At 39.6% G+C, this 108,971-nt stretch overlaps 3 protein-coding genes and 1 long non-coding RNA gene across 8 annotated transcripts; 3 read left to right on the forward strand and 1 right to left on the reverse strand.

Annotated features, from left to right (window-relative positions):
- The first annotated feature begins 24,570 nt into the window (after positions 1 to 24,570).
- On the forward strand, positions 24,571 to 44,920 carry PNPT1 (polyribonucleotide nucleotidyltransferase 1). Its single transcript, XM_042789643.1, has 29 exons — positions 24,571 to 24,770; positions 25,501 to 25,561; positions 25,872 to 25,946; positions 26,777 to 26,882; positions 27,997 to 28,046; positions 28,530 to 28,593; positions 28,679 to 28,726; positions 29,426 to 29,539; positions 29,791 to 29,977; positions 30,486 to 30,537; positions 30,850 to 30,907; positions 31,058 to 31,154; positions 31,251 to 31,353; positions 32,570 to 32,640; positions 34,120 to 34,156; positions 34,938 to 35,004; positions 35,098 to 35,187; positions 36,057 to 36,110; positions 36,215 to 36,321; positions 36,697 to 36,768; positions 36,866 to 36,929; positions 38,536 to 38,619; positions 39,098 to 39,181; positions 41,208 to 41,314; positions 41,402 to 41,457; positions 42,015 to 42,093; positions 42,520 to 42,567; positions 42,920 to 43,078; positions 43,875 to 44,920. Exons 1-28 carry the CDS (start codon positions 24,610 to 24,612, stop codon positions 43,073 to 43,075), a joined length of 2,352 nt encoding a protein of 783 aa, XP_042645577.1. The 5' UTR covers positions 24,571 to 24,609; the 3' UTR covers positions 43,076 to 43,078; positions 43,875 to 44,920.
- Positions 44,921 to 48,910: 3,990 nt separating this feature from the next.
- Positions 48,911 to 74,293, forward strand: PPP4R3B (protein phosphatase 4 regulatory subunit 3B). 4 transcript variants are annotated; one of them, XM_032989158.2, is made up of 16 exons: positions 48,911 to 49,426; positions 50,456 to 50,511; positions 56,760 to 56,858; positions 58,439 to 59,059; positions 62,482 to 62,559; positions 63,350 to 63,466; positions 64,568 to 64,684; positions 65,239 to 65,370; positions 66,381 to 66,483; positions 67,531 to 67,572; positions 68,276 to 68,434; positions 69,133 to 69,302; positions 70,451 to 70,590; positions 71,061 to 71,245; positions 71,790 to 71,914; positions 72,564 to 74,293. In XM_032989158.2, the coding sequence occupies exons 1-16, from the start codon at positions 49,285 to 49,287 to the stop codon at positions 72,657 to 72,659; spliced, it is 2,382 nt and encodes a 793-aa protein (XP_032845049.2). In that variant the 5' UTR covers positions 48,911 to 49,284; the 3' UTR covers positions 72,660 to 74,293. The 4 variants fall into 4 exon arrangements, with proteins under 4 accessions (XP_032845049.2, XP_032845047.2, XP_032845048.2 ...); XM_032989156.2 differs by having other exon boundaries at positions 48,912 to 49,426; positions 71,712 to 71,914; XM_032989157.2 differs by having other exon boundaries at positions 48,912 to 49,426; positions 71,082 to 71,245; positions 71,712 to 71,914.
- Positions 74,294 to 75,236: 943 nt separating this feature from the next.
- Positions 75,237 to 93,960, reverse strand: CFAP36 (cilia and flagella associated protein 36). Its single transcript, XM_042789290.1, has 10 exons — positions 93,760 to 93,960; positions 88,873 to 88,937; positions 87,867 to 87,968; positions 86,855 to 86,969; positions 85,791 to 85,878; positions 84,821 to 84,872; positions 82,846 to 82,963; positions 77,813 to 77,982; positions 77,240 to 77,395; positions 75,237 to 76,131 (listed from the first exon to the last, which is right to left on the reverse strand). The coding sequence occupies exons 1-10, from the start codon at positions 93,872 to 93,874 to the stop codon at positions 76,045 to 76,047; spliced, it is 1,068 nt and encodes a 355-aa protein (XP_042645224.1). The 5' UTR covers positions 93,875 to 93,960; the 3' UTR covers positions 75,237 to 76,044.
- Positions 93,961 to 94,059: 99 nt separating this feature from the next.
- On the forward strand, positions 94,060 to 100,158 carry LOC122153167. Of its 2 annotated transcripts, XR_006165000.1 has the most exons (4): positions 94,060 to 94,167; positions 95,672 to 95,758; positions 97,007 to 97,290; positions 99,817 to 100,158. It is a non-coding gene; the product is annotated as an uncharacterized LOC122153167 (long non-coding RNA). The 2 variants fall into 2 exon arrangements; XR_006164999.1 differs by lacking the exon at positions 99,817 to 100,158 and having other exon boundaries at positions 97,007 to 98,221.
- Positions 100,159 to 108,971: the final 8,813 nt, after the last annotated feature.

Below are 108,971 nucleotides of genomic sequence, written 5' to 3' on the forward strand. Positions count from 1 at the left end.
AAAAAAAAGGGAAAATATAACAACATATACACATTGCCAGTTAGTTGCTGATTTACAGGCAAGAGACTCTTTTCTACTTACATTTCATTTTATATAGAATCTATTTGCGAGTAATGCATACATTATACACAAAATCCCCCTCTTGTGGCTCAGACCCACAGATTCATATTTATTATGTCAGTCACCCTCGGTGATTACTTCCAGGGGATGTGCCCAAAGAAGCAACAAGCATGGCCAGAGAACTTGGCATCCAGAGGTCCTGAGCGGCAAGACAGCAAAAATTCACTCCAGAATATAACTTAGAACAGGCCACAACTGCTCTGGTTTAGGGTGACACATCCCCCACACGCAGACAAATTGCAGAGCAGGACCCCATTATCCAATGATCATTTCTTGAGGCAGTCATTTGTGGCTTTAAACAAATACTTCATCTGCCAAAAGGGTCAGAGCACATGGTTGCAGCATGGGCCAAAAAATAGTGCTGGCGCTAGGTTGCATTTTCTTTGCCTGGGGCCCCAGAGCTGTGGGGTGAGACCCCAGGTAGCCTTCATCCCTCTCTGCAAAGAGGAGCTCACCAGTGCAACCTCCGTTGCTTTGTAGAGGGATTTAATTGGTGTTTTCCATGGTGAAAACTCTTTGATAGAGTTTGGCTTCTAGGAAGCTCCTTTGTCTCCCCAGAGGGATTCCTCCCCATTCATCATCACTACAAATCTGCTTGGTTTGAAAGGCAACTCCTCATCCCACACATGTACTGAGCAATATGCCTCTGACCTCCTCCTCCTCCTACAGCTCATGTGGCAAGCAGCACATGCTCACCTCCATACTTTGTCAACCAACATTTTCTCTCTGTGTAGTCTATCCTCACAAACGAGGTGTGCTGGGCCCTGAAGCATCCCCTTCTAACCCCAGCCTCTGCACTGTTGTTCTATACTGAATTTTAATTTCCCAAATTGTGTAATTCAGCATTGCTCTTTCCAAGAAACAACTGTAGCTTTTTGTTTCTAGGTTTAAAATGGACAGTTTTCTCTTGATAGGTGTTCAGAGAAGGCTGAAGTGGCTTTGCCTCCTTCAGTCCTGGGATTTTCAGGACACCAGGTTGGTCCCTGCAGTGATTTTAGCAGCCACAAATCATCCCTGACATCCCCAAACTGCCAGGATCTGCCCCAAGGATTTACTCGATCTTCATGCTCTGCCAATATTTGCACTAGTTTCATCACCAGCACTTTGAAACCTTCCTTTTAAGTCTCTTCTTATCTGACAATGACTCAGAATTGATTATTATATAGAGAGAACAACAATATTTATATCCTTATCAAATGGCATGAACAGCAGAGGCAGTCGGAGCTCATACATGGGCCCAAGTCACAATCAGCCAGCTCGTTCCTCCACATCTCATCATGCTCATAGACTTGGCTTAACCCATTTTATTTTTGCACAAACTGTCCTGCCAACCACCCTGCTCCCAGCCTGTTTGCAATATTCAGGTCTATTTAAGACCACTTACGGCCTAAACTAGCCAAGTCAGAGGTTATCATACAGCTCAGGAGCACAGATCCAGTTGCTTGCCATTATATTGCTACGGGCCGGTTGAGACTTCAACGCGGTCCCTGGTGTGGGCACCGCTCTCCACGCACGACATTAATCACGGCACTTTTATGGAAGCGGGGAGCTAAAATAACAGCAGCCCCTCCAAACCAAAACACAAGCAGGCGAGCAGAGCAAGCCAGGGACTACAGCAGTGCTGTGCAGAAATTGCAAGGGGGTGGCTGGTATTGTTTTGGATAGGGGTGTGGTACGTGATCAAGCATGAGCATGTCCAAAAAGCCCATAATCAAAATGAGAAGATGGTTTAGAGCCTGAACAAGGAGAGCTTTTGTATGGTGCACTGTGCCAGAAAACCTGCATGTTATTAGGAGGGAAACCCACAGGTTCATCCAATTCTCCAGGAAAGCAGGACTTTGTATGTCCCTTGCAAAGGATACGGAACTGCAGCAAATATACAACAACAGTTTGAATAGCTCCTTGGGTTAAAAAGGATGCTGAAATCCCAAGAAATTCTATGAGCGCAAAGTGTTTGCTCAGCCTTCGCTGTATCCTACCGGCATGACCATTACCAATAACACACTCCAGGAAAGGTTCTCATATAAATCTCTGTCACTGTTGGAAAAGAATCTAAATGAGGATCACATGCAAAGTTTAATATCTTCTCAAATAGAAAACAGGGAGGAAAAAAAAATAAAAAAATAGGACTTTGAGTAAACAGAACTGAAGGAAATAGAAATGCAAGTTCATTCACTTTCCCGAGACCACCTGAACACAGTGCAGTGGGATTATTTTGTTTGGAAGGCTCACAAATGCAAGTTTATTGTTGAATCCTGTTTCCATGACTGCAAAGAGTTGCTTATGTTTTGAATGATCATCCATGTTTCTAACTTTATAACTCTCCTATTAAAATATAGAACAGCTGCTGCCCCAGTCAGCTGTTCGGCATATGGAGCCCACCAGGGACAAAGCCCACTGTTAACACAGAGAATTATTTTTAACGCCCTCACATTTCTAAACCTCACCATCATCTCAGCAAAATGGCACGTTTCCACACTTCCCAGCTGGGGGAACACCTGCGTAATGCAAAACTGAACTGTGCTGCATCTGGTACAAAAACCAATTTTATTTCATCTGGCCAGCAGAAAAAGTTATCAGCCCCAGAAACAGGGCAAAAAGTTAACTGTGTTTTATATCTGGGGAAAAGCAGATGTCTAGTTAAGATGTTTATACTGCAAACATTTCTGTATATATTAGGAGGAAAGAGAGCTGTTTAATAAAATGGAGGTGGCTTATGGTTGCCAAAGCAAATTTGAAGGACAGTACAAGAGCTTTTGTCATTTTTGCATGGGAAAAAATACAGTCCAAATTTATACTGATATAGATTATGTACATTGAACAAATAATTTTTTTTGAAGTAAGCAATCTCAAAGTTAACTCTTTTTAAAGCCTGCTGTTTATTGTGTATATTTGCTCAGCAGAAAAAGCTACAAACATTGTCACAATAATATGACAAAGTAGTATTAAAGGCTTCCGCTGATTTATTCTCTGGTACCTCAGAACACACTTTAATACTGGGTCAGGGGCTGTGTGGCCAAGACACACAGCAATGCTTCCTGCAGATCAAAATACTGGACTGAGGTGAGCTCCAGGTTTGGTTTGCAAACATAGTCACACTGTCAGTCACATGCTGCTTCTGCTCTCACTTTAGAGAGATTATTTCATTTTCTGATCCAGATTCCCAACAGTCCCATCAGGAACATCAGCTCTCTGCATCTCTGCTCCCTCCCAGAAATATGTCTAGATAATTAATATTTTTTAATTTTAATATTTTTTTTTGTCATTTTTACATAAACACACAGTATATATATATTTGAACAGGGGAAATATTCCCACTAACATGCTTCAGATCAGACCTTTGAAAGTGAAAGGTGCAACTCTCAGCTGAGCACTTCAGTAGCTCCTGCCCTGCAAGCACACACTCTGGTGCACTTCATCGCATAGCTTTAATGAAATACTCTTTTTTTTTTTTTTTTTTTTTCTCACCCCAAAAGATACCCCCTAAAGCCTCTGCAGTTCTGGTCTACAAAAACTGCCTATGCAAAGATGTGCACCATCCTCATTCAAATACCCTAGCAAGCACACAGAAAGTCTTTCAAAATTAGCAGCCTGACAGCTGGGTTGACAAAAGTAACATATTTATGCTGTTAAACTCTGAAACCCCAATCATGAAAGTTACACAGCCACCTCAAGGTCTAAATCCTGCCGATGCCACTCCAGAAACATCTGTACATGTGACCACCTCCTGTTGAGGGGCACATTTTCTTCTTGCACTTGGTGTGTTTCTGGAATATCTATGTGCAATATATAGGAATGTTTTCTATACAGAATATATACAACAAACACCCAAGTGGGAAGTCAAAAGAGCAAAATTCTTGCAGGCGGCATGGAAACTAGGAAAACAAACAGATTTTGGAAGCTCAGAGTAAGGGCTGCAGAGAGGAAGCCAACATACCAAAACAGCAGGGTAAAAGGCATTATTAAAATCAATAAGTCATCCTCTGAGAAGCTGAGGTTGTATATGAACGAGGAAAATAGAAATGTTCCTGAGATCTGGAAGGTCACACGTAAAAACAAACAAAGCAGGCCAAAGGAGCAACTTGCAAACGCCCGGACTAGCAAATCGCCTCTTCCAAGCACAGCAGAAGCAATCTCCCAGGAGGCTGATGAGGCCAAAGGGTGACCCACACATCAGGGGAATAAGCAAAAAAAGATAATGCCGTGGCAGAAAAATGACACAAAACTTTCTAACGTGTTCCTAGAGGAGGAATTTGCCAATACCACAGTGCCAGAGATGTTCTTACAGGCAGCACATCAAAGGACCTGCCTCTAAGTAAGAAGTGGATAGAAAAGGGAACAGCAAATTTTGCTAATGATAACCAGTAGTTCAGGTAAAGATGAACATCCTCTGGAAAACAGGGCCTTTACAGTGCTCTAAACATTGAGCAAAAAATGCCAGCTCAAACCAAAGGGGGTAAACGTTAAGTAATGCACACAGGGGAAAGTTTTCCCAGCTTTCTCTGAACAGCAAAGGCCTCTGAACTGACCACCAACTCTCAGGAGAAGAGCATCAAGGTTATGACAGATCACTCAAAGAAAACCACAGCTCCAGAAAGCAAATCCAGCATCAGGAATAACTGGGGACAGAGCAGAGAACGAAGCTGAACATTTACACAGTTGTGTAAGTCAACTACATCTTGAACACAGAATGCAGTTTGGGTTCAGTCCCCCAGATCCCTTCTTACATCAGGATGTTGGGAATGTTAAAGCTCAGATCTGTTTGAAAAATAACTGCACAAATTCACAGTAAAGCCTCCCAAGACCCATTAAGTAGGTGGCTGTCCTGGACAGGAACTCTTCTCTTGGCACCTGTGGGCACCGGGGAAACATTTACAGTTTGCTATTAGCAGCTCTGAAACCATTACACACCCTTGCAAGAAGCTCTACCATCAGCACAGTGTTATGATGCCAAATGCCTAAAACCTGAAAAATCACACCAAAAACGGAGGTAGCCTGCACAAAGCATTTTGATGCTACATCCATTGTTTGCATTAGTAATATTTTTCTGTGGTTGCCGTAGTCAGTCCATAGGAACTGCTGGCACTGAGTTTGATGACCAGCCGTTACACTCAGCTCAGCAGTGGCCACAAAAGCATTAAAGCAGACTCCATGAGCAGCAAACACTTGGAGAGAAAAGAAAAAAAAAAAAAAAAAAAAAAAAAGGGGGGGGTGGAGGGGAAAAATCAGCTTCAAGGAACCAAAATATTACTTCTATCCAGTTTAAAGGCACTGCCTGGGGGAAGGTAACAGGAACCAGATCATTGCAAATAGCGGTGTTTCTAGGAAAGCCGTTTCTGGACACACTTATTAGACATGAATTGACCCTTGAAGTGATTCAAAGCCTGAGGCTGAATTTTGTGTTTGCTGCTTTCTCATCCTGTAATGAACGACATTCCAGACAATTTTGCCACTCAGGGTTGATCTAAAGACTACCCCCCCCCCCCCCCCCCAATATTTAGTAGGGTTGTTTTGTTTCAGGAGAGCTTTAAAAACTGGCAAAGGTAGGTAGGCAGTGGAAAACATGAAGCAACACGCTGAGTGCTCACTGCAAGGCCAGTGATTTTGTACTAAAAACCAAATCACGAGGATCAAAATTGTAACATGAAACTTTAATGGTGTCGGAAGATTTCTGCCTTTGCTCTGGTATGCTGAAGAGGGAAGACCTAAATTATACAGTGAACATCTCCAATAAAGCACAAAAATTTCATGGACATCCAAGCAGTAGTTTCTTCTAATATATCACAAAAGGCCACAGTTCCTTCTGTTTTCTGCAAACACAGAGCAGATCAAGCTGACATATGCTTATGTCTTACTGCAAGCCAGACTCATGCATCACTTTCCCCTCTAGTTCTAGGAAGCATCAGACTGAATCAGTGAAACCTCTGCAAGAGCATCACATTTTGAGAGCCCACACTGTCTCTAGGCAAACTGGCTACGGTTCAGCTTCTCACTTTCATCAAGAAGCTCCCCCTTCTCCAATCACCCTTTCCCCTCACCACTATACAGTAGAGGCATGGCTGGCTGTTACAGCTTCCGTCACACCAGGTTGAAAGCTGCCCAGTTCCACCACTATTAAACATTTTTCAGGAATACGTTTCCTTGCTCAATTGACGAATTTTCCCCCATTTGTGGAATTGGCAGAAATTAAGAGGCCACAACGACATTCTTGCCAATCTTCAATTTGCACTTTGCACAAAGGCTGTTTGCATACAACTATAAAGAAAAGCTAGAGAGGCACGCCATTCACATCATGGCAATTAAAGATGAAAAAAAAAACTCTCCTGAAAGATGATGCACACATACGTGTTACAGATGTATAATACATACATGCAGTGCTGGTATGTAGAGAAGCAAGAATCCAGACAGTACCAACATCCCACTCAAATCCACCTGCCTACAAGCTACAATGATAATTAAAACACATCTTTAAACTGGCAGATTGTTGGCACAGCCTTCTCCTATCATAAAAGTTAGTAGTAAAGTCACTATTCCTCTTGACATAATTTGATGCTTGTACCTAGGCCAAAATCCCTAGACCTGGGTATTTTAAAATGCTAAGTCCAGTAGCTTGGTGCATCTTTCTCTTCCCCGTACTGTGGGAGACAGCATAAGCTCCAACCAGCTTGGGAAAAAAACAAAACACATTTGTAAAGTTTTCAAATTCTGGCTTTAAGCATCTATTGCTGAGTTTCCAAGATACTCAGTCTGGACACCAAATGCTCAAGGCACATTTTGGAGGGAGGTGGAGCACCCCCAGCCCACTCTCACCCATCTTTACTTGTCTCTTCAATGGGCTTTGAGCAGCATCCTGACACATCCTCCACTGCAGCCTTTTCTTATCTGAATTCAACTCTTCCACTGTTGTGACATTGCTGCAGGGATATTTTCCATTTCTGGACAGTAGATTATTTCTTTGCCTTCAGGCTTACCCAAATTTGCACACACTCAGGCACTTGCGATCAAGGCTTTTGCTCCACTTGCTCGACTACCACTACCCAAGCTGAAAACACTGTTCTTCAGGGAGGAAAAAAATACTATCTAGATGTTTAGAAAGATCAGTTTGGCTCTGAAAGTTAGGCAGTGCTTTCAAGCAGTGTAGGATATTTGGTGACAAGGGGTTCTTTCTCACACCACAGACTCAAAAATCCCCCTGATCAGCTATACAACCTGGGGTATTTCAACAGCTGTCCTCGACAGACTCTTCCTGAGGTTGCCTGGAGTCTCAAAAAGGATGTAAAATATTTGTAGTAATTCCCTGAACAAACCCAAGAGGCTTCGTCGAAGCAGAGTCCTCAGCTCTGTTGACTTGCTTTTTTAAAAGGTAATATAAATTCCACTTACACTGGTTTGTTTTGATGTTGAAAATTGGTCTCCATAGACATGGTTGAAATCATGCCCTGAAGCACCGAGGCTGGAGCCAACAACCACACAGCCCTTCGCCAGTACAGAGCTGAGGAGGTTTTAAAGGTGTAAATGCCATCCCACCCGCTGCAGTGGGACTGGGAGAGTGCGGGGGAGACCAGGCAGGCACAGGGTGCCCCATCACAGAGGGAAAGGCCCCAGCTGTGGCCACCCAGGCACTGGGAGAAGTCTGTGGGGTTCCCCTCCCACGTCAGCCCCAACACAAAGCCCCATTCTGCTGCTCATACATTTGCTTCACCAGACATAGACAAGGGGGCAAAAAGCCCTAGAGAGCCCATGGGAAACAAAAAAACAAAACAAAACCAAACCGTTTTTTTTATTTTTAAAACCTCATTGCCCTGCAGAAGTTCCCTCGAAGGCTGACACGCAGCTAAGACCATGGTGGTGTTTGCCAAGCAGAAACAGCAATAAAAAGAAATAAGGGTGAGACAAACAGGGGGAATATATGGAGAAACTACAAGTAGAGGTTTTTATATGGAAATTTATATCGAGGGTAACATTCCTGCCTAACACAAGCGTTTTAATACTTCCGGATGCAAGCCTCAAGCCAAAATCCAGTGAGGTCTGATGTTACGATAGTGTTTAAGTTCAGGGATGCTGAACGTTTTGCAAGAGCTACAGGTTTTCTCAGCGCCAAAAACCATCCAGAACAACAACAAAAAAGCTTTTAATTCTCCCCCAAATAACCCCACTGCAATGTCCCAGCATGAAGCAATCACAAAGCAGAAATGAGTCCTGAGGCACCAAACTACCCAAGTTAATTTGAACATTGGGATGTGCAGACCACTGCAAAACCTGCACACCCCATCACAACTTGGGGGGGGAAGAAAATAACAAAAAAAAAAGAGACAGAAAGCAGGGAATAACCTATATTTCAGAAAGCTTTATTTTCATGAAACTGTTTTCTTCCCCCTTCCAGCTTTAAAATTGCTTCTGCTGCCTGCCTCCACCACTCCAGGGGTGCTGCCACAGCCCTCCCTACCACCACAAAGCCCAGGCAGAAAGCAGCCATCAAGGATTTCCCTGAAAGGCCGTCTCGGTTTCGAATAAAGCACAGGACTGCTCCGCCGAGGGCAATATCAGGCTGAGATCAAACTAGAAGACACGTTCCCCAGGTCAGCAACATAGCAAGCGTGAGCTCACACGAGCGATAAACTGTTCAGAACAACTTGTCCCAGAGACGCTGCTGCTCCTCCGCTGCTGCCAAGGCCCATTTCTGCTTGGTTTATGCACTATGCCAATTCCTCCCATATAAGATTAAGCTGCCTTGAGGCAATTTCAACTTACACATCTGATATTTTGAGCATTTTCTATGCTCTGCAGCTCAGGAGACGGTACAGCCCGTGTACTGCCACTTCCCCTTTTCACCTCGTGTCACCCTTGCAAAGGCATTTGTTCCCATTTAAATGCTCACACACCTTTTCTGGGACTTTGAAACATCAAAGGGATAATTCAAGGAAATAATATTTCACTGAAGAGCAGAACTGAGCCATCCATGCTATGTAGTTTGACTCTGCAGGGGCATCAACCTGATAGCAAAGTGTACAGGATCTGTTTGCTTAGACATGTCCATAATACTGAAGAATAGTTTCCCACTTTTGAGACTGTTGTGGGTTTATTAAATCCCATTAGTTTATTACAAGTATCAATAACATAGCCTAGAAACAAATAAATGAGCTTTTAAGCCTAAAAGCTTAGTTTGAAGACCATCCTGGGGGGCTCCAAGTTAAAAAGGCAGATACCAAACGAAAAAAATTCAATAATCTAAGTCTCCAAATTCCTTATTTGTTTACTTATCTGACTACACATGAATAATTTCAGTCTAGCACAGGCCTGTTTGGGTGCCAGATCCTGTTTGCAAGTCTGCTCTGTGAAAGGCTAACATACAGTTGAACTTGGATGCTATGCAACTATCAGCCAGCTATTAGTGTTAATTGTTAAACAATTTTTCCAAAAATTAGATTAAATATAAAGCTCAATGCCTGTGGTTGTTGCTGGTTACTGCTGTGAGGAAAACAGTTACTAAGATGCAACTGGTTGGGCTCAAGTTATAAATAGAATTAAAATGCTGCATTTACCTAGCCAGAACAGTAACTCTATTTTACAGAGATGTGTTTTCCGCATTAAATCCAATTTCTGTACATTTCTGTATGCACCAACAAATGGACAGATCTAAAGGGACACTTGTGTGCAGAGTAGCCATGGTCATTGTGATTCAGCTCACAAAACACCATACAATTTTGCAGGTGCACCTCCAAAACCATTGGTTAAACCATTCAGATGAAACACAACTGTGTAACAAAGTAAGTTATAAACAAGACTATGGAAAAGCAGGGGAGGAAAGAAACTTCCTGAGGGTTTGGCATTATTCTTATTAGTGATGGCTGAATTCATTTTGCCTCATTTCCAATATAGTCAGATATTCAAATAAAACTTGAACACCATCTGTTTGCCACGATCCAGAGACAACAAAGGTTGAAGACCAGAAATCATGAAGATGGCAACAGTTATACACAGACTTTGTCTATACAATCAATTTGTATCAGACCAGGTCTGGGATCCACAAGAACGGCTGTTATCTGCTATAATACAGAAGAAGTTTCCTCTCAATGCAAAAACACTTATAACTGAATCAGCACTGGATTGGTGGAGAGAATATATTTATAAGGGAAAAAATTTACAAGAAAATTTTGCAACTGTAATCAGTTCCTCCATGAAAAGTGTCTATGCTCAGGTCTCTGGACCAGCAAGGCAGAAACCACCAGCTTTACAGCAACTGGTAAGGAATAGTTTGCAAAATGTTTGCATGTCAACATGTACTATAATGATACAGATCGTTAGTTCACTCACTAACATCTCCAGTGTCTTTATAATGAAATAAAGAGTGCTTTTCCTCACATTTGTGAAGCTCTTAAAAATCAAGATACCTGCTGAAGGCTTTTTTAGAAGGTTGGCAAAACCAGGAACATTAAAACTGCATATTCAGGAACTCCACTTAAGTAAAGCAGCAGAATAAAATATCTAATAAAAGCAAAAAAATCTAAAGCAAACTTAATTGTGATAACTGAGTTTAATGATGTGATATGATGAAGCTCATCACAACAAATCACAACTGAAACTTTCCACCACAGTATTATGTAGGGCAGGTTTCACTCCACCTAACTCAAATAGGAATGAGGTACACATTTGCATTTAGTACAGGAAAATCTGTGGGGAACAGGAGAGCTGAGGAAGCGTATCCATAATTAAATCAATTTGGAGGCACAGTTATAATGCAAGTGTGTGCACTAATACTTCATTTTCCTTCTCTCAAACATTTGTGCTCCTAATTTTGTAATTAAGATTTGCACGTTTCCCTGAACAAGAATAAACCTGTTCAAGCCTTTGCTTTGACATTTGCTCAGCATTGAGACCAAACTCTATCCCAGCCAAAACCAGCACAACCGGGCACACTGAGTGCCCCATCCCATCCTTCTACCATCAGCAACAGAAGTCTGGGGACACACAGGTGAGCTCCCACCAGCCCCTGCCCCCCCCTCAGGCATTTGGGGATTGCAGCACATGTCCTGCCGGGCTGGGAGATGCCATCACCAGCTGCCCAGTCACAGAAGAGAAAGCCTCTCCAGAAAACATTAACTAGCACCCACCCAGTGAAAGGCAGGTGCTGAACAGTTCAGAAACCTCAAATTGTCACAGTTGCACCCTTAGCAGTATTTTACCACAATCCTTAAAAGCGTATTTCCTCCTGCATGTAAGCAAGGCACAGGAGCCACTGGTGTTCAAGGCCAGCCCTGGCCAGGCATCCTGCTGCAGAGGCCAACAATCCCCAAACCTTGCAGAGTCGGCCAAGAAATTCAGTTTTATTCCAGCTCAGCCACTCAGGGCAAGAGGCTCACAACCTTACTGAGGCTTTAAATCCTTCCTAGGGCCAAGAAATCAGCCCTAGCCTCAAAATTTTGTGGCATGGCAAGTCAAACTCCTTTTCAAAGCACAAGGCAGAGCAAAGAGAAGATTTTCTTTGCAGCATTTTTTATGCACAGCCTCCTTAGAGGCTGTGTGTTTGCTGGTGCCCATCAGCATCTTGCACTGTAGCACTGTTATATGTACAAACTGCTGTGCAAGTAGAGATGCCCAGGTGCTACTGTCAGGAAGGCGCCACAGCCTCAGCACGGTCTGCAGGAAGTAAAATGGCTCAAAAGCGAGATGAAACTCATGCAACTAAGGGTTTAGAAAATGCTGATTATAGTGCCTTCAAGAAACATTTTGCAGCTATGCAATTCATGCCTATAACAACACATACCCACAAAGGCAAGATTACATAGGTAACATGGATTTCTTTACATTTCCTTTTGCACGCTTGGCCACAAAACTAAAGCTCCCAGTGTCACTCCTGCAGGGAAGCCCACGTGCGTGCATGGGTGATGGGAGGGCGTAACGGTAACAGCCAGGCTATAAACTATGCAACCGGGAGATGGGTCTACATGGCATGAGCTTTTGATAAAGCAAGATAACATTTTTTATTAGCATACTTTCACAACTACTCCTCTCAAAAGTAAAACTATCAAACCAAAGCAGGTTCAGGAAGAAAATATAAAAGGATTTCCAGATGACAGCTTGTTCGTCAGTCATAGCAGGGGCAGAATTACATCTGTGTGAGGATTTTGCAAGTAGGAACTACCTGACAACTGCTTAGAATCGGAAAAAATAAACATAATCCTAAAGGGAAAAAAAATCACTGAGAGAAGATAAAGTAAACAAGAGTACATAGCTAACATGATACACTGGATATTGTTGCCCTGAGTTTGTGTGTTTATACTTGCCTGTATACTCACAATCACTTCTGTATCTTGAAAACAGCAGTAACAAATCAAAATCATTTAATAGGTGCTTCTTTCAGAACTGGGGTGTAACCTCTTAAGCCAAAGGCAGAGCAAGAGAGTATCACCCATCCAGGGAAAAATATGCTGAGAGTTGTTGATAAAGATCAGTCCAGTGGCACAGAGTTAAAAATCAGAGCATATCACAGAGAAACTGCTAGTTTTCCTTTAGATGCCCTTTACACCCACTACCCAGAGTTACAAATGACTTTTACAGGCTAAATTTGGGGGTTTAGGATGGTCTTAGGACAGGGAAATGCCTGAAAAAAAGCTCAAGGCCAAACACACAGTAGGAAGTTAAATGAGATAAATCAAAGGTTGAATTTGAATCACTGAACTGTTACCAGCTACGGAGAAAATGCCTGCCACCATGAGCTGAAGTATTTCCCTTTCCTCTACTATGACTTCTGCAGCTGCTATTACCCCCTTAAAAATTTTACATGTTCTTCTATGCATTTCAGCTCCCAAAACACAATTGACTATACTTAGTTTTAAATGGCAGACACCCTTATGACTATTAACATTTATCACTATTCTCTTACTACTTTTACTAACAATGCTGTCATTTTTCAAGCTAGTTGTAACTTGTGTAAGTAACCATATGATTTAAACACCACATATTTAACTCATTTACTAACCTTTCTTTCATCAAAAGCAGCAACGTGCAAGTATAGCTATAGTAAGTGTTGATGGGATTTATAACTGGGTTCTGACTATAAATCATTTTTATCAGCCTTAGTAACTTTTTGTTGTCTTTTTCATGCTTCATTTTATAGGAATATGCTATCTCCTCTGATCAGGAGGACCTATACCAAGGTGTAGCTCTTATTACCTGCCCCAAAAGATAACACAGATTTTAATTTATTTTTTTTCCTCCTAAGTAAAAAACAAAAATTACTGTAAGCATTTAGGGATTCCAAGGAGTCATTCTGAATAAATAAGTTTGTTTTCAGTCTACCATATTTGTGTTCATGGCAAAATTTGAAAGCTCTGTACAAAGGGCTTGACCTAGCCCAGCCGAAATCAATGACATTTGTCACAGCAAGAGGATGAAGCTAACACATTGGAAACAGATCAAGGACATGCCATGAGTTGACAAACTGCTCGATCATTAGCTCTTAATTTAAGTTTAGACCTCCTTTATAAAGTGCGTGGGTGAGAACAGCAAACAAAATCTGTATCAATCACCACATCCACACAATTCCCAACTCCTATTTATAGTTTTACTTTGAAATTAAAGAGAAAAATGCAAACCATCATGCCAAAGGGGAAAGAGAGGGAACAGATACAATCTATAGGACTCTGAGCTGTAAGGCTGCTGCTTTATTTCAAGTGTGCTGTCCACCACATTCACAGCACTGCTGCAAGTTCAGACTCTGTCAACATCCAAGTTTACACAGAGTTTCAAAGACTTTTTTCTTGAGTTTCATAGACAGCAAAATTTAGAAGGATTTAATGGCTAAGATGTTTTAATTGTTGACAAGTTGTAGGCAAGTGATCATCTCTTGCCTTTTTTTCTGATTTTTATATTACATACTCCTGTCCTTCTCTAAGACTACCGGTGCCCTTCTGTGTGGCACCACCAGCAACTCTGTGGCTTCCAGAGCCTTGCTCTTTGTTAGAGAGGCCCTATTAATCACCATCTTGGCTTTTTCTTCTCTTACTTGAAAATGCTTTTTAGCATTTCAAAATGTCACATCCACAGCTAAATCATCTTGACTAGCTTTTTAACAAAGGATTTAGAGAGTTCCAAATTTACCTTTTTGACTGTTTTTGTGCCACTGCCTGACACAACCCAGGTCAATCACACTTCCCCTTCAAATCACTCATTTTCACCCCATGCTCCATTGCCAGCTTGAGCCATGTCATCAATCCTTATTGCCACCTTTCTCCATATCATCATCTTGTTTAATTATCACCTCTTTTACACATCCATTTGTCGCGCTAATCCCCAACACAAAGCCTTTCACCGTTGTCTTGCTCCAAAACAGGCAACAGCCCCACAAGGTGCTGCAGAACAGGGGCAGACCCCAAATCCAGAGCCACACTCCCAAGCAGAGCAGTGGCCACAGGGATTTAAATAAGGCAAATGCATCCTCACATGACAGCAGAGTCAGCTCACATTTCTCCGTAGCAGAAATAGAAAAGCAAAAAAGGAAATATATTGGGCCTTAAAGTTATAATTGCTTTAAAATTTGTCAAATATTTAAGGCAATAGTGAGTGCAGTCCTACTAATTTATGGCTTATCACACAGGAAAATCCCAGACAATGACCAGTTTTGTTTTAAAATGCATTTTTAAAAATATATTTTATTTTACATGTATTTTCCTTGCATTACATGCTCAGACAGCTACTTGCCCACCAAACAAGCATCTTTGATTTGTTTTAGAAACCACCTTTCTAAAAGGATGCCCACCCTCAGTCTGCCACTGCCATTTGCTCAGTTTTCAGCCGTGGGCAAGTAATTCAGGGCCTTGGGTAATTTCAGACCTATTTATATTCCTTGGTATTTATCATAATTCTTACCATAATAATGTAAAATTAGATCTTTAGCACTTCACAGCCAAAGGTCTGCATGGCCTCAGAGGTTGGTACAGAGAAGACCCCTGAGCAGTGCTCAGCTCTCCGATGGTATTTTTGGGGAGAGGCTGTCAGAGTACAAATCATTTTAACTTGAGCACCCAAAAACAGAACTGACATTAAACGAGCACACACATCTGGAAGCTTTATGCATTACACATGATGTTCACTTACATTTCTTTTCAAACTAACAGAAGATACAGGTCACAGAAGTAATTTATAGTGTTAGAAGTGGTGTTAATTCAGTTTTGAAAACAGGTATCTAAAAATGATCCCATATAGGCAGAATGCTTTTGCATTTATTTTTGTTTAACTGCGGCTGTTTTGTTAGGAATACAGCACTGAATGCTCAGAATTCATGTAAATGCCTGAAAAGGCTTAAAATCATATCTTTGGTCCTCCTTTTTAAACCATGGACCTAGTTCATGGCTCTTCAGTCACTCTTCACTGCCATTGCATACACAAAGGGAAAAACACTGCCTCTTGTAAATTTTGTAAAATTCACCATTTCTGTAGTTTTTCCATTTCATTTCAAATAAAAATGATTTTCTGTGCCACTCACTCTTTCAGGTTAAAAACTGCCCATATTTCATTTGATTGCATTAAAGAGCCAACCTGAGAATTTATCTCAAGGATTAGAGAGCTATAAAGTAATATGTAATGAAAAACAAACTGTTGTTTTCTATTATTCCACAAACATTCCGTCTATCTTCTGAAGTTTCCAAGCAAGCTGTGGAGGAGTTGTGTGGGCAGAAGCTGCACTCTGCGGGCATCACTGTAAAACAGCGAGACCCCAGCCTGGACTGCAAGAGGAGAAGCATATCTCTTGGTTAGCTAACCAGTGCCATCGTATGGCAGAAGATTAAGTAAAAAAATATGCATGAAATCACTCATTTTATGGTCTTCCTCTGACCAGAGAGGTTGCTGCAAATGTGGGCAAGGTTTTCTTAATTTCTTCACTACAGAAAGGCCAGGGCACGATTAGATGTTTCAAGGGTCTTCCAAAAAGACTCAAGCAGAGACACATGGTCCAAGGAATAGTCTCTGGAATGAAAATGTGATGTTTCCTGCTGCTTTAGAGGAAAGACATTGTTACCCAGTGAACTATTTAACAACAGTAACTCTCATGAGAGTTGTTGATCCCTCTATCCCTCTGATTTTCAGGTGATGCCAAATATAATTAAGTGACACATCTTATGGAGAAAGAAACTTTGTTGTCAGAAGAGGTAACTTTTCAAGCCTCTTAATGAGCTCTGCAAGGCATTCTCTCAGCCAGAATTTGGGATAACGAGAGAAGAGGACTTCCAAACGTGAACAATGGCACAGCCCAAGACCTACAGGGCCCTGGCTGTTCTGCTGTGGTAAATGCTCCCTATTTCTGCTTGCAAGATTTCTTTAATAAAAGACTCTTTCCCTCAATATTGTGCTTTCAACCTCATCAGCTGGTGCATCAACTAAAGGAGGCTACTCTCCCACACTCATTTACACCTAGTGGTATTTACCCAGCTTTTACAGATTACTACAGTTACAAATTTCCCCCTACTTTACGACATTCCTTCTTTTTCCAACCCAAATGCCCTCATTTATGACAATAAATGAGGATCAAGTGTTTCAGGTTCATCTACTCCTTCCTTTCTTCTGTCCAACCCCACGAGCATCCCCCAGCATTCCCTTCAGCCCCAGCTCGATGCCTACCACCAGAGTATATTTACCACTTCAGAAAGGGTGTTTACTTCAAAGACAGTATATCAATACTTAAATACTTACAGAATCTCAGATGCTACACCAAACAGGCCTATGTATTTAGTAAGTAAACATACACATATATAAATACACATGCAGTAAGTAAATACACACGTATACAGACAGGATCCCCATATGGTATCACCACTTATCCCAAACACTGACCTGAAATATTAGTTTCCAGGCAAGTTGGTGAAAAAGAAAACAGCTCAATAAAAAGGGGCATAAAATATGAATGTAACTCCTTTGAGACGACATACTTTGCTACAAGGAATAATTTCGCTTTAAGCAGGGGATGGAAATACGCATTAACACAATCTTGCAGCATGTGCAGATAATGATTTCAGAAGTACCTGGACTTAAGGCATGATATTAAATTAATTAAAATTGTTTCAACTGCCATAGGACCCAAATTCACAGCTCCCAGAAACCGTTACAGCTCTACTTCAGCAACTGGCCAAGGACATTAAAGTTTCTGGAAAGAAGAATCACAAATCATGTCTTTGCTTCCAAGTAATATATAGAGTTTTCTATCAACATATATAACAATTTATATTAGCAGCACACAGGCACCCCCCCCATCATCCCACAAAACTGCTCTTGCAAGCTCACCTTAACACATTTTAGTCAAAGCCTGTGTGCAGCTACAAAGTCCCTGCTTCTGAATATACAAGTTTTCACTAGAGACTCAGTTTTAAAGACTGCTCCCACCCTATGCATTTACTGAGCCTGTTTTTAACCTGCCAGAAGACTGCAAAATATCCAGTTGTCCATTTGTTTCCACATAAAGCATATGTTAAAGGTGACTTGTTAGAGACACATTACATCCCATACACTAACAGGGCATGCTGGTTAAAACCAGTTTGCCCAACATAAGACCATTTTATTATCAACTTAATCAAATAGATAGGACAAACGAACGCCCAGGCAGATGCAAAGGAGTTGACTCCACTTGCTCAAACGAGGAGCCTATCTTTTCTTTGTCATTTTGTCTGTATTGTTTTCAATAACAACTAGCGGAAAAAAAAAAAAAAAAAAAAAAAGGCAAAAAAAGCAACTGTTTTCCTGAAATCTTTCACTAATTTTACATTTCACAGCAATAAAAATCGTAACTCAAATGTTTTGGGAGCACATTACTTGAAAGGAAAAAAAGTACAATAGACTGTATGTGTCTATTACACTACAGGTATGATAGACCCCAAGTAAACACATAGGCTATATATATATATATATATATATATATATACATACACACAGACACACAGTTTGATTACTACCATAGCCAAATAGCTTTAAAAGAAAAAAAAAAAAAAAAAAAAAATCTTCTAACACTCGTTCTGTCCTCTGTCTTACTTTCACTTTACAGGCTACAAAGCAGAAAAAAAAAATGCACCAAATTCACTTCAGAAATCACAGCACTAGTTTGGGAAAAGGGGACTTGCATTTACAACTGTTTCTTATGGGTTCAAGCCCTCACTTAAGAGAAATACTTGGCTGTAGACATCTCTAACTTACTCAGCAGGCCAACAATATTAAGAACAATCACAAGCTTAAATCTATCCTCTATTCCCATAAACAATACACACACAGAGCTGCTACATCACACCTCTTTCCTGCTTAGGGAGCAGAGCAATATGTAGCCTATAGGTACCCAAGAAAGGAATAAAACAAGCTTAGGTGCTGCCCTGAAATAGGATAAGACACAGGTGCCCCACCAGGATAATGCAAGCCAGGAGTCCGATGAGTGCAGCTGGGCAGTTTGTTTGATGCAGTCAGGCCACCTTATTTTACTCTGATTTAAATAAAAGATTAAATCCATCTGCCATGGAAGGTTTGATTACTAAATTAATCTACATGAGTTTTCTGAAGGAAACAGTGAGATTTACTCAAGTAATCATTACGGCTAATGTAAGCTAGGGAAATCTAGTGGCATCTGAAAGCTATTATAAGAGATACGGCAGGGAATTAAAGTAAAGCTAAACATGAAAAGGATAAGGAGAAGACCAAGTAAGGGAGAAAAGAAGTTGCTTTCAAATCATGCTATTTCAACTCCTAAGGCTTCTTTAGAAAGTTAGGAAGAGAGCTATGCATCCTACTAGAACAACTTTACCAGTTCAAAATTCAGTTACTTGCTCAGGTGTGGTATATGAACAAGCTCCTAGGGCTATTTAATGCTGGTCCCAGTCACACTCTATAATTGCTCCTTATAGATTATAATTAAATCAGTAGATTGAGATGGCCTACTTAGGCATAGTGGTATGGCTGGAGCACTATAGGAAAACTTTACTGGAACAGTCATAGGTATGATTTCTCACTGGTATTGTCTTTATCTACAACGATGGCAAAAAAGGGGAAAATAAGTTACTGTCAGAATATTCTTTTTATTTAAAGTGCTTTCTTTGTTGTTCCTCTGGAGCTGCTTTTGTATAGCTAGGTTTGTGCAATAAGTTCTACTTTAAAAAAAATGTTTCTTAAAAGTAAAATAATAAGTGCATGTAAGTTCATGTTAAAAATATTTTAGGAGCTATATTTAATCTTATAGGATAAAGTAGCATAAAAACTTAAGCCTAGGAGAAAGCAGAGCCATGAAAAGCCATCTAGTAGAAAAGTATGTGTGAAATGGTAGCTGCCTCTTGCCACAGAAGTTGGTTATATGCTTACTATTCACTTCAAACATGCACGCATCACATTTTTACAAGTGTCTGTAGCTTTGGTTTGGGGTTTTTTTGTGTTTTGTTTGGTGGGTTTTTTGGTGGTTTTTTTTTTTTTTTTTTAATGCTTTTCTCTCTACTGGGGAGACAGCACTTTAAATCAGGTGTTTATTTAGCTGCAGGATGGGGAGTGGACTATGGATAGAACTGGGTCATTAACTACAGACACATCCTGACCAAAATAAATAAGTGGCTTAAGACTAAGTGGATCATAACTAATTCTACCACATAACTTGGGGAACTTCAATGCAGACAAGTTTTTTGCTGCTACATCACAAGTTGCACCAGCACACTTGGTGAGTTGGTGAGGATGAGGCATAGATATACAGGCCAAAAGGGAGTTGCTTAAGCTGCTACTGAAAGAAATGCCTACTTTTAATAACTATCATTAGATAAATAGCAGTAAGACTCATACAGTATAAGAAGATGGAATAATGTCATTGAGGATATCTTTATTTCAACGTGTCAGAGGCTGCTAGAAAAGCTCAAAAACTATTGCAGGTTCCCTGTAAGCTTGACTAATGATTTAAAGCATGCTAAAACTAGTGAAATCAAGTAGATATATTTACTCAGTGCTTTCCAAAGATGCTTATGCATACACATCCAAGCTGTTTGGTTGTTTGAAATAGCAGGAGGTTCCCGGTAAATTCATTGGGTTTTTTTTTTTAACAGTGCTCCTTTGAGCAAATGTTTCCCAGGAGAAACTCACAGGCTTTGTGTGACTTTGAAGACTTTGAAATGGTTATAGCAGAGCTTACTGAAGAAGCAATGTAATAATCTTTACGAAATTTGTATTTGTACGTTATTATGGAGGTTAAATTTTCAAATACAGCCCATAAACCTCTACTCTGAAATCACATTTTACAAAAAAGAGGTACTAAGGATGGATTCTCAAAGTTCTTGGCAGGCTCAAGATTTTTATGCTAAATAACTGCAGGTATCTACACTGGTCTTGACTTCTTTGTTGTTGTTGTTTGGTTTAGGGGGTGCTGTTGTTTTAATTTCTAACTGATTCCTCTTGCTTTCAGAGTAACTTTGCCAGGTAAGCACAAAGCTGTAGCCGGTGGAAACAGAAGCACAAACTGCGGGTGCCCTTCTGAACGGGGCAAGAAATGGCATAAATGGGGGCAACTGCAGTAATGGAGACTGAAATATGAGAAAACGGTCTGCTGGTGGTCAGGGGAGCTGTTTTTGGGGGAACACGCCTCATAGTGAAGCATGATGGGAACAACCTCCCCCACAGAAAGAGATTTTGACCTCCAGGCTCCCTCTCTGTGGGTTTTGCTGTGAGGTTAGCCTGGCCAACCCAACCTCAAGGTTACTAGGAGAGAAAAACCTGCCTGGGTGATCTCTGATTTCTGGGTGGAGAAAGATTTCGGGAGGGGTTTCAGTCCTAGACATTGTTCCAAGGCGTATGCATACAAATTTTCATTAGCATTTTCAGCATGCCCTTAGGAGTCTGGATGGATATATTTTCAATAAAATAGCAAAGAGAAATCTATCTCCACATGTGCTGTCACCAAAGCTGAGATTAGCCCTTATTTATGATCGCTGAACATCTGCGGGTAGGGCGTTCACAGCAGAGGTCCCTTGGCTCTGGAGCTTGTTATTTCTCTTGATGAGGAGTCCAAATGTGCTGGTCTTCAGAGCATGGTGCATGGACCATCTATCTGCCACATGCAGTCTTGTTTTAGGAAGACAATAATGGGAAATGTAGTCAGTAAAGTGTGATCTTCTCAGGTGAGACCTGAATAAGAGTGTTCGTGAAGGTTAATTATAGTAAGTGATCTCATTGGCATGGTGTCCTATGTGCAGAGTGTGGTGGTGTATCGTATGAAAAGATCAAGCATCTGTGTTAAACAGGATTGTAAACCACCTTTTTCAGTATTTTTTGCCTACTGAAATGTTGGTAGGTGTTTCATGAGAGATAGTTTTGAAGTTCCAGTGCAAAACGGGTTTATTCCCAGTTTACTGGCATCTGCTGTGCATAAGTAGACATTTGGAAGAAAAACATGTCTCTTATCCTAATTCCAAACTAGATGGGAGAAATGTGAATGGGGAAATTAGTGACATGTGTTCTTGGGTGGTGTTTATTATAATTATATATCATTAAACTGAATATGGACCTGGGTGGAAAAAAAAACACCCAAGAAAAAAAATCCAATGAAGAGTGAAATAAGGTGCAAATCTTGCTGAATAACTGAATAATATTTTTGCTTTTTCATGAGGTTAAACTTTAATTTTGTTTGCTGCCTAGTATCTTGAATTAAATCTGAGACCTTATATCCTTTTTCTATTACAGTGGTATGGCTGTAACATGTTAGCACATACATTTAAGGCTTCTGAATTTGAGTGTGGAAAAAAAATAGCTAATAATTTTGGTTTAAGTGAAAAGCTCTATTTGCAATGTTCACTGCTGTTTGTGAACTGCCTGACTCTTCTAATGCATGTTTAAATGGAAAAAAATAACAAGGTTAATAATTATTTTTAAAAGCATCATCTGAAAAACATTTTTTTTTATGGTTATTCTGGACTTTTTTTTACAATAATACATAATCTCATCTATAGAATTCATTCCTTGGTACAAGTAATGTGGATGCATGCCTTCTTAAAGTTGAAGCATCTATTTTGCGCGGCTGCTTCTCAGGAGTTTAAAAGTTAGGGCATTTCTCTAAGATCTCAGAACAATGTCAGAACCCAAGTTATGACTGTGTAATATTGCTAATGACAGAAATCAGGAGGACAGAATGTCACGGTTTCTTTTACACAGAAATTGAGACAGTGTGAGACATCTGGAGCTAACATAAAACTGTTTGTTGCATGCTGGTTACTGTTGACAGCGAAAGCATTCAAGAAAACCACTTTTCACACTAATTCTGTGTGGCTTTGTCCTTTGTGGTGAATGGACAGTGCCTGTTAGATCTTCACTTCTAAGACATCCTTACCTATTCCTCTGCACCTTTGTTATGCTTCTTCCTAAACTCTGCAACGTCAGTCTGTTCAACCTCAGCATACATGTATTGCTTTGTCTTCGTTCTCCATGAAATGCTACCCTGCTTTCTCTTCTTTGCTTCTCACTTGTATCATGTCATTCTCTGCTTTAAGCATGTTGGTTTCCCCAGCTGAATTTAAGCTTTAAAAGCCCTAAGTAAATACCCTCTGAGCTTAACAGAAGACAAGATTTGTGTTGTTCATGTCTCTTGTATTACACGAATGCTTCCAACCACTCCTTTATCACTCCTATGAAATCAAATACATTTTTATAACATTATAGAGCTTTGAACAGTTATTTGCCATGAGCTAGAGAATAGTAATTTTAATGAGTAATAATGATATAAAAATCTCTGCAAACAATCCTCTGTTTGTCAGCAGCAAAGCAAATGTAAATTCAGGCAAACATGGTGAACGTTCTTGTTTTGCCACCTAATATATTTTTGTACCAAATAAAACTGCACCAATGAATTCTTAATCTGGATAAAGTTAACAGTCCTTTTGCTCAGGCCAAATCTTAAGTTTCTGGATCACTCGTCTTATTTCTCTCTTCTGTGTCTTGCCAAAAAGATAAGAAACATGTTGGCACAGAAGAAAAATTATTACTTGGACTGTTTTCCCAGCCAATGAATCTGTTTTCTATAAATGCAGCTTTAACTGAAAAATCCAGCTAAGTAAACAGAAAAGATTAGTAAACAACAAGCAATATCCAAATAACATTAGAAACAAACTAGTAATAAATTGCATTTTTTTTTAATTTAATATCCCCCAAATTTAAATTGGTAACTCCAGATGACAGATGAGTTTAAGATGAAGTGTGACAGTTTGTATTAATTTAATCCTGCATGGATCTCAGTTGGGGTGATCAGATCTCCATGATCACGTGACTGTACATTCATGCTCAGAGACCTAAATAACAATAATTATTAATCTCTTCTGCATTATTCAAATGAGCAATAATCTGAGGAATAATTAATATATGAATAAAACCACTACCCCATAAGTTTAACATTCTATTGCACTCTGAACATGTAACAGCACAACAAATATTTTAACTGGCAAGCCTTTGTGATAAGCAATAATGACTGTTGTAACCTTCCTCTTGCACTTCGAAAAATATTTTGACATTCCTGGCTTAAAAGAGTGCTAAGGATCATTATTCTTGCCTTATGAAGAAATGGCGTGATGGAGTGAGTGACCCCTTCAGTTACTTGAGATAAGCGTGGTCTTGAAGTTCAATGTGAATCTCTTGACACTGTTGCTATGCTCCAATTGCCAGACTCTGCTGTGGGATCTATGGTTAATTCAGCTGAAAGATAAATTACAAAAAAGATTCAGGGGGGTTAATTACAATTCTTTATTTTTAAATGCTGGGGGGGTTGTGAGTGTATTGTAGTGTTGGGAAAAAAAAAAAAAGGCACAGAACAAGGTCTTCTGGGCAAATGAATTCAAAATATATGTATTTTTTCATTTCAAGTGTGAGTTTAAGATGGCACTGACTTGTTCAGTCATGCTTCTGACAGAAGGGCACTGAATTTCTGACTGTGTAACATGTAACAACTTTCTCACACCGGGCCTTGGGGTTCCTGTTGCCCGGCAGCAACGCTGGGCCGCAGGCAGCGGCTGCCAAGCCTGGGGCAGCCGGACGAGGCTTCACGAGTGCGACGGTGCCACAAGGTCTCCTGAGGCGCCAATGGTGGGAGGGAGGCAGCAGCCCTGCTGCCACTGTCATCTCCCTCACTCTGGGCCACCGTTTGGGCTGGTGTCCTCCCAAATTTTTGTTTGAGCTGGCTCTGAAGCCGCCTCATACCAAGGGGCCGCCGCGGAGCTTTTTCTGCCACTTTTTTACCTCAGACTTCCCGGCAGGGCCCTGCTGAAGGCACCGACGCCACCGCGTTCGGGCGCTCTGCGCCGCCTGACCCTCCGTGGGGGGGTGTGTGGTGTGTGTCCGCCCGCCCGCCAGGGGGAGCAAGGACTCCCTCGCGCGGCGGTATCGAAACTTTGGCTCCGAAAGCCAATCCGCTTCGAGTTTACTGCGCGACAGCCCGCCCCCCCGCCTCCTCCGAGAGCCAACCGCGTGGCGGCTGCCAGTGGGGGTCCCCTCTTCCTGCCCACCGGCGCCATGGCCGCCGCCACGAGCTGTCGCCGCGTCGCCTTCGGCTGTTTGGCCGTTGGCGGCGGGGCTGCGGCGCGATGGCGGCGGCTGCTGTTGCCGCCTGACGGCTGCGCGCTGCGGTTGGCGCCCGGGCCCTGCCGGCCCGTGACGGTGGAGCTGGGGGGCAGGTGAGGGGCTCGCCGCGCCCTGAGGGAGGGGAGGAGGGAGAGAAGGAGCCGGCGGGCGGTGTGCCGGGTGGCCCCCACCCCCTCAGCCTGCGCAGAGCGGCTCTCGGTACCGGCTGCGGGCAGGGGCCCGGCGGAACCAACCCCCCCTCATTTCTCCCCGGCCGTGGGGTCAGTGGAGAGAGCTGTCTGGGGTGGTGGGTTAAACAAACGTGAGGAGAAATTGCCGCCGGCGTTCCCGCGTGCCGTTCCTCGTTCGCAGTGGATGAAGAGCAGGTGTACTGCCTTCGCTTTCCCTTAGGGAAGAGCAAATATGCTGCGGCTGTGGTGGGGAAAAGTGTTTCGGGGCTGTGCAAGCAGTTCCCCGCCTTTTGTGAGGGTACAGGGTGTGTGTGGTTGCGTTTTCTAGTGGCGAGACTAAAAGCCACGCTGAACGGGTGGGTGATTCATCTTCCAGTGTCAGTAAAGCATTTTGCCTAACTTTATGTGACACGGATGTGGTATCAAGCCTTGACTTCAAGGCAAAAGAAGCAGGACGTACGAGGGAAGCTCACATTAGAGTTAAAGGGAGTTGTTTGCTTTTTGCCAAAGAGTTTCAATTTCCACATCTAAAGGGGATTTTTATGTCTAATAATGAAGCGTAACTTTCAGTACAGTTGGTGCTGCAAATGAATCCAGAAGTTACTGGAAAAGTTGTATTCACTACAAGTAACAAATTATTTCTTTCCAATAGAAAGATGGAACTGTCTTCTGGAAAACTTGCCAGGTTTGCTGATGGATCTGCTGTTGTTCAGGTAACAAAATGAGGAAAAAAAAAAAAAAAAAGTTAAAATTTGTGCCACGTGAAAATGTTTGGATCTGAGCAGTCATTGTTAGGACATCAGAGCCTATTAAAATCATGCAGAGACTGAAATGGCAATTTAATCCCTAAAGACTGTACAGATTTGTTTTGTAGAAAAAAATCTTGTTTGAAAATGAAAAACATTGGTATGAAGCATTGGATTTATGTGCTTGTTTTCTGCAAAGACTATTAGTTTGTGCATAAGTTTAGGACTTCAGAAAATATTCTGATTGCAGGTAATATTATTTTTTTTCTTAATCCAGCTAGGTGACACAGCAGTAATGGTCACAGCAGTCAGTAAAACTAAGCCTTCTGCATCTCAGTTTATGCCATTAGTGGTAAGTACTAATGACAAAATTAGTTTTGTGATAATCAGTGGTAGCTTAGCAGTAGTAATCAGTACATAGTGGGGTTCAAGATGCTGGGGGGGGGAGTGAGGAACACAAATAGCAGACTACAGACCCTGGACTTCAGAAGAGCAGTACATGATCAGATGACAACCTGTGGATGAGGGGTGAGCGCTGGATGTTGTCTGCCTTGACTTTAGCAAGGCCTTCCACAAAAGCCTGGTGAACTTTGTCTACCACAACACCCAAGTTCAGACATTATATTTTAGGTGGATGGAAAACCAGTTGGATTATGAGGCTCAAAGGGCTGTGATGTTAAGGGTTAATGATACATGTTCTACCTTCAGGCAGAATAATAGTGAGTTGCTCAGGGGTCTGTCCTGGAACACATCCTGTTCCATACTTGTATCGGTGACCTGGAATTTCTGCTTATCAAGTTTGCAGATGACACCAAACTGAGGGGGTGCAGATGGTTTCCTCAGAAGCAGGGCTGCTATGTGGAGGAATGGGCTGACAGGAATCTTACAAAATTCTATAATGACAAACTCAGAGCCCTGAACTTGGTGTGTGCTAGTGTCCTGCAACAGTTCAGGCTGGGGACTGCCTGGCTGGGCAGTCCACCTCGGATATGGAGTGGGAAGGGTCCATTTGAACATTAAGACACAGCCTTGAATAATGTCATCTGAATTCAGAGTTGATCTTACTCTGAGCAAGGGATTGGATTATGTACCTTCTGTGGTATTTCTTCTAACTGGAATTATTCTGTGGCTCTGGAATAAGTAATCTGATGTCTTCAGGAATTTGTGTTTTGTTTTTAAAAGGTTGACTACCGTCAGAAAGCTGCTGCAGCAGGAAGAATTCCTACAAACTATCTAAGAAGAGAACTGGGTTCCACTGATAAAGAAATTCTTACAAGCAGAGTAATAGGTAGGCTGAAACATTTTGTTTACAATGTATTTTAAATGTTTTGTAATATCCTCATGAATGTTTGAAAATATAGTAATTTATAACTGCTGTTTGCAGTGTTGATTGTTTCTGCAGTAATGTCAGAAGAAAATGAAACTTGGTAGTTTCTTGTTTATCGGTACTGATTTTAAAAACAGTATATCAACTGCAGCTGTGTGCATACTCCTTTATAGATAAGCCTGGATCTTGAGAAATCTTGTTGTCACCTTTGTTGATATTATTGTATCTAAGATCTCATCTGAACTACAGAGATGTTACCTCTGCAGTCACACCTCTCTCTGGAGAGGTGGAAGAGACAACCAAGCTAAACTCTGAAATGCAAAGAGGCAGACTTATTGATTGGTATTTACTCATTCACTCCCTCTTGATCCTGCTTGAAAACTAACCTCCATCATTGTTATGACCATTCATGTATAAGATAATACCTTGAAATTCAGCATTTATCTAAAAACTGATGTCAAATACATCAGCATCTTAAGACAGCAATTAAAAGAATTAGGAGAGGGAACAGCCTGTTAAGGCATAGGCTGTTACACAGAGTCCTAGACAGTTCAGAATGAAATAAAATTAATAGGAAACCTGTATGTTGAACATGTCCCTGCTCATTGCAGGGGAGTTGGACTAGATGACCTTTAAAAGGCCCCTTACAACCCAAACCATTCTATGATTTTATGCATCGTGGAAATAATGCCATATTTTGAACATACATGCTTTTGTTGTTTTTCTTTGTTTGAGGACTATGTCCCTTCGTTGCAGATATTTCTGGTGAAATACTGTGTAATAGATTATTTATATCCTAAAGCACAGAAGACTTTTTCAGTGTTTTTACCTTGTTACCTGACAGTGGCTATGCTTACCCAAATATTTCTTGTTTTACCGAGTGCTATTAAAATTTTAGAGTTGATTATATGTGATGCTAAACTTCATTCTGGGTGCTCTGCCTTTTTTCTTTTTTGTTTGTTTGGGTCTTTCATTTAAACCATTTTGTCAGTTTTTTGTGGGGAGAGACAAGACAAAATGAATACCAACTACTGAAAACCAAATACTGCTTAGACTGTGAATATTTCTTTTGCAGATCGGTCAATCAGACCACTCTTTCCAGTAGGCTACTTTTATGACACACAGGTAGGTCATGCTCACTGTTCTTAACTATAGCAACCTTCAGAATGGAAAACTGGTGTATGTCCAATCAAAATTTCACATGATATATGCACAGTTTTAAGAAAAGCAGTTTTCATTAGTGTCCAGGAGGGGTTTACACTTTGAAAAACAGTCAAATAGTGTAATGCTGCTTTTTTCATTTGTTACCTCCTTGTCTTAAGTTACTTTTATTACATGCTAGTTTCCAAATTTTATTGTAGAGGTACTGGAACAAAATTCAAATATCCTCTATATAACAGGAAAGAACGGCTAATTATATGATATGATACAATATTATACATTAGTGGTTTTTTTGTGAGCTTTCTAGTTTAAATACCTGAACAAATTCATTTGCAGTGTAGGCTTGTATAAATGTGGAATGTTTTGTTTTACTGTCCTTAGCTTTGTATTTACAGCTAATAAATATGCATAGGTCAAAATCATTCATTGTCTTTTATCTTATGCCAGATCCTTTGTAATCTTTTAGCAGTAGACGGTGTCAATGATCCTGATGTTCTGGCAATTAATGGAGGTGAGAGGATTGTTAAAAATTGCTGCTTATGTGTGATTTAATGTGATTCATTTTTCTAATACAGGATTTTATCTCTTGATTATAGCTTCTGCGGCACTTGCATTATCTGATATCCCATGGAACGGTCCTATTGGTAAGTAAACCGTTTGCAAAGTTGGATGATTTGAACATGATGGAAGACTAGACCACAGTTCATGTTTTCTTTTTTTTAACAAGAATCTGAATCTCAAGTCCACTATCTCTTGTTTCAAGTATTGAAAATAATTCTATAATGGATAGGAATATTGCAGTTGAAAGCATTTTTTTTTTCTTGGACTAAATATACTCCTAGAAGGATTTATAATCCAGATGTAATGTAGCATAGAGACCAATAGCCTAATTTTTTCTTTAGAGAAACTTGTCTTGGAAAGCATTGTTTAGAAAATAGCTGGATGAGAATACTTTTTCTCCAGGAACTCAGGAAGAGCTTTAATTCATTGTGAATTTTTGGGGGGAAGAGAAATGACCTAGCCAAGAACAAGTATTTAGCTGTATTTTCCTTTCACCTGTCTTTTTACTTGAAAACATGTGCTCAAATGACTAAAATAAACCCAGTAGACTTACAGCATTTTGTATAATGCTACTTGGCATTATATGCCCTACCCTGTAATACTGCCGCAGAAAAATTCAAGAATAGATGATTTTGCCATACAGGTTTGTTCTTAATATATAGCTAACATGGTAAAATTTTAAAATTCATAGCTTTAATTATTGTTTTAGAGGTATAATTTTCAAAGTGATGCCTTAAACTTCTTTATTATAATAATAATAATTTTCTGGAGTTTCTTTGTAGGTGCAGTAAGGGTAGGACTGGTTGATGGAGAAACTATTATCAATCCAACCCGAAAACAGATGTCTTCTAGTGCTTTAAATTTAGTTGTTGCTGGAGCTCTGCAAAATCAAGTTGGTAAGTAGGTTAATTATCAGTTAAGCGTTTGAAAATCAAGAAGGTGTCTCTTTGCAGATATTTTCCTAATCTTTGAAACTTGTGTTTTTATACAATAGTAGGAATAAACAGTGATAGGTTAGGTAGCTTTTGGTTAGGTAAAATCCATTATACTTACGCAGCTTAATGTTAATCTGTATTTCCTCAGTTGAGTTAGATTGCTATTAACAATAAAATAGTCATTTACTTAATTCTTAACTTTCCTTTAATAGTTATGTTGGAAGCAACTGCTGAGAATATATTGCAACAAGACTTCTGTCATGCCATCAAAGTAGGGGTGAAGCATACCCAGCAAATAATTCAGGGAATTCAGCAACTAGTGAAAGAACGGGGTGTTGTCAAGAGAACTGTTCAGAAGTTATTTGTTGCACCTGAAGAGATTGTGGAATGTGCAAAGAAGTAAGTTCAGAACCACTAATTTTGATGTAAATTCTTTAAGTGACTCAAAATGGTTATTTAACCATTATTTAATTTGAGACAGTCTGGGATTTTTGTTTAACAAAATAGCGCGTTTTGAATGTTCAGAATTACTTGCTGTGTTTTCCATAGAAACTTAGAAATATGGTCTTCAGCTGTCCTGTTTTATACTCGCTAGGAGGGACATGGCAAAACAAATGCCCTGAAAAACTCAGTTAAAGTATTGTAAGTTAGTATACCATTCCTGTGGAACAGTGACAAGGAGTTAAGATGTTGCTGTGTATGAGCTTTGCTGTGGAAGTGATAGCTAATTTCAGAGAGGTGGCAGGAGAGAAGGCAGAAGGGACAGCTGGAGTAAGTGATGCTTGTAAAAGTCAGTCTGATGCTTTCATACTGCTAGTGAAAACAAACATTTAGTCCTCCAAATAAACTAATTATATAAGTGTGTTTTAAACTGTGTTTTCAAAAATTCTTTCTTTTCTTCCAAAAGACTTGCCTTTAACAAGATTTATGCAGTGTTCACAGATTCTAGCCATGATAAAGTAAGTAATCTATTCAAGTATAATGTAATTAGTTTTGTAATTAATATAATAAACTGTAGTAAAATTTAGTTTCTTTAATATTAATAAAACCTCTTCTCCTCTGCGTATATTTGCAATAGTAACAATAAATTGTTCTGTAAATTCTTATCTACCAAAGTATTTGTTTGCAGTATGTTATTGATCTTTGAATTTGTGTGACAATCCTACTCCTTGAGTTTTACAGAATTTTAAAACAAACAAAAACTCAGCAACCCAAATCTCTTTTGTTATTCTGCCCTGTAGAGTTAACTGGTTGCAAATCCTGTGTTCTAGATTTCTAGAGATGAAGCAATTAACAAAATAAGGCTTGAAACAGAGGAACAGCTGAAAGGTATTATTTTCTGTTTTCTTAATGTTTAGAGAATGTTTAAATGGAGCTAGCACTACTTAGTTACTGTGTACTATTTGGCTAAGCTAGCTTAGTAAAAATTCTATAAAATTAATTTTGCAACTTCAAATGCAGTTTCTTTTTTCTACTCAGAAAAATTTCCAGAGTCTGAGCCTTACGAAATCATGGAATCTTTCAATGTGGTTTCAAAGGATATTTTTAGAAATATTGTTTTAAATGAATATAGACGGTAAGTATATCAAACTCCTAGTGAATAATATTGCTATCAACTTTTTATCCAAGACTATAATTTAATTGATCTCAAAATTTCTGCTTCTAATTTCAGGTGTGATGGGAGAGACTTGACTTCCCTCAGAGATATTAAATGTGAAGTGAACATGTTTAAAATGCTTCACGGATCAGCCTTATTTCAGAGAGGTCAAACACAGGTATTATCTTTAAACATCAGAAATTATAAATCAATTTATCAAAAGCTGAAAGACTTCTATCTTCCATTTAAATTAAAATTTTCTTTCACATTCAAATAGTAATAAGTAGAAAACAGTTTAGGTTTAATTAAAATATATCTGAGTCCATTAAGACAGGCAAAGCTTGGCTCCTTACTACATGAACAGTACAGATGTTAGGATAAAATTCTGAGCATGTGTGCTCAGAGTCTGGTAAAGATTGCTGTGTCTTCAGACTTTCTGAAGAATGTCTAGTAACCAAAGGTAGATGCTGTAAGGTTTCTCCTTGTTTGGTTCAGGATGGCAGGTTTGGAGTATTTTTGGTTGATTGGGTTTTGTCTTGCAATGAGGTGGTTTGAGAAGAAAGCTTTACAATTCAGGATGGCTTAAAGTAAAATTGGTTGTTATTAAGTCCAAAATCATATCTTTTTCATCCATCTGTGTAGACTTATGTTAAAGATATTTATTGAAACAAAAGGTTTTCATGTAAAATATAATCCTGTTCATTTGTAGAAAAATGGATGATGTAATGGGTCATTGGTATGTAGGGCAGCACTAAATTTTGTGTGTCATGAGAAATCTTTTAAAAGGAACTTCATATGGAACCTGGACTAAATAAGGAAATTGTACAAAAATCACACTGAGATACTTTTTTTTCCTCTCTTTGCCAAAAGTGTCAGATGTTGGGTGGATTAAGATTGTACACAAGATTTGGTCTCCCACATTTTTATAGCTCATTTTTCTAGAAGACTGTCAGCCATTGATCTGACTTATTACAGGGTACATGGGTAGTTGCAAACAGTGATTTACTCCTCAGTGGTGTCCCCTCTTATCCCACTAAAAATAACACACACTGCAAGTCCATGTGACAAACAGGATTGCTTTCCTGTACAACACTGGCTGCATCTGGCCCTGGCTCTTAAATGAAGTAGCTTGGTTTCTTAGTGAACAAACTGGTTTGGATTCCTGTCAGGTTAAGAAGGATTCAATTAGTATTTTTAAATGTGATTGCTTGTAAGATTGTATAGTCTTTATAAATGTATGTGTTAAAGGGGGGAAAAAAGTTTGCAGAGGTGGTAGGTGATAGTATCATCCTTGTTGCTGAAATCGTTCTTTTTGATTCTTTATAACCAGTAAAAGTTGTGAAACACAGAAGTGTTGAAGAGCAGTTTATCTACCCTCTGTCTTTTTATTCTAGGTTCTCTGTACAGTTACATTTGACTCTATAGAATCAAGTGTAAAATCAGATGTTATTTCAACAGCAGTGAGGTATGAATATCTTTTGATGTTTTGTCAGTGGCAATAAAAGAGGGTGAGCACTTAAGCACATTTGATACAAGTTCCTTGAACTTCAATCTATATATTTATATATCAATTCATTAGGACTGAAAAACGTGTAAAATCAGACTTTGAAGTGGCCTATTTTCAAGAGATCTTGGCATCTGTTTTTTTTTTTTTTTTGGATGACTAAATCCATAAACATGCATTTGAAATTGGAGAGTATTACAAGTAACATACAGTCTGGTTGTGAGAGCAAGAAAATAGCAAACTACTCCTGAATCTGTAAAACTGTGCCCATATACCAAGTCTCTTTAAATAAAATGATTGTTGAAAGTTGATTCTCTCTTTGTTCCAAGCATTCATCATCATACTTGGAGCTTGATATATATTCTACTCAGTCTATTTCTCACAAGCCTTTAAGTTTTGCTTGATAGATTGGATGCATGTAGCCCGTGAAGTGCTGTTCTGTTTGTCAGGTTTGGTTCAAAGTGGGGAAAAAAACATTTTAAAAGCAGATAACCGGGGGGAGGGGTGTCCCCACAGCTGAATCAGCCTATCTAAATATTTTGTCTCAAAATAAAAATGTTCGGAGGGTGAAAAAATTTGTGATGGTCTTTAATGGAGTAAGGAAAATTTAACTTACGATGTAGCAAGTAAGTCCTTGTGCTGTTAACATTTTATTAATGACGGTTAACTTGTTGGGGAGGGGAAGCTCCTTGCCTTTAAAGCTGCAGTTCAGTGATCTCACCCCAGCAGTGCAGGTGCTTTCACATTTCAGTGTGGCACCTATGCTTTAGTTACAAAAATGGCTTAGAGGTGTTTGTCCATATTCTGTAATTTTGATATTCTTGGAAATTAGTTTGTGTTAAATAATGGGGTTTAATTAGCAGTCATTAGGTTGCTTCATGAATTAGAGATTGCCTTTGTATGAAACTACAGGCAAGTAGTGACTTGAAGCAACTTTATAGATTAGCTTTTTTGTGTTTATTGCTAAGCATCAAGTCTTGTACTTCAGTAATTTTTCTGAGCACAGATTTTTTTATTTAATTGAGACTTATTTTGTGGTTATAGATTGTCAATTTTCCTTCTGAGTGCTTATGTTTCTGTCTTTACTACAATACGTACAGTAAGATGTTGATGCTCTTGAAGTTTGAAATAGATTTTTTTTTCTTCCTTCAGACACACTGCAACCAGCATAGGGAACTGATAGGGCCTATTCTATTCTAAACAGCTAGGGAAACTGTTTTAATGATTAACACGAGGGGGTTTTTTTGTAGGCTATGCTGTTTAATTTGTTTACTATGTAGAAAACCTTAGGAAAAATGTGGGTGATCAGGGAATCTTTTGATTTGTTGGTTTTGTTGGGTCTGTTTGTAAGCATAACTGGATATATTCTTATGTATTACCTGTTGTATGTAAGATGTGCGGTAGCTCTTTTTTTGACATGGTGTTGTTTTTAATTAATAGTGGAATAAAAGATAGAAACTTCATGCTGCATTATGAGGTGAGTGTTTTACCGTGTCACAGCTTTCTACATGATTCACAGAAGGGCTTCATGTCTTGCTTTTAAAGGTGAAATTGATCACTTTCAATGATATAAATTATCTCTAGATTTGATAAAAAAATATTAATTCTAATAAATATGTGAATCTATGCTGCAATTTATGAACAAAAGTGCTGTTTTCCTAAAAAGCACTAGATAATTTGTGAATTACTATTGCATACAGCCTTTTTAAGATATTAACATTAGGTTAGCTCCTTAAGAATGGGCTATTACTGAAAGCAGGATGAACCTGTTCTATTATTTTTAGGAAGCTCTATTAATATGTTCAGCTGACATATTATACCAATAGTAAATAAGTGCTTTTACATCTTGGATCTTGCTCAGCCTTTGGAACTTGCCCAAAGTATTTCATACAGGCAACAGGCATATCTTGTTCCATTATCTGTATGACAGAAACAGGACTTCTGATACGTTGTTTGACAAGTTTAATTGGACTAAGTTTGTTGTGTTGTTTTTCAACTACCTTCCAACTGCTTTTGTTCTGTGGAAGTAAGACATTTACTAAACACTTCCTAAACTGGTCCCAGTTTGCAAACTATGTGAATATAGAAGTCATGTGGTAGTTTGGTTTGGTGTTTTGGTTTGTTTTTTTTTTTTTAAATTTGTTTTTACCTTGAGGTGCACCAGAACTTCAAAGATTTTTTTTTTTAAGTGTATGTTTTAAAATGTAGAAAAAATATAAGTTATTTTTCTATACACAAATCTTTTTTTTACTTCATAGTTTCCTCCTTATGCAACTAATGAGATTGGCAAAGTTACTGGTATGAACAGGAGAGAACTTGGACATGGTAAGTTCAGACTACAGAAGACCTATGCTGTAAGTTTTCACATTTTGTCTGATTACATTTATTTATGGATCGCTTGATGGTTTTTTTAAACAGGTGCACTGGCAGAAAGAGCCTTGAAACCAATCATTCCACAGGATTTCCCATTCACGATACGAGTTACTTCTGAAGTCTTAGAGTCAAATGGTATTATGATTCTCTTACTTTTAACCAAGTGCTAGGGACTAAATGACATTCTTAAAAAAGCTCAGGTTTGATGAACTTGAGTTGTAGGCATTTTAGGTGATAGATTTAATTTTTATCCTTCTTAATCTTGATAGCTCTATTACCTGAAATACTTTTAAATAAAAAGGTTGTCGATGGTCATGAACAACAGACCTTCCTTTCAATTTGTGTAATGGCACAGTATCAGTATGAGATGTAACCATAAATTGTGAGTTTAATAAAATGGTATTCGGGGGCATTTTTATACTGAGAATAAGTCAGCATATATTGGGACCCATTCAGCAGTGTTTAATCACAGCTGGTACCCTCACTGACTTGGAGGTAACTTCCCCTGGCTGTCTGTATTTGTTCTTTCCCATCTCCCCAGTTTGGAGGAAAGCTATCTATTTCACCTGTCTGCATATGCCCCTGCATGGCAAGAAGCTCCCTGGGGTCCACCTCCTATTTCCTAGCACTGTAGTGAGATTAGGTGGCTAGGAGAGTGGGTTAGTGGAGAGAGGGAAGGGGTTGTGTTTTCAGATTCCTGCAAAATCCACAGATTTCTTGTCTAGAATAGTTAATGCTAATCATGCTTGTTGAGATTTTTTTGGTATCGGTATCATGGAAGATTCGAACTGTATTACCCATTTCTTGTTAAAAATACTTCTGCTACAGAAAACTTGTAACTGCAGTTACTTATTGTCATATGTGTGTTGCTGCACAGTATTTTCTAACTAGCAGCAAGGTAAGTTTCAAATTGTCATTGAAGAATATCACTAGCAAGTTTTGTTTCAGATACTTCTGACCAGCGTTTAATACTTTTTTCCCCCCTCCATATTCAAACTCTGTAGGATCCTCTTCAATGGCTTCTGCATGTGGTGGAAGTTTGGCATTAATGGATGCAGGTACAAAATATGGCACTTAAAACAATAAGCTACATATGATAATGTGTTAAGGATTTGGAAATGACCAAAGGTTACAAAAATGTATTTTTAACTACCACTCTTAGGTGTTCCAGTATCAAGTGCAGTGGCAGGTGTAGCAATAGGTCTCATTACCAAATGCAATCTGGAAAAAGGAGATATTGAGGACTATCGTTTGCTGACAGACATCCTGGTGAGTTTTTCTAGAATTGTTTTTAGTGCTGCTTAATTCTGTAAAATATCCTCTGACCTTCTTCTGTACAGTTTTACTTGGTTAATTTTGGAACATGCATTACTGGAAATAGTCAGATTAGTTTTTTCTTCTCTGTTTTGTCTCCCAAATTCTTCCCTTAATTCAAAAATCTTTGAAATGTTCAGTCATGTTTCTTACTTTCTTGTAATTACTCAGTTATTTCTTTTAAGCTCTGATATGCTCTCTCCAGTGAATGTTGTCTTTTCTCTATTACTTTGTGGCTTATCGAAACACAGAATGTACTTTTAGTATAACGAGACTTTACACAAGGATAAAGTTACTCCAATTTGCTTTTTTCTCTGTCTATGCTGGTAGGGAATTGAAGATTACTATGGTGATATGGATTTCAAGATGGCAGGTACTAATAAAGGAATAACTGCCTTGCAGGTATTGTAACATTAAATCTTCCTCAAATGGAACTTTGAGAATGTCTCTAAAAATGCTTTCCTTGCATATTGATGTAACTTAACTCTCTTCATATTAGGTTGATCTAAAACTGCCAGGAATACCAATAAAAATTGTAATGGAAGCTATTCAGCAAGGTACAGGTAGGTCTGTATTTGTATTGGCACCCATTTTATGATATTAAATGATAAATTGTATTAAAATCTAAGTTTTATGAAACTAAATAATACTCTTTTTTTTTTGTTGTTCTCACTGTGGAAAAAAGCTGCTGTCTTCAAAAAACTGGTTTGGTTTGGGTGGTGTCTGTTATACTTCAATATAGACACTTCATACAAAATAAATAGCTTTTTGTGTCAGAATAGAATTCAGTCTCCCAAAAGCCAGGCCCTTCCCACCACACTTAAGTTTCATATTATTGTCCATCGTGACAGTGAAACTGTCTGCTACTCTTGGAGGCTATTTTTAATAAAAAGAGAACAAAATACTATTCCCTGCAAATGGTGTGATACTTACCAGTTTAGTACAATGGGTGACTTGTTTTGGAAAATGCAATGAAGTTAGTGGCATAGTAAACTGGGACGGGGGGATGGAAACTTACACAAAAGAGCAACATGGGGGTAAATGAAGTATTTACACACAATATTTTGGATTTGACTGATAGAAGTGCAATAATACTAAGTCATGTCAGTTTATAGAAGTTTTGTCATTCTGTATTCAAACCATATGTGGCGAGTTGGGGGAGAAAAAGGTTTGATCTCTGTTGTGCAATGAATCAGTAGAAAGGGCTGTTAAAAATATGCTCCAAGCTAACTTTAAAGTAATTTCAGACCAATTTTTAAATGTCTCATGAGCAGCAAGTTCTTAGAACTTAAGTAAAGTCGGTATCATTTCAAGGACTTCATGGTTAAGATCTAGCAGCTTGATACCCTACGAGTAACAGAGGGTAGTAAAGGCTGAAGCTCAGCTTTTGCACACTGAAACTGGATTACTTTTGATGAAAGTTGAGAGAGGGAGGAGGCATCTGTTGCTAGTTAAATATGTAAAGTGTTACCATAACACCAAAATGGCTTTGGACTAATACACAAATATCCTATTACATGACTTTTTAAAAATCCAACAGAATAATGTTATAAGAAGAAGAGCAAACTATTTCTCATTTACCATAAATTCAGCCATATTCACTATTGAAATCTGCTGTCTGTATTCTGATGCGTATAGCTAAAATACTCGAGTCATATGAAAAACTGAAGCTACAAGTTTTAATGACTTAACTAGTTGTAAGAAAAAATGTTCTCACTTGATTATAACAGCAAGATTTTAGTAAGAAAACCTTAGTAAAATGTAAGAACTAGTAATTCCTGTTCAATGGTGTATCACTTCAAGCAGCTCAGCTAAATTTCCAGGCCAGTGTATCATAACTAGTCAAAACTACACCCTGTTGCTCTTATCAGCACTCTGATTTATTTAAATAATACACTGAAACAGAACTGTATGTGATGTTCTAGGCTGCATAAAATCAATACAGGTGCTGAAGGCATAGGTTTTGTGTACGCAGAGCAGAATGCTGTGCTGCAACAAACATGCACTACCTGAAATGTTACCGTAATAAATTCTCAAGTTAAGCAGGAGGCAGATTTTATGAATGGATGTTTATCAACTTTATAACAAAAATTGCATAAGTTTATTTTAATCTCATACAAAACTTTTTATTTTTCCTTCTTCCTTCTTTCCCTCCCCTAATTCCCACAGCTGCAAAGAGGGAGATTTTGCAAATTATGAACCAAACGCTGGCAAAACCCAGACCTAACAGAAAAGAAAGTGGACCAGTTGTAGGTAATGTTAGTTGTCTGTTCATAAGAATTCATATATCTTACAGTTATCTTCTTAACAATAAGCTGCTGCTTAAAACAGTGTTTTAAAATGAATGTTTGTTTCTGCCCCTGCCTGTTGGGGTTGCTTTTGCTTTGGGTTTTTTGAGTCAAGTTTTTGGGTTTTATTGCCATCTGAGGTAGTGCTGTACTATTTCACTGTATACCAGAAAACAGAATTAAACTGAAGTAATGTGGAACTCTCACAAAATCAGAATAGGTAAAGATGTTGGTATTGGTATGTCTTAAGGTAATTTACTCATCAAAGTATTTGTATTCTGTTTTCATTTGTTTCAGTTTTTATATGTAATTACATCAATGTTTAGCAAATAATACTAATAGCCATAGAAGATTAAAATCTAAATGAATGTGACTTATCTTCTGTGATAGCTTTCAAGATTATTATAGTCAGCATTTCAGAGTATTTTCAAATGTTCTTTCAGAAACTATCCATGTTCCATTATCAAAAAGATTAAGATTCGTTGGTCCTGGGGCCTATAATTTGAAAAAACTTCAAGCACAGACTGGTAAGACATTCTCGCTTCCTGTGATAATTTATCTTAATGTGTTATTAGCTTCTCTTCTCTACATGAATATTACTAGAGTGGAGTTTTAATTAGTGGATCTTGGTAGCACAGGTATTACTAGCACATCTATGGCTGAATCTTAATGCTATCTTGATGCCCTTTCAGAAGCTGCAAGTAGCTAAACTTCCCAAATTGTTCTATAGACCACCTCTGTAAAACTGGCATTTGTGCTTCAGCAGCAACAACCTAGTAAGTAGATGGGAAGAGCTATTAAGAGAAAAAAAGAGTACTTTTTCATTTGTGCTTTATGCTGCAGGCTGCAAAACAGTATTTGTCTCTGCTCTCAGACTCGTATGTTTAGCTGTTCCAACTCTCAGTACAAACCGAGTCTGTACTGTATCTTGATAGAGAGATGTATGTGTTTTGAAGAGCTAGGTGAAGCTCACTTCAGCTACACTTATTTGTGTAGATTCTCTCTGTAGAAGTGCTTGCAGTTTGTCTTGCAGCAGGAAATCCCAGAAGTTTGGTGCACATGTGATGATGTTTTTCAGGGTTTGCAGAAGAGGCAGTTGAAGGTTCATCTAGGGACAGTACTGCAGATAATGTTGAATGAAAGATGTGAAGTCAAACAAGTCTGATGATTAATATGCTGAAGTCTAGATCAGATCTATGCAGTTTCTCATCCCGTAAACTAAAGCCTTTTTTGCTGTGGTTAAAAGGGGACATTGAACTCTTTTCTACAGTGTTCATCAACTGTGAGGAGCTTGTACACACTGTTAACATGCTGGCACATGTTTGAAATCCAACTTGCTATGACATTGCAGGAGTGACCTGAACTGGGGTTTAAACTGGTAGTGAATACTGTGACAGAAGTTTCCTGATCTTGTTATATTTCTTGAAATAAATTAATTTTATTTGTTGACACACTGGTTTGTCCTGCCTGGCCTTCAGTACCGAATTCGAAGTTGATGCCTTTTTTGGTACCATTTCCTAAATAGGGCAGTTGATCCTTTGGTTGAGATAAATGCAGCTGACAGCTCATTTAGAATTGGGCCTATAGCTTGACGCTGTGGCTTCCCGCAGAAGTGAATGAATTGAGTTTATAATGCATTAAGTGTTTCTGAGAGGCTACACTCTTAAAAACCTTTGTTCAAACAATTCAAACCAGTGAAACTAGACACAGCTCACCTTTACCAACTGTCCAATGTGATGAAGGTAATATTTAACCAATAGACAGACTTTGGTAGCAGAGGTGAATTTCTGCTGTGTTATTAAATATATCATATTTCTTTTGCAAGTACTTTTTTGGAAGTGTAAAATCTTTCCTTTATTGCTTAATATAGTAACTTCACTTGTTCCCTACTTTTAGAAAGCTAAACGTTAAAAAGAGGCTGATGTCTGTAGAGTATCAAGTAGATGTTCTGCTTCAGCTGCTTTGAACTTAAAACTCGGTTAATGCTCTGGCTAGCTTGATTAGTGCTTTTCAGGGGACTGGGGTGGAGAAAAGGAGGAGAAACTCATAAATCCCCTTGGTGACAAGCCTATGTAGTCTGATGGCCAGAAAATTAGTCTAGAGGTGCAAAGAATTCTACCATGCAATCTTGCTATGTTCTGTCTCTGAAATGCTTTAATTTCCATCAACTATTAATGAAAGCCATAATTTCATTAAAAAGCTCTGTGAAATTCATTCATAGAAACTGAGATTGATTCATAAAAAACCAAATTACTTGAAGAATTTTTTCCTGTCAGAAGGATTGTAATAGTAATTTTGCAAATGTGAGCAGTCCTATATGGAACACAAGTTTGTCCAGGTATTTGGCAAGCATGCATGTAACATGGTTTCCATTCAGTTGCATGTAAATCTGTCCAGTGCCTAATCTGAAGAAGAATATTTGAAATTATTAGGACTCTGAGATCTTAGTCTGTGCAAAATCATTTTGCTGAATTTACTGAATGTAAATTTTCTGCTTGCTGAAACAGTGGCAATGTTCATCTAAATCCTCTTTCGTTAAATTCTGTTTCTAAGGTGTAACTGTAAGTCAGCTGGATGAAGAGACGTATTCTGTGTTTGCCCCCACACCTAGTGCTATGCATGAAGCAAGAGAATTTATCAGTGAAATCTGCAAAGATGATGTAAGGACAGACTTTTGTGGTTAGCTTCTCTGATTTGTTTTTGTGAATTTGTGTCTTACTGTTTTCTTTTTTTACCCCCCCCTACAGCAGGAAGTTAATTTGGAATTTGGTGCAATTTATACAGCCACAATAACTGAAATAAGGTATGAAAAGTGCTTTGGAGTTGAAGTAGAAATTAGTTTATTTACATAGCTATATTCCTGATACCTAAATATGATGTAAAATAATTGCTTTTTAAGGATGACAAACTGATGCTGGTGACATTGGCACCTGCATCATTCCTGATATTTTCTGATGAAAACAGTACTCTGTTTCTTAATAAGGCTGTTGATTTTTGCTGATTGTTTAGTTATTAGAATAAATTACAAACATTATAAATTATAAAACCTTTTTTCATCTTTGTATCTGAGAGAAATGGTAGGAATTTGCTTTTTACTTTTTCGCAAGACAAATATTGGATTGAAATTACACGCACTTGGATAGTAATTATTATTGAAATATACTGTCTTAAGTAATTTCCATCCACTTTCAATTAAGGAAAAATGAGTGGATGTGTTATGATTGATACAAAACTTTTAAAAAGGAGGAGTAAAATGTTGTTTATGAAAAGTTAACTTGTTTTGGGGTCAATATGCAGAGTAAAATGCATATAGCCTTTGATCAATGTATTTTGAAATAATCATGCTGTTTTCTGTTGCAGAGATTCTGGAGTGATGGTAAAATTGTATCCAAACATGACACCAGTGTTACTTCATAATTCACAACTTGATCAGAGAAAGGTATGACATGCTGAAACAAGTGTGAACTAGACACTTTATTTGTTTTTATTCAGTTCTCACTAAACATAGTCTACATTAGGTGTAACACATAGTTTTTCTAGAGTCCATTTTCATGTTAAGTGCTGTGTTAATTAGCAGCACTTTTTTGTTTAACCTCTGCTTGCCCTGCATTTAAAGCTGCACACAATTTAACTGTATGCCTGCTGCTGTCCTACTGTTGATGCTTTTTATACACATCACCAATACCTTTAGATCTGCAATACTTTTTTATGTAACATTTAGAAACCTGTTATTCATAATGTAGTGTTGAGCCACAATGATTGTCTGAAGTGCAACATGAAGAATCCCTAAAAGAAGGAACTTTTGTAGCTAACCTTACAAAATTAATCACTTTGAAATAATTTTCTCTGAAAAACACTGTTCTAGATCAAACACCCTAGTGCCCTGGGATTAGAAGTTGGACAAGAAATTCAGGTAATTTGTTTTTCTGTCTTTAAAACTGGAATACTAACAAAGTGCTGTTCATATTTTAGAATTTGAGTGAATTTTTTATTTTGTTTTTATGAAGAAAATATGTTGCCATATCAGATCTTCTTTCTGTACTGGTTAAAGGCCTGATCATTTCAAATTTAATTTTATTTAGTGTCATACTGTTGCTATCTAGGCACCACATTAATTTGTCAGAGCAACATAGGCTAAATGGTGCTTGTTGTTTATGGCTTTTCTAGCATCAAATTGAAAAACAAGCAAAGCACCACCTTTCAAGAAAAACGCTATTTCCAGCTCTGAGTTTGGTCAGTCTTAAAGTAGTTTGTTTTCTTAACAGGTTAAATACTTTGGACGTGATCCGACTGATGGTAGAATGAGGCTTTCACGTAAAATTCTACAGTCACCAGCAACAACTGTGCTTAAAACCCTGACTGACAAGAACAGCATTGTCTTGGGAGGTACTGTTCCACAGTCCTCTACTTCACCCCAGTGACAGGTAAGCCCATAGGAACAACTCTTAAGATGACTCAGTACTGTACTTTCTTTACAATTATTGTAAATAATTGTATCGGTGTGTTTTTCATATTGTACAGTTACCCTTCAGTGGTGTGCAAATATTGCTTGCCAGTTATGTTGCAGCATGGCATAAGTTTGTAACTGCCCTTTCAGGTGCTGCAAAAGAGCTTGATACTGTAAAATTGGTCCAAATGCCTTGGTAGTTTCAGGCAATCTGAACAGCCTACATTCTCCAAAACAAATTTATTTGTTAATCTGTGGCATCAGTGTAAGTCTTTCCTCTTCTCCACCTTGCCATTGTTTGTTTTCTTTTTTAAAGGGGGGGGAGGGCAGGAAAAAAAGCAGGGTAGTGGAAGAGAAGAAAAATACACTGCTTTCAAGAGAGTTTTGAGTGATTTGAGAGACTTCTCAGTCAATTAATGGAATGCCCAAAGCTCTTCCCTTGAACTAGTTTCCCAGCATGCATTTGACTGTCAATATACTTATGTCTAAACTTTTCCCCAAACTGCTGTGTACTACTTTTTTTTTCCTTAGGAAGCTAGTAGAACAGGAAGGTGTTTGATTGTAAAATCAAGAGCAGTTACACAATGAAATTGGCAAATGGAAATGCAATGCACCAATGATAACTTAAGGCAATCTTCTAGGAATGATTCACAACAATAGAAGAAAATAAAATTCACTGAAGAGTTTTGTGGGTTTTTTTTTTTTAAAGAAATGTTTTGGAATTTCATGTCTTGATATAATTAGTTGGTTATAGAGTATTTTCTCTCTTTCAGGGAAAAAAAGGTGCAAAAGTTAATGGAAATACAAGCGGCCTTTGCTAGAATCTGTAGATGTCTTCGCAAGAATCTGCAGGTGGATGGTAGTAAATCATATTTTTGAGACACTATTTATGCTTAAAGGTGATATAGAACTTCCAAGTCTTCAAATTGATTAAAAACTTCTAAAATAAAACCAGAAACGACCAATGCTCTCATCTAGTGTAGCAAGGGTGAGATGAGAATCTAAGAACATGGAATTGTACGGACTGAAGAGCAGATTACATGTCAGTGCTTAAGATTCTTCTTGCTATCATCTCAAAATAAAAATGTGAAGATGAGAAGTGAGTATTTAAGAATTATTTCCTGGCAGAAGGAATTATCTTGTATACCTGTTTGCGAGGCACACTTGGCTGAAGTTTTTACTGGCTTTTCAGTGTTCGAGATTGAAATGTTGTGCAGAACATAAAGAAATAGAAGTATCATCTACAACATGGTTGATGCCTTCTCAGAAAAATACATCAGTAAGTGTTCCAGGGTTCAGACTTGCTGAAATATCTAAGCAGAAGGGGGACAAAACAAAGAACCTGGCTGAAACATCATCATTTATTATCTGGGTTCGTTAACACCAAATTTTAAAATATATAACTAAAACTTAAAGATTAAAATAATTGTTTTGGAATAAACAATTGATGTGATAAATCTTCCCCCTAAAGCACCCTCATTAAGAGTGTCAGAATTCTTCCATTGATTATGTTCCATCTAGTGGATTCACTGGTCTTTTTTAGACTTCAAAGCATTTCCCAGGGGCTCACAAGAACTACTTGTTTTTCTACTGTGAGGCACAGACTTTGAAGATCAGAGGTGTCCCTTCTGATGTTCACCAATTTGTATGTAGACCTAATGAGAAAATCAACTTTATACCTGATGGCAAGTGGGCTCTGAACCTCCTGCAAGAAAAAACAAAGCACCGGGGAGAGAAGAAATGTGAATGTACAGTAAAAATTGCCTCTTCCTTTTTTTTTTTATATACTGAGTTAAAATATTAAAGAAGAAATAAATTACTGGCCTGCTTCTTTGTAGTTGTCTGTCTGTCTTCCATGATGTAAGATTGAAAAAGCTTTCCTTAGCAATCTTTTCCTCTTTGAGGACTGTATTCTGTTATTTCTTAGTAAGAATTCTGATGTCCTTGCTTACTATGTCTTAATTGACTGTTATCTTATTTATTACATATCCTAGATACTGTTAATGATATTAGGTAGGTCAGTGTTAAAGTCCCTGAACAGAAGATCAGAGGTTTTAATTTCTAGTAACTGCTCTCAGAACTTGACCTCCCCAATCCAGGTGATTTTTCCAAGGTTTAGCTTTTTTTATCATAGAATAATTTCTGTAAGGCTCCCTTTTGTAGTAGAACAGACTGATGCTCTTCTTACTGAAATATTACATAAAATACTAACTTTAGAAGCTTTCTTTTTTTCAGCTAGCACATTACCAGTAGGATGCTTGCATTAGAATCTGAAAATCAATGATTTAGGAGCCAAAAGAATCCCATTCTTTCCTGTAAAGTATTTTCTTGCCTGCAGTAACAAGACTATTAATGATTTGTGTGATAGGTGGTGGTCTAAGTAAATCAACTATGGGAGTGCTGGGGGATTTTGTTTTTGTTAGATGATAGAAGTAGGAAAAAGACTTCTGTGTTCTTGTGGCAGAACCTGTACAGTCAGCTTGACTTTCTGCACTTGTAACAAGTTTTAGGCCCTATGGGAAGGGGCAGGAAAAAAAATAGGCTTGGGAACTGTCTGGGAGGAGCACAAACCAGCTGCTCTTACCTGAGGAGAGGCACTTGATGGGAGCCAAGAATTGAGTAAGTGTGTGCTAGCCTGAACCTTCCTGGAGGGAAAGGCAGGCTGCCTTCAGACATCCTGGGTTCACTTGAGAGCCATCAGTGGCAGCAGGTTGGACTGTGGCAGGAGGTACTTGACTCTCAGATGCTATCGGCTGTGATCAGAGAGCAGGTAGGTTAATAGTGCTTGAGAGAGCAAGCTCAGCGCTATTACAGTAGCTTTTTTTCATGTTTGAAATGGTGATTTTTGTCTCTGCTGCCCTAGATACTAACTTCTGTAATGACCCATCTTAAACGGAGCCATTGAAAGGAATTGCTTTGGAAAGTGAAGCTGGGCAGTTACAGCATTAAAGGCATTTCTGGCCCTCTTGGCCTGGTGTATTTGAGAAAGCTGAAATTTTCACACAGGCAGAAAGTGTCAGGAGCTTGAGGTACCTTTAAACGCCAGCAATAAATATTACAAGTACTATAATAAAAGCATAAGAACTGGCCTAATCCTACTTCTGGGATTACATGCTAGAGGGAAAGATAGTCTTTTAATTTCACTCCAAGAAACTTGAAGTGATTTAGGAATGAATTGTCTGTTTTGCTTCTGAAAACAACAAAAAAAAATAAAGCTCCCTGCTGTTCCATGTTGTGACACTTGATGACTTGCTCTGTCTTCAGCCTACCCGAACAAAATTCTTTGATTGGATAAAGAGCAGAGAACTTTTAACAGCTATAGCTTGACATTTTGTGATAACAGGGAGAAATGAGCTACTGGCAGGTGCAATGCCACAATGAAAAAGTGCCGCTTTGCTTTCTCTGAACCTTACAATGCAGAAATTCACATGTATTGCTTTCGTGGCCTAATATCTACCCTGGTTTTAAATCAGTTCTGTAAGACCTCTTGGGGCAGGTCTTGCATATCTTCTTCAGGCCTGACTTGCTTTGTATTGGTATAGATGACAAGATCATGTTGTGGCTTTTTTTTAACACCCCAGCCTGTGGAGTCCTGGATGCTGTTCTGTGCAAAAAGGAGCCCCCATGTCTGAGGGAATGCAATCCAGGGGTGTTCTGGAGCAGCACCTTTCTTTCCATGGAGTTCATTAATTTCATGCCTGGAGAGGCCACGGATTTCACAGTTTAATCAGAGAAATAGTTTTTCATGCCGATTCTGGTTTGTGTATCTCCTCCTCCTGTAGGTGTTCGCCATGATAGATAAAAATTTGCTCCAGAATATCATGCTGTGGTTTCTTGCTATTCTACATATTGGGAGAAATAATGCATTTAATATTGAGTAGGAGAGGTCATACTTAGTTTTCTGCACTTGAAGAGCTAAAGAGCATGCATAGAAGTCTTGCAGAGGGGAGAGACAGTTTGTGAGTGGCAGATATGCAGAAGCCACAATACGCTGTGGCCATTGGGTTTTGTGTTTCTTTTTACTGAGCTTTCACTGAGGCAGATATCTGCCTGATGTGTAAAACCCTGAGGGGATCAGGCCATGTAATGCAAAAAAGATCACAGACATGTAGTGGGGAAAGCTGCTGTGGAACCCAGCTGTAAAGTGCTTATTGTGATTTTGAAACCATGGTTGGTGAAACAATGTAACAGTGTGGCCTTTTGTATAGTTACTGATTTATTTGTCCATAATGGTATGATGTGCATATCGTAAAGTATGATCCTATACTGTATGCAGCTAAAGATAAGTGTATATGATAGTTTTCAGAGATGTATCTTACAGTTACCATTTTCTGCAAACAAAACTCATGATTGTGTGTCTTCAGGGGCTCCTGTTAAAGATGAAAATAAGAGCTTGACTGGGCTTGAACCCTAGATCCCCAGAACCTCATTAAGGGTGTTTCCCTTAACCTATCTTAGAGGTGGGTGGTTTTGCAGATGTTAAATAAAAAGACTGACTGGTCCTCCAGCTAATGAGGCTGGCTCTTAAGGAATGGAAAAGACTTTTCAGCTCTTCAGCTACACCAGTGCAGCTGATCAAAAACTACCAACCAATGATATGGAGTACGTGACAGCCAGTAAATCATAAGGAGGCCTGTTACAATCAATGTCAGAGCAAAAGCTGAGACTTAAGCAGATGTAAATTTTCTAAATCTGCCTAGAGAATATTTTTTCTAATATATGGAAAGGTTGCACATAGTTACTTATAGTGGCATATTCTGTAGTAAACGTTCTCTCCATCTGAAAGATTGAATTTACGGGAGAGAAATGCCAGTCTTGTAAGCAAGAGCTATACCGGTGTAACTGCTTTCACAATTAGGCAAGAGCTAGAAAAGTCTTGCTTTGTCTGGGAATGAGGCACACCCTGGCCTGGGGAGCAGTTGCCCTCCCATCTCCTTTCCCCTTCAGAGCCTGAAAGATTGTTCTTCTGAGACACTTTCAAGCTTCCTCTCCTTCCCAAAGCCCCCCACTGTTTCACACAGCTTGACTTCTTGCACGCTTTTGTGTCCTTTTCCCCTATTCCCATGCAAACCTTGAAATTTAATTATTTTTTACTATTATTCTTAGTCCAGAGGAAATGTGGAACTGGTTTTTAGTACAGAAGATGAAGATTTACAAACTCCACAATGCCTGGCAAGTGGTCCGTCTTAAATTGTACAGTGTTTGTAAGGACTAATTAAGCATGTTTGTCACTGAGAAGATTCATAGAACAGCTTCAACTTTCCTTTTGCTTCTGAGCCTCTGTACAGCTGTACAGAGCCTGGGAAAGTGCAACAAAATGCACATTATGGTAGAGGTGTTACTGCATGCCTTGCTGTGGTCAAGGGTTGAGTGCCTAAAGCATGTTCTACAGACTCACCTTGCTGGTATTTTGTGATGCGAGGGAAACCTTTTCTTCCGAAACTTTAATTCTAGGCTCAGTGTGGGCTGCAAGCTGTGTTATTACAGCCGGGTTCCTGCGAAAACTTACCCGGGTGTAGATCTCACCCATCGTGTTGTGTCATGGCGCTGGCCTTTTCCATGTGTGAAGAGGGAGGCTTTGTCTGTGCCAGTACCAGCTTTCGGGATTAAAAAAAAATAAAAAAAAAAAAAAACAAGGTTGGTTTGTTGGTTGGTTTGTTTGTTTTCTTTTTCTTAACGGGTGATACGGCCTACCTGCCGCCCCGAAGCCGTAGCCACGCTACGGCCGAGAACGGCACCTCCCCTCTCGCTGCTCCCGCCGCAGCGCGGCGGGGCCCTGAGGGCTGCGGGCGCGCCCGCCCCGCCCGCCGCCGCCGTCCCCTCGGCGGCGCGGCGGTAGCAGCCGGCCGCCGTAGCCCCTGCGAGGGGGAGCCCGTGGCCGGGCTGGGAGGAAGAGAAAGGCGGCGAGAGTCGGGTTACAAGATGGCGGCGGCGCTGCGGTAGCTGCTGAGGCGGCGGAGCGGCGCCAGCGAGGGCCCGAGCCGGGGCGCGGCGTCGCTCTCTCGCCGTCAGGGAGCCATGAAAAGCGGAGCGTTAAAGGCCCCGCCGTGCCCCTGAGCGGCCCGGCGGCCCCGCTTCCTCCTCCCCCCTTCCCCCCCCTCCCCGCTTTCGCTCCATCGCCCCCCATCCCGGAGGCGGAGCGGGCCCGGGGCCGGCGCGGAGGCCCGAGGCCGGGGCTGCACCATGTCGGACACCCGTCGGCGGGTGAAGGTCTACACCCTCAACGAGGATCGGCAATGGGACGACAGGGGCACCGGGCACGTCTCCTCCACCTACGTGGAACGGCTGAAGGGGATGTCGTTGCTGGTGCGCGCCGAGTCGGACGGTGAGAGCGTGGCCGGGGCTGCGCGGAGGCCTAGGCCGCCCGGGCCCGGGCCTCCTCCCCGCGCCGGGCCGAGCCGGGCCTCCCCGCCTTCCTCAGGGAAGGCCCCCGAGGACTATCAGTATTATTTCCCCCTTTCCTCTAGCTTGCGGTTCCGTTCGAAGTCTCCTTCCCCTGAGAAGCCGCCACGGTGTTTACCGCCGTGGCCCTAGACTTTCCCCCTTCCAGTTACCCGAGCCAGCTGCATCTCTTTTGGCTGAGGCTGACTAGAGATGAAGTTGTTAATGTGTGACGACATCTTATTCGCTCTCAGAATAATTCTCTTTGCTTTTCAAGTGCTCTTTTCCTCCCCTTCCTGCTACTACAAAAAGTTGTTCGTTTCCCTCAGAAATTCACTGATTGTATGTGAGTTGTGTGGCGTTCCTCATGTTCTCTGGCACTTCAAAATCACCTTAAGGGTCTCTTCTGGAGGGGGGAGGGTATATGCTCCCCACTTTGACAGGTGCTAAATAAACCACCTAAGACTGGTATAAATTACTCTGGAGTTGTTGCCAGGATACATACACTACTTGCATACACAAGATAAAGTCCCTGGGTTTACAGTATCAAGATGATTCATATCTGAAGGACAGTTGAAGGAAATAAAAGCAAATGGCCCACATGGCTTCTGTGAGCAAAAACATTTTTATGCTAGGCAGCATGTTACCTGGTACAAAGTTGTATAGGTTTGCTGAATGGCATTTAAACGAGCTAGTTGTTGCACCAGGTGTCAGGAGAAAAAAAACAGCGCTACAGGAAATTTTTGACTGAATTAAAGGAGAAAAATACCTTTTAACAGAAGTACTCCTACTGAATTTTGCCTTACCTGGTTTATTTGGGGAATTATGTTGAAAGAAGATGGTTCTCCTGGACTGTCTGTAAGATACAAATTAAGTTGAGCACATGGTGGCTGGCACATGGGCGGTTGTTGTAAGATGCGTGAAGATGTTTGTTTTGTTAAACTCTGTAAATATCTCTTCATACCTTTTTCAGGTTCGCTACTGTTAGAATCGAAGATAAATCCAAATACTGCATATCAAAAACAGCAGGCAAGTATTATTGCTAGGCTTTATTGTTTCTGATTACTAATGCTGAGGAATTGTTTCATGCTCAAAGTAATTGCGTTTTGCGGAAAGAAAGGGAAGCGGCGTGACATGGAATTCTCGACAGTGTGTTACACAGAGGTGAAAAACTTGCTTAAAAGTCTGGAGGTGCTGTAATAGTTCACATTCTAGAAATTAAAATGTGACTCTCCTAAAAAAACCCTTTTGGACTTGAGGCTTCAAAGAGAATATATGCTATCTGGATAAATATTGAACTCATTATAGGAAAAAGAAACACGTATGTGTAACTTTTGTCTCCCATCCCAGGCTGTATGAAATAATTGCCGAATTAGGAAGGCAGAACTTTGGCCAGCTCTGTTACAGCATATTTACTTCTTGAGTTCTTCTTCTGGAAAGAACACAAAGGAATTTGTCTTTGTGGGATTTCTTTCATTGTTGCTGTTTAGTTTGTGTCTCAAGACTTGAAAACTTCTACTATCCTAAGTGACTAGCCATGGTGAGGCTTCCCTGCACGGTTGTCTTTCCTGGGGTAAGCCTTCTGCAAAACAAAGTAGTAAAACAGTTGGGAGCTATGGTAATAGGTCACTTTTCTGTTTAATCCACTAAAAAATAAGCTTATTAAACTTTTTCTGCTTTTATCGCTTTTATTGCCTTTTCCTTTCTCTGCATTAATTTTTAGTGTGTCTGCCTACATTGTTCTCATGGTTATTACTGGAGTTTTTTTCTGTCTCCTTTGTTCTACAGTAGATTCTCTATTTCTTTTGTTCAGTGCTTTACACTGTTCTTCATCATTATGGTATCCAGAAGTGTTTCAGCACTAGAAAACAGTAACTTTGCTCTTCCTAAAGCATGCAGAGACAAATCTTTAAGGATTTTGTTAGTTTTGGTGGGAAGTTACGTTGGGAGAATTTGAGGAAAGAGGCTGTGTTAGCTCTTGAGCACAGGCAGGCTCACTTGAGGTTGGGATCGAGTCGGAGTCTCCAGCCTAGATTTTCAGAAGGCTCTGTTTTCTGTGGTTTCCACTTTTCACTCATTAGATACGGGTGGTTTTAGTCATGTGGATGACAGTTGTATGCTTTCTTTGGGCAGGCCATGCTGAGGAAGGAGGATGGTCTTTATGGAGCTCTAGGGCTGTGAAAGTCAAGACCCTTGAACTGCTTCCTCTTTAGTAGAGGAAACTGATACACAGGGAAATATGAATGCAGATTATGTTGCTCTAAATTTTTTAAATGCTTCCTTTTGCAGCCTGTTCTCTAAAACTTCATACAACTGATGGTTTCAAAACCTTCTTCACTTAACTGGTAGCAAAGTTTCAAGTGACTTAAGTAGCTTTTGTTGTCATTTTTCTTGTGGAGGTCTTTGTGGGTTGTAGTTTTGAAAAATTCAGGTGGAGGTTTTTATTACTGATAAATATTGTAATGCTTTTGTGTCCTTGTGCCTGGTAGAGTTTGTTTCACTGTTCACTCTTTTGAAAAAGTTTGGTTTTGTTTTGGTTTGGTTTTTTTTTCAGAAGAGGAATAATGATTGATGATTTCCAGAGACAGGTTCTAGGTTTGTCTAACCTCTGAAATCACACAGCTTTTAGCTGACAGAGCTTTGTCCTCAAGTTCTATGTGCTTCCTTCTGAGTAGAGTAGCAAAAAGCAGACCTTAATGTAGCATTCCCATGCTTCTCTCGGTTTGTGAGATTTCAGTCTTGTTGCTAAAAGACTGTAGTATTCAAACCTGGGCATCTTAGCAACAGATCCTTTTTTAAAATGGTGGAAGGATTTAGACAAAATGTTTTGGTCAATCAGAAATGGAGAGAGCTGGTCTTTCCTCATTGTCCCTACTTGAATGTTGAACTTTGTTACAGAGGTAGCCTGAAGATTTGGAAGCTGTACTGGGCAGCCCAGGGCAGAGGCTTGTAGCTGAGTGGCAGCGTGAAGGAGAGCGCTCTCTTCCACTTACTAGAGTTCCGTTGCAGATCAGCATTAAGGTGCTAATCATCCTGGGTTTGGGGAAAGCTGCAAGATGGTGCAGCTTGGTGAAAAGGAAACAAGCCGTGCCTACATGTCTGTCTTCATAGAAATTATTTGAACGGACTTACAGGATAGTTATCACTTAAGTTGTGATTTGCATTACAACACTCAGTGAAAAAAGAAAACCAACTGATTTTTAGTTGCTCTGCATCAGTCTGTGATTCCCAGTATTACAGTGTTAGTGTTAAGTGGTGCTATAACTATTGACTAAGCATAAGCAGGGCAGGCATGTTACCTGCCTTCTCAAATCATGTTTGTGGTCACGAGCTTTCATGCAGGATTCAGTTCTGTCAAGGTGCTAGGCGTAGTATAATCATGACCTCTTTCTCACAAGAAATAGGACTTGGATTGGACATAGGTGCCAGGCTGTGCAGCATACAACATAAATGAATCTCTAATTGCACGTATGCAAAGAACATAAAGAGCCCGACGATCTTTAGATCCACATGGATTTTGGGACATAGGCTTTGAGAGTTAGTTACCTACCTCCACTGGACACCCCACACTGGCTGAAGGGCAGGGTCAGCTTTGTCAATTCTGGAGGCTCTAGCAAGAGCAGTTTAAAAAGTTGTTACCACACCCATTTGTTGTTCCACCCTCTGCTTGAGGTTACTGTTCCCTGGCAAAACTGGCAGAAGAGCGTGTCTTCAGTGAGAAATCAGATGGATCTGTTCACGTGCTTTGTTCCTCCAGCTCAGTTAAGAGGGCAGTAATTTTCAGTTGCCTGGCTGTAAGACTTTAAACTGCTACTGTGAACATTGCCTTCTGATGTTAACTCTTCTTTAGGTGCACTCTATGCGTTTTCAGATCCGAGCTGAAGAATGTGTGCCAATACTGTCTTTTGCACAGAGTTGCCATCACTCATGTGACAACAGAGCACTTTGCTTGAGGCAAAATCAAGAGTTACTTGAGGCCAGGATTTAACACGTTTGCAGGGGTGCTGTTAAAGCCAGCCTGAGCAGTTGCCAGGGGGCTGCTTCACTCCTCTTCCATGCCAGCATGAGTACTGATGTTACTGTGTGACAAGTTACATGTAGGAACTTTTTCAGTTGAAATACCTCGTTTTCCTGGATTAATTTTTATCAGCATGTGTTCCCTAGTCTGGTTCACTGTACAGCATGCTTGTGCTGGCGTAGCAGGGGTTGAGGGGCCAGTGCAGGAGGAAGGAGAGGTGGAGTGGCAGACACTGTGCAAACCAGTACCGACACTGGAGAGAGGTTTGAACTACTCTCCTAGTTTAAATTGCTGTCCTGAGTTAATCTCTTCTTCTGCTTGTCTTTATACTATGTTTGAGTGAATTAAGGAACATTGCTGTTGCTCATCGAGGGAGCACTGTCGTGGGTGCTAATTGAAGCAGGTGGGAATGGTAGTCTCTTGCAGCAGCTGGGCCTGGGAGATGTGTGCCTGGGGTCTTTGTGGGTTGTCTTAGGTCATGCAGGAAGTGTATGCCAGATGAGTAGGTTTTGTATTGGTATTGGACAATTATTTTCTGATGAAACTACCAGTCTTTCAGAAATATTTTTAGAGAAACTTATGTAACTTCTGCTTTGTGTGGGCAGTACAGATTGCAATGTATACCATTCAGTAACTCGAGAATGCCACAAAATTTTTGAGTGCAGTCTCTATGGATGCATGAAGTCGTCTAAGTTACTGCACTGTATCTCTTACTTGAATCATCCTGGACTGTGAATAGGAATTCTTCATGTATGTGTCCTTTGTTCATTGAGGCATCTCTGAGTCTCAGCTTAACCTGGAAGTATATTGATTTGGAGTGTCAGGACATCAGTAATTTCACAGAATGTTTCAAGATAAACATTTCAGGTTTTGAGTTCTGTAACAGCCATAAAATTGTGCTTATGAATTCTTATTTTTTGATTAATCTCTAAAAGAAAACCAGATCAGGGAGCAGATCAGACTTTTCAGTACCTGCAGTCGGCAATTATTTTTTTTTTCCTTGAAGCCCAGTTCAACTGCTCACTCTGAAATGGCACACTGTAAACATAGAGATTCAGCTGTCTGTGAGCCGGAGATGAGGGTGGACAGCTGTAAGCAGAAACCATGTCAGCTATATGAAGCTGTACCATTTGCGCACGTGAATCGGAGCCCAAAAGCAGGGAGACTGCCTATTAATATTTGTGACTGTAGGACCATGTAAGACACTGTAGTATAAATAAACAACTCTCATAGCATTAAAACCATAGAGCAGTGAGTTCAGAACAGGAGAACTATGGTTTTCTTAAAGGAATATGTAAAAATGAGGGAAAAAAAACCCAAAACAAAACAAAACAAAAAAAACTCAAACCAAACTTGTGCGAATGCTGTTGTTTTTAGTGTGACCTGTGATGTTTTGGGAGAAGGAAGCTGATCTGTTGGTAGGCATTTGTCAACAATGTTGCTGTAAGAAAAAGATGGTATGCTAAACTTCTTTGTTTAAGAAAAAAAAAAGGCAAATGTAAAACCACCAAAACACTCAACTACATATAGATATTGAGAGATTAAGATTACTGTAGGAATGAGCTGAAGAATCAATGCCATATCAGTGGTGCTGATTAATGTTCCAGAGTGGTGATTGAGCAGCTGGTAAGTTAGTTTGTTGAGACAGAGGTGTTTCAGATAGCTGTGCTGATGGAAGAGTTTACCTGCTGTCTCACGCCAGGTGCTTGGCAGCAGTCCTCTCCCAAATGTTAGACCCCTCACATCTGCCAGTGGAAATACTTACAAGTGCTCCCTGACCTGTGTAAGCCCAGACAACCATGTTAACAAAGGTCTATTTAAACCAGCTAAACTAACTTGATTTGGATCGAAAATGGTTAAGGAATGCTGACTGACAGTAGGTTCGAGAGTGGTGATGATGACTTGGTATTAATTATGTTTTTGTCCTTTTGTCTGTGGCGGGTACATGAAGGATGGTGACGGGGTAGTTGTGATACCATGTCATGGATTGGCCTTTTAGCACAGTGAACGCCTTACGGGTAGTGATCAGTCACCTTCATCGTTTCCTCTCATTTGGTGCACAAAGGAAACCAAGAAGTATTTTTGGGGTACTTGAGATGTGAGGGGGCCGTGGCAGCATCTCGTTGCCTCTGAAGTTTCCTAAGGTGTATCAGGTATCTGTAAGCCAGTCACATGTTTGTTTGGGTTTGGTTGCTAAGCTTTAGAGATATGACTTGGAATATTCTGTTTACAGTAAAAGTGATACATAAGGTAAAGACTTGCAAGCCTTGATAAATTGTGTGGTGAATATTGACCTTTGTAAATGTGGGAAGTGAATTACCTTATTGACCATTAAGCAAGGGCTTGCTGGTGTTTAAAAAAAAAAATGTGCTGTAACAGTTCAGGAAATCAACAAACTTGGAAATGTTGAACCATTTTGCTGGAGCTCATCAAATGTACTGCAGAGTTAGCTGGGTGCCATTCAGTTTGAACACACTAACAGGAAGATGTGTTTCCCGAGTGCTGAATTTTTAAATGTTGAAGCACAGGCTTACATTCCTTACAGTATGGCAGCAAGTGTCCTAATAAAACCTCATAAAAAAAACCTTTTTAGTCTATTCGGAAATTCCAGTGCATCTTCCAGATACACTGTATAAGTGCACAAATTGAAATGGTGGAAGCAGTAGTAACAGAGAAAAATAAACTTGCTCAAGTGAAAATACCCGTTGGCTAGATCTTCCTGACTTAAAATAAAACTCTTAAGTTGTTACTAATTCGGGCTGTATGGCTCTTAATTCATAAAATATTATTTTACCATTAGTTAGACATAATTTCTCACGTTGCTAACACTCTATTAGACACTTTCTGAGGAGGAAACATGGTAATCTTGGGGTTTTGTTTTTACTTTATTAAATGTTAAAAGACTGAAATTGTTACATTGCAGGTTTTCTTAACCTCCTACAATGTGTGCGTTTCCTTTTCAAGACTGTTGGCTCAGAAGTATGTTGCAGAAAAATGCCATTATAAGTGTTTCGAATGTGAAAAAAAAGTATATTTAAATGTATAATAAATAAGATAGTAGTCATAAAATAGCAAAAAAGAAAGGTGATGTTCCTTATGGCAGAGCAGGTGATTTAATGTTTTAGTGTCTTAAATTCTTTTTAGACAAGTGTAACTTTAATTATTTCTTCTTTAGACATGTGACTTATTGGAACACGTATTAATATGTGGTGTAGGCCTGTTTCAGGAACAATTATTCTTTTGTTTTTGTCTTAAACAGGACACCCTGATTGTTTGGTCAGAAGCAGAAAACTATGATTTAGCACTGAGTTTTCAAGAAAAAGCTGGCTGTGATGAAATTTGGGAAAAAATCTGCCAGGTACAGTTAACTTTAAATATTCTGTTTCTTCCAGATGTTTTAGTGTCTTCTGTAACTTCATGTATTTGTACTGTAATTGTTAAACCTACTTGTAAAATTAGCATGTATTCGTCATTCTTTTTCTGTGGCTTTTCTGCGTAAGATCTGAAGTTGCCACTATTTAGAATGCTAGTTGTTTTCATAATTGAATTTCACGCTTTTGAAACTCCGGTGCTAGGCATTTCAGGGTTGGTTGGTCGGTTTTTATTACCAAGGGGAATGCCAGAATACCACATTTTCATTGTCCTTCTCCCAGGTGGCTTTAGGAAGCTGGCTTGCTGGAGCGTGATGGAACTGAAAATGTGGTGTAATAAGGTGCATAAGGAGCTTGATATTTCACTGTGGGAGACAGGGAGGTGGCATTGCTGTCTGGCCTCAAAAATGTTAATGGTTTTTTCTTCATCAGGGCTGAAGTCTGGTTGACTCTCTGTGTCTTACGGATATTTTAATCTTCATTGGTTTATTATGAAACAGTTCAGATTTTATACTTTTAATTCTGAAAGTAACAAGTCAATAGAGTTGCATATATGTGTACTTAAAAAAAAGAAACCTGGGCTTTTGTGTTGGTACTTATCATAACCTCCTCAAATTTTGAAATGATGCAATGTAGAGCTGTTAACTAAAGGAACACCGAACGTGAATTTCCTATCGGTTTCCTTTGAACAAACTAGGAAATTTAGACACATTCTTAATCCTTGTGTGTTTTTGGGTATAATGTCTTGTCAGCCAGTTCTGAAGTACTGTTGTTGAAGGGAGACAATCCTAGTAACTGCAAGTACATGCGTCTGGGAAATAGTCCAGGTTTTAAATGGGAGCTGAGCTGATGACCAGGCAGAGAGGGAGGTCTTCATGTGATCAGACAATGTAATCCGTTAGTCTTAGGCTCTTTCATCAGGCACCACAACTCTTCCTGCATTGTTCTTTGAGGCTCCTGGTTAATGTGGTCATTTGTGAGGGAGTTAACAGGAGGTAATGAGTTCTAGAGCTGGATCAGTGGGGGCAACGAAGAGTGTAGGATGTATGAGAAATCTGGGGAAAGGAGTTGGAGGGGCAGGCAAAGCAGAAGGAAAGCAGAGTGAGGCACAATTGCTTCCCTCTTTTCTTGTTCAATTCTGGTATTCATGACGTTTTCCTGCCTTTGTTCTCGGTCTTTTTGTTGTTTCACTTAGTTGATATAGCTGTGGGCTCTTGCTACAAGTTTAAGGCTTCATACCCTTCTGTTCGAGACACTGAAAGAAGGTTTTCTTATGCCTTTCTTTTCTTTTTATATTTTGTGCTTGTTTCCAAGGTGCTTCAGACTTACTGACTGCACAGATGCTGTTAGGGTCTGGTCTGGTTTGGTTTGTTTTTTTTGACAAATGTATTATTGAGGTAGTGACTGTAGAATTTAGAGGCAGCAAACTTACTCCTCTGCACAGCTAGACATTTCCAGGCAACTAAAGGTATAAAAGTGCTTATGCCCACTTTATTTCACTCACTGACTTGATTATTTTTATGTATGCTTTGGGATAAGGCAGTAATTGTGCACGCTGTCTTCTTAGGTTCAAGGCAAGGATCCTTCAGTGGAAGTCACGCAGGACCTTATTGAGTCAGAAGAGGAACACATAGAAGAAATGCCTGAAACGAGTCCTTTGATCGACCTTCCTACTTGTGAACTCAACAAACTTGAAGAGATTGCTGACCTAGTTACCTCTGTTCTCTCCTCACCAATCCGTAGAGAAAAGCTAGCGCTGGCCTTGGAGAATGAAGGCTATATTAAAAAACTATTACAGCTTTTCCAAGTCTGCGAGAATTTAGAGAACACTGAAGGCTTACATCATTTATATGAAATTATTAGAGGAATTTTGTTCCTCAACAAAGCAACTCTGTTTGAGGTGATGTTTTCTGATGAGTGTATTATGGATGTTGTTGGATGCCTTGAGTATGATCCTTCTTTGGCTCAGCCAAAACGGCACAGGGAGTTCTTGACCAAAACAGCAAAATTTAAGGAGGTTATTCCTATAACAGACTCTGAACTCAGGCAAAAAATCCACCAGACTTACAGGGTACAGTATATTCAGGACATCATCTTGCCGACACCATCTGTTTTTGAAGAGAATTTTCTTTCTACCCTCACTTCCTTTATTTTCTTCAACAAAGTTGAGATTGTCAGTATGTTGCAGGTAAGTGGTTTTTAATATGGTATAGATGGATTATGTATAGATACCTCTAGCTGTAGTTTTGAAATCGATTACGGCTCGTTAACACTGTGTAAGTTAATCATACACACTTTAATTTGCATAATGTTTTGAATGCTTCGCCTTATTTCTGATACCTTTTATTTTGTATTTTTAAAATGGTGGATTTCAGGTAAGTATAGTAATGTATTTTAATGGGTTGTAAACAGTTAAAGGTTATTCTTGATTCACAAGCAACATACACAATTTGATCTGGTTTTGTATAGGTATTTGGGGAACAAACAGCTTATTGTATTATATAATAGGGACATCTGTGACACCTTTATAACAAATTCTGAATCTGTGATTCTAAAGAGCATGTAAAGAACTGTTCCTGTTATGCTACTATTCCTTTATGGTACTAATTTAAAATGTTCATGTTGTATTATAACGTAAGTAATTTTGGGCTTTTTTTTTCTTCATACTGATAACCAAAAGTAATAATAAATAACCAACACGTTACTGTATCAAAAAGCTTACTGCATACTTTGTAGTCAGAAGCAGGCTTGTAAGTAGTTGGGTGCGGCAACCAAACCGGAGCCTGGAAGGAGCCTGTGTGTGAACTTCGTGACATTTTGGGTATTTTCAGTTCATGTTTTGTTGTGCAAACTAATGGGTACTAAAGTGATTTTGTTCTGTTTCTGATCCGTGTCCTTAGAAAAATGGTACATTTGTGCAGAATAGAACATCACAAACCTGTTGGTTTTCAGTGTGGATAGTCTGCGAAACAGGAAGATACACCAAGGAGAACAGGAGGGTAGTTAAAATTGTTGAAAGAGGGGCACTGGAGAAATAACATTACCATAAGAAGAATTTTTAAAGAATGCAATAGAGATTTTGGAAAAAAATCAAAACTAAAGAATTGCAGAGAACTGCATGAATTAGCTTCTGGGTTTGTTTCTTCTTTCTGTTTGAATAACAGAAAGACACTAAAAAGTAAATCCCACTTGCAAAATTAATGACTTTGTATTAAATAAAGATTTCTCTTTTTATTCTGTTGTATATATTAGTTTTCTACAGCTAAAAATAAATTCAGTATTCTCTTGATGCTACAGTCCTGTTTCCATTTAGAGATTTTTAACTCTACAGAGTTCTTTATTTTTTCATTTAGGCTTTGCCGTACCGAATATTTAATTGTGCCTTAACAGAAAACAATGATTTCCTGTTACCTCTAGCACTCTTTGAAGAAAGTTTTGAAATCCCCTGACAGGAGGCAGCTATCTTTGCCATAGTAAAGACAGTATATGGCAGATAGGTTTGCCTGTTTGTTTTGAAGACTGTAATGGAGACATGCGTGATGATTTACAGATAATGTTGATACTTGCATCATTTGAGCTGCCTTGAGAATTACAAACTAAGAAGAAAGCACACTCAGAAGAGATGTTGCTGATGGCACACTTGAGGAAAATTACATGGTCGTATGGACCTCAGGTTCAGGACTGTTTTCGCAGTTCCCTGGTATAAATCAGCTTTTTGTTGCGGCACAAGAACTCTAAAGCTCCTTCGGGCTTGGTGAACATGTTAGGAGTCTTGTTACCCTAAATACACTGGCAAAGCTCCCTAGCAGAATGCAGTTTATAGGCATAACAGATTGTTTGCTCTGCAGCAAAGCTGCTTTCTACGTGCCGCGAAGCAGTAGATCCCAGCGCTGCTACCGATGAAGGGCAGCCGTGGGGGAAACGGAGCGAGCGTGGAAGACAGACCTAGATCTGTCCTGTGCTTTAGGACATTGGGACCCCACTGGGTGGGAGCCTTAGACAAGCAAGAGAGCTTTCTGCTGCCAAGTGCTCCGTAGTGGGGATTTTGTAGCCTATCTGTTGTTGATTGTGGTACAGTTGTGGGGTGTTTTTAACAGGCTTAATTAAGCTGTTAAAGCCAGCAAAGCTTAGAATAAACTGCTAAGTCTGTGTGTGTCGCGCTCTCTCTGATGTTGATTACAGGTATTGTTTGTAAAGCACTTCTTTCCCTGTGTCTTAAAGTCTTGAAGGAAAAGATGAGCCTTTGGCTGGCATTCCTGTCACTGTAAAAAATCTGTAGTATGTTAGCCTAATAAAGCACACAGATCTTAGCAACCGCACACAGCAAAATAGAGAAGTAAGCACCTTCTACATTGTGCAACATAATGTTTATATATATTTATTAGAATGCTGCTATTTTCTTCATGTTTGTTCAACGCATAAGTCGTGTTTATAGAGTTGAATCAGTACAGTGATGCATAATTTTGTAATGCTGTAGCATAATGTTACTATTTACTTTAAGATTTGTATTGTATTTAAAACAGAGGCATTTGATTTGAGAGAATGCCAATGCTATTTTCCGCGTGAAGGGAGTGCAGAGAAATCGATGTACAGAGAGGGCAGGAAATGCCCAAACAGTTGAGAGATGATGATGTTCACCCTGGTTTTCTTGTACCTCCTGAGTGTTAAGCAGTGGTGTAACTGAAATACTTAACAAGAAATTAAATGTTGTCCTATATATACTGAAAAATAAATATCTCTTGGTAGTAGAGGATCTGAATACGAAAACCAAAAAATACTCTCAGAAGTTTTCCAGGTTGGAAAAGCTGAACTTCCTGCAAGCGGGGGAGCTTATTTGGAGTACAAGGTTAATGGGGACGTGGCTGCAGCAAGCTCATAGTGTGTTAATCTAGCCACCCTTGCATGGGTGAACTGAAAAAATGTTTGCAACACCACAGATCCAAAATAGGGTCACTGCTACATGCGTGGTGTTAACAGTGTAGTGTGAGTGGTGCAGATGCAGCATGCTACAAACTGTATCTTGCCTGGTGGTTTCTAGTGATGCTGTGTGGAGGTTGCCTCCCTGGAAGGCTACACGCGCAGTGCAGGGAGGGAGCCTGGACCAAAGGCTGTCATTTGCTGCAGTCTTGATGCACAGGGGTGTGTGGCAAACTGTACAGTGAGTACAACTTGGGGTAGGGCAGAGCTGCAAACCACAGCGGGTGGCACGGCAGAGCAGGGAAGGAAGTGACATGTGCCTTAGACAAGTCTCTGAGAAGGCAGTTCTGGTAATCATCGCCGATGCTTGGCTTCACTTGGGGTTCTGGTCTCCCGGACCTGCTTCTGCAGCACAGAATGGGTCCTGAAACAGCACACTGGACATGATCCTCCTGAATGCCTGCTCTTGCCAAATTTCCCTTTCTTGTGATAAAATCATGTAGATGTAGAGAAAATAGGGAGAAAAATCCTTATCTACCCTGTCTACTAATGCATGGAGTTTTGTTTGTAATTAAGCATCGTAGTCAAGCTTAAATTAAGTTTGACTTTCTACAGTGTGGGAACCAATACAGATCGATGCTTTAACTTCTAAGAGGCATTGTGTAAGTCATACTCTTCTTATGTGTTACGCAGGAAGACGAGAAATTTTTGTCTGAAGTTTTTGCACAGTTAACAGATGAAGCTACAGATGATGACAAACGATGTGAATTGGTAAGTCAGTGGTCTTGGTGGTTCTTTGAATGCTTTAAACTACAGAGATTAAGTAGAACTAGTGAAACACTTTTGCTAGTTTTGTAATCTTTTGATGTATTTCTGTAACCATAGAATAATTTCCAGTGTAGCTCAGTTTCTGTTTATGTACTCACTAGAAAAATACTTCTTGCAAGGTAAGCTCTTGATGTATTTGTTCTAAATAATGATTTTACTGTTGAGAAAGTACTAGCACTGAGCTGACATGCTAGACTTAAAGGTATACTTTCTTCCAAGTACTCTTCAGCATACCATATCACTTATTTGCCATATAAACACTGCTTTTTTCATTACACTTTACTCATTCAAAAAGATCTCTTAAGTCCTATGACTGAGGATTACCAGTAGGCCCTTAAAATATAGTACAAATATTTATCCTTGAATGTGTTTATCATCTTAAATTGCTTTGTTAAAGTCTTGCTTTCAGCAAGGGAAGCATCGTTGTTCTTTCAAACAAAAGGCACACCAGACAGGGCTATGAATCCTTCATATGCTAGGGATGCTAAAATAGCTACAAGGTGACCGTGTCTCTTTTAAAGTAAATTTCAACCTCTTAAATTTTTACTTTCTTTTGCTTTCCTTTGTTGATGTTATTGAAGGTTATTGAGGAGAAAGGACTAGAATAATGCCATTTTCTGAGAAGGCACATAGCAGCCAGTATACAATCTGTGTTACAAATTGTAATGGTTTCCTACTTTCAGAGATTTTTCTGAATCAAATACACCTTGAATTATTTTTTCCTATATGATAGGTTAACTTTTTCAAGGAATTCTGCGCGTTTTCTCAGACGCTACAACCTCAGAACAGAGATGCGTTTTTCAAAACTTTGGCGAAGTTGGGAATTCTTCCAGCTCTTGAAATTGTAATGGTAAGTGAAAACTTAAAACTGATTTTAATAAAATTTTAAAAGCCCACAGCCATTTAACCAGTTTTGCAGATCTGCTAAGTAACTTTGTGTAGGTTTGACTGGACAGCTTTGCTGTGCTGCAAGTTGAAGTTTATTGTAATGTTCAGAATCCAAAGGATGTCCACAGTTTTCTCAATTAGCCTGACTTTATTGCTGCTTTTTTTTTTTTTTTTTAGTATTTATTTTTTTTACTCTGCATGATGGAGAAGTCTGTGGTAAATGCAGTCCTTTTGACAAGGTAGTATAGAAGTTGAAAGATACTCTTTCATGTGGCAGCTTGATTTTTTTTTTCTGTTGTTGGAGCAGTGCCAAAGAAATATTTTCAGATAATCTTGAACTGTTAGCTTGTTCCTATCCAAAAGATCGCATAATCCTGTCTTTTCAGAGGTATAAAGCAGATAGATTAATCTTAATCAGCAATGTGAAAACATAATTTTTTTCACTCCTTTGTTTGAAACAGCTTTTGCTGCCCAACCATGGCAATTCATATCAGTGCTGTTGTTACTCAGACACTATAAATTCAAGGGGTTTTATATTCTAGAGTAACAATCTGTGAAATTACCAAAGGATGTTGACTGTTACAAAAACATAAAAGTCATATAAATGTTCAGTGGTTAGATGAACGCTAATCTTACTCTTTTCCAGGGCTAGAACCAGTCCAAATGTTTCCTGTTGCATTAATATTTTAGGCTTAGAAATTGTACAGTTATCAGAGAAAATATCATACCTTAAGGAAAATTATTAATTCTTCTTGCCTATAAATGAGTACGGAAACTTTTGTATGATCGATTTGTACAGGTGGTCCTTTTGTACAAAATCAATAAACTCTGGATACCAGATACAGAATATTAAGATCTTTTATATCATGCTACTTGCTGGGTTATCTGTGTTTTCTGCCTAAATGTTTTAGGGGTTTTTTTTCTGTAACTGTATTACTGTGTCTCTCATAGAAACTTTTGTAAGAAAATGTTCTCAAAACTTTTAACTCCCTATTCTTTGCAGCTTAACTTGACAATAAACAGCAAACTATTTAGTTGAATAAACTGATCTCTTTTTTATTAGGGAATGGATGATCTTCAAGTTAGATCTGCTGCTACAGATATATTTTCTTATCTAGTAGAATTTAGTCCATCCATGGTCAGAGAATTTGTAATGCAGGAGGCCCAGCAGAGTGATGATGTAAGTAAAAGTGTTTTGGAGTTTGCTAAATATACTAGTTTTGGAGCAAATGGGAGAAAATAAAAAGTAACAAGAAAAAAAAACCAAACCAAACCAAAACAAAAAAACACAAACCAGAAAAACCCAGCAAAATAAACCTTTCCAGAATGTGGGATACAGTTAGCCCAAAAATGTTGATATTAGAAACATAGGAAAAAGTAGATGTAAGATACAAAAGTTTCTGAGCATGTTGGTGTTCCATGTCTTTACAGTAATAAGATTGTAGGTCTGCCTAGCAGTAATTTTAGGTGAGGAGGGTTGTGTTTCTTACAACTCCAGTGTCTAAACTCAATTTTAACTTTTTGTTTATATTAAAAAAAAAACCAACAACCCCCCCAAAAACAAACAAACAAACAAACAAACAAAACAAAAACAAAAAAAAAAAAAAGAAAAAACAAAAAACCAAAACAACAACAACAAAAAAACGAAACCGAATACAGAAACTAGGGAAGTCATTTCACTGTTGAAACTATGTCTAATTACTTTGTGGTTTGTTTGCTTGGGTTATTTTGCAGGACATCCTCCTCATCAATGTGGTCATTGAGCAGATGATCTGCGATACTGATCCTGAACTTGGGGGAGCTGTTCAGTTAATGGGGCTTTTGCGTACTCTGATAGATCCAGAGAATATGTTGGCCACAGCTAATGTAAGAAAATACAAAGGGGTAAAGACACTTTACTGTCTCAGCAAAATTAAAAACCTGATACTCTGTATTACTGTTATTGTGGTCAGAGGATAAAAAAAAAGATTTTTTTTTTTGAGTGTTGTGTGTGGTCTGATAATTTAAACAAGCTAAAAAATAGGCTATGATTTCCATTAGTTTTTGAAAATAACCAGTACGTGCATGTGGCATTGTGCAAGTATTTATTAAACCAAGCAGTCTCAGGCTTCAGTAAAACAGCACTAAGCTGGTCATAACTCCTGCCAGCTGGATGGTAAATACTGAAAGAAAAGAGTCCAGCAAAGTGAAACCAAATCAGTATTTTAATGCCAGTGGCTCGGTAAAGATGCAATGTTGTTGAACTGGTTCCATACTGAGGGATTTATTTATCTTCTTGAATTCCAGATTGTACATGTGTATTTAGATGTCAAAGAAAGAATAAGAAATCTGTAGAAATTTGCTATAAAACTTGGATCATTCCTTTCTTTCAGCTGCTGACATTCCAAATGCAAACCACAGTACAGCGTATTTGTAATTTAATGCATACTCCATGTAAGAAAACACACTGTAATCTTACGCATATAATGAGACACATATTCTACAGAATGTAGTGAAATGCACCGGATGATACTTTTTCTTTAGTGTGGAAAGGTTTGCAGGTTGTTATGGATAAAAGAACTACATTTTAAGAATCTTCTAAGCAAGCTTTGTCAAGCACTTTGAGTTGTTGATGCATTTTCAGTGTATATTTGCATGCATGGTTGGGATTTTTTGGTGATAGCTGGGTTGGTTTGATGTCTCGCAGATCTTTTACCAAAATAAAGAAATACATCATCTTTAAGTGAAGACAATGTTGCAGGCCCAACCAGAAAGATCCAGGCAGCCCTGAAGGGATGGATAGAATGCTTTGTAGGCTGTTTCTTACGTTACTACTTTTGCTTATTTAAAAGGTTATATATAAATGCCAGTCTTTAATAAAGTTATATTTGTTTTAGAAAACAGAAAAAAGTGAATTTCTCAATTTCTTCTACAACCATTGTATGCACGTTCTTACTGCACCGCTTCTGGCTAATACATCAGAAGATAAATGTGAAAAAGGTAATGGGATTTTTTTTTTTTTTCCCTTTGTCCTGTAATGTTTTCAAGTGACTTACAGTCCTGGTAACAGCAATAAGCCTGTGATTCAGCTGTCAGTACGCTTGCTGAAAACTGTTGTTCTCCCGGTGAGAGGGGTTCTGTGGACAGAAGTTTTAATAGCCCTTTCTTGCAGCTTTAATGATAACGTGTCTTTAGGCTGTGCTTTGTAAAATAACTGTCTCCTTGAGGTGTATTGTTAATTGTATACTAGTTTTACTAGTATAATTTGAAAGAGTATTTGCTGTAAAGCAGAGGGTATTTCTAGTTCACAGGTATTTTTTTCTGAAAGTTTACAAAAGTGCTGTGACATTCATCAGTGGTTACATGATTCCAGGCATTGGGTGTGCTCAGGTGATTAGCTCCGAAGACTAGTTTTCACGTGGCTGTAGTGTAGAAATGCTGGAAGAAATCTCTTAAAAGAAATACAATTTGGAAGTCCTTTATCTTGTTTGGTGGTTTTTTTTTTTTATTTTTCCCGGTAACAGTGAAAGAATTGGAAATGTCTGTTTGGTGCACACAAATAACACTCACTAGTTTGCCTCTAGAGCTTTACAAACAGAGATTTAACATTACAGCCTCTGGAGTCAGACTTTTTTCCGAGTACTCTTGAAAGAGATTAAATCAAACCAATTAAGTGTTAAGTCAAAAAAAATAAATGTTTTATACAAAAAAATAAACCTTGTAGAATATCTGTAGTACTCATAATATTATTTGAAAAATTTTGAATAGGCACTTTCTTTTAGACTAGGTAGTAATAATATTCATAAGTATTAGATTACATCTTTTCACCTAGTTGAATTTGAAACTTTGTAATGTAAGTTGAATATAGAAATGTCCTCTGGCATGCATTCTTGCTGTATGTTTATTTCCCTGTAGCTTACAGAAACTTTGGATGAGATGAAAATTTCAAACAGCTGATAGAGTTGATTGTTTATCCCCATCTTTTTAAATATTTACAGTGCTTTGAAAACCTTTTTGTGATTTTTGTTTTTATCTTCTATTTATCAGATGCAGTAGTTGGGTCCACTAAGAGTAATACAATTTGTCCTGGTAAGTTTTAATTGACCTTGAGTTTTGAAACTTGTCTTGCATGCTGTGTATGGTGGTTTTGTTTACCAAAAAAAAAAAAAAGTAAAAGATATGTCCGTACTTCTTTTTTTTAATACTTTTTGTTGAAATAGATGTAGGTGCTTTGCTTCACTTGAGACGACAGGAAGCTGAAGGAACATTTGCATCTGCTTTTGAGTAATTGGGTTTCACTTTATTTTTTTTTCCCCCAGTCAACTTCACTACTACTGAAAGTTTGTATCATTGTTAGCAGAATATGTACTAAAGAGACATAGCTGAGCTCTTACAGTTTGGATTTTTATCTGTTCAGACTTCCTGAGCATTATGAAAAGACATTGTTAATTAGGTTCATGTGAATACAGGTCTGGCTGGCTTGCTTCTTTTAACTACGTACCGTTAGTCTGGATTTCTGGATTGCTGTAACCGGTAACTCGCTAACCTGGAAGAGGTCCCACTGCCAATTCAGTGATTTTTGTGACTGGGAAAAAAAAAAAAGAAAAAAGGCAAATTTGTGTTTGTTGTTTTGTTCTGACCCACCATCCTGCTTCCTAAAGCAATCCAGTGTGCCACTAAAGATGTGTCGGGAACTGTAACAGCAGCTGAGCTCAGGGATGATTTGGTGCATGTGACTTTTTTTTTTTTTTTTTTTGTGTGATATAACTTAAGGCAGTCACTTTTCTTGTAGATAATTATCAAACGGCACAACTACTTGCCTTAATTTTGGAGCTGCTTACTTTTTGTGTGGAACACCACACGTATCACATCAAGAATTACATTATGAACAAAGATTTGCTAAGAAGAGTACTCGTCTTGATGAATTCGAAACACACGTTTCTGGCCTTGTGTGAGTATTGAGCTGTTGTGATTTGAGGCTTTGTATGTTCTGTGTGAAATGTATAGGAGTACAAGAGGATACTTACATTCAATATTCATGTTAATTTCCTCCTACTGACCGATAAGTAATTTTGAAGGAAAGGGAACAGATGCCTGTTCACAAAGGCCAGTGCAGTTTATGAGAGGAGGAGAATTACTGCGTCTTCTGGAGTCCACAGCGATCCTTTCAAGTCTTTATAATAGTAAGGATCATTTGTGATCAGCCGCCTTCTCTCATTTAAACAGAAATACTGTCATTTCTTAATTAAGTCATAAATCTAGTGCTCCTTATAGAGAGTGAATGAAATTTTGTGAACCATGGTATTTAAAGAACAGGGGCTGGTTCTGGGCGGCAAACACAGAAAAGCACAGGAATGAGCTGATAATTTAACTTCAGGTGTGCTGAAGTCGATTGCTGCTGTATTTCAAAACGAAATTAATGGACCCTGATCACATTTAAATACCCAGGAAAGTCAAAGAAGGAGAGAGAGGTTACCTGTCAGCAAATGTTTCTTCTGAGCTTTGAGAAAGTGCTTTTTAATGCTCTCGGTTTGGGGCTGTGTCTTCCTCTCGGTAATGTCAGGTTTTTTTAGTTCTTTCCAAGAGCAGCAGATTGGAGCCCTGGCATGTACGTAGTTACTAAATTCTTGAATTTCTTTTTTCATATAGGTGCTCTTCGCTTTATGAGGAGGATAATTGGCCTAAAAGATGAATTCTATAACCGTTATATCACCAAGGGAAACCTGTTTGAACCGGTTATAAATGCTCTGCTGGATAATGGAACTAGGTACAATCTGCTCAACTCTGCCGTGATTGAGCTGTTTGAATTCATCCGAGTGGTAAGTGAAACAGCTTCATCAGCTCTTGCACGTACGTGGCATCTCAGGTGGAAATGCAAAAGGCCAATCTTGCACATGAAATAGGACTTAAAATCACAAACTGAAAATCCCGTAGATAAATCTCCAAGTAGAAATGAGCCAGTAAACCGCTTCATGCCTGTCTGTCTTGATCATCCCATCACAGGGTATGTGTGTGCCCTGTTTACATCCAGGGCTGTGTAGAAGTGTCCTGTAGATGAAATTCTTCTTAGTGGTTGAATGCGTTGTTTCTGGACCAAACCTTGAAGTGGGGAATGTAAGTGAAATATGTTAGATGTGAGTAAATCCAGGTATTAACTGGCTCTGAGTGAGACTGATTATAAATTTGCATGATCGTTGTCCTTTAAAATCCTACACACCTGCTTTCTTGGCCAGTGTCAGCTTTGATTCGGTAGCTTTTCCACTGGCAGCGTTTGTGGGAACAGGGTGTGTGTGGGGAGGGCGAGCAGGAGCAGCCAGTCAGTTGTACAGCCGGAGTAGAAAACAAGGACGTGCAGCAGCTCCTGAGCTACTCACTGCAAGTGCCTTGGTGTGTGGGAGTCTTCGCAGGGAATTGTTGTGGTGTGTGAAAACGAAGGGCAGTTTTCAGTCGTAGGCTATCATAGCTGCTGTCTTTTTCAGCAAGAAGAAAAAGCATTGTGTCTCCAGGTGACTTTGGCCAGCACAGTGTGAAAGTTAAGATTTGCCTGACACAGTGGGACTTGTCAGAGGGTGACTGACCAAACGGTGCCACGTCCCCTGTGTGCTGCTGGAGTCACTGAGGACTGGAGAGAGAGCTAGAACTCGTAGGGAGAGCAGGGCACAGCTGCACGCCTGGTTTTCCCCAGAAGGCTTAATGCTAGATAGCAAGTATCATGTTTAATCAAACTATCACAAACAGAATTCAGACAGTACTGAATATATTGTCTATTCATATGGAAAATTTAATAATTATTTCTAGATTTCAGCTTTTGCATTGAGGAAAAGATTTGATTAATTCACATTTGTTCTTTACAGTAATGTTTTGGCTATGGACAGTGAATCAGTTACTTTCAAAACTAACTTTTAAAGCTTTCTGAACTACTGCATGTTAATACTTGAGACTGAAACCCCGTGTTGTTCTTATGCAGGAAGATATTAAGTCCCTTATTGCACATATAGTTGAAAACTTTTATAATGCACTTGAATCTATCGAATATGTTCAGACATTCAAGGGACTGAAGACAAAATATGAGCAAGAAAAAGACCGACAAAACCAGAAACTGAACAGGTACAACCCAGTTTGTGTATTTTGAGACTTTATGCTGTTTTGTGTTCTCTTTCTGCTGCTGGTTGGGTTTTTTCTTCCTAGAGGACAGAAAAAGCAGAGGGCTGAGGTTGGGGTTGGTTTTGATTCTTGATGAAAACTTCTTCAATTAGAGTAAACCCCCATCTGACTTCCCTTGTGACCTGCTGTAGTACAGTTCATGTTTGTCAGTACATTAAATGTTACATTCAGAAAACTCTCTGCTTATGAAGAGCAGAATCTTCTTGTGTCACCCAGAGCTAGGATTCAGTCAGCCTTACTGTCAGCTGGGCTTCTGGTGGAGCTCCCACTGACGGCAGAACCAGGGACGGGGCTGCGCTGCCTTCTCAAGCACACTGAATTCACTCTGAAGTGTCAGGATTCTGCCATTTCTGATCCTGGCCAAGTCCAAAACAGCAGGAAAACTTGAACCACGTGTCATGTGTCTCTTACAGTGTTCCATCTATATTGCGTAGCAATAGATTTCGCAGAGATGCAAGAGCCTTAGAGGAGGATGAAGAAATGTGGTTCAATGAAGACGAGGAGGAAGAAGGTGAAGCTGTTGTACCTCCAGTTGAGAAGTCAAAGCAGGAGGATGATTTTCCAGATAGCTATGAAAAATTTATGGAAACTAAAAAAGGTATTTACTCACTTTTGGCTTGTCAGCACCGGAGGTGCTCTGTGCCAGATACGTGGAGTATCGTGTGAACAAACCATTTGCTTGCGCTCAGGAGTAAGCCTACCCCTAAAAGGGCGTTCTGTGTAATTAAGGCATGAATTCCTACCATGTCTTTGCAAGCTAGTTTTAGGATTAAAATAATGAGTTAAATTGCTCCAAGCGTGCACCTCGTTTAAATCACGTTCAGAAGCAAAACTTGGTGTGTACTTGTGTGCGTAACATCCCCCTGCCCGCAGCATCGGGGCCGGTCTCAGTCCGAGTGCTGGCGTGCTTTGGATGAGGTCAGTAGGTGAGCTGTTGATTTAAACTGAACTTAAAAGAAAAAAGAAAAAAAAAAGGTGGCTTCTGTCCTGTGATTATGCTGTGATGTGGCTTGTACTGCGTGGTGTACGGCTGATACTTAAGTGTGAAAATGTTTGTCCCTCAGCGAAGGAGAGTGAAGACAAAGAGAATCTTCCAAAAAGGACTTCAGCTGGGGGATTCAAATTCACTTTTTCCCACTCAGCCAGCGCAGCCAATGGTGCCAACGGTGCAAACAGTAAATCCGTGGCAGCTCAGACGTCACCAGCGAGCTCCAACGGCTCCTCGTCAAAGAACGCGACGCTGACCACGGCGGTGACGGCCGCCAAGGTGGGAGAGCTCGTGCAAAGGCCGCTGTCCTCGCGTAGCACGGCCGAGCCGGGGCCTGAGGCTTTACTGCTTGTAGTGTGGTAGAGTTAGCGTGAGGCTCGAGGCAGCGTTTCTTTTTACTGATAAAGCCAGCCAAAGCCCTGTCCAGTTAAACCCTCGCTAGGTTGGGGGGAGGTTTAAGGAGGAAGTATTAGGTGGGCACAGTTTAATCCCGCATCTTCTGCCTCGTGCAACTGCTCCCACTCCCCGGCTTTAACTGTCCGCTTGCTGCTCGGTGTGTGAGATCTACACACAGGAGACCGGGTTTTTTCTGAATGATGTCACTGCCCTGCTCCTGTCAGGGAATTAATAAGTGGTTTTAAGCAGATGAAATACAGGAAGTAATAATTGCGAGGCCAGATCCAGAGGAGCAAGGAAGTTCCTGTACTTTTTTAATCTTAAGGTGTTCTTGAGCATTCTTGAGACAAATGGGTCTTCGAATGAAAAGGGCATCACCAAGAAACCTTCCGCTGCAGGCTTGTGTGTCCCGGGCGGGCTGGCTGGGGGTTATGTATTGAAATTGCACATTCCTGGGTGTTTTTTTTCAATGTGAGATTTTCTTTTTTTTTTTTTTTCTTTTTTTTTTTCTTTTTTTTTAATAAATTGGCAGGGAAGTCTAGTTGGCCTAGTGGATTATCCTGATGATGAAGATGATGATGAAGAGGAGGAGACATCTCCACGGAAAAGACCTCGTCTGGGTTCATAATTGAAACCAAAACTTTGGAAAAAAAAAAAAACTTTCACTATGGGGTTTCAAATGCTGCAACTGTTTTAAGAGCTAAAAAGGATCTGAATCAGAAAGCTTTCTCCCATGAGTATATAAGATAATACAAGGAGTAGCAAAAGAAACTCAGTATATCAGCTAGAAAGGGTTAGTTCTGTAAACACAAAGCTTCCAGGGAACTTAATATCTTTCTAGTAAATAAGGAGTCTGCCATTCGGGCTGTCAAAAAAATTAAAAAAAAAAAAAAAAAAAAGTGGGTTAGTATTCACAGAACCTGGATGATGGCTTCTCAGCAAGGAAAGTCTCAGGTGTCGGGAGGGCAGGGGGAGGGAAAGGTATGGTAAACACTTTTTTAAAAATATTGCAGGGTTTCCCCAGTGTTTAACAGAACTAGGAAAACAAATCAAGCTTAAATTTTGAACCCAGTAATCTTAATTTTGTAATGGTGCTGTCAGTTGTGTTCTTTTAGCAATGCCTCTTTTAAAAAAATTTTAAGGGAAAACTAACTCTGTTTGCATAAGAACAATCCAGATTTTGGGACCACTAATTGCCAATTAAATCGCATTTCTCATGGTTGGAGGGAGGGACGCTGCAGTTATAGTGCATGTTGAGTTGTTTAAAACAGTGTAAGTTTAATTTGTATTTTTCAAGAGGAGAAAATGGAAGCTGGATTCAAAATGGATGGTTTGCTTGGTTTTTCGATTAGTCATCCAGTAACACCTATGCCAAGGAACGATCGCTTCCAGAAATCTCTGCAGGAGCTGCTTGTGTGGAAGCGGTGCCGTACGCGGCCCGGCCGCCTGGCTCTCGGCTCGGCGCCGTGCGAGATCCCGGACTGGAGTCGCTCTGTGGTGGTCGGTGAGCTGCCTCCCCTCGGAGCAGCAAGCCCGTTTCCTCTTTGCCAGTTTCTGGTGCGTGATCGAGGTGGTAAGAAGAAACACTAACAGGTTTTTCATAGCGATGGATTCAGCGGCGTTTTAACACCAAAGTCACTTCGGACCAAGGCAGAATTCTCACTAACAGAACACCGGTCTTTGAGGCAGAATCAACAAGCAGCACCTGAATCTGGGTGTTAATGCGAAAGCTGCTTTTTAAAAAAAAATAAAAGCACATTCCACAGAGTAGGTAAGCAAACCGTGACAGAAATAGGTGAGTTGATGGCGACTTGGTGGAGGCAAACAGTCCAGGTGTTCTTTTCGAGAGCAACAAGCGAACTGTAAATATTTTAATGTTAGTTTGCCCATGTGTGATCTGAGATCATGATGAAGTGAGAGGAAATTAATGTGTCAGAAACGTTAAAAATACGAAACCAGCTGCAATCCGCCACATAGATCACTCTCGTAATATGTGTTATGGGTCCATTTCTCCTGGAATAGTTTAAACTGAAGCAGTTTCTCTGTTTTGGAGATTTTTGTAGTTAATTTTAATTTTAGCTATTGTTTGGAAAAAGATGGGCTGTCTGTGTAGATACGAAGTATAGTTTTTTCCATAAAACAGAAGTTTATTTTGTATTAAAAATACCACTGTACTTGTTTTACACCATTTGTATACATGTGGTGATATTAATTCTGAACTGTAAAATTCAGGAATTAAAATGTGACCCTGTAATTCCATAATTATTGCTTTTGTTTGGTTTGTTGTACAGGGTAAGTTAACTCAGACTTTTAAATGTGGCCATTTTAGAATCTTTCTTTAAAACGAGCGATCCCTGCAGTTTCACAAGTAACTCCATACCACTAGATGCAATCCCCAAGGGAACGTCTTCCCGAGGCGGAAGCGCAGCCGCTGGACGACGCGTCGTGGGCGTGGACGTGGGGACAGCGGCTTTGCCCGCCACTGGGACTCCTTATTTTTCATCCGTGCGCCAAAAGGGCCTTGTCTGCTCCCGGCCTGGAGGATCCAAGGAAACGTTTGCCGGAGCTGCAGTGTCTCCCGCTGACCGTCATCTGGTTTTCTTCCCGCCGAGTCTTTTCTCTCCCTCGGTAACGATGAGTAACTTCCTCCAGCGCTGCACACGCCACTCGAGTTACGCAGTTCGTGCCTTTTGCTAAACCTGAGGCTGAAAAATTGTGTCACCTGGGCTGCGGACCCGAGTTGTCCTTGGTTCTCCTTAACAGCTCCCCCAAACAAGCTCTCTGAGGGGCTCCGACCGAAGCATGTTAGTCCTTACTCAGTGTTCCCCACCACCCCAGCTCTTCCCTTAACTACTGGCAGGAGCTTTAAAAACACATTCAGACCAACAGGAGTGGTTTTTACAGCAAAAACAAGAATGTCATGCGTTTTTTATAGTTGCTAGAAAAAGACTGTGTAAAGTGGCATTAGATGTCCTGTTTAAAAATAAATAAAAAAAAAAAAACCAACCCAAGAAACCCTACAGTCTCTCTAGAAGGTGATGTGCAAGCGCTTTCTAACTGGCTTGGGGCTGGGGCCGTGCCCCCCTCGAGGCCGTTTCCCCCGTGACCGGGTCTGGGGGTGCTGCCCGTGGGCAGCCCTGGCCCAGTGCCTGGGGTCCCGCCCCTACCACTCTTTTTGGAAAAGAAAAGAACATCTGCCAACATGTTACCAGTTATAAATGCTATTTTAATAAAAAGTTACACAAAACATCAGTTGGTTGGGTGGTTTCTTGTAATGCGACGCGGCTCCGTCGGGACACGGTGTGAAGGATTGCACTGCTCCCTGCTTCGCTGGGTCTGGCGAAGCCAAACCACTAAACAAGATATTAAGCGATGGCTATTTTGCAACTGAAGTGCTCAAAAGCAATCGTTTTTACTTAGAGTCACATTTATAGCAAAACTGGACCGAAGGACTGGGAAGTTGCCCCAAAAGTTTGTAAAACAATGTTGTCCAGAGATGGTAAGTAAATGTCTTGATTTCAAGGTGCATTATCTGTTTCTCACAAATGAGGTGGTCAGAGTTGCACTTCCTTGTGAAATCAGACTTTATTAATAGTAGTTTATCATATTCTAATAAAAGGAACAAAGTTCTATTATTTTAAAAATAAAAAAGTTGAAATTTCTAGCTTGCTCAGAACCGTTCATACAGGAATTAGTTTAACAGAGCTCCCTCTCTACGTTTGGTCTCTATGCTGGCCGTGGCTGAGGCCAGTAGGTTAGGAAAGCTGTGCTGGAGAGCGGCCGTGCTGGCGACCAGGGCCAGGGAGTGAATGAGCTTCCAGCATTCTGGAAAATGGGTGGTTTTAGTGTATTTGAGTGTAATTTTAAATATTCTATAACGTACTGAGTTGCTTGTCTGAAAGTTCTATAAAATTACGTGTAATACTGGAAAACAAATCCATTCAATTATTGATTATATAACTTACTCTAAAAACATACTTATGTTCTTGGGGTCTGCGATGAGCTGCTTAAAATTACCGCTTATTGATAACTTCTTCTTTTAGTTTTTCTGCAAGCATCTTCCTCTTCTGGAGTAATCTCTGCTTCTCTTCTGACATTTCCTAAAAACAAAGTGGAAAAAACACTGCAAGAAACTGTGTGGCTCTCCTGGTAGTTTCCCTGCCTTCTGGTGCTGGCTGCTAACTGCACGCCAGGGCCAGGAGCCGAGTGCCAGCACTCACCAACCCGAGGCTGCAGCAGCCTCCATTCAAGCTCGCTTGCTCTCCGGAATGATTTAAAAAAAAACATTATTACTCTGTTTCTTGACAAGTGGCTCCCAGGATGTGGATGACCAGCTCTTTACATCAATCTGTACTGTACCAATCTTTCTGGGGAGGACTGACCTCAAATTCAACTGGTGCTGCTGGGCTGTTCTGGCAGTTCCCCCATCAATGCTACTTGGGCACATTCTGAGCGTAATAAAACACTCAGCAACTGAAAAATATCCCAGGCAAGAGCAGGTCCTTGCTCTTAAGTAGATGCTCCGTAGAGAAGAGTAATGACCTTTTTTTTTTTTTTTTTTTAAAAACGTAACTATTATCGCATTGTTTTGGGGGGGGGTTTAAGGTCTTCTACTAGTGTCCTCATCTGTGTTGCAAGTTTTCAATCACTTCCTATATAAATGCAGATCAGACGGATTTGAGACAAATGCATGAAGTCATATTAACTATAACAGTGATTAACAAAGCCAGTTTGTTTTTCTGGTAAAGACCTCTACAGTGGTAGAGCTTTATCCCGTTACAGGATTGAGGGGGTTTTATGTCCATACTTTCTTTCCCTCAAAAAAGAATAAAAGAACACACCAAGTTTGTTATCTCTGTAAAATAAGACTTTACGAAAGAAAAATTTTTTTGCCCATTTCTGCTGGGAAAAAAAAATTATCCCAGAGATTAAAGGGAGCCCAAACAGTAGGTCACAGATCAGGAGAAAAACAGCATTTTAGCCATTCATAATTTAATCGTGAGGACTGGATGATACTGAAGCAAAATAATGCTAACTTCATCATTAAAACATGTAGCCTATAAGCTTCTGCAAAAACAGGAACTTGAAAACACTTCCCCGCTGTCTCCCCCACTTGTTTTTTTTATCCTGCTACCTTGACATCTTCACTGAAGTCATCTGTGGTTTCTATAAAATGGCTAGAATGATTAAAATATTTCAATCCTTCACCTCTTTAGGAGATGATCCTTCCTCTTTCTGGTCAGTGTTTGTTGGTAGCGGTATGTTATTTCTTGACTCCTTCTTCATAGCCATCAGCATGTCTCGTTTTTTCTTTAGGTAGTCCTCTCGTTGCTTCAGCTGCTGGTTTTCAAGTTCTGATAAATTCTGGAAATTTATTTTTTTAAAAAACATTTTGTAATTAATTTTTGGTATGCATGTTATGTGAGATAAAAGCATTTGCATCATATTCACCTCCAAAATTACTAGCTGAAAATAAATTCAAGGCGAAGTTTCAAGGCAGAGCTGCCTGCTAAGAAGTTATCACAGGACAACGCTGAATGCGGAATTCTATTCTAAAACTAGAATAAGGATCTGAACTTTATAGAAATTGAAGTGGTGAATACCATAAAATAGTGTTTGCATGCTGGTTTAAAAAGAAAAAAAAACACAACACAGCAAACCCACCTGATGACAATAATAGAAAATACATATTTAAATACATATATATTCTAAATGTAATCCTGCCTTTTCGCATTCTAGCTCTGTATCTGTGGGGTTTTTTCTTGTCTGTTTTAAACTTACAGGTCCTTTCATCCCAGCTTTTTGCGCTGCATTTTCTGAACATTTTCCAGCTGACCTTTTCTTAATGTCTTCTTTCCCTGTGGTACAAGACGGCTGAGGTAAGCTTTCTGGTCCTTTCTGTAATGGGCGTACTGGTCTTGGGCCTTCCCGCGCAGACTTCCGACATTCTTCTAAACAGCAATTTTACATAGAAAAGAATTAGAAAGAATAGAAATACATCAAGTGAAAAAATAAATTCGTGTTTCTTCCAACATCCAGATGCCTCTTGTGATGAAATGGAAAACTCAAGATCATATTTCTCCCCCTTTTATTAATAAAACTCTTTCAGAAAAAACACAGATACTGTATTTGCACTAAGAAAGCAATAAAACAGTGCTTTACATCGGAAGTTACCTCTCCTGCAACGAATTATAACTTGTCAAATCCTTGGAATGTAATTTCATACTTGGTGTTTCAATAGTCAGTCCATGTGGAGCTTGCACTTCCCGTTTCTGTCCCGGGAAGCCGAGCGGGCACGTGCTCAGCAGCTCATGAAGTGCCTTCAGGCGACTCCCAGCACAAGCGTGCCCCGGTTCAGCTTTCAGCTCCGGAGGAAAGAATCAGCAACTACCGGATTGACATGAACTCGTACCGGAGCAGGGGGAAGAGGTGCAAAGCCCTGTGCTGACCCAGCTCGGGTTCTCCTCACTGGAGCTAACCTTGCCCCAGCGTGGGGGACAAACTGGGAACCCCCCAGGTTTGCGACACCGGTGGGGCTCGGCGCCCCGGCTGGGCTGGCTGCCAGGTGCAGCCACGTCACAAAAAAGGCTCCGAGCAACTTCGGGTCTCTGCCGCTCCCTGCCACGGCCCTCGCCTTGTGCCAGGCAACAGCCCTGCACCGTACCCTCCTGGCCTCCAGCTTTTCTCTCGGACAAACGCAGAAGGGTAACCGCCCCCGTACTGATTCCAGCCGTGCCTTCCTGACCTCTGCGGGCACCGAGGGGAGCTCTGCCCTGCAGCCCACTGAACTCCACGCTCACCGAGATGGCATCCTGGTGACCGACGGCGGAGTCAAAGCCTTCCCGGCCACAGGGCTGTAGAGCAGGTACTAAGACTTGACTTGACCTGCAACTACTCCCAAGTAAGGTAACCTGCTGCTCCTACATTTTTATTAAAAATGAAGAGGCTTCTACTGTTTTAAAATATGCCTGAAAATATCCATACAGACACAAGAATAGCGGTAGTGAAATACAACTGTTACTGTGTTCAGTCAGTCTGAGTCTATCCCTAATGCCCGAGGTGATGCAAGTAACTGAATGAAGCTGATTCTAATTCTACAGTGCTGGACCACGGACTTTTGCTCTAATGCCAAGAAATAACTTGCATGAGTATTAAGGTGTGAGTACTCTCCTTGGTCTCTACCAGACCACAGTTACGAGTGGCAAAGCCGGCTCCACTAAAGCTAGTGCAGGATGAACCCACTCAACTGCTTCTTTAAGCTAGAGCAACTAATACACATTTAGCTCTTCAGCATTGCTGCTTTCTTTAGTATAGAAAATTACAAAATAAATAATTGTGAAAAGGCAGGGAGAAAAGCAAAGGAGTAGAAGTGTTATTCCAAATATGGAAAACAAGCCAGGACAGAAGTGTAAACCAAAGTTCAAGTTGAAGAATTTTCATTTTAGTGAAATATGTCTGCTGGAAGTCTTGATGCTCCAAAGAATGTCTTTTTGTGATGGATAGAAGTTCTTAAGAGTTTCTGTGAGAGGTCAGTTAAAATTACTAGAAAAAAAATTCCTCACACTATCGCTGTCTGATTAAAAAACAGGGGAAAGAAACCAACCAAAACACACACTGCATGCCAAACACCTACCCCCTAACCATGCGATGATGGTTAAGGAAAGCTACTTACCAGAAAGCAGTTCTTTGAAATGTGCTGTGTGTATGTAAATTTACACTGCCGTGTCCATATCGCAAACACTCAAGCTGGAGATGTTTGTGCCTTAGCAGTACCTGCAGATGTGATCATAGGACCCTCAGTGTCACTTAACCCACGAATCTGTAAAGATACGGGGAAGAAAAGGGAAGGAGGGTGGATGGTGAATGTACAAATAGACAACGCATCTCAAAGAATGACAGTTACTGGTTTGTAACTTTTTCTTCTCCTCTGAGAACTGTCTGTATGTACATTCACACTGTGGGTGACTAAGCAACAGGTTTTTTCCACATGGACAATTACTTCAGAATCTTCTCAAAATTACAAGCACCCAGGACCACTCCTGCAGATGCTGCGGCCTTCTCATCCACCTGATACATGCAGCTTGGTGTGAACACAAGTGCAACTTTTGAAGTAGCTGCCCTGTGGGTATCTGGAAAGGGAAGTGCACTCCAGGAACACCGGGAAGGTCATTTGCACTCCGAGGTGTTGAGCATGGCCTTTACTATGAAATTCTCCCTTTTGATCTCTCCATACGGCAACAACTTGGGTGGTCAAACTACAAGAGGAATGGTTTTGCAAGCTCTAATCTGCAAACTAATGGCAAGGAGCTCATCGAAGTGAAATTAAGAAAATTGAGGCAACTACCATTAAAGCAGAATTCATTATGCAGGGGAAAACCTTAAGGAGTCCACAAACTGAAATCTGGGGTCTCAAGGCAAAGGGGAAATGGCAAAAGATAATAAAACCGCTGTATATCTACAGGAAGAAAAATGTATAGCAGACTGGAGGGAATGAAAAACAAAGCAAAAAACTACTTCTTTTTCTTGACTCGGTGAACTGGTTCATGCAAGGGCTGTGCTGCTGAGGCGGCCGATACTCCCTAGGTATGGGATTCCCCTCCGTGCTCAGGTCGAGAAAGATGAGCTGTCCTGTTCCTCGGAAACCCAACGCTACGAGCAAGAGCGTGGAGCCAGGGTCTGCGCACAGGTCTGGTGGGCTGTGAGGGCCAGGCACCAGCCGAGGGGAGAGAAGAGAAGAGAAGCTCCTCTGTCACCCAAGAGGGGCACTAACCATTAATGAAAGGTTTTTGCTGTTTCTGTTCCCCGAGTTGTATCTGGCACCAAAAGGAAGCAAGTCAAGCAGAGGATACAATCCCATTATCCAAGACAAACCGTTAGTTTGGAGCTCAGGTTTTGGAAGTAGGCAATAAGAGACTTGTCTGGAGGCTGGTCCTCAGTTCTGGAAGATGATGAATCCCAGTACAGATTCTTCTTGATTCTTGCCACCACTACCCAAAACCACTTTTCTAAAAGGTGATATTGGAGGATAAACTGTGAAAAACTTTGGACAGCTATGCTGCCACAAGATGCCAGTTCTACAAGGATGGAGAAAATTTCCAAGGAGCTCAAGGTTTTGTAGACCTTTCTCTTCTTTGGCATTTAAAGAGCACGGGCAGGCTCAGCACCAGCTGAGCAGGCACACGGACAGCGCAGAAGAGCTGCACTCAGTGCTGAGAAGTCTCGACACCGAACTCCAAGATCTCCTGTCTCTCAAGCCCAGGATTAAGTCCTGCAGACAGAATATTTACAGGAACGTGCCTTCCTCCTGAACCAAGAGAACAGCCACTGCAGGACAGATGTAGTTTGGTGGTGCTGCTGTGAGGGGGCACAACTATGCAAAAAGAAGAGGAGTAAAAGCAAGCTGGGAGAAGAGAAGAATGCGAGTATACCTGCAGGTCTTCTGCATACTTTTGAGGGTAGAAGGGAGAGAAGAGTTCAAACAAATGTAACAAAACCTCAGCTGAAGGACAGAAGGGATAAAAGGAAAAAAAATATATTTAAGAGGTCAGTGACAATTTTTTCATTTTTTTGAAGTTACCTAATGTGAAAGATAATAACCCAGTTCAAAAGAACAGAAGGTCCTACAACCACTTCATCTGTTAATGGCCATCAAATGAAAAAGCACAGAGCAAGTATGCCCCACAGGTACTACCAAGGCGAAAAGTATCCAGCTCAAGTGTCTGTGATATGAAAACATTCAGTGTGAATGCATACAAGGATAAGTACAAGACACCGGGCAGTCTTATTTCCCAAAATTGGAATTATATTCTCAGAAGTGACCTTAGAATATTAAGTTACAAATATTTCAAACTCCTAAGAGAGCAAATCCCACTGAGACGCAACCTGTTTTTGAAGATCACGTACGTATACCTATATACATAGATATGTGTGTGTATATACATACATCCCTTTATGTGTGTGAGCATGTATACACAGATATACATACACAAATCTATATGCTTCTTACCACCCAAGGGTTTTCCTGTTTCCCTGAACAGGTCAGCATGCTTGTGCTTTAGCTGCAACACAAACATACCAAGAGCATCTCCATCACAACCTGTGATTCCTTTTTTTTTTTTCCCTCCCTGTAAAAAGCACTGGGTTGGTCATGCTCTCCATTAAATAATCATCTACAAAACAATGCAGACAATTTTCACTAACTTGGGTAAAGTTCGAGACTACTTAAAACAGCTCTCCTTGGTATTGTGAGTTGGTAAGTGTCACAATTCCACTCAAAAACAAAAACGTAAAATTGAAAATATTAAAATGAGTAACAAAATTCTGAACCAAAGGCAAAAGATTCTGTTTGGTGGTCTGACAATTCAGCTTGAATGAATCTTAACAGTTCATGGTTCGTTCCTTCAGAAACATTTGACTGCTGTCAAGAAATGCTGTACAATTGTAAGTTAAATTTATACTGGCCACAGCACCAGGAGAAAAAGCGTAACTTTGAGTAAATTATTCAAAGTTGCTTACAGGGAATATACTGTCCTTAACAGTAATGGCAGCATAAGCACAGTGCATTGAAAGATGAAAACTGCTGTTAGACTCCTGTATTTCTCCTCCAGTAACAGCACCGAGTAATAAAACAGCTCTGGTTGGAAGGCATTTCTGCAGGCCACCTAGTACAAACACCCTGCTCAAAGCTCCAGAGAGAGGATTACTCGTAGCTTTATCTAGCCAAGTTCTTAAAATCTTGATATGAGTGGACTCTTAAATAATCTGAAAATAATATCATACTGCACACTCAGCATTGCACTTTCCCATAAAATTACCTAATGGAAATTTTGGAATTTCTTCAGAATCATCAGCTCTCTCAGTAGATTCCTTTACTTTTACAGCTTCTCCTGGAAAACTGTAGGTAACATCTGGTGATTTAGGTTTATCACGTGCCTTAAATTAACAAACAAATAAAAGCAAGCATTACATTTCCTGGCACTGTACTTCAGGCATTGAACTGTCAACACAAAGAAAGCTCCCGAAAGAACTTTCAGTCAAAACTGTGTTGTTTGCACTACGTATTGTGTTGCCAAGGTGAACAAAAACAAACCTACTTACTTTGTTTCACTAATAGGAAGGTTCTTACTGGCTTAGAGTCATAAATCAGCATTATTTATTTTAGTTCAAAACCTGTTCCCTCATCAACATTGTTTCCCAGCTACAAATAGATAATGTGGCAGCTTTTTGCCACACTTTGCATGTGACTTTGAAGCAGATGTCTGTCCACCAGAAAAGTACAAACACAATACGAAAACAATATGAACATATACTGAAGTTACCACAGAAATGGAGAAATACTCAGCTGTATGGAAACATCAAGTCTGGATAATCTCTGACACTATTGTTTCACTTCTGCATTCATCTGGGAAACCCTGACAATGCAACCCACCTCTCAAAATAGTCAAGTCAGCTGGGATCTGCCCAGAAAATGTTTATGCTGGTCATCAACCATCTAATTCATGGCAGACCCCCCCCGTCATTCATCAAAATATTAAATTATTGTGTATTAAAACATTCTCTAAAAACATCTTATTGCACAAAAACTATCACTTTCTCTGTCCAGATGAATTTGACTGGGGCTTCTGTAATCTGGCTGGTTTATCAAGAATATTGATATTCTTGGCTGGTCTGTAAGGATTACGATAAACCTGCATAAAACTTGAATTCCTAAAATGAGCCAAAGCTCAAGTCTCCCAGTTGTTTTGTAAGAAAGCCAGTAGAACAGGTGACTTATTTCCTGGAATCTATCGCTGCAATATGGGAAAGAACAGTTTTGTACCCCTTTTCTACCGTGTCGGACACTGGGAGAGGTTTAATTTGGCAGAGTATCCCAGCTGTTCAGACTTGCATTCAGTAGCATAGCTGCTATCTGCACCTATCACAGGTTCCAATTCAGGAGCAGGATTGGAAATAAAGCGTCCACCTCTGTAGTAGCTATATTTGGTCTCCAGGCGGTTTCCTTTGTCAGTTCAGGCTGAAGAAACAGTGCTTTCTCTTTTCAAATTCAGTATGCTCAATTTCTTAATGACAGAAAAGAATAAAAGAGCAATTCTTCTCCCTTTTCAAACATCTTACAACTCCAGCGATTTTTACGTTTCCCCAGTGACAGGGTGTTTTTTTGCCACAATTCCACTGCACTTGATTTCAATTTCAATTTGTTTCTTAGTTGCTGAACAACTGGCAATTTAGACAGTCCCCGTTTACATTGAGTTACCTTTCTAGATGGTTCACTCTGATGGAGACCAAGCGATGTCTAACTTGGAAAGGATTTCTGGTTCCTGGTGATTAGGTTCTGGCAGTATTGTGCAGACTTAATGAACAACTATACTGTCCATCCTTAAAATTCCTGAAGGATTACGAAAATGCTATAATCTTTAAGAAGCTTATACTTTGAAGTCTCTTTGATCTTGACAATATTAGTAATTCATATGTTCTCTGGATCTGAAAGGTTGACATCCCTTGCCAGGATTTCAGAATTCAGCTACTGAAGGGGGAATATGCTTATCGTACGAGCTCCACCAAGCGACTGATGGTTAATGGTCTCATGTGTAGCACTACTGTCATCAAGAAAACCGTAAACAACAAAGCACACCTTTCAAAAAGAAGTGTCAGTAAGACCTTCCTGACAGGCCTGTATTTGCTTAGGATGGTACACAGTGCCTTAAAGTGATACAGTTGACAGCCAGGACAGGAATATCAGAGTATTTCTTAATCATCAGTGTAACAAATCTGGAAAGGTAAAATACTCACTTCTTCAGTCCTTTTCCTTTCTTGCTCTATTTCATATTCTTCCTTTGATTTTCTGCAACACAAAATACAAGTAAACACTCAAGGCATCTTTAGTATCAGTAACTTCTAGGTCAATTCAGCACTGCTTAAATATTTGAGGACTGTCAAAACAATTACAGGAGAAATGTGACTTTGTTGTTGTCCAAAAGACTTCCATAACTTAAATGAAAATGCACTCTTATTAGAAATAAATAATTATGATAAACATATAGAACTCACCATCCTCAGTCCATCATTCCCTGTGCAAAAATAATTGTGTAATCATTTCCAGGGCTTATTATCTATCCCATGTTTCATTTGCTGGTTTAAAGACAGGGAGGGAAGTGTTTCCAGAATGCAGAGGGGAAATAGCATAATATAACCTGAATGGATTAATTTGCTATTATTTATGTTTATATATGTGTGAACTGGGAGTGGAGAAGAATCTACAGGAGTCATACTAGTCCTCACACATCATCTTAGATCATAGCAACAGTCATTGAACACAACTAAGAAGGAAGCTGTAGAAAGCAATAAAGCCTAGTGCAAAAGCAGAATTTGCCTTTCCAAGGCTTTAATGTTTAGGGTGTTCCCCTGACTGGATTACAGCTAGTATGCTCCTGTTCTCCAGAGACACCTAACCCAGGTCTAACTTCAGGTCTACCTGAAGCTTCAGGGGAGAGTGGAAATGATGGGGCTCTTAAAGCTGCACTTCATTCCATGCATCACCAAGACAGTTCATCATGGTGGAGTGGTTCTCTCTCAGTCTTTAAATATTCCTGATCACACCCGCTGTCTAGCACCATTCATTTTCTCTAAAGTAGGATTTTGACAAGAACATTCATGTCATCTGTAAGATGAAGGCCGTTTCCTGGAAAAGGCTGGAAGAGTTAGGCCCTACATACTTTTATTTTAAAATAAAGTACAAAGTAGGACCGATTCATTTTTTTACCTCAGAACCTCCCTCAGTATTTTCATTTCTTCATGTTCAATTTCACTGAATACATCAGAACCCTCTGTCAAACAGTCGGGCAACACACCTATTAAAAAAAAAAAAAAGTGTCAAAGTTTATGCATTACTCTAAAGAAAAGTATTTGTACTCCATTTCGCATCATTCTTCAGGCAGAGAGGAGAAACGAAAAAAAACAAGCAAACACACACAAAAAACCCACTCCACCTAATTCTTTCTCTCTGTAACTGTTGCCAAAAAGATCACATTGCTAGTAGCAAAAGTGCAAAGGTTTCTGAAAGATGAAGGTTTTGACATCTAAGGGTAAAGCATAAGCCATACTCTGCATTGACCATTATATGGTATTTCCTAGACTGCAATTCAGCCATAGCCAGCTGAACCATTTCCAAATTTAGTTGTTGTAAGAAACTTGAAATTTAAAAATTATTCTCTGAAAAAACATGCATGCAGTAAGAAGAAAAAGCAAAATGGTAAAGCTAAAGACATGGAAGAAAGGAGTGGGTAGATGAAAATCCTTTCAGAAACATCTGAGCAGCAGAGCTGGGTGAAAATGGTTTTCTCTTCTTTAAAAGCATGCATGTATTAACATGATGAAGGCCTTCTGCTTTCTGTATGGATTTTTTCATACTCAACTGTACAGTGTGAACTGCAAAGTAAGCACGGCAGATAGTACAGCATCGTTGCTGTGCAAGTAACATAATTCAAATTATCAACATTGTCATTGCTGATGAACTGATGTAGCTGTTAACACTCAAAATTATCACCAGAATTCTATAACAAAAAAACTAAGTCAAGTGGCACAGAAAAATTTAGACAGAAAAACAGAACTGAAAAATCTATTAATTTAAAAAGGAATATAGGCAGCTGTCACGGAGAATACAAGACAAGGATTAAGTATTGAAATCCTAGTCCCAGTAAAATCAACTGAATGTTTTCCATTAACTTGAACTGAACCAGTATTCTATACTCATTTATGAACGGATTACATAGTCATGAAAAGAACGCTAAAAAGATGAAGAGAAACCCCACATTTACCACTTCTTACCATTTCTTTCTTTAATGATTCTAATAGCTTGCAATTGCATTTCAACATTTTTCTGTACCATCATTTTTTTAAATAGTCTAAAATCTTCTGCTGCCAACACTGTTTGCAAAATGGCCTGTGGGAGGGAAGATATGCACAAAATTAAAACCCTTGAGAAATCATAACCATCTCAGTCTGACTGAAATTATATTAAGATTTAAATTCTGTGGAGCATGTTGTTGATACTTATATTTAAATCTCCTATCTGTCTATTTTTCCAGCCATACAAGTTAAGCTAATAGTCAAGAAAATAATTTGATGGTTTATGTCTTTAGATCAACACGTCTGCAATAATATTATCACAAAACCTGGAGGGTTTCCCAGTGTAAGTTTACAACTGCAATTCATTTGACTTCCTGAACAAATGCTAAGCCTGAGTGAGGAATGTGTGCTCTAAAGAAGCTCGTTACACATCTAGGAGAAATGTCAACAAAGCCCAATTTACACTGGCAGCAGAAGCTCCCACTCCCCTGCCTAATATGCCTGAGACAATTCTGAAAGGTATCTTTGAGCAGGTGAAGGGCTGCCTAACCATGCCTTGACTTCAGAACCAATGTTTGTCTAACATATTTTACTGTTTTATTATAAAATCAGAGGAAAACTTTTATTTTATGGAATATGTCTACTGTTTAATCTTTAAGTTTGTCTGCTACTGTCAGACTGAAGACTAACATACAGCTGACAAATACACAAATAAAGGTGGCAGAAACACCTAAGCTTAGAGGTTTGTTTTGGAAAATATGAAGCAGAGAAAATGAATCTCAGAACAGTCTGACGCTACACAAATATCTGTCATTATTTTCAAGATGTGCATTCTTCTGGTCAACGTTCATAATATAAGCAAACACACCAAGTTTTAGAAAATTACAGTTTTAACAAGAAAACTTTTCAAAGTTTCCTTTCCACCCTGCTATATTAGTGCAAAAAAGAAGCTAAAAATTAAACCTATACATTCCTTAACAAAGGAAAATACCTGTGAAGTGTGTGTCTTTGCAAGAGGAGATGAAAAAGCTTCTTGAAATTTCTCTTCATTGATTCCAACTTCTTTAAGATAGTCTTCTAATAATTTTTCAACCTGTAAGAAAGCATAAGCCTTACTTTCTGAGAGGCTTTTCCCTAAGAATCATATGAATTTTTTTCATAATTGTCTATTCTTTTCTGCTGACATTGTCTTTGTAAACTCAGAGGAAAATCATTACAATAGTTATGTCAGGCTTTATTTACTTTCATGATATGTTCAAAATAAACATTTTTATTGCTAAATCTGATTACTACTTAATTTCCAAGAATCTCACTTCTCTACCTTTTCCCCAGACTCCTGGCTAGTATTCTTCATCATTTTTTGCCCTGTAGGTAAAAGGCTTTTTGCCAGTCTGTGTGCCTGAAACCCTTCAGGTCCAGAGCAAAAATGGATGTTGGTCTGCATTTATTCAATTAATGCCTTTTAACGTCAAGTATTAGCAAGCCTTGTTACAAAAAAAGAAAAAAAAATTTAGAAATCTGCATGCATTAGTTTATAAGTGTTTTAAGCATGCTTCAAAAATATCCTGAAGTTTTTTCTGATAATTGAAAGTTAATTCAAAGGATTTACCAGACTCATTAGTGAACAAAATACAAGTTTTACATGTTCTCAGACATCACGCTGTTTGTCATTTTATCTTGACAGAAAATATGAACATTATCAAGCTTATAAGTACAGTGTTTAACTTGCAGATATATTAACTTTAATGAAAAATATGTAACACAGCATAAGATATATGACTGTGTGTTAAAGTTTCTTTTCTACGTATCTGGTGTTTAATCACAAAACTGCATATGACAACTATGACTCAAAGGATTTCTATGTAACACTTGTAACAGGCAATATCAGAAAATTCTAAATAACAAAGATAACACAATTAGGAGTTCATCTAAATACTACTTTAACATTTTAAATTATATTCCTTAGAAATCTACTGCGAATAGTGAATAATGCTCACCAGCGCTTGGTACTCCTGATAAATTTCTGTGTAAGACAACTTACTTTCTTCTTCATCATCAAAAACTGTGTGGGGGAAAAAAAAAAAAAAAACAAAAAAAAACCACACGCATTTTGAAGTTAGTGTACACATCACAAATGAACTTATGCCTTAGAGAGAGATTAGCCTTTACAAAGGAATGTATTTAATCACATGAATATATAGGCCATGAATGACAATATATTTGTCCACACATTCAAGCCAAACATGTACTTTTGGTAATTTAATGTAATTAACTGACATAATTTAATACCAGGAAAATATATCTTCATAAGCAGATTTCTACACAAATTGAGGATTCTGCAGATACGTACACTAAAAATTAAGATTTAATAGAAGTACCATATGGACTTATGTAAAATTGTTCTAAGATGGCAGATGACATACATAAAGCAGGACATTTATCTCCTTCTCCTTGTATTTATAGGAAGGATGTAGCACAGACTGAATTTGATTTTTTTGAAAATTGCCATTCATTTAGCAAGAAGACAAGGTGATACAGGAATATGAGACCCTTCCTGCATAAAAACAGACAACCCCAAAGAGGAAATCTGCTTCAGGTAAGTTATTTTTTACTTGTAGCTATCCTGATTTAGATCAAATGGGCATCTGTATAATACAGGCCACATCATATTCATATAAGTTTGTATTAAGAACTCTTACAGGATATATCAAGCTAATGATCTCTACGCTGCAGAATATATGGAAGAAGCAACAAATAAGCGAAACTGAAAACCAGGCTTTGGGTTTTTTTAATTTACATTTTTTTCATGTCAATAACGAACAGAGGTAATGTAAAAATCTAGCAATTAACGCAGAGGCTTAGAAATAAGACTTCCTCAATCCCCTTCAAGATTAGCCACTCTGTGTTGGACAAGTCACGTCCCATGTGTGTGCTTTGAAGTCATCCGACGAATGGGAATTCTGCTTAAATGGGTGAACGAGTGCCATTTATTCTTCATATATATATGACATCTCTGATGGAAGATGGTACTAATGCGCATAGAATTAGTACAACTTCCACACAAATTTAGGATGACTTTTAGAAAGCATCATTTCCTAGCTGTGACAGCCCTAAGGCAATGTCACTCAGAACCCAGATAAAGTGGGATGCAAGATGGTTGTTCCTAAAACAGAAAGGACTTGGGTCACTTTCTAACAATTTACAGCAACGCAATGACAGAAATCTAATTGAACAGTTCAAGCCCTCTAAATCAGCAAGAGAAACCAGCTTTTTAAATCACATCATCTGGAAAAACAACACTTGCTTTTGTTTCATTTTTGCATTAGAGACATTTCTTTACTGAAGGGATTTAAAAAAATAAAAGCTTTAAAAAGATCTAGAAATAGATTCAAATGGTAGACAACATACTCTAACAAAAGGCAGCAACTATGGCAACTACCACATTACCAAACCCAAGAGGGCGAAGACACTCAGCTGCTTCTGTTGTCTTCTGCATCTCCTTACAGCTCTTGCAGACCCCAACCTTTGCCTTAGTTTCTCTGTTCCCTTCTACCTCCTACTGTTCCTTGCCACCCTGGGCACCCGAAAGAGGGGTGACACAGGGATGTCACTCCTCAGTCAGTGTCCATGCCAGCAGCTAGCCTCACACTGCCAAGGGGATGCTTCCAAGTCCTCCTCCTCCTCCTTCCACAGCTGCAGGACAACATGGAAAGCGGAGTGGAAAGCCTGCACAAACTGCTCTCTGTTTTCAGGCTCTGAACAAAAAAGAGGATGCAGTTCAGTGCCAAGCAAAGCAAGCTACAGTCAGCATCTCCTCTGAGTAGCATTAAGGAGTATTTTGAATGGAGACCTTGGATTTTTCTCAAGTCAGGACTCCTAAATCATGCAGTCATTTTCCTTAAGATTTTGGCACAGGGTTTTTGGTTGCCTGACAGGAACAAAGATCTGAAGAACCACTGTATTAAGATAAGCCAGGGGATCCACATATCCTGGGAGACAAACTCATCATTTTCCTGTTAAAATTTAAAATCTTTGCTAGGACCCCTCAAACAGGATGAGCATTAAGTCAAGTTTGAGTTCTCTGCTAGACTGACTCATTTGACCTCGCAAACAAAATCTGGTAAGCAAACCTGAGGGAACTCTTCTCTTTTTCCCCCCAGCCCTCACTGACTGGTGAGGCAGCTCTGCGCTGGGAGGGAAGGGAGTCACAGGCAACAATATCTGTTTATTCCTTTTTTGTCTTTATCTTCTAGTGCTCAAAACTATTATCAAGCTTATCTATGTCCAAATGATGTTTCAATTAATACCTTGGAATACCTGAATAAAACTGAAAAGCCCTCTTGCCTGAAATACATACCCACGGATTTAACTTCAGTTTCACAGCCACATAAAAGGAAATTAATCAAAACAGGAGAAATTAATGAAGTCCCCAGAAGGATCGAAAGAGAGAGAGCAAGTATCAACAGATAGAAAACCATTAGGATCATTTATAAATTTAAGTGCAAGAACTTGGCCTAAATAACTACAGTTCCAAAATAAACTCCTTGCATACCAATTCCAAAACTCAAATTCTGGTTCTGAGGAATCATAAATTACTGTCAGGTAATCAAAATGTTGCTAATTTGCTGGTTCATCCCAAAGACTGAATGTTTCAAGAACAAAAAGAATTTTGTCATAACAAAATATCTCACTAAAAAAAAAAAAAAAAAGCAATGGAACCAGCACAGTACATTTATAGAAGGGAAAACGCAAAAGCGCAGATAGCTGCAACTAAAACTTCAAATTTCTTTAACTGTTCCTCTTAGCAACTCTAGCGTTGCTGTAACACTTCTTTTTTTTTTTTTTTTTTTCAGTAGCTTCTGAGAGTTGTCCAACAGCACTCTGTAGCACAAATGACACCTTGGAAGATCATTTACTGCAAGTGATTTCTCTACTTTGTTCCTCCAATTTCTTATGTGTAAACAAAGTGGCAGGAAGTGACCATTACATAAGCCTGCCTCACGCTCCATGGAAATTTACAGAGGTACCCTAAATCTTCTTACTGCCAGTAAATTCCCCTCAACCTTCTAGAGAGCAGATCATTGCTCCAGAGAAGGATAATCAATTCCCTCGACTGATAAACCTACACCCTTTGTACGATAACCAAATTCTTGACCTACCTCAAGTTTAGGCAGACTTGCCAAGAGAAAGCTTTCAGTTTAGATTTTTCTAGTGCTTCCTAGCTGTAAAAAGTCTAGCAGCTTTACCTTCCTCATTTCCTAGCATACTGGGGAAAGGTGTACGTCCTCACAACGATCTTGCCTCACGCAAACCTTGGGAAGGGTAGAAACGATTCAGGATAACCAAGAAACAATTTGCTTAAGCTGTGATCTGAATCAGAGCTGCATCTGTTTCACGGAATATGAAATCAAAATTCTTAACAGACCCTAACAAGAACAACTGCACAACAAAGGACACAGCTGGCCTCGCTGAGGCCAACTGTTACAGAAACTGTTCTGGAGCCCACAGCAGCATGGAGTGGAGGAAGGAGTAAGTGGAAGCAGGTAGAATACTTTAAAAGTAAGAATCATTCTACTTGGAGCTTGATGTTAGGAAATCCCTAGAAATAAAATCTATTTGGAAGCCTTAGTTTCATTACTTCAGTATTTTAAACTCTAAATTATTAATGAATCCTACTCCTGGTAGGTGATACTAAAAGAACAGATTTTATTTATAGTAGGTATAGAAAGTTATCCTAAATGAGTCTACAACATGCTTTAAAACTTCTCATGTGTAACTGTCTGCTGGCTAGGATCATGGGCTGTCATGTTCTCAAACATGCTTTTTTTTCAATAACGACAAAAGAAAGCTTCCTTTTTTCTAAAGGACTTAGGTAGTGCTTTCAGACTTGCCCAAATTGTAATTATTTTGCTACCGTAAGGATCCAAATGTTCTCTGGCAGCAGAAAATTTGTCCTGTAAGTAGCAGAACTAATTTAACCAACTCTGTACAGCAGAAAGTCTTTCCTCCTTTTCTCACTACATATACACACCTGTAGAGGTCTCGCTGGGCACCTTTACATGGACCTCCACGTCTACCCCAGCACCCCCTCTCACTGCCTGTACTTCCAGTTTACTCAGGCTGTTCTCCAGATTATTCCATGATTCCTCCAGTTCTTTGTTAAGGAAGAAAACAAACTTTAACTAGAGTTACTTCTGAGCTAAACTCATGCACAGGACCACCTACAAAACATAACAGGTAACCATTAACTTTTTAGTTCTATCATTTTTTGAGAGGTATTAACTTACGGTTTCTTGTCTCTTAACTGCCAATGTTCGTAAAAGGGCAGAGATTTAAATTTGGGGCCTTCTACTCTTCCATCCCACTGGCCAGAAAGGAATTTTAATTGTACTGTCCAGATTCCCAAGGAAAAACACCTAGCTACGGAAAAGTTTTTAAGGCCTCCAACTGCTTTCTAGCCCTGCCAGGGTATTACGCGCCGCAACGAAGAATTTAAGTGTTATGCTGTAAGCTCATGCCATAATCCCCCTGTACGAGCTAATGAACGCTAACTGCCACATCCTGACAAACGGCTGGCTCGGGGGAGACCGGCTTTCCGCGGGCCAGGCACCTCCCCCCTAAATTTGGGGGGAAGGCGCAGCCTAGGGCTATGCCAAGTCTTCCGCGGGGTTCACTCCCGCACGGCGCCCGCGGGCACCGCCACGAACACCGGCCTGACGTGCCGAGCGCTCCCCGCCCGCGCACAGCCCCGGGGCCTGGGCCCGCTGCCCCACCGGGAGAGGCGGAGCCACCCCGGGAAAGGGGCACCGACCCCCGGCGGTGGAGGGTTTGGGGAGGCCGCGGCGGCCCGGCCCGGCCCTGCCCAGCCCCGTCCCGCCGCTCACCCTCGCATTTCTGCTCCATGAACTCCAGGATGGGGATGGACCAGGCGGGCCCCCGCAGGAACCCGGCGATGGTGTCCACCACCCACTCCACGTCGCCTTCCTCCTCTGCCGCCATCGCCGGGGCCGGCAACCGGCGGGGACGCGGCGGCGGGAGCGCCCGCCCGTCACTATGGCAACCGGCGTCACGTAGGCCCCCGCCCCGCCCCGGCTGCGCTTTAATGGCGGCGCTGAGGACGGGCCGGCGGTGCCGCGCTGTGCCGCCTCATCAGCTGCCGGCGCGGAGGGGGGTGCGGGTGACCCACTAGAAACGCGCGGGCCTTAAAAGATGAGACCGGGAACGAGGCTTCCTGCGGGGTAATCGGTTAATGCGGCACCGCGCGCTGTCCCGCACAATGACCGAGAAATTAGGTTTGTTAAAGGCGGGGTACCCTGAGGCGGAGGAGGGGCGTGGGGCGCTTGTGAATGCCTTGGAGGCGTCCCGGGGATAGTTCGGGCCTGCTGATTTAATGGGGGGGAGGGGCGGGCGGGCCCCGTGCCCCAGGAAGGGGCTTAGGGGTCCGGGTGTGCAGCCAGCCGGCTGGCTGGTGGCAGCTGCAGCAACAAAGGTGTGGAGGATGAGGCTGGATGATGAGGGGGAAAAAAAAAAAATAAAATCCTGTTAACCCCTGTTTTAGCATGCACGGAGCACTGTGGCACTGAGTATCAAACAGCAACTCAAACTTCCTCGTTAGCTGTTGTACCTGGTGCTCTAATTCCAGATACCTGCCTGTAAAGCGTTAACCCCCCTCATCAGACCTTTATGAGAATGCAGATACCCCTCAGCATAATTTGTAATTTAGTAATTCTGTAAATACCCTAAGGTGTAAGAATTGGGAAATAATTTACAAGGCACTATGTAAGATGATTTACATTAACACTTAATTTCTTAAGTTTTCTTTCTTAGGACTGGTACTTGTGGACCTGTGTCTTTTTCCCCACTAAAATTCCTCACCTGTTTCACTGCTGAAAGACTGCAAAGTTTTTTGTGATGTTTAAATTTTATTTCCCTCCTCATGTTGGATGACTGCTTCCTTTACTTGTATTACTGTTAAGTAAAAAAAAAACAACAAAAACACAAAAAACCAAAACAAAACCACCCCAAAATTATTTGAAATCTAGTCATCCTTTTTTAATTCTGTCCTCTTCAGAGTTTTTTTTAATGTAAGCAAGGAACAAGTGGTTCAGTGGTCATTCCTGTTAGTTACATCAGGCTTCATCATTCTTACTGCTCAAGAGGAACTTGTAGACATTAAAAAGATACTACCTGCATAAAGATTCAGTGCTGAGTGTAGATTAATTTATTTTCATCTCAAAGGTCAATATTCTATGCTCTCTTCACTGCAGAAAAAATACCTGATCAGCCGTGCTTAACTTCATCATTTTAATAAGACACTGCACTGGAAAGCCTTTTACAGGTCGCTTAACTCCCTTTACGCCATCAGCACTTTCATTTCTACAGCCAATTTTGTGGTCTAAGACTATTAGTAGTATGAAGGTATTACTTGTCTACTATAGAACAGCTATCTCAGATCTGATTGCTCACATAATTAATTCAGGCTTATGTGACTGTAAAGTATGTTCACCTCTTGCATATGCAGTCGGCTATAAATTATTATCTAGGAGTAGCAGCATCATTTTAAGTTTTCTCAGTAGCTGCCAGCAGTCGCTCTGTGTTACGTCAGGTTATGCTAGCTCTACTTGCACTAGCAAAGCCCAATGTTTATATATTGGGTTTTTTTTTCCAAATTCTGTTCTGCCTTCTCTAAAGCCCGCTTGTAATGTTGCACAATTAATGGCTTTAGAAAATAAGTTGCTTTGTGAGTAGTGTTTTGCACCATAAGTTTCTGCACCATAGTAATCTCTTTTTCCCTAGCGTCCCCACCAAGCGTCATGCCCACTGCGCACAGCCCATGCCTAAGGGACCCCTTCCCGCCAGTTGCGTGGGTGTCAAAAACATCAGGTAAGTGGAAGGATGCGTGGCTGCAGGGTGCCCCGACAGTCCTTGTCAGCCGTTCCTCCCACCCATTGCTGTGCTGGCAGGTCCCTCCTGATGCAAAAGAGTGGCAGTAAACAGCCAACATGAAACTGGAAAACTTCAGAAAGTAATCAGGCAGGGCTCAGCACAGAAAATAATGGAGTTTTATAGGTATCTCCTCCTTCGAATTAAGTAGGTAAAAACCCAAAACACAAACGTAGGCTTGATAACTAAAGAGGATCTAACATTCAAATGTGAGTTCTCAAAAAGGGTAGCATGTATTGCAAGACAGAGGGTGTTTTGTACATCATACCAAAGAGCTCACTATGTATACCTCATTTAGCAGAATTAATTTGAAATCTTAGAGTCTCATCATTTCTCTAATTGCTACTGATACTGAGATTATAATGGAGAGGTCATAATGTATAACCTATTTTGTTCTTTGCATCATATGCTTATGTATCAGTGCACGCAGCTGTATTACAGGACATGCCAAAAACATCTTGACGTTTCTTGCTTCGGCTAGCAATAGGTCACACAGCTCTGACACTGAGACAAGTCTGCTTGTTCTTTCAGCGTGGATAATCTTATTTTTCACTTTTTATTTGCTGTGTAAAAATTAAAGCATTTTGTCATGGTTACAAGAAAAATTGCTAGAGAAATGAATAGGAGGGAATTCTGTCTGCTATAATCAAAACCATTTTATCACCTCACATGAAACTGCCCAGTATTACTATATTCTGTTCTTTGATGTGAGGGGGAAGTGTTTTAGTTATTAATAACACAAAAGATAGAGCAGAAAATGCTTTCCTCTGCCTCACAAAAGGGCAATTACTGCTTATTTTTCTGTGTTCTCTGTACAAGTTACTCTATCAGATATTTTGACGTACTCTTGCTTCATTGCTTTATATATATGACAAGCTAATTTTGTCAAGCCTTTCCAGTCTCTGCATACCAGTGTGTCAGTACATAATTTGCTTCACCACCAGTGGGTTCCACTCATATGCATAATGCAGCAAATCACAAAGCCCAAAGTATTTTTTCTTCAGTCTCTCCTTTACAAAATAATTCCTGCACTAATAGCTAGATTATTTTTTAATTTCCCGCAAGTATTTGGGAAGTATGCTAGTATATAATTTCTGTTACTTTATTAATGCCTCCTAAAATATATTTCTTACCTTAATTAAGTATAAAATTAAGCTTATAAACTATTCCTTTTTTGTGTGTCTTTAGAACAGAAATACTGAATTTATCAGTCTATGAACATTTTACTGGATTGCATCTCATCAGTGTAACTGAAGCCTGCATTAAGGGACTAGCCTAACTCCTCTGGCATCAAAACACAAGATTACAGTAGCAGCACAAATTATAAATATTTTCCTCTGGAAAACTGGCCTTGAAAAAAGCACATAAGATCAAGAGGAAATCAGTTCTGCTGGCTGTTCTGACTGAATCTTGACATGTCTTGTGCTGTCTTTCTGTCTGCACTTAGACCTATAGCAGAATAATTTGGAAAGGTGAGATTACAATATCTTGACAATACCTGACTTCTTATTAGTAAATGCCATCGTTGATCTGTTACTGTATTTTGAAATGTATCTTTGATTTTTTTTTTTTTTTTAATCCAATCTCTCTTCTTTTATTAGGCACTGTTTCACAGTATTTGTTTCACTATTGTGTATATACTGGCCCTAAGGATATTTGTAGGATAGGCAGTCTGGGTGTTACCTGTGCTAGTTTTGATATTTGAAAAAGCTGTAAGTATATCCATGCACTTAATTTTTAGTTTATTGCAGATAGCCAAAACTAATTAATTTGAAAAGTAAAATAAAAAAGAGGCAAAAAGTAAGGCAGGTAAGCTTTTAGCTATTGGCAAAGCAAGGTTAGTTTTTACATCACCTTTAATTTCTTCCTTTTAGTCTTTTCAATATGGATAATTTTGTTAATGTTTGAGGAATTTTGAGGATATTGGCAAAGGTGCAATATCTAGATTTACAATTAATAGTAAACAGTCTTACTACTTTTTTGTTTAGGCTTTAATTATTCCACCCCCCTAATTTGCAATATCTAATAAATAGTCTTACAGTTGTAACTGTAAATATTTTCACCTTAGTAAACCTAATACAACTCTTCTGATTTGTTTTTATAAATTTTACTTTGGGAGGGATTTTTTTAGGGAATAATTATATCTCTGAAAGGAAATTCCAGTCTCGTTTTATAAATCTGATCTCAAAGACAAACTCTGATCTCAAGCTATCTTCTGGAAAACTGTGATGCAAAGTCCTTTTTCTCCATGGAGACTATGGGCCTGCAGGACAGGAGCAGACCCTGAGAAGCTGTAGTGCACTCCACTTTTTCTGTGCAGCAAAGGTATATGGAGACTGTCCTTGACATGACTGTATTTAACTGGTTCTTCAAAACTTCTAATAAAAGAGATTCTGTAACCTTCCCTGTATCCAGTTATTCCTACTAGACCCACAAATGTGGAGCTATTAAATTTCATGGAAAGGCTATGGGAACACAGTGTATCTTTAACAATGTGGGGAAAAAAGGCATGTCATATGCTGTATTTAAAATGTATGAAGTACTGTGATGTTCTCCTGTGTTTAAACAATTTTAAATAGGTTTCAAGTTCATCTCAGGGTTTGGTAAGGCCTCTGCATTTGTGATGTTCATAAATTTTTAAGCTGTTGGTTTTACTCCAGCAAAACACAAACAGTTCTGCAAACTGCTGGCTAGAACATTTATTCATATTCATATGTCATGGGAAAATGGGCAGAGCTTCTCCCCTCAGCGGGGTACCTCGCTCCCTTGAATATTAGTTTGTACGGTTAAGCCCCATGACTGCAAGCTTGCTTGCTCAGACTGATGTGCTTATGTGCGTGCGCTTTCTCTTCACCTTCTGACCCCTCCAGAGAAAAGCAGCCTGAAGTCAGTAGCCAGACGATTAAAGAGTAGCACATTTCTTTTGTCTGGGAACTCAGTCAAAATTGGTTTCCTCGCTATCCAGCTGCAAAATATTTACTATGAGAAAAAAGAAACTGTGGGACTCTGTTTTATGGCAGCAAGCCTGCTCTTCCAAAAGAATCTATATAAATATAAAACAGCAGAAAAAATATCTACCAAACAGTGTCGTCTTGCATGTATTTTGATTCACAGGGCAAACATTATGGTCAGAGCTAAAGCTCTCTATCCTGTTTATCGTATATAGGTCTCACATGAATGTCAACATACTTATTCCCTGGCAATTCCTTGCACATATTTTTCTTTTTTTTTCCCCCCTACATGACAGCATGTGGAAAAACATACTAAAAATGTAGGTTCATATATTTATTCTTCTTTATTTTTCACCAGGAGGAAATTGAGTATGTTCTAGCAAGTGTGGGTGAGGGTTTATGTGCACAATTTAATATGCACTTAGGAAAGTGCTTTGTATTCAGCAGTCCTTACATAAAATGTTTAATTAAGCTGCCATTATCAGTAAGTTTGTACAACCCAGTGTGCCTCTGGCACCTCATTTAACACATTCTGATTTTTCCCCAGTAATATTGTGCAATCTAATAGGCGGAGTTAAACGTGACTTTTGCATAAAAGGTCAAAAGTTAAAATACTAATTAGTCTGGGTTTATTTGCAGTTACTTATTCACGGGGGGGATTTTTGTCAAACATGGTATACTTTAGTGACTTCATTGTACTTTAGTCGTAGCTAAAATAGAAGTGAATTTGGTTCTAAGGAATGCAAACACATTGAAGAAGTGCTTAAAGTCAAATAAGGAATAAAGTTATCTTACTTTTCCTCCCCTTAAGGATATTGAACTCCTGCAGGAATTTCTAAAGATCTTCCTATTTGGGTCATTTTCTTTCATTTTATAAAGCTTGTCTTTTCTCTTGTGACTTGAATGTTTTACACAACTGTAAGGCTGTTTCACTAGAATTCATCCTGCGTCAGAAGCCATTCCTATCTCTGCTCTTCCAAGAGCAGGGCGGGTACCAAACAGATTCAGGAGCGTCACTGTCCAGCCAATGTTTCTTTTTTGTCCCAGGGCAGAGCAAGCCAACATGAGAGCCCTGTTAGAGGTGCCAGTTCTCCTTTGGTGCTCGCTTATCCACACCCTCCTGGTGCTGGGATGCTGAAGAGGAAACCAAAACTGATTTCCACGATTAGCATACGGTTTGGAGTAGTAACTCAGCTCCTTACTTACTCCCTACGAAATCTGTGCATAAGCCCAAAAGAAGGATTTAATAGAGACCCAAAAATATTATTAACACAGTCCCTGTTCTCTTTTATCCTGTCATATTTTTAACTGTCTTCTCCAACAAAAATGTCAGACATAACAATATTTTTAATAAAAATGAGCAGACTGGTTTATTACTAAGAAACTACCTGACCCTGCTGACTCCAACTCTAACTCTATTTTTAAGTCATTGTCATTCATATTTTAAGCTTTTCATATAATGATAATAATGCTTTTTAGCTAAATTATCCACTCTTAAAAGCATCCAACATCTAATGCTTTCACCTTACAATTTGTGGAAGAGACACTAAAAAGTACAAGATTACTTATTTCTTCCCTCTTTCAGATTTTTTCATTTATATACTTGCCACAAACTGTAAACCATGCTTATTTTTACTCACACATTTATCTAAAAGTCTATCCATACATTTGATTTCACAATTTTCCCCAAGCAAATTTTGCTCTTCGTTTACCAAAAATAGGATTTATTCACATATATACATGTATACTTTTCATAGGAATCTTGTCAACACATTTACTAAGTATTTCAGTAGTATTTTAGTAATTGCACTAGTGCTTTTACCATTAATTTTTCTGTGGTGTCTGCACATTTTGAATTCTAAAAAGCCTTGCAATGATTTAGATTTTTCTGTCCAATTTCAGTTGATTGTTATTGACGGAAAACAAACTAGGGCAAGGTGAATGCTGTGGTTTGATTTGAAGCCTATGAGCTTTGTTATTCTAATCTCTTCTGCCATAGAGTTCTGCAGCTATAATCAGGTTAAAAAAAAAAAAAAAAAAAAGCCCTGTCACCTTAATTTTGAAGTAGACAGTTCCATTGCACCACAGAAGGTAGCATGGCAAGCATGTGGATTATGCAATGGTAATGATAAGGGTAGGAGATGGTTAGAAACCCAGAGCAAAATGCTGAAATGCACTGGCCGCTGCAGAACGTGAGCGTGTTAGTTATTCACCCAGTTGTTCCCTGTGTATGACAGAAATGGAAATCCTCTGAAATAACTAATGAATTCTGTTACTACGGTTACTGCAGTTGTTACCATCTGAATACATGAAATTTTTTAATAGACTATACAAATAAAGAGCAAGTCAGAGAATGATAGCTCAAAATAAGCCATTTCTCTGGCTAGCTCTCCCCTCTCTATTCCCCCTTCCTCCCTACAGACAATATTGTGATGGCAAAATGGCCACCCTACTGTTTTGGGAAATTGTGCAAGTGACAAAAGCTGACATACACATAAATGTACAAATTTCTAACATGCTCCAGTGCTGGAAGATTTAAGAATTATAACAATTTAAAACATTGCTCTAGACTGTTTATGTCACGTGTTCAGAGGAACTGAAGGGCCTTTAAAGCAACAACCTTTAGACCACAGGTTACCTGGGTCTGGTCCTCACTTTCAGCTGATACTTGTTTATACAACATCAGATAGGTCCAGCAGGAAACACCCAGCCAAGGACAGTCAATGGCCTAGCAGCTAGGTTACACAAAAGGTATGAGATGTGGCTGTTCAAAGTCCCTGGACTAAATCAGGAAAACCATTTTCCTACAGCTTTGGAATTGGTTGTTACCACTAGGATAGGATCTCCCATAAGAAGATAAGAACCTGGTAAGAAACTCCATCCTAAAGCAGAGAAAACTTTGCTGCAGTTTAATCTAAATTGAAGATACCAATTAAATAAATTGTTTCAATGGAAAATTAAGAAATGGCCCTCTGAAATGTCAAAGGGCTCTTCTGACTAGTGCTGGCAGCCATGAGAATGGAGGGGAAAAGGGATGGAAGCTGGCTTGTGAAATTACAGCCAGAGGCAAAGAGTGGAACAAAAGAGTAGTTCACCCTGGGGTTGTGACACTTTGCTGTTTTACAAATCAGGCAAAATTTCCAAGGTTAATGCTTTCACTGCTTTACACTATTGCCATATTTCAATCTAAAAGTTTAAAAACCTGTGTAATCACGGCCAAGTCTAAATTCCAGAAAGACACATGGATGAGGCTGACTGCTATTGTAATAGTTCTAAGCATTCTGAAGTGTTTTCTTATGAGCAGCACCTCTTTCTTGCAAGGGTTACACTTGGTCTCATTGTTCAGGCAGTAATTGATCCCAGGCATTCTCAAAACTGGAAAATGTTCCCTCATGACTCTTCATTCTTAATTACAAATTAAGACACGACCCCTTATTAGACTACACGTGGAAGAGTTTCCCTGGCATTCGGAAGTTCAGAAGTGTCTTCCACTGTCCCGCTGTAGCCAGGAAGGCTGTCAGCACATCGCTGCTGATGCCACAAAGTGTTGAAGCTATTGCCAATAAAAACAGCCTCATGATCTGGTCTGAGTGTTGATATTACACAAGCAGAAGCAGCATCTTCTGGGTTCACACTAACATAGTCAGGAAAAGTTTGTAGCATGCAGGAAGGTATCTAGTGGTCTTAAAGGAATTTCTGACATTGATTAGTAATATTTCACTCCATGCTTTCAGCTGCTGTAAAATAGCAGTGTAAATAGTGTATAGCTTCTCTATGAGATAATACTGTATTTCAGTCTCAACAGCAATTTAATGTAATCAGTATAATTAGATTAGGATTGATTATTGTGTAATGGGTTACAGTCAAGGCCTCTGAAGATAGCTCTGACTGGAGTTTTGCCATTTTCCTTTTAAATTTGAACATAAATCCTGAGCACACGTATACCATCTGTGATTTTTAAAAAGCATTTTGAATTTAAAATAGGATGTTTTTTCTCACAAAGTGCTGTTTCTTTCGGCACGAATTTGACTGAGACAGAGAATCTGCTTTTCTCTGCCATAGGAAAAGCTGTCAGAGTGTGCCAGGAGAGAGACAGTTAGCTACTGCCTCTGGGAATTCAGACACTGAAAAATCACAGGTCCATCCTGAATCTAGTGGAAACAGGATGATACTGACCCAGAGTATTCAAAATGTTTTGCTGGTGTTAATAAAAATTTTAAAAAAGAATCCTGAGTTCACATAGCAACTGTATATTTATTTATTCATGGCATCATTTCTCCAACAGAGTTGGATATTTGACTCAGTTTTGGGAAGAAATCTTCTCTGAAGGTCAGCACACAAATTTTTTGACATAGCACTTTGGATATAGCAGTCTTTGGATATAGCACAGTATAATGGTTCAATATCAGTCAGCATTTTGTCAAATTCTGATGATTTATTAATTTTGACATTAGCAAACAATCTAGTTGAGTGTATTGTAAACACATATATAGCTCTGACCAAAGTAGTCTGAAGATAACATCTTAAAACATATTTTAACATATTTTTCAGACTAAAATTTTTGTTTGAAGTCAGAAACCTAATTCTTCATTCGATTAATGCAGTATTATGATGACAAAATCTAGGATGTTCCTAGATATATTACTTTCTTAGGATGTGCCAATATCTTTTATTTATGCAGCATCATGGAATTATGTGGCATACATTCTAATTTTGTACGTAGATGTCAAAAAATTTCTAGTGTTAAATATATTTCACAGTAGACAAAATTGATTTCAGCTGAATTGTCCCTATTGCCAGGGCCCTGGGTACACTTTAATCACCCTTTCCAGCCTCACCTGAGCTCCCTCCCAGCTCACTGGCCCGACAGCCCCATTTGGGCTTGCTCAGGCACTGGCCCCTGTTGCTTGAGCTCTACTGCAGGCAGGTTTGTGTTTGGCCTGGTCTCCTGCTGCTCATGGGGTGTTTTCTGGATTTTCTCGTTTTGCTTGTTACCCTGCTTCATCTGAGACTCCTTTGGGGTCACAGTGCCTGTTATTATCACCAACTTTACTGTGCTTGGCTGTTGCAGGACTGTACTCTTGTTGGTAAGGTCTGTGTCCCTCCTTGTGTCATTGTTGCCCTTGCCTCCAAGCTCCTCTGGAGAAAGCATATATTTATTTCCTCTGGAAAAGTATTCCTGCTTTTGCTGCTGTCTATTTTAGATGCATCTAAAGCAAAAATCTAAACAAGTCTAGTGCAACCTTTGCTCATTACTATCGTGAAAGCCTTTCATAAATGTGGTACCTCACTAAAACAGCATAATTCCTATAAAATATTCAGAGTGGCTTTACACTTAAGAGCTGAATATACGGGTTTTCAGGTTTCATTCAGTGGTGAAAATGGCTATCATTCACGTATTTCACCAAGTGAGCTGTTCGTTGCTGCTCTGCAACTAGAAGTAGATTACAGCAGAGAGTATGTGACATAGGCTACATGCTCAGTGACAGACTGTAGTAGAATTCTTTAGATAGTGCAAATGTTACATTTTTCCTCAGATAAGCAATATACACACTTCTTTATAGTTTTACTCTCATGTTTGTCAGTTTTGTATAATGCACTGGAACATGTCTTTTACACTGTCTAATCTGCCAAAGTATTTGGGTTTGATGCATTATTGTAGTTTTGAAGTGAAACTCCAGGCTCTCCACTTACTGCATGTTGATTTGGTTTAGTCTGCCAGAAGGTTGTCACAGTTGAGCACCAAATACCCATCACTTTCTAAAAAGTTCCAAAACAATGGCTTGTCCTTGGGCCAGCTTGGAACCATGCCTGAGCTCGCTCAAGGGGACCAGTCAAAAATGACTTCTAGCTAAGATGCCTGAACTGCATACATGGCATTCTCAGCACCATCTACTTTATTTTATTGTACTAAATTATTAACCCATAGAGCCTTAACCTAAGACTTTAGTCTTAGTCTGCACTGTTAACCTTACTGACAACACAGTAATATTTAAACACCTTCAAAGTTGACAGAAGTATGACCCTGTTTTTGCTTTTTGCACAACTAGAAAACATGCTCATAATTGCCTTAAGAGAAGATAAATTGATCTAAATTGATTTAACTTTCACTCTGTCTTGTGTTCTAATCTAAAGCATGTAGGAATAAATTGACAGATGCTAGGGTGATTTCCTTATTGCAGAATGAGAGTAGGAAAAGGTCAGGGAACACGACTGCCACAAGTCCTTGAAAATAGTAGTTAAAAAAAAAATGTTTAGCGTTAGAAGTTGTATATGGATTTTGGGGAAAGATCTCATCTGGTTTTGAAACTTTCTATGTAAGTCCCAGATCCTTCTTTTGAATCTCTAACATCTTCAGCCACCTGTCATGCAAGCTAAGCAGAAAGACTTCTGTTATATATAGCTAGTTTCATTTTCTTTTCAGTGTTAAATACTTTAGGAAATACGCACTTTAATTTCTTTTTAGAACTTCCCTTAAAGAAAGCTACTCAGTATTAGGGTGTTACCTGAGGATATCCGGAGAGTGAAACTAGAAGAGATCTGAAGGCTGCCTTTGAGTTTTATAGTCTGCATAGTGCATGGAAGAATCTTAACAGCAACGATTATGCACGGGTGTTTGTTTTGAGTCATTTCATCTTACCATGGGGCTTGTCTTTCAAGAAGGCATTTAGTACTGCACAGACAAAAGCGCTGGTTCTGGGGGCTCTTTGGAAGAACCTAAGTAGAGTTCACATTCCTGACTTTTATTATCTACATGTTTCAGTTGCCCCCAAGAACTTTGGCTAATTGCATTGTATTGTTTATTATAAAAGCCAGGAGAAACAAAAAAGACAACGCATTAGAGTGCTTCACAGAAACTGTGCTTTATACTTCTGAAACAGAAAAATCAATTGGATATACAAGAACAAAATATTTCAGTGGAGATGCAGATGTGTTTTGTATAGAATGTAGTCTGTCTTGTTTCATAGTTTTCAGATACACAGAACTTGTAGCAAGTCAGATATTGGAAGAGGTATGCCAATTAGATGAGCAAATTACACATGCTTCTTACTCTGATATTTCCTTTTTATTATCTGCTACGGTGCCACCTAATCAGGCTTATACCATTTGGGATAGAGGGAGAGATGAGGCTAGAAGCTGCTGAGCAGTATATCCCTGAATATCTGAGTACAACTGCTGCACCACAATGTGTGACAACAGCAAGGCACAATAAAGCAGAGTTGGGAGGTGAAGAGTGGAGCTTTTTCACAACTTCATGAACAGACTAAATGACAGTAGCATAAGCAGGGCTGCTTGTGTTCCTACTTGGAGGATAGACTGAGTGTAGAATTCCCGCGCATGCATGGTTTTCATTAAGCTTTGTGTAACTTTTCATAGTTGATTTTTATGAAAGCACCATGAGTTATTTATTAAGTAGTTTAAATTTGTGGACTATGTACTCAGGATATGGGATTTTTACTTGTGCTTTAATGTTATGATTAAAAAAAAAAAATGGAAACTAGGCTTTTATACAATATTCATTATTAAGTGATGCTGTGGGTTACTTTGTGATTACTTCAGAGTAGAACCTGAAGCTGGGAGCTATGCTGTCATTGCATAGGCCTTATTTCACCCACCGTATATCTTACTCATGCTTTAACCTTATAAAACTTCCTAAGTATGGCAAACATATAAAACTTCTGAACTCTTTACAAAGGTGTGAACAAGCAGGCTATTTAGATTTTGTAGAAAACAAAGACAGGAAATGAAGTTAAATGAGTGGTAGAAAAATTAGAGATTTCAAATTAGTGTTAACAATGGAAGGCTGATAGGGTGAAGCTCTTGGTGCCTAAAGCATTTAGCTGTGGCCTTTTCTTTCCAGTCCTAGTTCTACTTTCTCGACGGGTAGAAGACTGAAAGCCACCCTGCTTTTCAGCTGAAGGGAGCAGAGGTCAGCAAGTAGCTTTTGTTTTCAATAGCCTGTAGGTAGAAAGGCTGACTGGACAGTGTTTGAGATTAAACTGCTTTTCCCAATATGAAGAGGCTTTATGGATCTCGCAAAACCAGGCTTATAATTCCTTCCCTCTTTGTTGTTCATTTTAGGGGGGGTTTATTCTTTTGGGGTTTGGGGTTTTGTTTGTTTTGGAGGGGGGGCAGGCCTATGATGTTTTCTTAGTTCCTAATGTGGGGATACTGCCACACCCAAGGTTCCTCAGAGTTCAGTGTCTGTTCTTAAGAAGTTTGCCATGATGGACTGTAGTAGATGGCTCTCTGCAAGGCTTTATGGTGTTCTGCTGGTTTGCATATTACTGTAGTGGGCTGGCAAGCAGGGATTTTGAGGCTTATGGGGTGAAGCTAATCTATGCTTTTGCACTCTTGCAGAAATCCTGGCAGGACTTTAGGCCATGAGGAGAGTTGGATGGGGGACAAGGGCTGGGGGGAGGTTAGAAATTGCAGTTGAGACTCTTCTGGGAGTCTTAATACTAGTAATGTGTTCAGTGTGATAAAGTAGAAAAAGAGCTTGTTTGGGAAAGCTGACAAGTAAGACCAGCAAGATACATTTTGGTGCTATGGATCAGAAGACTCCTTCCTGACACTTTACTTGGCTGGACAGGCTTGGCTTACTATTTTAGAGCAAACAACAAAGCAACTCTGCGTTGTAGTGCCAGAGCAGTAATAGAGCACTTCCTGTATTTAAAATTCAATTTTAGATTCCCTGCAGAAAGACACATGGTTTTCAGTGAAATAAATACAGTTTAGTATATTTGGTATTAATATGTTTGGTATTAATATTATTGGCTCCTTGCTGTTTGTATGCATTTTTGTGCCAGAATAATTTTATATGAGAAAAATATGTCTTGAAAGCTTTTGTACAGATGAAATATAATACTTTTTACTTGGAAAATGCCTCCAAAAGGCCTCATGTGGTGTTCTGTGCTGTATACTAATCTGTAATATGATGGAGTGATTCAAACTGACCTTCACATAATGTTTAGCTCCTTGCTGTATGCCCAGTGAACACTTTCTGTGGTAGAATTTTCATTTGTAAATCCAGGATGCCAGTGGGGATGATGGATGGGAAAGATAAGTACTTCCAGAGTGGCAAACTCTGAAGCTGAACCAACATGAAGGGATGGGATGGTGGCCGAGTAAATCATTGAGCAAAAGGTACTATTTAATCTAGAAGACTGAAGTGATGGGTTTTGTGCCAGGCCTTCGGCACATTCACTACTGAATACATGAGTGAGTAGGTCTGACACTAAGAAGTCAGGACAGGGAGCTCAAAAAGGTAATAGTTTGTGACAGGCTGAATGATGTTTTGGTTGGTTAGGAGCAGATGACTTGAGATATACAGGGCAAGACTGATTATGAACAGAATCCTTTGTAGTCACCACTTTCATGTGTCTGATCAGGGAAGGAAAAACTCGCATCTACTCAATATGCTAGTATCTGCTGGGGTTCTTGTTTTGTTTTGTTTTTAAGGTGCATATTGAGTCTGTATCATGAAGTGTTATGCTAATGACATGCAGCAATGGCAAGTGTAATTAGTCACAGGATAAATGCCAACAAGCCAAAGTCTCAGTTGCGGGACTGGATCTTTGGGTGTGCATAGAAATTGATAGCTGGCCGAAAGATTTGTTTTCAGCGTCTACTTCAGCGCTCTGCCAGTCTCCTGCATAAGAATCTTTGAATCTAATGCGAATCCTATAAGTACAAAGTATAGTGAAGGTCTAATCATGACACTAGATCACATAAGCAAACTGCATGTTTTTGTGAGAAGGCAAGTTGTGTGGTAAAGCCCTCTGGAGGGACTGCAAAATAACATACAGCTCTGAGGCGTTGATATGAAAGTACCAGCTTACTATGCCATCAAATAACTACTTTCTAACAGAAGCATATGTGTAATATCTTGCCAGTTGCTGCGAACTAAGATTTGCATCGTATGGATGCAGATTATTTCAATAAGAAGTAAATGAGCTCAGTATAATTAATTTATTCCATTCCACTATGTGGACACACCCTCTAACAGCAGCAACTCTCAATGTTAAAATCAGCAGTTCTCTTACTAAACTTTATACATGTCACTTTCAGAATTCCTCATATCTGTTCCTCTTGTATTTTTTCAATGTCAAGGAACTTGTGTTTCAACATGCTTTCTCCTTTTTAATAATCTGGTGTATTGTAGTACATCTTGCCTGTTTATTTCTGAAATCCTTCTTACT

Source organism: Tyto alba, unplaced genomic scaffold (genome assembly GCF_018691265.1).
Source record: "Tyto alba isolate M040663 unplaced genomic scaffold, T.alba_DEE_v4.0 Super-Scaffold_16, whole genome shotgun sequence".
In the NCBI taxonomy this organism is placed as follows: Eukaryota; Metazoa; Chordata; class Aves; order Strigiformes; family Tytonidae; genus Tyto; species Tyto alba.

Coding starts and splice junctions, on each gene's coding strand:
- PNPT1 (XM_042789643.1), top strand. CDS start 24,610: ATGGCCGCCGCCACGAGCTGTCGCCGCGTCGCCTTCGGCTGTTTGGCC. Junction 36,111..36,214: donor TTTGGCATTAATGGATGCAG/GTACAAAATATG, acceptor TACCACTCTTAG/GTGTTCCAGTATCAAGTGCA. Junction 42,568..42,919: donor AAGTTGGACAAGAAATTCAG/GTAATTTGTTTT, acceptor TTTTCTTAACAG/GTTAAATACTTTGGACGTGA.
- PPP4R3B (XM_032989156.2), top strand. CDS start 49,285: ATGTCGGACACCCGTCGGCGGGTGAAGGTCTACACCCTCAACGAGGAT. Junction 65,371..66,380: donor ATATGTTGGCCACAGCTAAT/GTAAGAAAATAC, acceptor TATTTGTTTTAG/AAAACAGAAAAAAGTGAATT. Junction 66,484..67,530: donor AGAAGATAAATGTGAAAAAG/GTAATGGGATTT, acceptor TCTATTTATCAG/ATGCAGTAGTTGGGTCCACT.
- CFAP36 (XM_042789290.1), bottom strand. CDS start 93,874: ATGGCGGCAGAGGAGGAAGGCGACGTGGAGTGGGTGGTGGACACCATC. Junction 86,970..87,866: donor CAAAGACACACACTTCACAG/GTATTTTCCTTT, acceptor TCCCTCCCACAG/GCCATTTTGCAAACAGTGTT. Junction 85,879..86,854: donor AATCATTAAAGAAAGAAATG/GTAAGAAGTGGT, acceptor TTTTTTTAATAG/GTGTGTTGCCCGACTGTTTG.